At 50.4% G+C, this 138,316-nt stretch overlaps 7 protein-coding genes and 1 pseudogene across 10 annotated transcripts in view; 6 read left to right on the plus strand and 2 right to left on the minus strand.

Annotated features, from left to right (window-relative positions):
- Nucleotides 1-7,600: 7,600 nt before the first annotated feature.
- Nucleotides 7,601-13,531, plus strand: Rnf215 (ring finger protein 215). The gene is made up of 9 exons (XM_052199678.1): nt 7,601-7,983; nt 8,223-8,366; nt 8,954-9,025; nt 9,106-9,191; nt 9,611-9,767; nt 12,085-12,204; nt 12,281-12,424; nt 12,643-12,745; nt 12,829-13,531. The coding sequence occupies exons 1-9, from the start codon at nt 7,693-7,695 to the stop codon at nt 12,849-12,851; spliced, it is 1,140 nt and encodes a 379-aa protein (XP_052055638.1). The 5' UTR covers nt 7,601-7,692; the 3' UTR covers nt 12,852-13,531.
- A 102-nt stretch (nt 13,532-13,633) lies between these two features.
- Nucleotides 13,634-32,407, minus strand: Ccdc157 (coiled-coil domain containing 157). Its single transcript, XM_052199677.1, has 12 exons — nt 32,177-32,407; nt 25,660-25,807; nt 24,389-24,647; nt 22,602-22,773; nt 21,297-21,942; nt 20,565-20,642; nt 20,090-20,280; nt 19,429-19,605; nt 19,128-19,296; nt 16,822-16,961; nt 16,340-16,428; nt 13,634-16,249 (listed from the first exon to the last, which is right to left on the minus strand). Exons 1-12 carry the CDS (start codon nt 32,405-32,407, stop codon nt 16,009-16,011), a joined length of 2,541 nt encoding a protein of 846 aa, XP_052055637.1. The 3' UTR covers nt 13,634-16,008.
- On the plus strand, nt 32,377-54,190 carry Sf3a1 (splicing factor 3a subunit 1). The gene is made up of 16 exons (XM_052199675.1): nt 32,377-32,560; nt 33,309-33,430; nt 38,477-38,684; nt 39,533-39,790; nt 43,012-43,086; nt 44,948-45,098; nt 46,081-46,268; nt 47,069-47,186; nt 47,456-47,641; nt 48,331-48,452; nt 48,546-48,791; nt 49,335-49,542; nt 49,947-50,101; nt 50,829-50,930; nt 51,043-51,114; nt 51,714-54,190. Exons 1-16 carry the CDS (start codon nt 32,498-32,500, stop codon nt 51,813-51,815), a joined length of 2,376 nt encoding a protein of 791 aa, XP_052055635.1. The 5' UTR covers nt 32,377-32,497; the 3' UTR covers nt 51,816-54,190.
- Nucleotides 54,191-58,574: 4,384 nt separating this feature from the next.
- Tbc1d10a (TBC1 domain family member 10A) lies at nt 58,575-87,738 on the plus strand. Its single transcript, XM_052198687.1, has 9 exons — nt 58,575-58,858; nt 77,531-77,630; nt 82,156-82,263; nt 84,404-84,510; nt 85,045-85,159; nt 85,256-85,321; nt 85,764-85,953; nt 86,034-86,188; nt 86,918-87,738. The coding sequence occupies exons 1-9, from the start codon at nt 58,650-58,652 to the stop codon at nt 87,383-87,385; spliced, it is 1,518 nt and encodes a 505-aa protein (XP_052054647.1). The 5' UTR covers nt 58,575-58,649; the 3' UTR covers nt 87,386-87,738.
- Nucleotides 87,739-90,152: 2,414 nt separating this feature from the next.
- Castor1 (cytosolic arginine sensor for mTORC1 subunit 1) lies at nt 90,153-94,308 on the plus strand. Its single transcript, XM_052199329.1, has 9 exons — nt 90,153-90,386; nt 90,910-90,980; nt 92,056-92,240; nt 92,322-92,454; nt 92,644-92,767; nt 93,105-93,218; nt 93,370-93,452; nt 93,551-93,645; nt 93,786-94,308. Exons 1-9 carry the CDS (start codon nt 90,274-90,276, stop codon nt 93,861-93,863), a joined length of 996 nt encoding a protein of 331 aa, XP_052055289.1. The 5' UTR covers nt 90,153-90,273; the 3' UTR covers nt 93,864-94,308.
- Nucleotides 94,309-94,613: 305 nt separating this feature from the next.
- Osm (oncostatin M) lies at nt 94,614-110,501 on the plus strand. 3 transcript variants are annotated; one of them, XM_052198875.1, is made up of 5 exons: nt 94,614-95,051; nt 105,071-106,143; nt 106,399-106,932; nt 108,431-108,567; nt 108,972-110,501. In XM_052198875.1, the coding sequence occupies exons 3-5, from the start codon at nt 106,899-106,901 to the stop codon at nt 109,518-109,520; spliced, it is 720 nt and encodes a 239-aa protein (XP_052054835.1). In that variant the 5' UTR covers nt 94,614-95,051; nt 105,071-106,143; nt 106,399-106,898; the 3' UTR covers nt 109,521-110,501. The 3 variants fall into 3 exon arrangements, with proteins under 3 accessions (XP_052054835.1, XP_052054834.1, XP_052054836.1); XM_052198874.1 differs by lacking the exon at nt 105,071-106,143 and having other exon boundaries at nt 106,144-106,932; XM_052198876.1 differs by lacking the exon at nt 105,071-106,143.
- Nucleotides 110,502-118,182: 7,681 nt separating this feature from the next.
- LOC127696693 (peptidyl-prolyl cis-trans isomerase NIMA-interacting 4-like) lies at nt 118,183-118,617 on the minus strand (annotated as a pseudogene).
- A 17,650-nt stretch (nt 118,618-136,267) lies between these two features.
- The window catches only part of Lif (LIF interleukin 6 family cytokine), a 3,425-nt gene continuing 1,376 nt past the window's right edge, over nt 136,268-138,316 (plus strand). The window contains exons 1-2 of one of the 2 annotated variants that reach the window (XM_052198676.1): nt 136,268-136,447; nt 138,043-138,221. In XM_052198676.1, the coding sequence (XP_052054636.1) occupies nt 136,429-136,447; nt 138,043-138,221 (198 nt within the window). In that variant the 5' untranslated portion in view covers nt 136,268-136,428. Of the gene's footprint in view, nt 136,448-136,666; nt 136,949-138,042; nt 138,222-138,316 lie in introns of those variants that run through there. The other variant, XM_052198677.1, reaches the window with a different exon arrangement.

The following is a 138,316-nucleotide window of genomic DNA, read 5'->3' on the forward strand; positions in this document are numbered from 1 at the left end:
TGATGGGGAAATGGCTGTCCTGTCCCTCCTGGCTCCCCACCCTGTCCCAGAAGTCAAGCAAGCTGGAGCTGCAGACCTGACTCCTTTGAAGGCACGGAGAGTGCTGAACAATCCTGTCTGTCCATCGCTGGGAATGGGTGGTCTATCTTACTCAGTCCCCGCCTCCAACAAGGCCACACCTCCTGATCCTTCCCAAACAGTTCCACCAACTGGGAAACGAGCATTTAAATACATGAGCCTATGGGGCCATTCTCATCAAAAGCACCATGGCCCCATAGGCTTGTGGCCACATCATGATGCAAAATGACTCAGTCCAAGTCCAGAAGTGTCCAGAGCCTTTCAGTCTCAACACTTTAAAGTCCAGAGTTCAAAGTCTCTTCTGAGACTGAAAGCAGTCTCTTAGTTGTACCCCCTCTATAATATCTTAAAAAAAAAATTAAAGGCACATAATTTCTAACATTCAATGGCAGAGAATATAAAATACCATTCCTAAAGGAAAGGAAGCCTAGTGAGGAAATACTGGACCAAAGGGAGACCAAACCCTAGCAGGGAAAATTTCAAGCCCTGTGGCTCTGCCCTCTGGCCTTGCTGCCTGCAACACCCCCACCCCACACCCTGCCAAGCACAGGCTGGTTCTAGTCCCCGTCTATGGCTCTCCTTGCAGGAATTCTGCAGCTCAGTTACCAGTGTGACCCAGGCTTTACCTTCACAGCGTCATGCAATTTCCCTTCAGCGTCTTCAAGGCAGGGACTTCCCCGTCACACGTTGCCTGGCCTCAGCAGCTCTCCTTAAGCATGGAGGAAGATTCCACAGGCTCTTTACTTGTGTTTCCTTCATGACGCTGAAACTGGACCCACATGGACAGCACTGCCTAGCTCGGCTGTGCGTTTGGGATGGAGCCTGCCCCCACTTCAATCACACTAGTGGTAGCTTTCATTTGTGGTTTTTTTAAAGAGCAGAAAATCCCCAAGCCTTCACCTCTCACAATTGGGAGTTTGGTTTGCAGGGTCTTGCCCCAAGGCCCCCTCCTCCATTCCATTTCAGATCAGGCCCCCCCCTTAATCTCCTACCCTCTTTCAGCACAAGCCTTGGCCCCAACATTATGTTTCCTGGTGCCCTTTCTCTCTTTAAGTTGTACAGTTTACCTTGCTTGCTTGTGTAGACCTATGTAAGAGTGATCACTACTAACCACACGACAGAGTCAATGTTAGTCTGTCTTGAAATCTCCTCTGCCAACAAATGTAGTCTGTTGCTTTTCTATTTAGCCTTAGGCAAATTCTTAGGACAAGGGCAGAACAATAGCTACAGTCTGCCAAAATATCACAAGAATGGTCTCTAGCCCAGTCGCTAAGATTGTTCCCTCTGTCATGGGCCGCCATAGTCCCCATTGCTCCCAGTGCTACTGCTTCTCAAGCTCCTTCTAGGATCGCCCATTAATCCGTACTTACAGAGTTCAACATTCTCCTAGTCCAAAGTTTCAAAGACTTCTACATTCCTCCCCAGAATAGCACGGAGGCCCTTCATGGCCAAAGACCACTCCCTGCTACCAGCTTCTGTCTTGGCTACTCTTGATTGCTGAAATGAGACACCACCATGACCAAAGTAACCCATAAAAGAAGGTGTTTAAGTGAGCTAAGGATCCAGGTGTTCCAGTCCAGGACGCAAAGCCTAACAATCGTCGGCTGGAGCAGCAGCAGAGGTCACGTCTTGATGGCACGCTGGAGGCAAAGATTGCCATAGGGCTGGTGTGAGGCTTTGGAAACCTTAAATCCTGCCCCCAGTGACACACGTCCTACACCTCCCAATACTTCTCCAACAGTTCCAGCAAGTGGGAACCGAGTATTCAGATGCATAAGCCTCTGGGGGCCATTCTCATTCCAGCCCCAGGGTGCCTCAGTTGCTTCTTCACCTTAGTTTTTGAAGCAAGGTTTCTGCTGAGGAACCATTTTGCCTATAACGTTAGGTAAGGGTTTTAACTTTATCGTTCTATAAGTTGCTGGTAAAACAGTTCCATTTTCCACTGAATGATCTTGCCATCATGACCTGCTCATCAGTTCTGTGAAACCTGGAGAGATGACTCGGAGGATGAGAGTGCTGGATGCTCTCCCAGAAGACCCAGGTTCAATTCCCAGCACACCCTTGGCTAATTATATCTGTAACTCCAGTTCCAGGGAATCCACTGCCCTCTTCTGGCCTCTGTTGGTACTGCATGTACATGGTACACAGACATACATAAAAATAAAGCCTAAAAAGTATAACAGAAAACCAACTCCGTGGATGTATGGATGATTTATAGCTAGACTCTCGGTTCTACAACTCTCTTCCATTGCTTACTGGCTCTCTCTATGTGCCTTTAAGATTTTTTAGATGTTTAATTCTGTGTGTTTACGTTGGGGTCGGTATGGGTTCATACATGAGTGTCAGTGCATTAGAATGTCAGAGAGGTCATTGGATCCCCTGGAGTCGGAGTCATGGGTGATTTTGACCTGCCTGATGTGTGTGCTGAGAGCTCCAGTCCTGTGCTAGAACAGGACCAGCTCTTGAGCACTGAGCCATCTTTCCATCCTCTGACATTATGTGAGCCACATTATTTGACTGCTAGAGCTCTTAGTATGAGTTCTGGGGCTCCTGATTATGGATTCCTCAATATGTTTTAATACGTTCTGGCTATCCGGGGACCTTATAATTCTACAAGCACTGGAGCAGGCTCTTCCCTTTACTGAAGTTCATTGCAGCTGTGACAGGGATTGCACAGAATTTTTCTGTTGCTTTGGGTAGCACAAATGCTTTAGTAATGTTAATTCCGCTAATCCATCAGTGTAGATGCCTTTCTGGGTCTGACTGTCTGTCTGTCTGTTTGTCTGTTTGGTTTTCTTATGCATTTCACTACCATGTTATAGCTTTCAGTGTACATGTCCTTTACTTCCTTGTTTGTATTATTATCCAAAGATATTTCATTGTTTTGTATATTATTATGTTATGTTACTGCTTTAATTTCTTTTTAAAATTGTCTCTTGCTGGCATATAATGCAGACTGACCCTTGTGTATTGATCTTAGATACCCAATGAGCTTGTTGGGCTTCTTATTAAGAAGTTGCCTTTGGGGCTGAAAAGATGAATCAGCAGTTAAGAGCACTTCCTGCTCTTCCTAGAGGCCCTGAGTTCAATTCCCAGCAACCACGTGGTGGCTCACAACCATCTGTAATGGGATCTGATGCCCTCTTCTGTGAGATCTTGGCCAGCCTGGCCTACAAAGCTAGTACCAGGACAGTCAGTACTACACAGAAAAAAAAAACTGTCTCAAAAAACCAAAACAGCCAAACAAACAAACAAACAAAAAGGTGCCTTTTGTACTCAGCATCCTGTAAGAATCATGTGTGCTGCAATGCATTCATCTCTGGTGTATGATAGTCTGCATATGAAGAATCTGCTATTCATCTCTTCTCTTAGTTATAGAGAGTTGGGCTATGTCCAGTCTTTCACAGTACAACCTCATTTTCTACACCACAGTGGGGTGGTTCTCAGCCAAGACTGTACATGAGAATTATATCTCTGGAAACCTTTTACAACTAACAGAAACAACCACCACCACCACCCCCCCACCCACCCCCACCTCCCCCCCCCCCCCCCCGTGCTACTGCTACTGACTTAGAGTACGGCTTAGGGACCAGAGGTTTGGAGGTTGGATTATTTATTTGAGACAGGTCTTGCTATGTTGTCAATGCTGGCTTAGACTCCTGGGCTCAACCAGTCCCTCTGCTTCAGCCTCCTCAGGATCTGGGATTACATGTACCCTTCAGAGCATCCAGTTTTATTTGCTTGTTTGCAGATAGGGTCTCACTTCATAGCTCAGGCTGGACTTGAACCCACAATCTGCTTGCTTCTACATCAAAATGCTCAGTGTGCAGGCATGTGCCAGTATCTTAGGATTTGCTAGGCTTATTTTTTAAGATTCTTTTTTAAAATAGCATTAATAGTCTGTCTGTGTGGATGATCATTATTCTAAACTAGCTACTTAGAACTAGAATACCTACAAAATATATGCATCCGGTTTCCCCTGATAAAAATAGTTTTCTAGTGTAGCTGTACCTTGCTAGCACAGCAAAATGGCTAAATCCTAATCCTGCATCTGGGTGGAAATGTTGCTGTCCTAACAGTGCCTGACATTGTAAGACTCCGGTTACTCTCTCACAAGACTTAAAAATTCTTATTTTTTTTTGCTCAATATTTAATTTTCAGTTGTAGTGGTGAATATCTCCAATTCCAGCACTCAGGAGGTAGAGGCAGGTGGATCTCTGAGTTCAAGGTTGGCCTGGTCTACTTAGTGAGTTTCAGGACAGTCAGGGTACACAGAGAAGCCCTGTCTTGAGTACTCTCCTCAAAATAAAGAATTACTTTTAGTTTTTGAACACCTCCCGCACCACTGAATCCAGGGCCTCATGCGTGCTAAGCACACGTTCCCTCTGTGAGCTGCATCCTCGGCAGACTTCCACGTTTATAGCCCACTCTTGTCCCCTCGTCCGTCCAGCCCTATTAGTGGTGTCTTGTTCTCTTATCTGTGCATTATACATTCCGGAGATGAGTCATTTGGTTACAAATATTTTCTTCCAGTTTTGGGCTGATATTTCTATCACTTTACTTATTTACATACGTGTTCGTGGAGGACTTTTTGATCATGTATGTAGGTACATGAGAATGTTGGGGAATGACTATGTATATGTATATGTGTAGAGGTCATAGGAGACATGTGTATGCACATGCGTAGAGGTCATAGGAGACATCTACATGTCTTCCTAGCTGAATCTCCACTCAGATACTGAGGCAGATCTTTTGCTTGGCCCCGAGCTAGCTAGCTTAAGGGCTTCTCCGTCTCGGGTCCAGGGGCTGGGGTTGTAGCCCAGTGGTCACCTTTTTTGTTTTGTTTTGGTTTGGTTTTTGGTTTTGTTTTTGTTTTTTCGAGACAGGGTTTCTCTGTGTAGCCCTGGCTGTCCTGGAACTCACTTTGTAGCCCAGGCTGGCCTTGAACTCAGAAATCTGCCTGCCTCTGCCTCCCAAGTGCTGGGATTAAAGGCGTGGCCACCTTTATTTACACCACTGTTTAGAGGTGGTCGCCGGTCCTCATGTCTGTGCTGCATGCACCTCACCTGCTGACCAGTCTCTTCTTCCACCTTAGATTGCTATTTTTCACTTTATCATGGACATACTATTTATTTTTAAATATTATTTATTAATATTTTTTGTCCTAATTTGGGTTCCTATTGCTGCGATAAACACCATGACCAAAAGCAACTGGGGAGGAAAGGGTTTATTCGGCTTCCACTTTCACATCACAGTCCCTCACTGAAGGACGTCAGGGCAGGAAGCTGGAGGCAGGGGCTGATGCGGAGGCCATGGAGGGGCGCTGCTTACTGGCTTGCTCCCCACTGCTCGCTCAGCCTGCTTTCTTAGAGAACCCAGGACTACCTGGATAGCACTGCCCACGATGGACTGAGCTCTCCCCTATCAATCACTAGTGAAGAAAATGCAGGCCTGCCTCCAGCCTGATTTTATGGAGGCTTTTTCGGGATTGGGGGTTTGAGACAGGGTTTCTCTGTGTAGCCCTGGATACCCTGGACTCACTCTGTAAACCAAGCTGGCTTTGCCTCCTAAGTGCTGGGATTAAGGGCGTGTGTCACCACCGCCCGGCTTGGAGGCATTTTCTTTTTTCTTCTTCCCCCTTCCCCCCAGACAGGGTTTCTCTGTGTAGCCCTGGCTGTCCTGGAACTCACTCTGTAGACCAGGCTGGCCTCAAATTCAGAAATCCACCAGAAATCAGAAAGCCTCCTGAGTGCTGGGATTAAGGGCGTGTGCCACCACCGCCCGGCTTGGAGGCCTTTTCTGTCTCAGATGACTCCAGCTTGTGTCAGGTTGATATAAAACTACTCAGCGCATTTTTATATCTATTTTCTCGTGCAAGTGGACAGCATATATCATGGCACATGTGTGGAAATGTGTGTCAAAATGTGGGTGTGAGTGGGAAAGTGCCAAGTCACGGGTGAAGGCCGAAGGGCGCTGCAGGAGCTGGCTCTCTTCTTCCACCATGCGAGTCCCAGGGATGGGATCCAGGCCCTGAGGTCACCAGGCTTTACCCATGAGCCGTCCTACCAACTCTATTTTATACGTAAGAACTTTTTTCATTTTTATTTTATGCTTATGAGTGTGTTGGCCTGCTCCACGGCATACATGCAGTGGCCTTCAAAGGCCAGAAGAGGGCGACAGATTCCCCCGGGACTGTAATCTCAAGCAATTGTGGACTAGCAGTCCACGTGGGTGCTGGGAATTAAATCCAGGTCTTATGAACGAGCAGCCAGGGCTCTAATTACTGAGCCATCCCCGTTACTACACGAATCATTTAACATTTTTTTAAAAACAGGGTCTCACTGTACAACAGGCTGGCCTCAAACTCATGATCTTCCTGCTTCACACTCCCAAGTGCTAGGATTACAGGCATGTCCATCATAATGTATTTTTTCTGTCATTAAAAAAATAAAACAAACTCTCGTGCACTTGAAATCATCAAAGTCTCGTTCTTTATTAACATGTTGAAGTTGTACTTGTCATGTTAGGGTCTTTAATTCACATGAATTGGTCTTCTCTATGCAGGGTGCAGTAAGGGTCCAATTTCACTTCTTTTCCCGGTGGTACCTAACTTTGCTGTGATTTAGCAAAACACGAGCCATCGCACCTCCTCCCAGGTCCCAGGGGCAATACCTCCTGTGACAACCAAGTCTATTACATGTGCCGGCTGGTTTTATGTCGAGGCCCTGTCTGCAGGCCAGTCCAGCTCCTTCTCTTCATCTCCGTCTTCTTTAGAGATATTTTGGTCATTGCATCCTGTTGGCTAAACAGGTTTCTATTTTCTGTAGATGTTAATATTTTATTAGAAAGTGGAGGGGGTTGCAGCTCATCTGTTCTTTGCCTTTTTACCAGAGTACAATTTGTAAAAGGCTCAGGTTTCAGACTGAGGCACCTCCCAGCAACCAGAAACCTGTGGGTTGAAGGACAAAGTTTAGGACAAAAGTGGAACCTTCACTTTCCAGTAAGCACTGGGGATCCTGTCAGAAGTGAGGTAGTGCAGGTTTAGATCAAGCCCATTTTACAGACGAGGACAGCCCAGCCTCTCTGTCCCACTATGACTCTGCGTGTTTTGTCCAGCCCTGTGTGCCTAGCCCTTATCCCTGCTCCTTTAAAACCTCAATCTCCCCATCTGCTTTTCATCTCTGATTCTCCGCTGTCTTCTCGTTGATCCCACGAAAGAACGCTGACTCAGAGGAGGATGGGACACAGCCTTGGCCACACCGTAGGTCAATCAGCCCAGACCCCTACACCTCCCTCGCCCCTACATTTCTCCGATCTTGAGACAACCCGCACCTGTCTCCACTGACAACCTGGTGAGCCAGCTCTCCAAGGCCACTCTAAGGTATTCGCCCCCATCTCAGCTCCTCAAGCCTCCTACATTAGGTTTCTCAGGAGCCACCAGGAGGCGCTCTCGCTGCCAAGCTTCCAACTCACCCTCCCGATGCACCGCCCCCTCCGGCTGCGGCCCCGCCCCTCCCGTGCCGAGCCCCGCCCCGTCCGGCGCGGCCTGGCTCACTCGGTTCTTCTGGGCCACTGGACCTTAGACTACGGCCTCGCCACCTCTCCGGTCCGATCATGGGCCCTGCGGATCGCCCCGTGCTGAGGTTGCCGTCGTCGCCGCCCCCTCCCCCATCGCCGCCGTCACCGCTGCTGCTACTGCTGCCCTTGCTGCCTCTGTGGCTGGGCCTGATGGGACCCGGAGCCGCGGCGGACGGCAGCGAGCCGGCGGCCCGGACGGGACGGGGCGGAGCCCGCTCAGTGCGGTTAGATGTGAAGCTGCCGCGGCAGGACGCCCTGGTTTTGGAGGGCGTCAGGATCGGTCCCGAAGCTGGTCCGGAACCTCTGCTGGGCGGCCGCCTGCTGCTGGTGAGCTCAGCTCTGCCTAAACTTGCCATGACCCTCGGATAGACCCCGCTGCCTTCATCCAGAAGCTAGTCCTTGACAACCCAGAGTGCTGCTCCCCAGCATTCAGGGGTTCGCAAACCTGAGATCCACATGCCCCTTCCACAGTCATTTCTGTACCCCAACCTTGCGCGCTTTGTGGCCGTCTCCGGCTGCCTCTTCTATTCCCCTTGCCTCTCTTTTCATTTCTCCTCGTTACACAGATGGATGTCGTGGACGCTGAGCAAGAGATACCCGTAGATGGCTGGATTGCAGTGGCGTATGTGGGCAAAGAGCAGGTCGCCCAGTTCCACCAGGAGTCTCAAGGCAATAGCCAGAAGGCGAATCCCAAGGCTCTGGTCCAGCAGGTGCAAAGGGGGTTTGAGGGAAGGGGAGAAAGAAAACGTTTCAAACCATCTGCTAGAGCCGGGCCAACAGGTGGCCTATGAGGAGCCTTCCAGAGAAGCCCTGGGCTGGAGTGGGTCAGCAGACACCAATACTGAGCATCAAAGCAGTGTGATGGGGAGGTGGGAAGGTTTGCTGGAAAGCGGACCTGTTCTGGTGATGGGCGTCAGCAAGGGTGGAGAGCAGCTTGCCAGGACTAGGACCAATGAAAAGAATTTTGGATCCTACAGAATGAAAGGAGTGTAAGTTTCTCACACATATGGTAATGTGCAAATTTCTTAAAATCAAGAATGTTCCTTATGTAACTATGGTATAGGAAAGTTAGCATCTATAAAATGTGATCTATGTTCCATAATTAAATATTGCCTTAGTCCGCAACCAGCGTGTGCCGCCTTTGGCTGTCATTCTATCTTCAGCCTCCAACACTGTCCCTTAGCCTTGGCTTGACTTCAGGGAGCTCAGAGCTCGTCCGGAGGCCGGGCTCCTGAGAGCTGGGGCTGCGGGTGAGGCGTGTGTGCAGCAGCCTCTCACCTTCCGTCTTCCCTTGCAGATGCGCCGGGCCCTTTTCCTAGGAGCCTCTGCCCTGCTTCTCCTCATCCTAAACCACAGTGTGGTCCGAGAGGTAACCTGGCTTGGACTGTGAGGGTGAGCAGGTGAGGGGACAGGGGACCGACGCCTGCTGACCCTGCCTGTCTCCTGCAGTTGGACATATCCCAGCTTCTGCTGAGGCCAGTGATTGTTCTCCATTACTCCTCCAATGTCACCAAGCTGTTGGAGGCACTTGTGCAGTGAGTTCCGTTTGTTCTGGGCTGTCTGATGCCTGAGTGCCGTGGGTCTCTTGCTTTCCAGTGGGCTGTAGGGGAGGGGGTGTCTCTGGAGAAGGCCCTTACCTGTTGGCCCTTAAACTACTAAGGTTGAAACTGGGGGAGGGGAGGGGAAGGAGGGGCAGGATCTGGAAAAGGAGTTGCTCTGTGGGCAGAGGGCACTAGCCCAGCATGAGGAAGCTGGGTGCCTGGTTGACAGGCTATTCCTTGGCCTGGCTGGGTTAAAACATGGGCAGAGAGCAGCCAGGAAAAGTCTGGGAGCCAAACCAGAAGGCCTATGGCAACAGTATCCTTGGGTGGCCACTGCAAAGCCCGGTAGATGAATTTAGGCCTCCCTTCCCAAAGGCCTTCTGTCTGCTCCCCACCCATGACTCTCCTCTCAGGAGGACCCAGGCTACTGCTGAGATCAGCAGTGGAGAGTCCCTTTCAGCCAGCATCGAGTGGAAGCTGACATTGTGGACCACCTGTGGTCTCTCCAAGGATGGCTACGGAGGCTGGCAGGACTTGGTGTGCCTGGGAGGTGCTCAGGCCCAGGAGCAGGTAGGCCTCAATGGATCCCAGGACAGCCCCGCAGACATTAGAGCTGATTAGTGGAGTAGATCATGCAGTAGTAGATTATTAGCAGGACCATGACACTTGGCCTAGGGTGGTGGGCAAGGGCCACTCTGCCTTCGTGGTCTCTGCTCAGTGGCCTTCACAACTCTCTTACTTGCCCCAGATTTTCCCTGTTGGGGATAGAACCCAGGGCCATGTACGTGCTAAGCAAGCGTTCTGATAGACTGGATCACCTCCACTGAGTCAGGTCTCGCTGCCTGTGTGTATTACCTCTCCAGTTCCCATATGCACCCTGACTTCCTGCCCCTGGGCCTGGCCAGTGATGGGTGTCCATTCCTTTCCCCTGTCCACACGAGTCCTCAGCTGGCTAGTGGACCTTTCGCCGCTCATCCTGCCTTCCTGCTTTAGATGTTCGCCTTGCTCCTCTGCTCATAGCCCCGCTGTCTGCTCAGCATGACTGGGCTTGGTCAGGCTTTCACTGCCAGAGGAGATCCACGCCTGTGTGTTGGAGAGAGTGACGGCATGTCCTCGTGGCTATGCCTGTGTTTGTGTCCACATCTTCCAGTGCTTCTAGGGGTTCACGGTGTTCGGGCCACAGCATTTCTTGAACCCTAATCTGTAGAGGTTGAAGGAAAGCAGACATACTCTCTTCTCCTAGTGCACAGATTCCAATAGTTTGTGATATGGGCCAGTTTCAAGTCGGACAGGTTAAACCCTGGTTCCTGGGTGAACCACCTGAAGCCGGATGCTTTCTTGTTCCTCACATACACTCTCCCTCGCACTGGGGTGGACCACACAGACCATGGGCAAGGGAAGTGTTTGGTGAAGGGCAGGGGGACAGATTACATGTGGGAGAAGAGCAGGCTGGGAAAGGGCCTCGGTGGCTTGGAGGTGAGAACGTATATTTAGTTCAGGCTGGCAGGGACAGAGGTCAAAGCTGAACAGCTGTGAAGGCACTGCCAGCCAGGACGGGTGTGGCCTGGTCAGTGTTATAGGGCCATGGCAGGTGAGATGTCCAAGTGATATCTGGCCAGGCAGCTCTAGAAACTGCCCTGGTGAACAATGGACTCCAGGCCCAGCTACCACCCTGAGCTGCCTGTCCCCTCTTTACCTGGGGCTTCTATTCTGGCCTCTCAGACCAGAGAGGGAGGCTCTACCTTGGCTCTGCCTTGCCACACTGTAGCATAGTAGCTCCAGCCTACACTGTGGCCAGGGAGCAGGTAAACACTGTCATTCTATAGGGCTGACCCAAGCTGGCAGCAGGCACAAACTCCTCCAGGTTATAGCAAAAAGAACTTGAGCCCAACTTTGGATTCAGAATCGATGCCACCACCCCACTGTGATTAGAGGGGAAAGCAGCTGGGTTACGGACTCCTCTAATGACCCCAGTGCTTCCCCCAAGCAAGGGCTGGTTTTGCTGCACTCACAGCTTCCAGCCTGGTCTAAGATGGTGGCTCTTTTGTCCGGTCATTTTGACTCCTCTCCCCTGCTGTGATGGGAATCGAGCCTGTGTTAGGAAGAACAGTCCCGGATTTATAGGACAGTTTGAACATTCCACTCTGTATGCTGTGAAGAGCTACTAGGACAGCTGAGAGCTTTGAAGTGAATTGGTTTTTAGTCACAGCACATCTAAATTTCGTGTGCAATGGCGTGCCTAGGGAAAGCCTGTGACTTGTTTCTCCTGCCACTTCAATTTCACTCCCCAAAGACTGAGTCTCCAATATGACTATGTCATCCTAAGGGCCTTGAGGTCTACCCAGGACAACAGCAAGGCAGGGGGAGCACTCACCCTGAGCATAGGGATGCTCCTGGAGCACTAGGCCAAAGGCGTGACGAGAAGGGACAGTGAAGATTTTCAAGAGAGGGGAAGTGTGGCACAGCAAGGGACAATGAAGGAAGGAGCGGGCATGGTTGTCAGGTGGCTGGTGACATCCTGGCGTGGGGGCGGGGAGTGCTGTGCACTGCTGGTTGGAGAGAGAATGAGCACAGCAGAGATGCCTGCTCACCAGCTTTTTCTGTGGCTTCAGGTGTGAACATCAGCTTAGACGAAGGTGAGTGGAGGGTCTAGGAACCGAGGACAGACAAGGAGGAAACCTATGCTGGGGACAGAGTAGCAGGGTATTGGCGCGACATGCCACTCTCCATGGAGCTGGGGCTGGCACGTAGGTAGTGTGGATGGAGATATCAGAAGAACAACAAGGAGCCTACACACAGAGCCCCTCAGTGTGGGGTGGGGGTAGATATCCTTTGGGGGAAGCCTGGGAGCTGCCTCAGAGCCCCTGACATCGGCCTCCCTCCACAGAAGCCCCTGCAGCAGCTATGGAACGCCATCCTGCTTGTGGTCATGCTCCTGTGCACAGGCCTTGTGGTTCAGGCCCAACGGCAGGCGTCAAGACAGAGCCAGCAGGAGCCTGGAGGCCAGGTGGGAGCCAGACTGTGGAAGCCCTCATGTCCATAGCTCTTGGGCCTGCAAGACTGTGGCCATCCTCTTCCCACAGGAGGATTTGTTCAAACGCCGTGTGGTTCGGAGACTAGCATCCCTCAAGACCCGGCGCTGCCGGCTGAGCAGGGCCGCACACAGCCTTCCAGAGCCTGGCACCGAGACGTGTGCTGTGTGTCTAGATTACTTCTGTAACAAGCAGGTTAGTGCCTCGGCATATTCGACCACAAGCTAACCTGTGTCCCCAATCCTATACCCAAGAGACCCTCAAGTCTCCAACCAGGACCTTCTTCCAGTCCTTATTACGGCTGCCAAATTATTAGGCATACCTGGAGAAGGTCTTGGAGTGCCGTGCATAGTCCCAGTGAAGGGCACAGGTCTAGCCCCATCTAGAGCCTGTGCCCTCCTCCCACCCTGTAGTGGCTCCGGGTACTGCCGTGTAAGCATGAGTTCCACCGAGACTGCGTGGACCCGTGGCTGATGCTACAACAGACCTGCCCACTGTGCAAGTTCAACGTCCTGGGTGAGCACCAGGGGCCGGGGGATCCCGGCTAACTGCCTAGGCCCTGCCTGATACCTCTCTCCCTGTCCTTCCCTTCCCTGCAGGGAACCACTACTCAGATGACTAACTGCCCCAGTGGAGATTCTGCAGTTCGGGATGGACCCTTCCCAGCCTACACTACAGGAGCGTGGGATGGACAGACCAGCCAGCCCTGTGGGCAAAGGAAAGGTCCCACTATGCCATGGCGGGTAGGAGGGACTCCCAGCTCCAGGCTGAAGACACAGAGCAAGGACCCAGCAGGCAAGGAGAGATCATTAGAGCCCTTCTCTGCAAACCTGGGGTGTTTGTGTCTGTCCTCACAGGCAGCTCCCACAACTCTGGGAAAGAACATATTGCCATTACCCCTGTCCCCAGCACTCTGGGGCTTCAGTGTTGAATTTTATGCTATTTATTGGGGGATAGACTGAGGGAAAAGATATACGGCCATGGGACCCACTGGCATGAACCTGTCTTCTGAGCCATGGCCTGATCAAATCGAAGGTATGACGTTGAAGTGAGCCTGCTCCACTACCTGCTGCCTGTCCAGCTGGGTTCTTCCGGTCTGGCTGGGATCAGAGGCCTTAGAAACCATCTAGTGCTGTATTTCTTGGTTGGGCTAAATATTACTGACCAGGATACTTGAGGTCACAGAATATATGTGGTGCATCTGCCAAGGGCATCATTAAAAGGAAAAAATAAAAACAAAAACAAATGTTTGGGTAGGGAAGTTTTAATAGTAAAATAAACATGGAATATATTTTAACATAAGACATACATCTGTGTGATGCTTTAAGATATTAAGGAAAAGATGGGTAAGGGGTGGCATATGCCAGTAATCCCAGAAACCTGGAGGTGGAGACAGGATTAAGAGTTCAAGACCAGCTGGGCACAGTAGTGCACCCCTTTAATCCTAGTACTGGTGAGGCATAGGAAGGCAGATCTCTGTGAGTTCAAGGCCAGCCTGGTCTACATAGTGAGCTCCAGGACAGTCAGGGCTACACAGAGAGAGAGACCCTGTCTCAAAATAACAAAACAAAGCAAAAAGTTCAAGACTAAATTGGGCTACGGGGCAGTCCCTGTAATCCCTGGTCTGTATCCTCTAGGAAGGGGAATCAGAGGACCATACACTCCTGATCATCCTTGGCTGCACAGTGAGTTTTAAGTCAGCCTGGGCTATTCTCAAAAAGAAAAACAAACAAAATGCCAGTCACCTTGGTTTCTCTTGCTGGGAACAGGTAGAATTCTTACATTCCTCAAGGCCTTGCACTCATGGGCTGCAAGATCATCCCTTGAATAATCTTTAAAATAGTGACTCTAAAAAGTCTTAGCCCCTGTGAGTGAGTTACGTAAAGTGACCTTCAGCTGAGAGAGGCAAGGGCTGGGGCATGGCGAGCTGGTAGAGCACTTGCATAGAATGCACAAGGGTCTGAATTCAGTTCCCAACACTAAACAATAACAATAAAAATGAGGAGAGCATCTGGCCAACACGTGCGCCGTGGGAAGCAGGAGGAAGTCGGGGACTGAAGGGCTTTCCATGCAGGAGTGCATTCTAGTCATTCTCTGCTGCACACACCCCCTTTTCTTCCTTTTTTCTTTTTGAGACAGGGTCTGTATGTGGTCCTGGCTGTTCTGGAGCTTTCTATACAGACCAGACTAGCCTCAAACTCAAAGAGATACTGCTTCCGCCTCCTGAGTACTAGAATTAAAGTGCTACCATGCCCACCTCTGCTGCCTTTTTGAAGATGGGTAGTGTGAATAAGAGGCCAGGCAAGAGCAGCAAGGGCTGGGGACCTCAGCCCCACAGCCTAAGCCTAAGCATCAAGTTCTGTCACAGCCAGGAGCTTGTAAGAGGACTCTTGCCCAGCGCCATCTAAAGGGGCCATCCTGAGTGCTACCTTAGTTCCCCCTCGAGCACCCTGAGCAAAGCACCTGGTCAGACAGACGGATGTGGACGTCGGGACACTTGACTGTTTCCTATTGTTCTGTGCCTGTCCATCTGTTGTCCGAGCTAGGTCCTTGCTATATAGGCTAGCCTTAAGCTCTCAATCCTCCTGTTTCAGCCTCCCTAGGGTATGTGTCACCTAGATGAGAAAGGTCTAGCCTACTACTGACTGGCACAAGTGAGAGCTAATAAGTGGATGTTGACTCAGCAGAGGCCTGGGATATTCGCAGTCACAGGGTCTCTCTCAGGGAGCTCTCCCCAAAGCTGGCTCTCCCTTGGTAGAGTAGCTAAAGTATCCAGTAGCCCCCAGAACCCCTGGCTGTTAAGAAGCAGAGTTGGGCCAGCAGTAGTGGCACACACCTTTAATCCCAGCACTCAGGAGGCAGAGGCAGGTAGATCTCTGTGAGTTCAAGGCCAGCCTGGCCTACAGAGTTTTAGGACAGCCAGGGCTACACAGAGAAGTGCTATCTTGAAATACACCCCTCCCCCCAAAAAGGAGCAGGTTGGGAGACCTGGCCACTGATCCTTCACTGTAAACTTAGGCACTCAACCCACTACACAATAAATAATGCCCCCACACTAGGCGAGTGTGCCCTGAGACATCCTCAGTAAAAATTTAGACCCTGCCCATCACAAACATGACTCAAGGTAGGCTAGTGGCTTGCTTAGAAGAATGCCCACTGTGTACATGGCGAGGCTGGTAGCATCCTTGCTTGACCTTGTGTCATCCAGTACTGGGTGAGCCCCAAGGTCTAATTCTAATGGTATGGTGGGGCTCTGACCTCTAGGACTTAAGACGGATCTCCCAGTAGTTCCTAGGGGAACAAGCTCCTGCTGAGCTGCCTGGTGCCCTATGGTCCTGTACCAGATGCAGAGCCCAGGTGCAAGGCAAAGGCAGCACAGTTCTCTGCCTGCCTTGCTGACCCGGAGGGCAGCTCCTAGCTGGCTCCTCGTTTCAGATGTGTCCTCGCACCCAAGCCCTACCCTGTGTGCTGGCCAGTGAGTCTGGAGTTACCCCTCAGCCCTTTCTATGGGACGCAAAGGCTGTGCTTCACTGTGGCTCAGGCGCTGCCCGTCAACGTGGCCTTCCCACAGTGCAAACAGGAAGCTCCCAACTCAATGTGAGGCTTCTATTGGTCAGCGACCTGCATGGTGGGATCACAGAGGACCTTACCCAACAAGAAGGGAAGGTCTGTTCCCCCAGCTCAGCCACGCTGAGGCCAAGATCGCTGTGGGCAGATGGCTGGGGCTTTTATTCCATGGGGCTTGCTAGCCACCTGCCCAGCCCTACCCCTGCTGCGGGTTACGTTGGCCGCTCCTGGGATGGGTATGCAGAACCAGCCTGACGGTTCGGTGAAAGCTTTCTCCTCAGCCTGGCCAAGGCCCTTATGGGGTTCTGGGTGGCTGAGTGGGTTCCATCCCCCAAAGAGAACTTGCTGGGCAAGCTGCCGGGCGGCCGAGAGGGGGATTGTCGGGGCCCGCCAGGATGGGTCCTGCCTGTACTGCTTGTCCTGCTGCCTGGAGACTGCCGTTTGCCTGTGGGTCTGAGGAAGACAGGAACAACATCCTCTGTGGTCAAAGGCACCATCTCACTTCTGACTTATCTGCCCGGCCTCAAGGAAAGCCTTACTCACCCCGAGAATGCACCCTGGGCCTGGGCTGGAGGTGTTGCTCCCTGGATACCCTTGTAGGGAGGGGACCAGAGCTGGCCCTGCGGGACCATCTGTAAAGAAAATAGAGCGCAGCAGGGCAGGAGTCCCTCCCTACACTGTGGAGCATCCCAAGGTACACAGAGAGGCAGAATCCCAAGCTACTCCCACAAGTGCTCTTCACTAAGAGACAGGGTTTGGGAAGCCACCCAAGGACCACCCTCGCCTGCCAACCCTGGGGCAGGCAATATATACTGACTCTTCAAGTAAGCTAATGAGGGGCTGTAGTGAGATTGTGAGCTGGAAGGCTCGGGCTTCCTAGTCTCATACTTTCTGACATATACAAGTAACTTTTCAAGTGTGGCCTAAAGCCACACGTCATGAGGCAGGCTCTCATGGCACAATCTCAAATCCTGCCTGGTGGGACCCCTTTCCCAATAAAGTGCCCAAGTCCTTCAAAGGTTCACCTTGAGGCCTCCCTGCTGGGCCACCTCTCGGATTTTGGTCAGCATCGCCTGGAGCCGCTTATTCTCCTCCTGTAGGACCTGGATACGGATATCATTGGCTTGCACTTGCCTCTCCATGTCATGCGTGACATCGCTAGAGCCTGCAGAGACACATTTGGAGCCCCACCTCACCGAGTCTGCCTCTTGTGTCTAATTGGACAGGGCCTCAGAGGGTGGAGAGGGGTAGCACCCCAGGCATCCAGCACATCCTCCTTCTCAGGTTTTTCTTCCCACCCTGATGCCAACCCATCGTGACGGTGAGAGAGTCAGGGGAGTCCTAGATCCTGCAGATTTGGGTGTTGAGTAAACAGTGGATCTTGGATCTGGAGAGGTGGCTCAGTGGTTATGAGCCCTGGCTGCTCTTCCAACCATCATGGCTCACAACCATCTGCAATGGGGTCTGCTATATCCTCCTCTGGTGTGTGCACAGATATGCACCATCTGCAATGGGGTCTGCTATATCCTCCTCTGGTGTGTGCACAGATATGCACCATCTGCAATGGGGTCTGCTATATCCTCCTCTGGTGTGTGCACAGATATGCACCATCTGCAATGGGGTCTGCTATATCCTCCTCTGGTGTGTGAACAGATATGCACCATCTGCAATGGGGTCTGCTATATCCTCCTCTGGTGTGTGCACAGATATGCACCATCTGCAGTGGGGTCTGCTATATCCTCCTCTGGTGTGTGCACAGATATGCACCATCTACAATGGGGTCTGCTATATCCTCCTCTGGTGTGTGGACAGATATGCACCATCTACAATGGGGTCTGCTATATCCTTCTCAGGTGTGTGCACAGATATGCACCATCTGCAGTGGGGTCTGCTATATCCTCCTCTGGTGTGTGCACAGATATGCACCATCTGCAGTGGGGTCTGCTATATCCTCCTCTGGTGTGTGAACAGATATGCACCATCTGCAATGGGGTCTGCTATATCCTCCTCTGGTGTGTGCACAGATATGCACCATCTGCAGTGGGGTCTGCTATATCCTCCTCTGGTGTGTGGACAGATATGCACCATCTACAATGGGGTCTGCTATATCCTTCTCAGGTGTGTGCACAGATATGCACCATCTGCAGTGGGGTCTGCTATATCCTCCTCTGGTGTGTGGACAGATATGCACCATCTGCAATGGGGTCTGCTATATCCTCTGGTGTGTGGACAGATATGCACCATCTGCAATGGGGTCTGATATATCCTCCTCTAGTGTGTGGACATATATGCAGACAGAGCACTTAGATACATAAATACATGAATAAATCTTAAAAAAAAAACAATGTATTTTATTCAAGGCCACTTGTCTTTGGCCTGGCAATGGCACTACTGGGTCTTGGGTCACAGGTCATCGTGTATGGTCCTCCTTACACAGTGTCTGGTGGGGGAATGAAAGCATCCAGCCCTATAAACTCAAGCATTAGTTTCCTAATTTATAAAAAGGGTGTCGGGTTAGAGCCAGGATTTAATTTCCAGCTCACAACTCCTATTCCAGAGGAGCTGCCCTGGCTTCTGGCCTTCAGGCACCAGGTACTAACACAGTACATAGAGATAGATAGATAGACCCAAAACACCATACACAAAAGAAATATTTTAAAAAATGTGTAGGGCTGGTGAGAGGGATCAGCAGCTAAAGAAAGATGTTTGCCACCAAGTCACCTGAGCTTGATTCCTGACACTGAACCTATATAGCAGAAGGAGAAAACCAACTTCCTTGTTTGTCTTCTGACCACACTCCTGTGGTAGCAGGTGCACACACAACTAAAATGTACACAAAGGTTTTTAACTTTAAAAGAAGAGGGTGTGGTCAACCTCATGAGGCAGTTGTGTGCAGCAGACAGGGCTGGCACCAAGTGTTCAGCAGTGACTCTCACTGTGACCAGCTGAACACTAGATGTCCTGACAGGATCCTATGCCAGTGCAGGTACCCAGCGCTCCTGACCATGGGGTCCAGGACACTGGGCTGTGGGCCTGTGTCCTTGAAAATGGTCCATGGAGTATGACAGAAGGAGAGGAGGTCTGGGGTTGAACCAAGCCTGGCATGTGGGCAGAGCATGTGCTGAAGGAAGACAGGCCTATGCTGGGTCCACTAAGGTGCCAAGGGCACAGTGCTTGTGGCTCATGGTGGCTCTCGAGACACACGGCTCGCCCTCCTGCCTCCACCTCCTCTTGCTGAGGGTGAGAACAGCAGCAAACCCCAGTCACATCCAGGCAAGCTCTACGCCCAAACGGGCCCCACCCCCCCTTGGCAGTACCCCCAGGCCCCTACTTTGGATCTGGGCCTCCTCTGGCTGGTGCAGGTCTGGGAAAGCCACCAGCAGCCGCTCCCGCTCCTTCAGCTCCTCCAGCTGCCGCTGCAGCTCAGAGATGGTCAGCTGCAGGTCTGTAGTCACGTGTTCCAGGTCCTGTTTCTCCTGCTGCAGGCTCTGCAGCAGTTCCTGAGGGCAAAGAAAAGCTCAGACCTGGCTCTACGCCCCCTTGGGGACACAGAAAAAGTGCAGGGACACTCAACAATGTTGGCGGCTCCTCAGAGGTGAGGCTGCCTTCCCTCTCACCCTACCCCACCATACCTGCTGGGCCTGTAGCTGGCACTGTCCCTGTTCCCTGTCGCTCTGAAGACTCTGCAGCTGCTCTTCCAACTCAGACCGCTGGGCCTCAGCCTCATCCAGACTTCCCCGCAGCTCCTCCCGCTCCTGGTCCAGACAGTCCAGCTGCTGTAGCAAAGTCCTCTGCTTGGCCTGCAGGGACTAAATAGGGATGGACAGGCAGGGCAGATGTAAGGACCCTGTGGCCAAACTAGCCACCCTGGACTTAGGAGGCTACGGTGGGTGTGGGACTTAGGATCTATGCAATCTGTGCTACGTTTGGATACAGAGACCAGCATGCAGATGTCGGAGTGTGGAAGGCAGCAGACAGATGTACGCCCAGTCAGGATAAGTCCAGGGCCCACTGTTTAGAAGGCAGCAGATGACCCAACTTGTTTCCAGTCATACAGCTCCCACTCCCTTTTCATGAAGTCTCTAGTGTCACATTTGCCTTTATCACTGAAACCCCAATACCCTGGTATATATTGAATATAAAGTCTCGGCTCTGCCTCTGAGTGGCTATGTGGCCTGGGGCAACTTCTTTAACCTCGCCAAACTCAGTTTATAAATGGGTTCATTTTCTAAATGGAAGACCACAGGGGTATCTACCTGCTCCTACTGTGGCAGGGACGAAGGCCTCACTCACCTCCTGATGACGGACCATGCTGTCGACGCGGGCCTTCTCCTTGTCCAGCTCTGTGCTGGCCCAGCGGATCTGCTGGCTAGCCCCGTCCAGCCGCCCTGCCAGCAGCTGCACCTGCTCCTCCAGCTGCTGCACCTGCCTCTCAGCGGCTGCTCTACGCTCACCTTCCTCCTCCAGCTGCTGGGCCTTTGCCTCTGTGGGATTGAGGGAGCCCTGCATCAGAGTCTCTAAAACACCTCTGGCTGGGAAAAGGGGAGGTCGCATGACAGATCTGAAGCCCGGATCACAACACGGGGCTCAGAATGCCATGAGGTGGGAATGAAATACAGAAGGCACTTGTATCATTTTGGCCCACTGATATTGTGACTCCCCCTGTGGTTCCCACTCTCTTTACTCTAGAAGCCTGGAATGGAAACATGTCTGGCTATACAGTGAGTGAGTTGGAGATGTGGATGGGGGGTCCCACAAAGGGCCTTACCCATGGCCTGCATGGACTTCTGCTGCTGCTTCAGGTCTCCCTCCAGAATGGCCACCTTTGTCTTTAGGTCACACGTTTCTACAGCAGCCAAGAGAGAGGCCTTTCAGAGGATCACCTGGGTCTGTGGCCTTTAAGCCCAGTGCAGCCTGTATGGTGAAGGCTGCAGGGGCTACTTGAGGTGTTGAGGGAGGCCTGGGGTAATCCTGGGGGTCCTTGGGTCCTGCCATGCTCCACAGGCAGGTAGCTGCATTACCTATGGCTGTCTGGACCCGGTGCTCTCCACAGATACAATGGTGAGACTCAGAGATGACAGTGACTTCTTGCCCTAAGCCCTCAGCCAGCAACAGTAGCCCCAATACTTTCCTTTTGCCCAAGAGCTTTTGACAAAGCCGAGAGGCTGCTCTGTTGAGGCAGGGGTGTGGGGGTGGGCTTGGGAGTGACCATCTAGAGTGAAGTTAGAATAACACTGCAGCCCTCTCCCCTTCTGATGGGACAAGTCTGAGGCTGGGGTCCAGGAATTATCCCTAAGAGGACAGAGCTCCAGCCAGCAGCTCAATGTCACCAGCTGGATGCCTACACCCTTCCTGCTGCCTTCCTGTCCTGGAACTTCTGGCCATTCCCCAGCCTGGGTTTCTTCCATGCAGACTATTGGGACTCAAAGCCTGGTCTCTGACTGGGAGGAGGGATGGTCATCCTAAGGTCATGCCAGTGTCTGGCCTCTGGGGAGCAGACCTGTGAGCAGCTGCTGCCTGTCATGCTCGCACTTGGCCAGGGTCCGCTCGGCCTCCTCTGTCTGCCGCTGCCGCTCCCCTTGCTCCTGCCGCAGGCTCTGCTCCAGCTCGCTCACCTGCTTCCTCAGTCCATCCTTCTGCCCCTCAGCCTCTTCCAGCTGGGCTCTGAGGGGCCCAACAAGCTGGGTGAGGGCCCCCACATGTTTATTGAGACGAGTCAGGTCTTTGTTCTGCTCCGCTGCCCAGTGGCCCACAGTGGCAGCTGGCAGCGGTTTAAGCCCCAGGCTGTCCTGCACCAACTTCTGGAACTGGCCCAAGGATGAAGGCAAGTTTTGGCTCTGACATAGGCTGATAACCACCTTGCCCACCTCCCACAAGCTGCCCTGGACACTGGTGCAAGCATCACAGGGCACCAAGGCTGTCTCGACCGTCTGGGAGTGGACGCTCTTAGTTTTCTCAGAGGTCCCACCTGGGCTCCGCAGGGAGATTCTGACAGGGATGCTCTGCAGCCCTTGGCAGATCACAGGCAAGCCTGGCACCGGGGAGGGAGGCTTGATGAACTTGGCAGTCATACATTCGGGGCTCCTGGCTGGTTCACCCTTAGCTGTGGGCTTGTTGATGGAAATCTCTCCCTGGTTTGATCTTTTCTGGGGTCAAGAAAAGAAAGGAAAGGCAGGTGAGGGAGATAGGTGTGAGAGGTAACCAGTTCCAGGAGATACTGGTGACAGCCTTGCCCAATGGTTAGATCTTCAGATGCTAAGTAAACTTGCATAAATCACAGAGAACCTTCTTTTTCTCTTGGACGTAAGCAAGGCCCGGCCTCTTTTCTGCTCTCTGCTCCCACCCTGGGCTTTACCTGGTTAAATGTGCAGGGAACGGAGAGGGTAGCGGTTAGCTGTAACGGTGGGTGTCAGTTACAGCTATCGCTGCTGGGTTCTTGCCTGCTCTCATGCCACCCTAACCTCTCTGTACCAGGCTCCTCTCCCTCCCTCACAGTGACAGTGTGCTTTCTCACAGGATGACTGTGAGAGATTTGATATCCTGTTAGCAAACCAGGCTCATATAAAACCCACAGATGAACACACTGAGGTTCAGAATGGGAAGGCATTTTCTAAAATCTCACTTGCATAAATGGCAAATACTGGAAGCTAGACATGACTTCCAAGGCACAGCTAGCAGGCCTAGAATGGGGGACTTTAGGCTAACGGTCCATGTGGGCAGTGGGGATCCAGCAAAGGATGGGGTGCATGTGCTGACGTGGTAAGAAGCTAGAACTGTACCGTCTGTGAGGGCCGGGACGACCCACCTGGGGCACTGCCTGCTGGTAGAGCACGCCAAGCCTCAGCAGGTTGCTCCAGAAGCGCCTCACTGTAAGCCCCACGGACATGCACGGCCCTGCAGCCCGGGCAGGAGGCATCATCTGCTCCAAGCTGAGGTTTTCCACGTAGCTGGCACAACTCTGAAGCAGCAGCAGGAGCCTGTGGGCAGAGGCTAGGGTGGGCTGAGGCCAAAGTTGGTACTAATACAGTCTTCACATACTTGGGGGCTTTGAGTTCTGGGGGATTGACCTGGACATCGAGAACTAGAGAGAGCCCATGCTTCATGTTCAGCCCAGGGCCACTTCACAGGGTGTCCTCGGTGGCTGCCTGGAGGGCAGTGCTTTCTGTTTTGTGGTTTCCCAGTTGAGCTGGGGAAAGGCGGCCTGGCTTGGAAAGTTCTGGGTGAGTGGCCATCTTCCTTTACAGATGGCAGAACGAAACTGCAAGAGCATCCCAATGTCCCAGGCAGGCAGGGCAGGGCAAGGGTGTATGTACATTTTCCTGGTTCCAGTCAGAGGCACCTCCTTCAGGCCTAGCAGTCTTTGTGACAATTGAGATTTGGGGTGAGGACAGCTAGGTCTCTTTATGCTAACCTCAATGTTCAAGTTTAGAGTAAGCACTAATGTCAGGGAACACGGGTGTTGGAAAGTATGCATTTTCATGGCCAAGACTTACCTTAAAGGCAGAACTGTATGTTTGTGACACACACCTGGAAGGCAAGGGTTGGGGTGGGGGTGGCATTCCAACCCTGAGGCCTTGAGAGGAGATACCCACTGCTTCTAAGTCCAACCTCTGGACCTTGTGGACAACTCTAGAAACAGACCGTGTTCTCCGAGAGTGGCCTTGGTGGGAGATGCTGTGATAGATGTACCCTTAGCCAGCGGCGCACCATTGATATATCCTGAGCATCTTAAAAGGCCATGCTGTTGGGTAGAGGCCACAGCCTTTGCTCTAGGGTTCCCAGGCTGAGCTTGGACTCAGTGGCCTCTGGCAGGAGTTACTTTTATACACAGGAGTCACTTATACACAGAGGAAGCTAGCACTAACTTAGAAGTAGGAGGAGCTCAGCCGGGGAGCGTGGGGGAGGTGTGTCAGCAGCACCTTTTACAGGAAGCAGGTGGGCGAGCCGGTGAGCGAGCAGGGCCTTGGTGGGTGAGGGGTGCTAGGCCAGGGCAGGGCAGGCCTGGAGGAGCAACAGCACAATGCCAAACCCGGGAGAGGAAGTGATCTGCACTCATACCCAGCAGCCCTGCAGCAGGTACAGGCACTGCGTTCATACCCAGAGTGCCTCTGGGCATTACAGGACTACCCTGCCTTCTGTTTCCAGGAAGGTCACCCTGCAGCATTTCTGATGCCACTGGTCCCCTCCTGCTTTACCTGCATGGACAGGTTTTGAGTGCCAGAAGCCTGGGTTGTGGTCTTCACAAGGAAACTTTAGTGAGAGTGTAGAGATGGTGGGGTGACAGAGAAATAACTGTCCTCTTTCTAGCAGGGCTGGGGGTGGGAAAGACACCTCCCATTTTTTGGCCTTGTGATGGAGAGATAAGACAGCTCACAAGATGTCAGAGCCTGGGATGAAAATGCTATGCAGTGGCTATAGTGTTCCTGACACACAGAAACCTGAGGTGAAAGGGGGCTGAGCTGTGGTACCGAGGGAAGAGTGGGGATAAGGACAAACACTCCGAGGCAGACAGGGCAGGGCGGCACAACACCGTACATAATAAAAATTCAAGGTTTGGACATCTCTAGATGCCCAGGCTGGTCCAGGCCTCACCTGTCAATGACAAGCTCCAGCAGCACGGCGTGGGACAACTGAGTGAACTCAGGGTCGCCTGGCACGTGGTCATAATGCTCCAGAAGGGCTACCATGTCAAGGTCACAGGCCACTCGGTCAGGGAACTTCCAGGAGGGGAAACGCACAGGCCCGGCACGAGAGAACACATCCACAATGGTGCCCTGCAGGTCGGTGAGGTCCTTGCGCAGGCTGTCCATACAGGCCTGGCTGCCTAGCAGGTGTGCCATCCCCACAGCTCCTGGGGTTGAGAGAGGAGCCATGGCCAGCCAAAGGGGTGTGGCTACTGCCAGGAGAACCTTATAAAACCCTGTCCTGCCTAGGTGCTCCACATCTACATCTGGATTTAGGGAGAAATCCTGAGTGATCGGCCTTTTAGAACCTGCTTCTGGATGTCTTGGCCAGCCTCCCTTGCAGTAGCCCAGCCCTGTGACTACCCCACCTCCAGAGAACATGCTGCCCCAGGCCTCCCTTGCTATATAGGAGCAGGGATGGCTCTCCTACTTGTAGAGAATAGAGAAAGCCCTGAATGAATGAAGTCCTGGATAAAAAATGTATGCTACTGATATGAGCATAGCAATATCAAGGACCACAGAGCCTCAGACCCAGAGGGAATGGCCAGCCAAGCTGTGCCTGGGGCACCGACCACAGCTGTTGACAGGGCATCAGGCCATGCCCACCACCGCCTGCTCCCTGCTGTGGGTCAACATAGCTGGACGGTTACAGCATGAAGACTGCCCACCTTCGAGACTGTGTCTACCAAGATTAGCTTAACCTGTCTCCTTGATACAGCTACATCCCCAAAACTGTGCCTCCTTGTTTATCTATGTAACTCTGCCTCCCTGTTCAGCTGTACCTAACAGCCCTCCCTCCCTGTTCAACTCTAACAAACACGCTGTCCGTCTGGAATGCTGTGGTTTCTGTGTCCCAACCTCAGCTTTTCTTTGTGTCTGTAGTTTATACTTTCTTCGTTCCACATCTGCTCCCAGTCAGGTCTAAGTCAAGAGCCATGGTAGGAGACACATCACAGCTTCAGCATGACGGAATGCTAGAACCTACCCCCGACCCCGACTCTTACCCCACCCCAGTGAGCACACGCACTGTGCCCTTTGAGCTCATTACTACATGGCCTGGTCCTCAAGTCTGAGACTTGAGGACCAGCCTGGGCCCAAAGGTACTGAGAAGCTCAGAGATCCTCAGGGTGGTCTGTAGCGGACTGGGGGCGGGGGCCAGAAGACTTCTTCTGTACTTACCTTTCACAGATGTTTGCCCATGAAGCTGGAATGGCTGACTATGCCCAGCTTTTGGACTAGGCTGTGAGGTCCGGGACTCATGCAGGTGCCTGGCTTTCTGGCTCCTGGCTTCCTGGTTCAGGGCTGGCCGCAAGCGGCCCTCCCATCCCTGGGAATGGATACACAGGAGAGTGAGTGAGGACTCAGTCAGAAAGGCATCCTTGAAGATTGGGCGGGAGTCGTGTGCACGAAGAAGAGCTGCCCCAGGTGAGAGGAGGGGGCTGAGGAAGAAACTGAGGAGCACACTGCCTTTAGCCCATCCCGATGGGCAAGCTTCAGTGCCGCCCCCTCCCCAAAGCTACCCCTTTTATACAGATGGGCGAACACTGGAGTCCAGAGAAGCCACTCAGGCAGGAGGAATTTATAGTCTAGCATTATTCTTCCATCCTTAGCCCATGCTGCTTCAGAGAGCAGCAGTGTCCAACAGAGAGAGAGAGAGAGAGAGAGAGAGAGAGAGAGAGAGAGAGAGAGAGAATGGCGACCAGAAAACAGCAGAAGCACGAGAGGTACTCTGACAGCCTTCGTTACTGAAGACCTCCCTCATATGGTAAACATCCTCTAAGTGGTAAGGAATATCACAGGAGAAGAAAAACAAACCTGGAGCCAGTGAGAAGGCTCAGCAGGTAAAACACTGACAACCTGACTTTGATCTGTAGAACTCATCCTAAGGTACAAGGAGAGCATTCATTCATAAAGGTTGTCCTCTGACCTCCGCACATGTACTGTTACACATGCAATGTGTACACACACATGAACACATATTATATTAGTAAACAGGTAAAGTTTTTTAAAAGAATAAAATTGAACAGTCTATTTTGGTTTGTGAATTGTCTAGCCCAGGCATATGTACTGGTGGCTTGGTTCCCACTGGTGAGCTTTAGGGAGGTGACTGATGCTGAAGGCTTTGACATAAGTATTAGGTTCATAGATGCATAACATGATGGCATTTCTGGGAGATAGTAGAAAGTAGAAGGAGGGGCCTGGTTAGAAGAAGTAGGTCACCAGAAGTGTGTCCCTGGGGGCCATGCCTTGCCCTAGACCTCCTCTGCTTTTACTCTCTGCCTCCTGTCTGCCAGCAGGTGAAGAGCCTCCCCTCCCCCTGCTCCTGCCATCTCACCACCAGCCCAGAGTCAACGGGGGACTTAAGTCTCTGAACCAGAGAGCAGAAATGAATCTTTCCTCCTTTAGGTGACAGGAAAAGATGTCCTAAGTTTCCCTTCTGTATTACTGTTAGAACATAGACTCTATCTTCCAATTATATTATTTTGAATAGCTGTTCATAAAACTACAAACACAAATTTCCCGGTGTCTTTGGGGTCTTTGTTTCTGAAAGCTCCAAAACATGAAAATGTATTTATTTATTTTTAATTAATATATTTTAAAGAATGTGATAGTCTGGATGAAAATGGTCCCTATAGGCCCATATGTTTGGTTCCCAGTTAGTGGAACTGTTTGGGAAGGATTAGGAGGTGTGGCTTTGTTGGAGGAAGTGTGTCATTGGGGGTGGGCTTTGAGGTTTCAAAAGGCCTAATCTCTATCTCTCTGCCTGCATCTTTCAGATCAGGTGTGAGTTCTCAGCCACTGCTCCAGCACCCTGCCTGCCTGCCTTTCTGCCTCTATGATGAACATGGCTTCATCCACAGGGGCTGTAAGCTAGCCTTCAATTAAATGCATCCTTCCATAAGCTGCCTTGGTCATGGTGTTTCTTCATACCAATAAAACAGTAACTAAGACAAAACATTTGAAATGTTTTTGTTATTATATGTTATGTTTATGAAGGCTTTGACTACATGTGCATCCCTGGTGCCTGCTGAGGTCAGAAGAGGACTGTGGATCCTCTAGAACTGGAGTTGCCAGTGGTTATAAGCCACATGTAGGTGCTAGGAACTAAACCTGTGTCCTCTGCAAGAGCAACCAGTAACCTCTGAGGCATCTTTCAGTCCTCATAGCAAGACTACTATAAAATATGTTTTTATGCTTGTCTGTCTTGGGGTTTTTTTTTTGTTTTTTTTTTTTTTTGTTTTTTTTTGAGATAGGGTCTCACTATGGGCATATTGACCAGGCTGGTCTCCAACTCAGAAATCCACCTCCCTCTGCCTCCCAAATGCTGGGATTAAAGATGTGTGCATCCAATCCTGCCTTTCTTTTCTTTGGAAAAAAAATATATATCTTATTAGCTTTAGGGTTCAGTCATGAACCAGTGATGAGTAAGTTATAATTTTATTTTCCCTCACCTAAATCACATCAGAAGAAGTAAAAAGGAAGCTGGAGAAATGGTCCCCTTGTAGAGGATCCAGGTTGGGTCTCAGCACCCACAACCATTTATCTGGAACTCTGGTTCCAGACAATGTGATGCCGTTTTATCTCTGCAGGCTCTGTATACACGTGGTAGCCAGACATGCCTGCCAGCAAAACACCCACACATACGAGTATAAATAAGTCTTTTTCAAAAGGATTTTGTAAAAATCAAAAACAACAACAACAACAACAAACACTAAAAAGGGACTTTAATTTTATCTAGCATAAATTACTAATAATATTATTTCAAAATTAACTCAATATGAAATAAATATTTTCATATAGTATTTCTTAATTTTTTGAGACAGGTTCTCACTATGAAGTCCTGGCTGCCTGAAACTCACTACATAGACCAGGCTGAGCTTGAACTCATAAAGAGCTGCCTGCCTCTGCCTCCCGAATACTGGGATTAAAGATGTGTTTCACTATGCCTAGCTATTCATTTTTTACTTTATTTGTGTGTGTGTGTGTGTGTGTGTGGTCTGTGAGTGCCCATGGAGTCTCAGGTATTGGGCCCCCCACAGCTGATGTTACAGGTAGCTCAGCCCCTGACGTGTGTGCTCAGAATTGAACTCGGGTTTGGTTGTCTGAAAAAGCAACACATGCTCTTAACTGCTGAGTTCTCTCTCCTGCCTGGCTTTTTCCAAAAGACAGTTTGGTAGGGGGCATGATGGCTCACACCTTCAATTAATTCTAACATTTGGGAGGCAGAAGCTGATGCAAGCAGATTTTTGCTAGTTTGAGGCCAGCCTGGTTTACAATGTGAATTACAAACAGAGAAATACTGTCTCAAAAGGCCAAAAACAAACAAACAAACAAACAAACAAACAATAAAACAGTCCTCTTGGCTGGCCTGGGCCTTGAGGATGACTTTCAAGACTTTCAAGTTCCAATCCTTATGCCTGTACTGCCCAAGTGCTGTAATTAATTACAGGTGTGCACCATCATATCCTACAGATATTGGGGATTGAACTCAGGGTTTTGTGCATGCTGGGTAAACATTGTACTTATTGAGCTAGACCTCCCAGCCCTTTAACCTTTTCTTTAAAATGTATTAAGCCACAAAGTTAAGTGTTTATTTGACTCTCATGGTACATCTCAATTTGTACCAGAGAGTATTTTTAAAAATGTATATATTTTTTGGTGTTTTGAAATAATGTCTCTCTACATAGCCCTGGCTTTCCTGTGACTCACTATATAGACCAGACTGGCTTCAAACTCATAGAGATCCACTGTCTCTGCCTATCAAGTGCTGGAATTAAAGATATTTAGTACCACACCTGGCCATATTTCAACACTTGAAAGCCACTTGGGACTGGCTAGTGGTTAAAGTACAGCAAAAGGCTTAAGGGCTTTGTGTTCACCAACAATAAGATTGAACATTTACTCCTGCTAGGGTCAGGCAGGCCTGGTGACACAGACCTGCAATCCTAGCTCTTAGGAGGCTAAGGCAGGAAGAATGCAAGTTCAAGAGCAGCCTGGGCTCTATAGTGAAACTGGGGAGGAAGGGAGAGCGATCCCTCAGGATCACTAAGCACAACTGAGTTTCCCTACGCGGACTAATACTCACATACAAACAAACGCAATTATCTCATATCTCCCATGCGTTGGCTGGGCAACTGCCTCTAAGGAGATGGTGCGGCCAACGAGATTATGTCCCCAAGGAATGAAGTGGGGACAGTGGGGAGAGCAACAACAAAAGGAAACACGCTGGAAAGGCCATGAAGGAAAAAAAGCAAGCAAGAAGCCCCAGTCTGGGGAGAAGCAGATTCAGGAGGCAAAGCACTTTAAACTGTGAGCACCAAAAAATATTCATCTGTTTACTGGGGCCACCTTGGATACCAATTCCCATGAGATTCTGGGTCAAAACATCAAGAATACTCAAAATTAAGCAGAAACTATGGCTTGACAATAGAGCACTTGTTTGATGGATGAAGCTCTGGGTCAATCGTCAGCACCAGAAACATAAGCGCATACAGAATATCCAAGGTTACTTTCTACCAATTCCTTTAAAAACAGAGAGTATGCAGACGCAGTGCGGAAACCACTGGCCGTGTGTCAGGTGGAGGAGCCTAGGACATGAACTTTCTCTGTAATTTCTAGTGCACTTATGACGCCACAGGCGCTGGCTCTGATAGAACCAACATGAAAGAGGTAGCAGCTAATAATGTTATTTGATGTTTTCTGATTCCCAAAGAAGGGTAGGAACCTTTCCTTCTCTCTATTCAACCCTCAAGTCTTCCTCTCTAACAACTAATGCCATGTCTGAGGTTCATGCCAGTATGCCCACTGAGATTCAGTCACCACTAAGAAAACATTTTTGAAACTCTAAAACAATTTCCAGTGTCTGTTACTGCTGTGAACAGAAAACAGGATCAAGGCAACTCTTATAAGGATGACATTTAGTTGGAGCTGGCTTACAGGTTCAGAGGTTCAGTCCAGTATCATCAAGGCAGGAGCATGGCAGAATCTAGGCAGCCATGGGGCTGGAGGAGCTGAGAGTTCCACTTCTTTTTCCAAAGGCAGCTAGCAGAAGGCTGGCTTCAAAGCAGGTAGAAGGAGGGTATTAAAGCCCATGCCCACAGTGGCACACCTAATCTAACAAGGCAACACCAATTCCATCCATCAAGACCACACATTCCTCTTAATGGCGACACTCCCTGGGCAAAGCATATACAAACTATCACATTCCACTCCCTGGCTCCCATAGGCTTGTTCAATTACATGAGTCTATGGGGGCCATACCTAAACATAGCATGATGCAAAATACATTTAGTCCAACATCAAAAGTCCCCATACTCTATAGCAGTCTCAACAATGTTAAAAAAAAAAGTACAAAGTTCAAAGTCTCTTCTAAGATTTAAGCAGTCTCTTAACTGTAGTCCCATATAAAGCCCAAAAATACTGGACCAAAGCAAAACAGGAAACGAGCTAGGCAAACTCTGAAGTCCATGTCTCCACATCCAATGTCAAAGCACTCTTCAGATCTCAGCTCCTTCCATCCTTGATGACTGTTGTTGGCAGATCTGCACTCAGCAGCAACAGACTTCACTCTCTTGGGCTGGCTCCACTCCCTGTTAGCACTTTTCCTCGGCAGGTATCTCCTGACTCTGGCATCTCTAACATCTTGGGGTCTCCAAGGCAACTTCAATTTTACAGCTTCTTATTCCAACGTCTGGGCTCCTCCAAAGGCTCTGCCCTCTGCAGCACTCTAGGCTCTGCTTGACTCCACTCCACTGCTGCTGCTGTTCCTGGTGATCATCCTATGATACTGGCATTTCCAACATACAGGGTTTTCAACTGCAACTAGTCTTCACTAATAGCCTCTCATAGGCTCTCCTCATGGTGTCAAGCCTCAACTATTTTGTATAACCTCTTTAGTCCCGGGCCATCAACTGTAACTGTAACTGCACCTTCACCAATGGCCTTCCATGACCTTTCACAGTGCCAAGCCTCAGCTGCTCTTCATGACACCTTCATGCCTTCGAAACCAGTACTGACTGGGTAACTCTTACACATTGCCACGTACAGCTGCAGCAACAACCTTAGTTATCTCTGGAACACAGTTTTTTTGTGGTCTCAGAAAACACTTCCCAGAAGATTTCACCTCGGTGATGCTGGTCTCTTTTTCATCACTGCTAATTTCTAGATCTAGCTAACCAGCATCAGTTGTCCCAGTAGTCCCTTCTATTCTGGGCTCTAATTCTAGAGTCGCGCAGCCAAAGCATTTCTGCTTCCTGTAGCTGGAACCCGATCCCCCTTATTATCTTACCAGCTTTCTGTTTTCCAACTCCCTCACTGCCTAAGCTTGGCTGTCCTGGAACTTGCTCAGTAGATTGACTTTGAACTCAGAAATCTGCATGGTTCATCTAGAACTTGCTCTGTCCCCAGGCTGGCCTTGAACTCAGATCTGCTTGGCTTTGTCTCCTGAAATTAAAGGTGTTAGCACCATGTCCTGGGCTCTGTACGGAGGGATGCGGAAGAGGTGGTGCTGAACCAAAAAATGGGGCTTACGGTCTAGTTAAGTGGGGCTCTATGGCAACGGGTCTAATAGGAGGAGAATTCTTCAAAATGCCAGGCCAAACAGGAAAGAAGACAGGGGCGTGTGGGGGGCGCTGAGGGGCCGAGGAACCAGGCAGAGTTAGGAGGAGTGTTTAGCAGACGATGTAGAATGGCTTACCTGTCTCCGGCGTCGCAGCCTCAGCTCTGTGTCTGGCGGGCTCACTGAACTACCTCCAGAGCTTCTGCGGCTCCGGGAATCCCTCGAAACTCTAAGCTGGGCGCCCAGGTCGCTTCCATGGCAACGGCGTACCACGGCGCATGCGTGGAGGGGCTGGAAGTGCGACACGGCAAGGGGGCGGGACCGGAAGTGCCTCCGCGGCTTCTCCCTGGGTCGCCGCCATCTTGCCATTGACTCGGAGCCTTCGTGTGGTGAGCTTAACCTTGTCGTCGTACCGGTTGTCGCCACCGAGGCGGACTGGCAGCCCTGAGCGTCGCAGTCATGCAGGCCGGACCCGTGCAGGCGGTACCCCCGCCGCCGCCAATGGCCACTGAGTCCAAACAGGTACGGTGCCCCGTGCTCCTCCGCCTGCAGTGTGCTGTAGGCCTAGTTCCTCCACTCCCGCGCGGGCGCGGTGGCACTCCTGCTGGAAGCTCAGGCCACCCTGAAGGATTTGGAGGGACTGCAAGTCCCAGGAGTCAGCGCGCTGCGTTGCCTTCTAGTCTCTAAGAGAACTCTCTCGAACCGGACTTTTCAAAACTAGCGTGCGGACTTGCACCCTCGGCTTCCTCTGGGGGCTTAATTTGAACCACGAAGCCTCCATTTTAAAGAGGCGAGCCAAGAAAACCATCCTTTTCCCCTAGATTAGGAATGGCTATATAAATTCAATATGGTTAAGGAAACTTGCCTCGTTTTGTTTTTGATTGCTTCCTCAGTGGACATGCAGTGTCCACTCCATGAGAGTTCATGTCATTTTATGGGCTTTAATCAACTTGGATTTTCATTTAAAGGATGCCTTAAGATAGGGCATTGAGTGTTGTGTGTGATTGGCTAATATTTCATAGTAACCCTAATGCCTCCCCCCTTCTGTGATGCTAATAATTAGAGAAAATCTGTTGCATAAGGGATAAATACAATCGTACTGTGAGGATGACTGCCAGCTGTTGTCCCTGTTAGCTGTTTGCAGTCTGCAGGACAGATATTGCTGTCAGTAGCATCATGGAAAAATGCTGAGGGCTTGTGTAGCGTTTATGATAGCCTAGTCCAAGCTAGGGACTTAAGACCGTACTTCCTTTTTCTGTTTTTTTCACAGCCAATGGAAGAAGAAGCATCATCAAAGGAGGATTCCACCCCATCCAAGCCAGTGGTAGGGATTATTTATCCTCCTCCAGAGGTCAGGAATATCGTCGACAAGACTGCCAGTTTTGTGGCCAGGTAACAGCTGCTTCTGCACAGTGGGTCTGGGAAATTGTAGTCCAAAGGGCTTTTGAATCAGCACAAGGGCATCATGGGGTGTTTTAGAGGCTCCGGCTTGGGCTCTAAAACCACAGCGGGGCAGTGGGGAAGGTGACAGATAGGACTGGTATTATTGACATACCACAACAGTAATCACAGTGAAAGCCATACCTAGCTGTATAGTCACCAGGAGTTTCTGCTTCCAAAACAAGTCTGAGGAAATTCCTGGTAGCTTCTTTGTGACTGCTGATGTGTGTGTGTGCTGTGTGTTTGAGCTGCTGGCCTGAAGAAAGAAGAGGAGTCAGGATTTCACTCAGCTTCCTCATCCCACGAACTTCTGCTTCTTTGGATGGAATCTGCTAAGGACCACTTGACTCTCAGCGGCCAACATATCCCCTGGCTTAGGGCATTTGTAGATTATTCTTTTGGCAGTCAACATCATTATCCAGTCTGCAGATATTTGGCTTGCCTCTTGAATCCTTAAAAAAGAAAAATCGTATTATCACACTTAAAAATGAGGTGATCTCACGATCAGTCTGTATGTCAGGCGTTTCTTGAACCAGACTGCTGCTTACGTGACGGAGCTCCTTAGCCCTGAACTCTGCACGGGACACATGCTGTCCAGAGCTGTCTAGGGCCCACATTTTGTTGCTCCCTTTAGGGAGCGTCCTCTACCACTTTGAATCATTTAATAATGTTTTGTTCCCAACTTCCTAATAAAGTGAATGGTCCAAAGAGATTCTGATTGATATATTGTGCAGTGTCCACTCCATGAGAGTTGTGTCACTTTATGGGCTTTAATCAACTTGGATTTTCATTTAAAAGATGCCTTAAGATCGGGCATTGAGTGTTGTGTGTGATTGGCTAATATTTCATAGTAACCCTAATACCCCCCCTTCTCCTGTGATGCTAATAATTAGAGAAAATGTTGCATAAGGGATAAACACAATCGTACTGTGAGGACGACCGCCAGCTGTTGTCCCTGTTAGCTGTTTCCTTCTGCCCTGGCATCCTTTTCTGATATGGTAATATCAACACAAGTACTATTACATCTTGATTTTCTCTGCATGCTAAATTGTAAACATTTCCTAGCTACTTTTTGGTGTCCCTCATGCTGCATGCTTTTTATGGAGAGGATTCAGAGTATCAAGGCTATATGTTTTCTTTTAAGACTGTTTCCAGTGTTTCCACTTGATCTGTGAAGCTGTAAGAGGAGTTTGAACATTTTCTTTCCCTCTTACATGGTTTCTTTAGAAGAAACTCAATGTGAAACAGTAATGGCTAAGAGAATTCAGGGGTTGGGGAGACAGCTCAGTTCAGTCAGGTACCTGTCACAAGAACTTGAGTTTGGAACTCATGGTATATATCCCACGGATAACCTTGTTAAAGCAAGATTGAGCAGTGGGTGCATCTGGTCACCTCAGTACTGGGACTAGAGACTGACAGATTCCTGGAGCAAATTGCTCTGCTTCATATTCAATGAGAGAGCTTTGTCCTTTGCCTCAAAAACTAAGGTGGGGCCAGTGTATTCTTGTACTCTGAAGGCAGGAGCAGGTTGATCTCTGTGCATCTCTGGCCACCCTGGTCTACATAGCATTTCAGGCAAGCTAGGGATACATGGACCCTATCTGAAATAAGTATGCAGATAAATTTAAATAAGGGAATGATTGAGGAAGACAATGGACATCAGCCTCTGGCCACCACTGGTACAGGTGCACACAAGTCTGCACTTAGAAACATCTCAATCAGTTTTCCCAAGTAGCTTTCTGATAATTGTGTCATCCTGCTACCACAGCCAAAAACAAAGCACAACTGACCCAGTTCTTTTTAAAAATAAATACTCATTACTGGGCATAGTGATACATAACTGTAATCTTGGTGTTAGGAAGGAATATTGGGAGGTGGTGACTAGCTTGGCAACACAGTGAGCTCCATTTTAATGAAGGGAAAAAGCCGGAGAAGTGGCTCAGAAATTAAGACCACTTTCTGCACCTGCATAGGACCAGAGTTTGGCTCCCTAGACTCATGCCAGACAACTCACAACTACAGAATCTGAATACCTACATGCATGCCCTTTAATATGCACACATGCCTGCACAGAGTCAATTTTCTTTTTCTTTTTCTTTCTCTATCTCTCTTTTCTTTTCTTTTCTATTCTTTTCTTTCTGAGAAGGAAAACAAAGTGGATTGGAGCCAGTCATGGCACACACCAAGTTCCATAATGTGTGAGGCAGAGGCAGGTGGATGTCTGTAAATTCAAGGCCAACCTGGTCTTGTGAGTTTTATATCTATCAAGGCTAAAACAAACAAACAAACAAATAAATAAATAGCTAGCTGGGTGGTGGTAGCGCATATCTTTAATCCCAGCACTTGGGAGGCAGAGGCAGGTGAATTTCTGAGTTCAAGGCCAGCCTGGTCTACAGAGTGAGTTCCAGGACAGCCAGGGCTATACAGAAAAATGCTGTCTCGAAAAACCAAAAAATAAATAAATAAATAAAATAAAAAATAAATAAATAAATGGGTTGATTGTGTAGCATAGTGATAGAGTGAGTGCATGTCTCCATGTGTAGAATATGAGTTCTATTTCTAGTAGTGTAAAAATCTCACCATGTTTCCATATGGGTTTTTATCTATGGTGATCATTTTTGTAGAGATTCAAAAATCTGAACTTGAGATGACTCAGTGGGTAATTAATGTTTGCAACACAAGCATTAGGGCTTGAACTTGGATCTCCAGCCACTACAGTAAAGCTTGGGGAGGGGTGTCTGTCTGTCAGTCTGTCCCCAGCCACTCCTTAGAGCTTGCTGGTTGGACAACCTGCCTAACCGTATTGTAATAGTGAGCTCCAGCTTCAGTGCATCAAAGAATAAGAAAATGATAGAGTAGGTCCTTGCTGTTGGCCTCTGGTCTCCAGGTGAGCACAGACACATACATTTTTCTCCCAGGCTCCTCAAAACTTGTAAATAAATTCGGAACTTGCTTTTGCATGCTTTACAGTGAGAGGACAGGTCAAAATCTTGATCTGAGAGGGCTGGTATTCAGGTCTCTGCTCTGCTAGGCCACATACTCAGGAGGCAGCCAAAGCTGACCGAAGAAAAAGGAGCTTTTTTTCTGTAGATGGGTCTTCCCATTCCTGCATTTTCCTGTCAAAAAGCTAAGTTGGAAATTACCTTCAAAAACCCTGCCCGCTAGGCTGAGTTACAGTCAGGCTCTTCTGCTGAAATCTGTTTCTTGTGTTGGAGGAATTAATTCTAAAATTAATAGTAAGCCAACTTATAGCACTGGAATTTCTTGGAATAAGTACATCTGCCTTCTATCTTTTTAAGTGTTCCCTGATGTGTAGAGACCCTGGTTTAGGAGGCAGTGTTGCAAGAGACAACTAGACCTACTTTTCAAGAAAGAAGCCAGTAGTCTCCATGGGTATTTTCCAGGCATGTGACCTGATCTGGGAGGACCCAGATCTGTATCTATCCTGCTTATGTATGGTTTGCATTACATAGGGAGGTAGGAAAATGTTTCTTTCCAAAGCATGAGGTTCTAGTTGAACTAATGCACAATCAAATTGAGACCTCATGGTATTAGTCCCGCTACAGGGTGTGGCCAGAATTTGCTAGAAGCTTAGCCTTCCGCAGTCTGTGCCATGGCTCCTTCACGGAGGCTAACCTTAACTGTAAAGTTGCCTGCCTCGCTCTTTTGCTCTGTTTAATTGGCAGAACCATGGGTGTGAAAGTCTGGAGAAAGAGTGGCCTGTCTGGCACTAGTCCCTGGAGCCTTGGCTTGGTATATTTGGGGTACCTCTGAATGCAGGGTTCTGGCCAGAGAATCAGGGGAAGCCCCATGGACATCTCCTGACAGGCCAGTCATCTCCAAGTGTTGGTGGAATTGCCCCTTTTAAGCTACACAGTAGTAACTGCCCTCTGTGTTTGCAGGCCATTGTATTAATAAAGTCTTGAGCATCTCCTCAAATACTACATAAGTAAATGTTTTCAATATTTGAAGATACAGAGGAAAAGTGGTATTAGCCACATTTGACATATGGGAAATCAAAGTAACAAACACTTTGGAATCTTGTATGTGAGACTAAGTCGTGAACAAGAAACTTGAAGGTATCTTGTGTCTTGTAAAGACTTGTGTGCCTTTTAGCTGACACAGATGTTATGTGTGAGTATGATACTTGGAGCTAGGTTTGGTGGCACACTTCATTGCACCTAAAAGTAAAGGCAGGCAAATCAGGGCCAAAAGTATGGCCTCTTGAGTTATATCCACTAGGACTCTAAAAATCAGAATTCTCCAGCCATTTTTTAATTATCCTGGAGGACGGCATTTCTTTAGTGTGGGTATATATCTGTATGTGTGCATGACATGAACACACACGTACACATAAATCAGAGTACAACTTGGTGAGAGGCAGTTCGCCCTTTTGCCAAGTGGAACCAGGAGATCAAACTCAGGCTGTCCATCCTGTCGGCAAGGACCTTTACACACTCAGCCACCACAGCCTGGCCTTCCCTGGTATAAGTACAGAAGAGAGAAATCCCACAGAGCAATTTTTCCTTCCTGAGCCTCCCAGTAATAAATGAAGTGACTTTAGGCAGTATTTGGGCAACGCGTTAATACTTATTAGCTGCTTGGGGTTTTGTTTTGTTTTTTTTTTTCCTTTTTGTTTTTATGGAACTTGGTACCAAATCCAGGGCTTTGTGGACCTTAAATAACACACTCTACAATTATCTTACATTCTTAGCCAAAGAATAAATATTTTATTATAAGAACTAAGCAATTGCTCAGCTGATTGTGGGTATTATAGAAGTGTTAGGAGCTAAGGAAGCAGCCAGGCCCGCATTGTCACCTGACACTGACTGATTCCTAGAAGCTCAAGAGCAACTCTCCTATCCTGAGGGGTGGACTGGTTTGGTGACTGGGTGGTGGCACAGATGTTGAAATAGAAGAAGATTTGGATCTCAGTAGTCACAGAGGTTGTAGAAATCATCTTTGGTGTGTTGTTTATCTTATTTTAATTTTTTACAGAAATGGACCTGAATTTGAAGCTAGGATTCGACAGAATGAGATCAACAACCCCAAGTTCAATTTCTTAAACCCCAATGACCCTTACCATGCCTACTACCGCCACAAGGTCAGCGAGTTCAAGGAGGGGAAGGCGCAGGAGCCCTCCGCCGCCATCCCCAAGGTTATGCAGCAACAGCAGCAAGCCGCACAGCAGCAGCTGCCCCAGAAGGTTTGGAGTCCAGCCCCTCTTTGTGGGTTAGGGAGGAAGTCGGAACAGGCAGAGTGATGGGCATATTTACCTGCTCTCCAGTCAGAGCCACCATGGGCGGAAGGAAGGTTACCCTCAGCTTCCAGAAGCACTTCTGGTGAAGCTCTATCCTCTGAGCTCAGATCATGAAGAGCCCAACAGAACAACTGTTTATGATTTATTGATCCAAAGAATGAGGGTTAATTGAAGTATATGAGCAACCTTTTGGCCCAGCTGAGCTGGAGGCGGTGATGTAGCCTTGTGCCATTCCTTCCCTTCTGTTGGGGTGCTCCAATACCCAATTGGTGCCGGGGCCCAGGCGAGCTGATGATTGGTCGAGAGTGTCAGTGAACAGAGAGGCACAGTGCATTTTGTCTGCTGGGCAGAACTGGCCTGCTCTCATCATTTGCACCTTTCTCAGACTTCTGTGGAAAAGGCAGCCTTTTATTTGGCTGTGAGAAATAAAAGTTGAAGCCATGTTCGAAGCCTGGCATTACAATTGCTGCGGGTAGGCCTAAGGCTAATGCAGTTTTCTCCTGTGTAAAAAGGACTCAGAGTGCCTGTTCTGTTTCCTGCTTCTCTTGGAAGTCATAATTTACATCTGATTTCCTATATATATTTGCCACCTCTTTAAGCCTTGATGTCAGGATGCAGACTGTCTCACTTGAAGTAGATGAGGGATTGAGGGACAGTTGGGTGAGACACTGATGCCAGTCTTATAGCAAGTTCCAGTGATGTTCACAATTAATAAAGCATTAAGAGTCGGTGGCTATTCTGCTTCAGAGTTAGTTTACTCCTCTTCTGTTCTTGTTCTACACTCTCTGTCTTAGGTCCAAGCCCAGGTGATCCAAGAGACCATAGTACCAAAGGAACCCCCTCCAGAGTTTGAGTTCATCGCTGATCCCCCATCCATCTCAGCCTTCGACCTGGACGTAGTGAAGCTGACAGCTCAGTTTGTGGCCAGGAATGGGCGCCAGTTTCTGACCCAGCTGATGCAGAAAGAGCAGCGCAACTACCAGTTTGACTTTCTCCGACCCCAGCACAGCCTCTTCAACTACTTCACAAAGCTGGTGGAACAGTATACCAAGGTGCAGGGTTGGGCACAGGGTAGTCTAGTATCTCACCACTGGGCATGCAGTGTCCTCTCTCTGTCAACAAGGATATTTGCTGTGTGTCACATCTGGGGAAATGTGAATCCCAGCTTAATGTAAAGTCTTGATTTAAAAAGTTTTTATATAGCCAGGCAGTGGTGGCACACGCCTTTAATCCCAGCACTTGGGAGGCAGAAGCGGGCAGATTTCTAAGTTCGAGGCCAGCCTGGTCTACAGAGTGAGTTACAGGACAGCTAGGGCTATATAGAGAAACCCTGTCTTGAAAAACCAAAAAAAGTTTTTATGTATTTGTGTGTGAGAGAGAATGTGAGTGTGTAGGTGCCTTTGTGCCTGGCCATGGAGCACGCTTGGCATCAGAAAACAGCTTTTGATTCTCTCCTTCCATTGAGGATCAAACGTAGGACATCAGGCTTGCATAGCAAGTGCTTTTACCCTATGAACCATCTCATTGGGTCTAAATCTGTTTGGTTTTGTTTTGTTTTTTGTTTGAGGCAGGATTTTCTTTGTGTAATAGCTCTGGCTGTGCTGGATTAGTTTTGTAGTCTAGGCTGGCCTCAAGCTCAGAGAACCACCTGACTCTGCCTTCTGAGTCCTGGGATTAAAAGTGTGCCTTAAATCTTGATTTCTTCCCCCCCCATCCCCCCCTCTCTGTTTCTTTCAAGACAATGTCTCACTGTGACTGACTCTTGAACTCCCTATGTAAACTAATCTGGCCTCAAATGCAGAGCTCCTTTTGTCTGTGGGTTCAAAGGCATGGGTCCCCACACCCAGTCTATGTTGTTACCTGCTGTGTGACACTGTCTGCATTTAGGTGTCTGTACATTGCCACTTGTCTGCTACAGGTCCTGAGAAGCAAGCTCTTAACAGTTGCCTCCTGTTACCTAATTTAGTCCTTACAGAATTTTTAAAGTGTCAGTTTCCAACTTTCACAAGCAGAAATAGATGATTTCATGGGCTCTAGTTCTTCCTTAGTGGTAGAGGACTTACCAACGCATGCATAAGGCGTTGGGTTCAGCACTGTTCTCGAGAAAAAAGACCAAAGGGGATGAAGTGTGAAATCATTCGTGATTGCTGTGGTCTCAAGCTTGTACGCAGTGCTGCTGAGATTCAAGTCTTTGCTATCTTTATCCTATGGGGTCACTTACGTGAGGAAACGTTCAGCATGGATCTGCTAACATTGAAGCCACATGCAGCATCTTCCCACAGGGCCCTGATAATGTATAAGGCAGCCACTGTTCTCAGTTGTCCGGGCTGGGGTCACACACAAGCTGTAGGGCTGGGACTGGAGAGCTGGCACTTTTTTTTATTCCCAGTCCTAGGCTGCACTGCTGCAGTCAGGAATCAACACAGCAAGCCAGGCATGGTGATGCACATCTTTAGTCCTTGCACTTTGTTGTTGTTGTTACTTGTTTGCTTGTTTGATTGTCAAGACTGGGTCTCCTCATATAGTGTGGTTTGATTTGAAACTCATGATGTAGACCAGGCTGGCCTTGAACTCACAGAGATCTGTCTGCCCGCCTTTACCTCCTAAATGCTGAAATCCCAGCACTCGTAAGGAGGGAGGATCACTGAGTTCAAGACTAGTCTATGCTGCATGGTAAGTTCTAGGACAGCCTTGCCTACAGACTGAAACTGTCTTTAAAAAAAGAATCTGATACAGTAAGCTAATATTTAAAATTAATCAGAAAGCTGGATTTAGTAGCTAATACTTCTAATCCAAGGTCTATGAAGATTGAGGCATGAGGATTACTAGGAGTTCGAGGCCAGCCTGAGCTCTTTGAGAGACTTTCTGTTTTAACAATACAATGTTTGATACATTACAAAGGCTACTCACCTGGTGTAGGTTTACCAATGGCACATTTTTCTTGTTTTTCTTTTCAGTGGAATGGTCTACATCTATTGTTAATATTTAGAAGCAGTGTTAGAGATCTAAGTTGACAGGACTCGTAAGGACTCGCTCTGAAGAATAAAGTTAGAAGTATTTTAAAATGTGTTTTTAGGGGGCTGGAAAGATGACTCAGTGGTTAAGAGCACTGACTGCTTTTCCAGAGGTCCTGAGTTCAAATCCCAGCATCCATGGTGGCTCACAACCATCTGTAATGAGATCTGGTACCTTCTTAGAAAATGACCAAATCTAGAATCTAGTAGCAGTAGCACAATGACAGAAACTTAAAGCCACAGGATTCTTAAAAGTATACAGTCTAGGGGTTGTGGATTTATAAATGTTTTATCCATTTTTATTTTTTGTGTATGAGTGGTTCTGCACCACTTGTGTGTGGGGCCATGGAAGTGAAAGGTGACTATCAGACCCCTGGGACTATAGTTACAGATGTTTGTGAGCCGCCATGTATGTGCTGAGAATCAACACAATCCTCAGAAGAACAGGTGCTGCTTCGGCTGCTGCTCTCCAGCATCAGATCTGAGTATGGCCTGGGCTCAGGTTGAACTGCTGCCATAGTTGGAAGTTCTCAGCTCTCTACTTTGTTACTCTTTTGTTTCTTCCTCTAACTTCAGATATTGTCATTGACTCATAACTTGAAGGCACTGGAGAAAACTGTTCTACAGGATAGATTCTAGGGGTAGGGATCCAAAGGGGGACAAGGGAAAATTGTGCTGCTTTGGGAGTGGAAGTAGATATTGCTGGGAGGAGTGGAATGGCTGTTGGAGTGGAGGCAGCCAGTGTTCCATTCCTCGGGAAATGCACGATAGATGTCATTGGTAGTTCTGGTAGTGAGAAGACAAGCATCTGTCTTGATGGACATTCTTAGTGGTAGGAGAATACAGAAGAGGAGTCTGTTGGATGGAGATAGATACTCCAGGTAAAGGGTATGGAAATCCAGGGAAGAAAGGAAGAGGTAGCTGTATTCCTGACAGGATAGCAGAGGAGGACTTCATTTTCAGTATGATAAGCGTGCATCAGTGTCACTTAGGCAACTATAACAGCATGTTCTAGAAACCCTGCCTATGGCTTGAGTGCTTTCCTGGGAGTCCTGAAATGGCTTTCCCTAAAGGTGCTTTCTTATATAGCATCAACATTTGGAGAAGGAAAAGCACATTCTAGTTGTTAAGTAACTTGCTCAAAACCCCACAGGTGGAGCTGGGAGCTATCTCTTGTGTCCTTTGATGATCTCGGCAAAGCTGTCTCTTTGTCTTACACTGTGTGTGATATATTGACAGTTGCTCTAATTCTCTTTTAGATCTTGATTCCACCCAAAGGTTTATTTGCAAAACTCAAGAAAGAGGCTGAAAATCCCCGAGAAGTTTTGGACCAGGTAAACACAGGATTTCCTATTACCAGGAACCAATGCAGTGGGTTCTCTTTGTGTGGATTTTGTTTTTGTTTGGAAACCATCTTTGAAGCAGTTCAAGTTGACTTTCCCTAATCTGAAAATTTTAACACTCCAGAATCTGAAGCTTTGTGAGCACCTACATGACATCAGAAATTCAAAATTCCACATCTGACCTCATGTGATGGGTCACTTCCAAAATGCAGGTACACCAATGTCATATAAAATTAACCTTCAGGCCATGTGCATGAGATCAAGTACAATATGTACGTAATGTATGTAATGGCATTCAGGGTTAGACATGGGTTCTTCCCCGGGGTCTCTAATTTATCACCTCTGTGCAGATACTCCAGATTTAGAAACCCCTCTGAAACACACCAAAGCATCTCGGGTGAGATGGTCAGCCTGAGCCTAGGCCTGGGGTGCCAAGAAGAAAAGCCTCTCGGGGTCAAGTTCTCTTCAGAAGCTTTAGCTAGTTTCTCTCTCCCCTACTCTAGGCAGAAAACTATCTCCCCTAGCAGATCCCTGGGTGTGGGAAGTTAGCAGGTTTTCACAGTTGAGCAGGCGTATTGGTGCTGCTTGATTTTAACTGAGACAGCTGTTTCTCAAGACTTTTAGATTGGGGCTGCTTTTGAAGATGCCAGGTTTTCTTTTTAAATTTTTAAAATGTTTGCCAGGTGTAGTGTCTCACTTCTAATCCAACCACAAGTTCAAAAGTTCAAGGCCACTCAGGGCTACATACAGAAGAAGCTCCTGTCTCAAAAAACAAAGCCCAGCCAGGCGGTGGTGGCACACACCTGTAATCCCAGCACTCTGGGGGGCAGAGGCAGGCAGATTTCTGAGTTTGAGACCAGCCTGGTCTACCCAGTGAGTTCCAGGACAGCCCAGGCTATACAGAGAAACCCTGTCTCGAAAAAACCAAATCAAAAAAAAAAAAAAAAAAAAAACCCAAAGCCCACCCCACGAAAAAAGTCTTTTTCAGTTTCATACATGTAAATACTGGTTTTTACATGTGTTTGCCCCTCCCCTTTATTTTCTTTCATTTTTCCCTGCATCTTACACTCCCCCCTTCCTACTTTTATGCCATCTTTGGGGGAGATGTATATACAAACATTTGGGGGAATGAGTTTAGTGGAGTTGTTTACACATACATGGGATAAGACATTATTTACTGGAGTGTGGCCCACTTATCAGGGAGTACAGCCCTGAAGAAAATGACACCCTTAACCTAAGCCAGCCTTATTGGCCAGCAGTCCCTGAAGGAGGGCTGTCCCTCCTCTGTTTTTTTGGTGACCCGCTGGAGGGTCCAGCATTGTGCAGTAACCATAGCTGCAATGAGTTTGAGTGCAATGGCTGTGCTGTGTCCAGAAGCTGACTTCTGCATAGCGCCCATCTTCTGGTTCTTGTACGCTCTGTACTCTCTCTTCTACAGATGTTCACTGCACTAGGGAGGGGCAATGACTGTCCTCTTGCACTGAGCACACCATCTCCGGCATGAGTCTCTGCATTGATGCCGCAGGGTGTAATGAAAACTAATCATGATACAAACTTTGAACACTGTAACAACATGATCACCTCACAAAAAAATAAAGGTCAGGGGCTGGGGGTATGTGAGTGGTTCCCCTAGGGCCTAAGCCATGCAGCCACTTGCAGCAGCCACTAACTTGTGACCAGGTTTACAGTACCAGTTACTAGGTTTTCATGTATAGAAACTGCAAGAAAGTTTGCTGCTGTGAGCACAGAATCCTTTTCTAATTGGTGGAAGTTCCCCTTGTGGACATAGTTCCATCTCCGTCTGAAAGATACCATTAAGCCTTATCGTAGGTGCTATTTCCTGTCTCCTTAGGTTTGTTACCGAGTAGAATGGGCCAAATTTCAGGAACGTGAGAGGAAGAAGGAAGAAGAGGAGAAAGAGAAGGAGCGAGTAGCCTATGCTCAGATTGACTGGCATGATTTTGTGGTGGTGGAGACAGTGGATTTCCAACCCAATGAGCAAGGTTGGTCTGGCCTGAGAGTGCCTCCAGGTGGGAGCCAGGAACCCTAACAGTCCCAGGGAGCAGCAGAATCTGGCACAGGACTTTATTAGTATTTGTTTCCCTCTGTTTCAGAGGCTTCATTTGCCCAAGTTAAATGCAATTCAACAGCTGATTACTGTGCTAGACTCTGATATCCTCTGTAGATGATGAAATCAGACGGTTCTGCAGCCTCTGGAGAACTCAGACAGAATAAAGATGACCTTTTTTCTTCTCTTTGTTTTGAGACAGCTCACGTTAGTGTTTCCTAGAGGAACAGAACTCAGAATGAATTTGTGTATATAAAAAGAGGATTAGAGGGACTTACGGGCTGTGTATGATCTAGAGGCAGAAATTCCAGGAGGCTGGATGTCTCAGCTGGTCTTCATTGGAAACTTAACTAGGGAAAGAACACTTCAGCAACAGGATATGCAAACTTTCCAAGAGTGTGGGCAAGCTGTGCTGTGGCGGCGCAGGCCTGTAATGCCAGCGCTTGGGAGGCAGAAGCAGACAGATTTCTGAGTTCAAGGCCAGCCTGGTCTACAGAGTGAGTTCCAGGACAGCCAGGGCTACAGAGAGAAACCCTGTCTCTGGGTAAAAAAAAAAGAAAGAAACAAACAAAACAAGAGTGGGCAAGCTGGTGAAAAGCAAAAGCTTCCTTCCATTTCCTTTCACATAGGCTGCCACTAGGAGATACGGCCCAGATTACGATGGATCCTTCCTCCTGAAATACCTCACAGCTTCAGCTGCTTGGGTTTTAGATAATTCCAGATGTAGTCAAGTTGACAACCAAGAATAGCCATCACACAGGGTCTCTATGTTGCCCTGGCTTAGAACTCGCTGTGTAAACCAGGCTGGCTACAAACTCACAGAAAGTCCACTTGTCTTAGCCGTCCAAGTGTTGGTTTGATAGCTGGTTGTAGCACACCCAGCTCTGAATGGTTTCACCCTGGCTTTCCCCTTTTAGGAAACTTTCCACCCCCAACAACACCAGAGGAACTGGGAGCTCGGATCCTCATTCAGGAGCGCTACGAGAAATTTGGGGAAAGCGAGGAAGTGGAGATGGAGGTTGAGTCAGATGAAGAAGATCAGGAAAAGGCTGAGGAGACTCCTTCCCAGCTGGACCAGGACACTCAAGTACAGGACATGGATGAGGTACATTCCTAGGGAGTTTTAGCTTGACCTTTTTCCTGGAGCCAAGCTCAAAGGGTCATGAGCTCCGGAGAAGCTTTACAACTGTGTGTGCCTAGGCAGCACATCACTTCTTCCCAGCTCCAGAAAGGAAGACTGAGTCCTGAGAAACATCTGAAAGCTGTGCCAGCCTCGTATAGTTTATGGTTTTCCCTTTGGCTCAGCATCTCTGTCCTAAGCCACCTTCCACCAGCCCTGCTAGGGAATCATATCACCCTGTGCTTTAATGCCGTTCTAGGACTTAGGCCTAAAGTTCCCAAGCTTGTCTAAATGTAGCCTCCACATCCTTTGAGACATTTCTAACCCCTTCCAGTGTGGCCCTCCAATAGGCACAGAGTCCTCAGCCAAGCTGCTCTGCCCGCTCTGGAAGAGTCTGTGCAGCTTGAGAAGAAAGGGCCCAGTGTCTGTGGGAACTGACTGTTTCTCCTTCTCCCAGCATTGCTCTGGGAGCAGCTACCATTAGCACTGACTTGGCTCCTGTATTCCTCCCCTGGATATGAAGTACGCTTGGCCTCTTGGGACTGCCTGGTGCCAGCTGCTGGAAATGCCTGGGAGGAGTGTTAGCACCATGGTCTGATGTTCCATTCATGTGTGAGGAAGCGGCTTGGCCTGCTGCCGTCAGACCTTAGCTGCCCCAAGAGGCTTGGCACTTGGATTGGCTGGCAGGGACTAAGGCTCCTTGCCACCCTGAGAGCTGCCATGGTTTTGAGCTTTGGGGAAGTGGCCTTTCATCTCCTGAATTTTGACATTGCTTTGATTTTTAGGGTTCAGACGATGAAGAAGAAGGACAGAAAGTGCCTCCACCCCCAGAGACACCCATGCCTCCACCTCTGCCCCCAACACCAGACCAAGTCATTGTGCGAAAGGACTATGACCCTAAAGGTACGCTGCACAATCCTGCCTCCCAGTCCTAGTGATAGTGAAGAAAGTCCTGCATGGTCTTGTGTGCTTTGCAGATGGGCTGTTTCTAGGGGAGCTTGAGGTGACCTGTATATTACAGGTCCCATGGTGGGAAAGAGAGTAGTCATCTCCAGTTTCAGGTTCCTGGTGTAAGAGTGGCAATGAGTGGATGTTTTCCATGAACAATGTCTGAATACACCTCTTCTTAACCCAGCTACCAGTATTCTCACTTAGACATCTGTTTCCTCTAGCTTCCAAGCCCCTTCCTCCAGCTCCTGCTCCTGATGAGTATCTTGTATCCCCCATCACTGGGGAGAAGATTCCTGCCAGCAAAATGCAAGAACACATGCGCATTGGGCTTCTTGACCCCCGCTGGCTGGAGCAGCGGGATCGCTCCATCCGAGAGAAGCAGAGTGATGATGAGGTTTATGCACCAGGTGAGGTGGAGATTCTCAGTCATAGCTTGCTTTATGCAGACACAAAGTGGTTAAAGTTGATGAGAATTTGGGAGGTAGGTGTAGCCTATGATATTGCAAAAGATATGTGTATTTCCAGGACATACAGGAATTCCTCATACATAGAGGAATCCACCAAAATCGGGCACTGGCAGGAATGTCACTTGTCTGCTGGTATCCAATAACAAGATCTAACTGTAGGAATACTTAGTCCTTTGTTCTTTTGAACTCATGGTTAAATTCTTTTTCCTTGAGTGACACTAATTAGTCTTCCTACGAAGTATAAAGCAGCAGAATGAGGTGGTGTACACCTTTAAGCCCAGCACTCTAGTGCCAGAGGCAGGTGGATCTCTGTAAGTTCAAGGCTAGCCTGGTCTGCTTAGAATTCCAGGACTGCTAGGACTACATAGAGACACCTTGCCTTTGTGGGGTGGGAGGTGGGTGTGCTGCCTAAGGCTAGGTAGGGACTTGGTCTTTGGTCCTGTTGATAGGGGTTGGACAAGCACTTGTGTCTAGGCTTCCCTACTATGGCAGCCCTCCCCAGACCTAGAGATGAGGGGCACGAGGCCTACAGCCTGTGCTGTGGCTCTAGCCTCTACATCCCCAGTAGGCTGCTGGCCTGTCAGAAGAGTACCATGCTTATCCCTTTCTTTCTAACTTGTTGTGTACAGGTCTGGATATTGAGAGCAGCTTAAAGCAGTTGGCTGAGCGACGTACTGACATCTTTGGGGTAGAAGAGACGGCCATTGGTAAGAAGATTGGTGAAGAGGAGATCCAGAAGCCAGAGGAAAAGGTGCATTTCCAGTGAATTCTAGTGCCTTCCTGCCTTCTGTCTCCCTCCCACACGTGGGTGCATGACAAGCTGTGTCTTTGCTTTCCCGTGCAGGTGACTTGGGATGGCCATTCAGGCAGCATGGCCCGGACCCAGCAGGCTGCACAGGCCAACATCACCCTCCAGGAGCAGATTGAGGCCATCCACAAGGCCAAGGGCCTAGTGCCAGAAGATGACACTAAGGAGAAGATTGGCCCTAGCAAGCCCAATGAAATCCCTCAGCAGCCACCGCCTCCATCTTCAGCCACCAATATCCCCAGCTCAGCACCCCCCATCACATCAGTGCCCCGGCCACCTGCGGTGAGTCAGAGGCCGCCCTGTGACCAAGTGTTTTAAACCTTGGTCCTTAGGGTGGGATGATGCTCTGGGTGGGAAGGGCAACTGGTTTACTGTAGGGCCGGATGCTATAGTGGGCGGAGTTGAAAGAGGAAGAATCAAGTTGAAAGTGGAAACTTCTAGCCTGAGCTTGTACTGCAGAGGAGACTTAGATTAGGAAGTGAGCTGAGTGGCAAATGGAGGAAGCAAATTTGGGGCAGAGGACTGTGGACTTAATAGGTCTTTGAGAACCGATTGTCTGTTTATTCAGTGAGGTCAAGGTCAGCCTCTTTGATGATACTGTCTGACATGAATTGCTGCTTGAATCTGAACCACTAAGTCCCAAGTAGAAAGAGTATTAACCTGGGACTCTCAGCATCAAGTTTCTGTCACTGGCCTGAGGTGAAACTTCAGTCTCAGTGATAATCAGAGTCCAAGTTGTCCAACCCCCATCTGAGTGGCCAGCTGGTGTGTCCCTGAAGCTGACCCTTGGCTTCCTGTGACTTATGTGTCTCCTCCCACCCTCAGATGCCACCTCCAGTCCGCACCACTGTTGTATCTGCAGTACCTGTCATGCCTCGGCCACCCATGGCATCTGTGGTCCGGCTGCCCCCAGGTTCAGTGATCGCCCCTATGCCACCCATCATCCACGCACCCAGGATCAACGTGGTACCTATGCCTCCTGCAGCACCTCCTATTATGGCACCCCGCCCACCTCCCATGATTGTGCCAACAGGTTAGTCCACAAAGCCTTAATGATGGCTATTCCCACTGAGTGTCCATCCAGAGGAAATCTCAACTGGGAACTTGGAGCCATATTTCTTGTGAGAGACAAAAGACCGAGATGGCATAGCTAGTGTGTCTACATTTGGTGGCCAGGTCCATGGCAAGTCCAGAAGCCTGACATAACTCTTGTGTGGCTGACCTTGCCCTGCCTCTCATTTCCTGCTGCCTAATCCAGGCAGCCTCCCAAGGCTCCCTGCCAGGGAATGTGCTGAGTGACAGACTTACCAAGGCATGGCACTTCACACCTCTAAGGAGCAAAGCCTTGAAATTACCCAGCAAAATCTCCCCAGTCCTGCCTCTTGGGCCTCTTCACCTCTTCCGTACTCATTGGGCAACTGTACTGTGTCTTTGCAGCCTTTGTGCCTGCCCCACCTGTGGCTCCAGTCCCAGCCCCAGCTCCAATGCCTCCTGTACACCCCCCACCGCCTATGGAAGATGAACCTCCATCCAAGAAACTGAAGACCGAGGACAGCCTCATGCCTGAGGAAGAGTTCCTGCGCAGGAACAAGGTCTGTGACCCACAATACTGCCTGTGCCCTGTAGTATCTGGCTGTAGCATGGGTTAATTTGATCTCCCCCAGCCCTGGGAAGGACTCGTTAGGGTAGGATCCTGCTGGCATTCTGGAACAAGGATTCTACATTGGCACTGGTGGTCTCCAACAGAGCTGTTAGGCTTCTTTGAGAAGGCAGTGACAGTCCCAGCTCCCAAGAGATTTGGCCCATAAATTTGACAAAATTATATTTTTCTAAAACTAATGTCTGTCTTTTCCTTGAGCACCTAACCAAGATTCAGACTATTCTCTTTCGTGTTCCCACCAGTCTGTTTTGACACAGGCAAGTAGCATTGAGCTCAGGCATCTTGTCCACTGAGTTTAAACCTAGTACTTCACAGACCATATCTACCTTACTGACCCTTGAGATTGCAGAATTCACTGGAAAGTATGATGGGTCTATTTAAGGAACAGGAATGAAACAGTGTGATAATATACACTTACAGTCTCACAACTCAAGAGGCAGGAGGTTTGAGGCCAGGCTAAGCTAGCCCTGACCCCTACCTTTAAGCCTGTCTAGAAAAATAAGAAAGAAGAAATGAAGCCTTGTGTGTGTTACACCTGACATCAGCAGTCAGTGGGTGAGGGGGCAGGAGTCGTTGTTGGGATGCGCCACTGAGAGCAGAGGATATAGTTCCTGATTGGCTTAGCGCTGTCCAGGCATAATGAACACTGCATTTTGCAGGGTCCAGTATCCATCAAAGTGCAGGTACCCAACATGCAGGATAAGACGGAATGGAAGCTGAATGGTCAGGGGCTGGTCTTCACTCTCCCACTCACAGACCAGGTATGTTTTGCCACCCCCAATTGATACAGGTGCTTTGGGGTCAGTGAGTTGGACCCCAGCTTTTTCCAGATGGTCTTAACAAGGGGATGAATGGACTTTCTTTGATCCACAGGTCTCTGTCATCAAAGTGAAGATTCATGAAGCCACAGGCATGCCTGCAGGGAAACAGAAACTACAGTATGAAGTAAGCAAGGGTAACCCGGTTCTGCCCCTTAGGTTCCAACTCCTCTACCATCCCTGAAACAATCTGTACAAAGTATAATGGAGAGAGAGACCTGTATGTGGCCATCCTAGAAGAGATCCAGCTGGAATGCTGGGCAGATGAACCTGATGGAGCTGGATTCTGACAGCATAGTCCAATTCAGGGTCTAAAATCCTTTGTGTGTGGCGTTGGATGGGGATAGCCTGGTTGTTTATGTAGATGCAAAGGGATCTTAAGGTTTTCTGGGGCCTCCTCTTCCTCTAAAATAGGGTGTTGAATAAGGTAATCACTAAAGGCCTTTGGTCCCGAGAAGTCAGCTGTGCCTTGTTGGTCAGTTGGTCATGGCTAGCATTTGGGAAAGTTGAAAACTACACCAAATGTTGACACATCTGTTGGAAAGAAGGAAGGAAGGGAAAAGAGGTGTTCTAGAAGAAGCCAAAGTTCCATACTTCACTGACCTCTGACCTTCCCTTAAGCTTCCATATTGGTGAAGTCTAGAATGTTCATGGCAAGCTCAGTTGTGTGAGGCTGCGTGTGATCAAAAAAAGGTGGCTTACAGTAAGACATTGTCTGTCTTCCAGGGCATCTTCATCAAGGATTCCAACTCCCTGGCTTACTACAACATGGCCAGTGGTGCTGTCATCCACTTGGCCCTCAAGGAGAGAGGCGGCAGGAAGAAGTAGCAAGAGATACTGCAGTTGGACTCCTGCCACTGTACCTCTTTCCACCACCAATTCCAGGAGTTTCCCTGGGACCTCAGGCACAGCCTGGGCGTTTGTTTCTCTGTAAGCCAGTCTATGGAATTCTGGATTGGAGGTCCTTGGAAAGTCCATTAGGAATTGAAAACCCAGGGTTGTCCCACAGGACAGTTTCATAGTATCAAGTGATGCTTGGCTGATAGAATATGGTTACTACCATTCATCATTTTGTATCATGCTTTGGTATCTAATAAACCTCTTAAAGCCAGGCATGGTACATGCATGCCTGTAAACCTGGGACTTGGGAGGTGCAGGCAGAAGAATTAAATGTTCAAAGTTCACTTCAGCTGTATAGCTTGAGGCCAGACTGGGCTGTGTGAGATACTGTGTTTAAAAAAAAAAATTTTTTTTTTTTAAATTAAAAATTAAACACCTCTTGGACCCTCTTGGAAGCAGTTTGTTCCTGCCATCAACAGACTGCCTTAGAAAGCTCTGCCGTTCTTACCTATGCCAGGGATAGATAGTGCACAGCAACTCTCCTAGGGACCAAGGTAAATTTCCAAATCAATTAAGAGGGAAACAAATGGGTCTGTCCCTTGACACAACTGTGCCCACTGCTTTGTCCCCAAAGCTGTTGAGCTTTGGAGTCTCTGCAGTCTTGGTGTTCATATATACACTTTTGCTGCCGTCATGTCTCTGAAGTATTTCTTCTAAAAAGCACTTTGGTTGGGGAGGTGTCTTGTTGAGTAAAGTGCCTATGGTGCAAGAATTGATGCAAAAGCCAGAGAACAAGCCACTGCTACCCCTGTGCTCGAGGAGACGAGACTGAGCCAGAGTCATTTTAAGCAGGCCAGTGAACAAGACGGACCTTCTGTAAGGCCAGGTGGAAGGCAAGGGCCACCAGTCTCCATGTGTTTGTCACAGCATAGCTTTAGATACACACATTTTATATTGTAAAGCTTTGGGCCCCTCCACCATGCAGTAGCCATGCCTCCAATCACCCATCATACCACACCATAGGCATGGCGGTTTTAGTGGTTTGGATGGGTGAGCAAAGGCTGTTCTGTACAGTGTGTGTAAATTGTGCCAAGTCCACACACTGACCTAAGGGCCTCGTATCTAGTTTACTATTGCTGTGTTGTATTTGGTATTTTTGTTTTTCTTTGGTTTTGAAATAGCTCCTCTGGAACTTACTATCTAGACTAGACTGGTTTGGAACACAGAGGCCAGCCTGCTTCTGCCTCCCAAGTGCTGGAATGAAAGGCATGGGCTGTCGGGCTTGACACTGCTTCCTGTTCATCAGTGTAGTCCTTGTGTGATTATTCTTGTTTGAGGTACTGAGGGCACGTCACATGCCCACCATCCCATGCCTCAGAGATGAAGAGTAAGTCCAAAATGTGTGCCTTGCTCTTGGTCACTAATGAGGCCCTGATGTGGGCTCTTTTTTGGAATTGTGCTCTTGCGGAGGCATAGGTGCGGCTTTGTATTAAGGGAGAGGGAGAGCTTGTTGATTAGCTGTAAACAGAGCTGGTTTCTTTTTTGAGGATTACATATGCTGAAAACTTTTGAGAGTTCCCAGTACCTCTTGTGGTCTCTGGGAAAGAACACTGAGGATCGCAGAAGCAAGATTCTAATCCCCAGCACACTCCATTCCCTCCCCCGCCTCCGCTTAGGCGGTTCCTCTACAGCCCCAGTCACCTGGCTGTTACACATTGCTAGGCCCTCACTTCCAACACTGGTGATAGCACGCTACGCTGTACCCTGTGTGACATTTGCCTCTCACCGGGTTGCTAGAAGTTTGCTTAGGGACTAGTGAAAAATTTGGGTTTTTGGTGTGCTTTTCTGGTTTACGAGCCTGAAACAAGCTCACTGCTAGACACTAATTGGGTAGCACCAGAAATCCCTGGGAGGGATATTCAGGAGGAGGGGCTGGGGTGCTGTTGTGTAGGCAGGACATCGGGAAGCCTGAGAGAATTCTATGCCCAAGAGCTCCTTTTTGGTATTAGGGACGTGGCATTGTGTCAGGGCATTTGCCTCTGCAGACTGGCAGTCCACAGGGCTCTAGCTGAGGCTCTGACATGCAACCAGGAATGTGGCTGGGGAGAGTGCAAGTGAATGGGCCCTTTGATCCACACTCTGGCTAACAGTTCCCAGAATTCCTGAATGAATGCCTGTCCTGGCTCACATTCACTCAGAGGCTCATTGACCACAGAGCCTTGTGACCTTTATTGGCCACAGACCAAGATTGTTTCCTAGCACTGCATGTCCTACAACCTAAGTTTAAAATGTGTTTATCCAAATTTAAGTTTTAAAGTTTTATAAAAATAAGTTGTTTTATTAAAAATAAGTACATATTTTTATATGTATTATATATAAATTACTTTGGTCATATGCCCTCCATTATCATTTTCTTTTCCTCTTCCTAGCAAACACTTCTTTCCAACAAATTTCCTCATGTTCTAAAAAGCACTTTGGTTGGGGAGGTGGCTTGTTGAGTAAAGTACCTATGGTGCAAGAATTGATGTAAAAGCCAGAGAACAAGCCACTGCTACCCCTGTGCTCGAGGAGACGAGACTGAGCCAGAGTTATCCTAAGCACACACTTGGGAGGTGTGTGTGGCCCGCTGCATCTAATTAGGGTTGCTTATATGATCAAGGGCAACTAACTAGTGGCTACATCACTAAAGAATGTACCTTCCTCTACCTAGCAACTGTTAATCTGTCTATAGGTCCTCAGGGAGGGTGGGGCCTTATGACTGCTTCACCGTCATCTGCAGTCCATGATGGTCAGTCCAGTTTCCTGTAGGCCTGGTGCTATGAATTCATGGCTACAATAGCCATATCATGATGAGCTCCACTGACTACAAACTGCTGATAGATTGCTGTTTTAGAGGACCCTAGTTCAGTTCTCAGCATCCATGTCAGGTGGGTCTTAACTGCCTGTAACTAACTAGCTGACTGGAACGCACTTGTCCAACACCTGATATACACAGACATACATAGAAAGAAGAAAAAACTTTGGAAATACCCTGGAGTTTAAAGACATTAACATCGGAAGTAGAGAGATGCTTTAGTTGTGAGAATGCTTACCAAATAAGCATGAGAATTTTGAGTTAGGGTCCCTACACCATACAAAACTTAAGAGTCACACCATATTGACCTCAGCACTGGGAGGCAGAGACACAAGGGTACCAGGACCTAACGGCTGAGTTCATTGAGACTATTTCGGAAAATAAGGTGGAGTGTAATTGAGGGAGACATTTGTCATTAACGTGGCTTTTCACATGTACCCATATGCACCTGTGTACACACATGCACCCTGACATACGCCAAGTGTGCCTTTCTTGTTCTCAAGGCTTAAGAAGCAAACTGACATCCCTATTCTTTTAATAACTGCACAAGAACACAGTAATTTAGCACAGCCATGAAACAACTCGTGTGCCGTGGTTTAAGCTGTTTACTGCTACACCTGTAGGCTATGGTGGGAACAAGACAATCAGGAGTTTGAAAATTATGAATACTACTATTTGTGCCCACTGTTTACTGGGAATTACCTTCTATCAAATGCTTAAGGACTTGTCACACTAAAATCTCTACGGTTTTGTTTTTTTCTAGTATTCCATTTTACTGGTGAGGAAATAGTCTAACAGAAGCCAAGCATGCTAGTTCCAACTACTTAAATGTGATTAAGCAGGGCAATTGTGTGAGCTCTGGAGTTGGAGAGCAGCCCAAGTAACAGGCCCTGGCTCAGGGGGAAAAAAAAGGCCTCAGGCCTTGGAATTGATTTGCTTCATGGTCATCAACTTCAGTCTCTTCTGTTTCTGAAATTTGGGTATGCTACCCTGAGATTTCTGGGTTTCTGTGTGGTGTTTAGTTTACACTGTCAGATGGACTAGATTTGGAGTTACTTAGGAGACAAGCTTCTGAGCATGTCTGTGAGGTTTCCAGCAAGGTTGAACTGGAGAGGAAGATCCACATGGGTAACAGGTTGAGGACCCATTCCGTGGGCTGGGGTGCAGGGAAAAAGTTGCTGGTAGCACATGCCTTATATCTCAGGGATTACATAGTAGAGATTTCTCTCAAGACAGGAAGAGAGCAAGTAGAGCTTCCCCTTCTCAGTGACTGACTGGACCCTCACATTATGAGCCAAAATAAATGAGCCTCGCTCCCTAACTGCTTTTGTCAGTTATTTTGCCACAACAACAAAAAAAAGGACAATCTGTAATATTTGCCCTTAGAAGGCTGAGTAATAAGGTGTTTGGGAGATAGAACCTTAGGACCAAGATACCGAGGTCAAACGTGGCTACTACACTATCCACTGGTTCTATCTGGTTCCTCTCTCCATCCCTGGGATAGGTACGGTGCCTCCTGGGATTATGTTCAGCTATAGGAAGGAGGAATGTCCTCCCAGAGCATTAAGATCAAAATGGCCTGCGCCTGCTCCTATGCCTGCTGTTGCCCTTTGTATGGAAAACCAGAAGCAATTGCAATGTGAATTGTAGTCTTCTAGACTGTCAGGCTATCACGGAAATGGCTGGCGAGTCGTGCTGGGCTAAGTCCCTCTCATGGAGCTTGTTTCAGACTCTGTAGCCTGTCTCTCCCTCCAGCTTAGTCATCTAGGGGGAGTCAAACAACACTGGTGAACTATACAGACTAGATGAGTGAGGAACCACTCTAAGAACTGACCAACTTTAGGACTGAAAGTTATATGCTGGGGTCAAGTGCATAAGGAGTGTATTTGGCCCAATTCTAATACAAGCATCTTGTGAGAACTGAGGTCCTAGGATTGCCATAAACTAACCTGGGATCTTAGATAACTGACTTGACTTTATAGAACCTTGATTTACCTACTTGTAAAATAGGGCATGTATAAAAGTAGTAAAAGTTTACAAAAGATGGCACAACCAGTTTGGAAAGCAATTTGCCTGTTGCTCAAAGGTTAAATGGTCCATCATGATGGCTCTGCAGGTAAAGGCCCTGGCTGCCAAGCATGCTGACCTGAGTTTGATACCCAGAATCCATATCCATTTCCATATAAAAAATGACTCCTGAAAAATGTCTCTTATTTCTGCACACACAATTTTTTAAAGGTTAACCAGAGTTCTTAAAACACAGAAATTATTCTCCTAGGAAATTCTACCTAGGATAAATGAAAATAATGTTACCTGCTCAAAGAGAGAAAAAAAATATTCAAATGACTTTCACCAATGAATAGTATATAAATGTGGTATGTCCATACAATGGAATATAATTCAGCCACGAAAAGAAGAAAGCACAAATAGGTTTGCGATGTAGATGTATCTCGAAAGCAAAAAGAAAGCGTAAAACCAGCCTATGTCACAAGCAAGACAAGACCTTGTCTTTTTTGTTTGTTTGTTTTTTTGGTTTTTTGAGACAGGGTTTCTCTGTGTAGCCCTAGCTGTCCTGGAACTCACTCTGTAGACCAGGCTGGCCTCGAACTCAGAAATCTGCCTTTGCCTTCCAAGTGCTGGGATTCGCCTGGCTCGACAAGACCCTGTCTTAAACAAACAAAAACTGGACACACAAAGTCATTGATAATCATAGATATTGAAATATCTAGAAGAAGCAAATTTATAAAAAGATAAAAAGAATAATGTTTACCAGAGAGGGAGGGAGGACTGGAAACGACCTTTACTGAATAGGAGTTTCTTTGAGTGATAAAAATGTTCTAAAAAAGCCGGGCGGTGGTGGCGCACACCTGTAATCCCAGCACTTGGGAGGCAGAGGCAGGCGGATTTCTGAGTTCAAGGCCAGCCTGGTCTACAGAGTGAGCTCCAGGACAGCCAGGGCTATACAGAGAAACCCTGTCTCAAAAAAAAAAAAAAATGTTCTAAAATTGGATTCAATGTTTGTACAACTCTGTAAGGATGCTAAAGAACCATGGTATTATACATTTTTATTTTTGAGATAGGGTTTTTATTTGTAGTCCAGTCAGTCCAGAACTGGTTAACTGTTTTAGCCTAATGTGTGCAGGCACCCATTATCATGCCTAGTTTATTTTTAATTTTTATTTATTTGTGCATGTGTAGGTGTGTCAGTGGGATTCAAACTTAGGAAGTATATACCTTAAATAGATGGAATTTGTGGTATGCTAATCAGATCTCAATAAAACCATTGGGGAGTCAGGCATGGTAACCCACATCTGTAACCCAGCACTTGGGAGACGGGGAGGGCCCTGAGCTACAGAGTAAAATCGAAGCCTTTGGAGACCCTGTCTCAAAGAAAAACAACATAAATCAACACTCACCAGAAAAGGTGTTGGGAAGAAAAAAGCGCATAAGTCTGTACTATTCTTATAGGGTCTCCCACGAGCTAATTTACATCCCCATAAGCAGAGCAGCCAGGTGGTTCAGATCCCTAAACCCACTGGCGTCTCATCACTATTCTTGAAGACGAACTGACGAAGCAGCGCTACCCACGACCCTGTTTCCCGTGGAGGCAGAGACCTTCTGCCAGAGAGCGGCTGCAGGTGACACACCAGCTCGGGGCCAACCCGGAAAAGCCAGACGAGCTAGTCCAGGTGAGTTTTTGTGATTGGCAGCTAGGAAAGGCGGGTCTCTGATGACGGTTGTCCCGCCCCCTCACGTCGGTCCACTTGGCGCCAGCCTGGAGGAGGGGCGGGGCCCGGGACTTTCGGCACCCATTGGGCGCGTGGTGGGAGCTCTCTGGGTATCCGCCCCCAGCTTTGTGGCAGCCAATGGGCGCTGTGCGTGGGCGGGGCGTCGGCAGCGTCGGCGGAGGCCGGGAGTCTCAGGCGGCTGAGGTGGCCGCTGGCGCTCTGGTGGCGGGCGCGGCCGATATGGCGAAAAGCAGCAAAGAGAATGGGCCGCGCGCGCCCGCAGCGGGCGGGAGCCTGTCTGGGACCCGGGAGAGCCTGGCTCAGGGCCCCGACGCCGCCACCGCCGATGAGCTGAGCTCGCTCGGCTCGGACTCGGAGGCCAACGGCTTCGCCGAGCGCCGCATCGACAAGTTTGGCTTCATCGTGGGTTCGCAGGGCGCTGAGGGCGCGTGAGTAGCTCTGGGGTCTGGGCCGGGCGCGGGACCAGCACAGGCGTGGGCCTGATCCACCAACGTGTCTCCACTGTCCTATCCCCACAGTCCCCCCGCAAGCGACAGTCTACTTCCTACCTGTGGACAGAAAGGCCACCCCCTTCTTCCCGGTCTCCCTAAACCGACTGATCTGTACCCTCCAAGAAGGACCCAGTGCCCTCCCGATGAGGGTCCCATCTCCAGCTCATAGTCTCACCAGGTCACTCTGGCCTTAAAGCTTTGCCACCCCCTGACATGCGCACAGATGGCTGTCCCATACTTTGCCCACAGCTATTCTCCATCTCCCCCTACTTCACAAAATCCTGGTCTCACCACCTCAATATCCCCACCCCTGCAAATCTTAGGCTTCAGGACTCCGAGCTGGCCCCACCCCATCCCAGGTCGCACTAACCCTTACATCCAGACACATAGATCTCAGAAGGATTGACAACTGGCCAGCTGCCTCCCAGAGAGTCCCATCTTGTCACCCACAGTTTCTTTACACCATGGAAAGGTCAGAGAGTGTCTCTCCTCACACACACCCTCTTCCAAAAGGCAACTTTGTCCATTGTCACAGGCAACAGGTGGGCAGACACTCCTTCTTCCTGGTAGTTATGGGGTGACAGCGCTTCAACTCTAGGACTCACTGTCAGCCTCATCACACAGGAGCCAGCCAGCAGACTCCTAGGCTGCTGTATATATGCACTTCCTTCCCAAATCCAGATCTAGGACTGGAATAGGCGGGAGACAGCAGGGGCCTCACTCATGGAGCACTCCACCCTCGAGCACCCAGGTACCCTGCTCACCATTAGAGAAAGCTGAGACAGGGGAGTAGCACCTCCCTCCGAGCTGAGCATGTTGGGCTGCAGATTTCTGCATGGCAGAACCCCTAGAAGCCTGTCCTCCCAGAGACTGTGGGTGCAGTCTGGTGGTCCCCTCAGGAAGATGGCCTCTAGGTCCTGATTACATTCCAGTTGTCTTGTGACAGGAGGCTAGGGCCATACCCAGAACTGACAAGCCTCTCTTTTGTAGTGCACTTCCCAGTTATAGAGACAGCCTCACAGTCACCAGGGGAGCCCTACTCCAACTGATTGTGACTACCCAAGGTGTCCCCAGCTGTTCGTGTGACTTACAAAAGTGCTTGACTATCTTAAGAACCCACTCCATAAAGCTGTCCCATATAAATGTCACTTCCATATCACCCTCCCTCCCCAAGAGTCTCTTATTCACCAGGCCTCCTCCTCCTTAGAAGGAGAAAATTTCAAATCCAGGCCTCTGACCTAGATGGAGTTTCCTCCCGCCCACTGGATCTGTCTCTTCCAACCTTTCCTTACTTGCTCACATTAAACTAAGCCTAGTCCAGTTCAGAACTAGGAGAAGCCCTCACTCTTATCCTTCACCCTGTATGAGCTTGTAGAAACCTAGAGAGAGTTAGGCTGTGTTTCATTTGGGGCACGGTCATCAGGGATCAGGGGCCCGGGAAGGGTGAGGTCTTGAGGGGGTGGGAAAGGAATTCTCCGTTTTGTTTGTGGGGTCTTGGAAGTAACAGCTTAGAACTGCTGGTAAATTCTAAAGCATGAGAAATCTTCCATGGTTTTTGGATATTTACCCAGATTTCAGGGTACAGGGCGATATTATAGAGTGAGGAAGGGCCAGATTTAGGGATCTTACTTGCTGGCGTGACCTTGGGTCCCTAGCCTGTTTAGTCAAGGGGAAAAGTAGTGTGTATATCCATTGCTGCTGAGGAAAATGAAAATTGGATATATGAAAGCATCCTGCACCATGCCTGGCACAGGTAATAATAGCCCAAGAAATAGTTTTCTTTCTCCTTCTAAGGGTCTGAGAAATGAAGAGAAAAATTAGGGCGTACCTCTGGTATTTGTGGGAAGGAGACACCCAATGGCACCTCCCTTTGGCTCTCATCCCCAGATCTCAGCCAGATATTCATCATCTCCACCTTCCAACTGCACACTTGGGGTATGGCCCTGCAGATGTCCCCTCCATTTCTGATGACTGTTAGGCCAAGTCTGAAGTGAGATCCCAGATCTACTTCTGTCTCCCTGCCTCATTTCCTTCAGCTTGTCTGTTAGCAAAATCTCTGGTATCAGAGAGCTTGGGTCTTCCTTGTTTAGTTTATACTGTGGTTCTAAAAAAGCCAAATGTAAGTCCCTGCCCAAGGCCACACAAGGGGAAGTTGTGGGAAGGTTCAGGGTGACCGCCCTGAACCTAGTCTCGTGGTTGAGGACTAGGAGTGCATGTGCTATCCCAGAGAAGTGAAACATTAGCACAAATGGCCTGTAGAATCCAGAGACTGTCTCCAGATTAAAGGTCCATTTCAGACACCCTGGGTCAAAGGTTGTTTCAGCACAGGTCAGTTTTGGTGGTTGTCAAGGTCTGTGGGAATAGGAAAAAAAACAGACTTCCTCACTCTGGTGTCTGTCGCATACTAGCCTAAAGTATATCATAAAATTGTGGGCTAAGGTGGAACAGATCTTAAGAGATTGCCTAGTATAGCCTTTATATAGAAGATAAAACAGAGGCCAGAGAAGCAAAACGTGCTTAAGATCACATAGCATATTACATACATGAGATCACACAGCATAGAGCTGGGGTGCAGGATGTCAGAATCCCAAGGCAGGGCCAGCTTCACCACCATCCTTGGGGCCCTTTGCCCCCAGTAGGAAATCGGTTGGCAGACAGGTAGCATGAAGCTGACTAGCAGCAGTCTGTCCACCATCCCCTTCCCTTGCTTCCTCAGCACTTCATACACCCTCAGCAGTGCAGGAGGCTAACAGGAATGGCCAGAAGGGTCAGAGCATGTTGTCATTAGTGTGATGAGTTTAGGGCTGGCCCAGCCAGGCTCAATCCAAGTCAGAGAACTGAAAGTGGACTTAGAGATGGCCCTGTCATGCAGACCAGTGTGACATGAGCCTTTCTTTTTCAGTCTGTTAGAAGAAAAGCTGGGGTTGAGCGCACAGCTCCCCATGCTCTTTCATCTTGCCACTCCGCCTACGGTCGGGAACCTTTAGTGGGACTCAAGTGTTCCCTGGCTGCTCTTGAGCACTAGCCAAAGGCAAGAAAGCAGCTAGCCCATGAATGGCCCTGTGGGTGGCACAGGCACAAACAGAGGCCCTGGCAGCATTAGTTCCGGGCAGTGAAACCCCAAGAAGACCAGGTGTTCTGAGCAGGGAAGGATAGGAAGGAAGAGCAATTTATCTGATGGTCTTTCTGCAGCTGAAAGTTGGTCAGGAGCGGAAACAGACCTGAGCTAAACCCTGCTGGCTGGAGAGGTAAATCCCTAATAACCTTCCTCTCCTTTTTCCATGTGATTATCAGCACTAGCCTGAGGCTGGAGCTTCCTTCCCACCCAGCCTCAGTCTGCTCAGTATGTAGGCCAGATGAGTCAGAAGTTATGCTCTTTGGGATCCTGTGGGCATTGGCTTCCTGTTAGGGGAGCAAATGATTTGAGCTGAGCTCAGGGAGAAACATCTGGAACAGCATGTTGTCCTCTTTAACCCCCCAGTTCCCTCTACTTCTTACCAATTATGTCAGACAGTGACTTTGAAAGTCATAGAACTGGCTTAATTGGCATCCTTACAGATTGGTCTATGCCAGTTTTTGTTGAGGTGGGGCCAGGGCCCTCCTGGCAAGCCAGAGCCTGCCTGTTTGCTGCTGTGCCACCACCGCCTTTTTTACTTTGTAAGCTCAGACTACCCACTTCTCTTGGGCTCTGACAGGTCCCAGGAGAGCGTGGAGCTGGCAGTGAGGATCCCTGGAAGAATATAGCTGTATATGTGGGGCCCAGGTCTTTGACTCTAGACCAGGGGCCCTCCCATGTGCTTCTTTCCTTTTTCTTCTCTTGGCCTCTAAGGAAAATCCAGTTGATGGCCCTGTTCTCAGACAAGATCTGACTTGGTAAAGGAGGAGCCAGCTCCCAGCTGCTGTCCTGGGAAGGTGCCTGTGTGTCCACATGCTAGAAACCCTAGGCTGTGGGAAAGAGATAAGCGGTGGAGTCTGCTTGATGTTTTGTCTTCCCAGCATCTGGCCTGAAACATGACCTGGGGATGGGGGACAGCAATACCTGACTGAGGCGCAGTCACCCAGTCTGTTTCCATCGGGTGGCAGCTCCTCTCCTGCTACTACCCCTGGAGCCTGCCTGTCTGGATGACCTTCATCATACTGCCTTGTTTCTGAACCCCAGTGTCTCACCCATGAAAAGGTTATACTAATACTGACCTTTGGGGCTTGCTATGAGGTTTAAATGAACTGATGTGTGAAAAGAGCCTGGGACAAAGTAGGTATTCAGTGAATCTTCTTTCCCTTAAATAGACTGGAGTAGTTAGAGATGTGATCTAATTCCCATCCCAGGTTACAGTGAGGCCCTGCCCTGTGGGCCAGAGAGAGGCATAATTCAGGTGAACCTCACTCTCCCCGAAGGGGCGCCAGTCTCCATTCTGAACCCAAGCACCTAAAGACCCCAGAAAAGTGCCCCAAATTTATCACCTGATAAATTCTGAAGCAGCCAGGCCAGGTAGGTTTTTCCTCCCAGGTAGGTTCTGTGGGAGAATCCTAGAAGGGAGAAAATTGGCCTGGCTACCCCACTGGCAAACTGACACTCCTGGTTAGAAGGTCCCTTACCCAGGGTTTTAGAGCAGCTGTTAAAACTTGGGTCTCTCTTTCATCTTTACCCTACCCTACCCACTGTGTTCCCTGTCTGGCTATTCAGAGGCCGGCACACATTAGCTCTTTGCTTCTGCTTAGGTGGCGAGGTAGTCAGCCGACACAGCAGCCTGGGGAGCGAGCCAAAGGTTTTGCTTTGCTAGTTTAGACACTTATGCAGTGAGCTTATTTCCCAGACCCCACTCTTGCCAGATTGGGACGAGCTGAACAAGACCTCTCTGTCTTGTTGCCCTCAAGGAGTTCATACTGCTTGGAAGACAGAACCACAAACAACTCTTTGCAGTGCTGAGTGATAAAGGCTGTACTTGAGGTGTGCAGCTGCTCTTAGAGCCAACAGGAGGAAGCAGCAGCTTTGCCTACAGGAGCCTATGAAGAAGTGCCATTTGATCCCAGCACTCAGAAGCGACAAGCAAGGTCTCTTCATTGAACAGAGAAGGACTTCTGTGCAGTCTTCCACTGAAAAGCCAGCTGTTAGAAAGTCTAATGTGCTGAGAGCAGAGGTGGCAGGCAGGGAGGAAGCAAGGGTAGGCTGGGAAGAGAGGCTAGACAGTCAGCCTTGAGTGCCAGCCTGAGACCTGTGCTTTAGAGGAGTTAGTTGTTGAAAATGGCAGAGAGGAGTTAGATCTCAGGTGAGGAGAGTGCCATGAGAATCCAGGGGAGGCCAAAAGGGCTCTGGTGGGACTCAGAGAAATCTATAGCCAATGGGAGCCAATCTATAGCCTCAGTTCAATTAGCGCTTGACTTGAGGCTAACCCTGTGAGTGAGAGGTGGAAAAGCCTCTCACAGGGCCTGTCCTAGAGTCCTTGCAGTGGGCTGCTGCTGACTTAGCTATGCCATATCCCCAAGGTGCCTAGCTTGGCTGCAATGCCCAGGGCACATGAAGGGGCTCTTTGTGTCTCTCAAGCAGGAGAAAGCTGGCTGACCTGACTGGGGGAGGCAGGATGGTGAGTAACACTGAGCTTCGTGGTTGCCTCCTGGTAAACAAATTAGATGGTAAGAAAAGCTGCAAGGAGAGCCAGGCTCCTCTCCCAAGAGGCTGGGAGTGAGCCTGAGGACAGAGGAGTCCTACCTTAGGGTGCTACGGCAGCTGGGACAGGGGATTTGGGGCTTTCAGCGTAGTGTGAACTGATCAAGGGGAAGCAGATGGCAACCAAGACCAGTTTGATTTCATGGATTTCTTCTACATGGCTTCTTGGCTCGGACCGGTGAGTCCTGTACCTATGAGAAGCAAGCTATGGGGCACACCAGGTTTTAGAGATTAGAGATTCTGGCCGGAAACATGGCTTTAGGCTCCGATATGGAGAAAGTACTGTTAACTAAGCACAGGGGTGTGAGGGTGCTGGCACCAGGTTCCCAATTGACTCCTGTGGTTCATGGCTTAAGCAAGTCCCCTCAGTCAGTCACAGGGCTACTTCCTGGCACTGACACTTACTTATTCAAAGTGTAGCCCTGTGTCAGCTTCTGTATAGAAACCAGTCTTTCTTTCAAATGACTTACAGTCTAACAGGGAAGTCATACATTAGACAAGTAGTTACAGGTGCAGCTGTGTACAAAGGATTGTGAGGCTCAAACAAGATAACTGGATTAAGAACACCGTGCAAACAAAGGCTTCTGAGCAGGGATCAATACCCAAGTCCTGGGCCTCCCTGAGCTCCTAAGTAGCTGTATGACCTTGAGAAGGCTGCCTGGTCTTTCTAAGCCTCAGTTACCCTGCAGAGAAACTAGGGCTCATCCATCTCCAACATTCTGAGGAATGACCTTGGGAAATGTCTTGGTAGATAGCCCAATACGAGGGGTTATCGTGGCACACTCTGAAGAAGCCAGTGCTTCTAGCAAACTCTGTCCCTCTTGTATAAGATGTCCCTTTGTGCACAGGACCAGTGGTCTTCATAGATGTGGAAATGTGATCAGACTGAAGGATGTTTTATCTTTTTTTTTTATCTTTATAAAAAAGATTTATCTTTTAAATATATTTATTTTTAAAAGCTTTCAGTTTTTGAGACTATAATAGAATTGCATTATTTTCTCTTTTCTCCCTTCAAACCATCACACATACCCCAACCCTTGTTCAAATTTTTGTCATTTGTGTGTATGTGTATGTGTGTGTGTTTATTCTTAAATATATAAATAACCTGCAGTCAGTAATACTGTTACTTATATGTATGTTTTTTGGGTTTACCATTTGGTACTGGATCACTGATAGGTGAGCTCTTGTCTGGGAAAGACTATTCCACACTTCGCCATTTCTTAGTTGTTTGTGGTTCTTTGTCTAGGGATGGGCCCTGTGTGCTTTCCTTCTTCCTCATTAGCATGTCGGGGTCAGTGCCCTCCTTGTTCAGGTCAGGTTTAAACAGCATGTTGGCGGTACTTCCTGGGTATTTACTTATTTTTGAGACAGTTTCCAAGTCTCACTATGTTTCCAAGGCTGTCCTGGAACCCCAGTGTAGACCAGGGTGGCTTTGAGTTCAGGGAGTTCTGCCTGATTGTGTCTCCTGAGTACTGGGATCAAAGGCTGTATCACTACAGTGGCCTTTATCATTTTAGTCTCTGCTAGCAGTTACAGGAGTGATGGGAAATTGATGGACTAAGTAAGAGTTACTTGACTTTGTGTACAGACAGGGAAACTGACTGAGCAAGGGATGAAACTAAGCCTGCTATCTGGGGTTCCAATTTTCCACCCTACTAAAGCTGGTCACCTTGTGGCCTCTCTTCCTGTCAGTCTTAAGACTTCAGCCCCGCCTCTTTTTTTTTTGATTTTGGTTTTTTGTCGAGACAAGGTTTCTCTGTATAGCCCTGGCTGTCTTGGAACTCACTCTGTAGACCAGGCTGGCCTCGAACTCAGAAATCCACCTACCTCTGCCTCCCAGAGTGCTGGGATTACAGGCGTGCGCCACCACTGCCCGGCTTGTTTACTTTTCCTAATAGGTCTTGTGTGTTTTTTTGGTAGCTGAGTTGTTACAAGGAAGAGTGGAGCTCTTGTCTTATGTCTGTGCGCGTGTGCACGCACACACACACACTTTCTCTCTCTCTCTCTCTCTCTCACACACACACACACACACACACACACACACACATGTATCCTGAGATGAAACAAGTACAGCTGAGTGAGTATGAGGGATCCAGAGAAGGAATCTAGGCGTGCCTCTGGGCCCGGGGCCCTGTGTGCACAGAGCCGTCTTCCTACTCTGCCTTCTGGAAGATGCTGTTTTCTTTTCTTTTTCCTCCCTGTCTTGACTTACAGAGAAGGGTAACCTGGATGTGGGTCTGGGAGAGCCCAAGTTTAAGACATCAGCAAACTTAGTTTCCAGTTCTCCTCCAGACACTCTACAGACATGTGGCTATTCTGAGTCCTTCAATAGGGCATTGGTGACATTGGAGAGGGAGGTGTTAGGAGGAGGACATCTGAAAAGCATCCAATACACTTTCTGTCACAGTGGAAGGGCTCTGTGTCCTTTGTACACCATGGATGACTTTCATACTTTCACACATTTTTTAAAATTACTTTTGGTTTTTCAAGACAGGGTTTTTCTGTGTAAAGCTAACTCTCCTGGAACTTATCCTGTAGACTAGAGTAGCCTTGGAACTCAGAGATTCATCTGCCTCTGCTTCCTAAGTACTAGGATTAAAGGCATGTGTTACTACCACCACAAGAGCCAGGCAGATCTCTGTGCATTTGAAGCCAGCCTAGTCTGCGTAGAAAGGCTGTCTTTTCTTGAGGCACACATATACATAAAATAGACTCAGCTCTCTCCCACTCTCATTTGGGCTTTTAGTGCAATTATAAAGACGTAAGGCAGTATAGGCACAAAGATTCCGCTTCACGCACGAAGATTCTGCTTCCCTCATGTGTCTGCTCACTCACCCCATGGTCTTGGGGCTAAGGTAGGAGGCCACTTCCACTCTGAGGTCAGGAGCTCCCTGACCTACCAGAGCAGGTTGGGAATTCCCCGTTAGTTCCTTACTGAGTCTTTTGCAGCAAGGCCCTCTGACAGCTCACTGGGACTGGTCTTCTCTGTGGCCTGTGAAGAAAAAGCAGAAGTGAGAGCGGAAGTTTCCTGAGAATTTCAGTGCCAGTGTATGGCCATAGGGCTGCCTGGTCTTGTACCCTCCTAGGTAGTAGTAGTCACCTGAGGAAGAGTCCCAGTTTGCCTCTAATTACCATCAGCACTCTCCCTCTCTCTGTGCCTTGTGATCCTTTGTCCTGGCTTCCTGGTCCTTCCTAGGTGACCCTTCCATTCCCTCACCTTTGCTGTCATAATGCTATTTAACAGAGGAGCTCGCATATAGCCCAGGCTGTCCCTTGCCTCTTCTCACTTATCTCTGTGAGATGTGCTTGTTAGTATCACCCCTGCTTTATGTCACCAGAAGCCAAATCCCTAAAGTCACATTGCTAAAGTGACGTGCAAAGTGTCACACTGCTCCTGTGGGTTGGAGTCGGTCCATTGAGCTCTCTAGTCTCCTGGGATCAAACCTGTGTGCATCCAGCTGAGTTGGGTGACATAGTCAGAGAAGAGCGGAGGAGGGTCTAGCCTCATCTGCCAGGGCCTGCTTGCCATAAACCCTAGGCAGCGATCATGAAGCTCAGATTGCTGAAAATCTGAGTTTTCTCATCTGCCAAATGGGGTTTGTAATTGGAGAATGACTCTCCTGGGCTTTGTTACCAGGGTTAAATGAAATGATATCAATTGGAGCTGAGCAGTGGCTGGCGCTTAGCAAGTGCCTGGGAAGCATTATCGAAGACAGTCAGTTATGCTAATTGAATGGAGAGCTGTACTGTAAAAGGCCACTTAAAGTGGATCTGAGCTCAGCCCTCACTACCTAGAGCTGCTGTTAGGCTGCAGAGGGAGCGAGCGCTCCTACTGTGTTTATCTGTCTGGTCTCAAGGCAGAGATCAATATTCCCAGCTTGTTGCTGAGAACTCAGGCCTGAGGTCACAACGCAAATCAGTCACCGTGTGTTGATCATGTGCCAGCCAGGTACTAGGAAATGTTCTTAGCCTGAGACACACTGCAAAGAATGGCCAGATGGGGCTCTGGAGGAGCAAACCTCCAGAGGAATGCTGCCTCAGCAGAGCACAGGTCAGGTGGGAGGCCCGGCCTGCTCTGCTGGACTGTTCACATTCCCACACGAGCCAGGCCCTTCCTATTAGCTTGCACTTGCACATACTGGGCCTTTTGCCTGGTATGTTCCTTCCACCTCTCTCAGCCTAGCCACTTCCTGTCAGCTTTCAAACCCCAGTTTAAAAGTCAGCTCCTCACATATCTCCATCCTCACCCTGGGGACTTCTTGCAGACCCCTCGCACCTTTCACAGCTCTGTGATAGCTAGCACTTTGTGTGCATGCAAGCTAGTTATCCACCCTGCTGCCTCTCTGAAACGTTGGCTTCCTCGAGGGCAGGGGCTGTATTTTATTAATCTTTATAGCAAGGCTATGGAGATCTGTGTAGAATGCACTGGGCTGATTGTGCTGTCCCTGGAGCAGTTAGAGGCTATGTAGAGATGAGAGGCAGTTTTACATGAGGTCTTCAGTGGCAGCTGGGGACCAGTTAGAAATGGAGGGAGGCTGAGGGGAGTGGCTCAGGGAGGGGACACCTAGAGGTGAACCCAGGAGTGAAAGAGACAGGAGGATTAGAGAGCCAGAGCCTCTAGCCAGAGCTAGATTTCTGTTGGAGAGGGGGGACAATAGGGAGCCGTGAAGAAGTTCCAGCAAGGAGGGACTGTGGACACAATGAGTCAGGACAGTTAGGTGAGATCTATCAGTAAGGGTTAACAGTTTGGTAAGGATGACTTGGAGAGTTTCATATAGATCAGGGTGGACTCTGGGCATCTACAAAGGAGATTGTGACCCCGAGACCCAGCCAGTCACAGGCAGAAAATTCCAAGCACCACTCTGTCTGGCTAGGGTTAGGTTTTAGGGAAATGATATCTTCTGCTAAGAAAAGTCTTCACAACTTCTTATAGTTGTCCAGAAGGGCTGCCCTGGGGGATTCTGCTGCCTGTGCCCTTTCCCAGTTAACTGGACCAGAAGAAGAGGGATTCCTTAATTTTTGGAGTCTGCAAGACAACAGGGTGGAGCTGAGTGGAGTGGAGTGCTGGGCAGAGGCCCAGGATGCCAAGGCCAGTGAAGGGTGGAGAGAACCTGTTTACCATTGTGCACTGACCCAGAACCGGAAGGAGCAGAGCCAGTAAATGCCTCATGGGAAAGAGAGGCAGGCCCAGAACTTGCCTCCACTGAGAGCTGGGGAGAGTGAAGCAAGCTGGACTCTCTCACCCAGGAGCCACTGACAATCAGCTCCAGGGCAGAATGGCCAGCACTAGACTACTCCAGACATCACCTTTTCCCTACCACTCACAGCATGTCCTTGGGCAAGACACTTACCCTCTGGGCACCAGACCTATCCTCCTGTCTGCAGAGGTTTCTTGTTTGTTTGTTTGTTTGTTTGTTTTTAGAGATAGGGTTTCTCTGTGTATAGCCTTGGCTGTCTTAGAACTCACTCTGTAGACTAGGATGGCCTTGAACTCACATAGTTACCTGCCTCTGTCTCCTGAGTGATGGGATTAAAGTTTACCACTTGGTTGGAAAGAGTATACTTAACTGTTTGGTCTGTTCTGCCTGACTAGTAGCTGTTTGCATTACCCTAACCTACCTTCTCCCTTATTCTAGTTTCCTTCCTAAGAAACTAACTGTGAAAGTATGTGTACTTTCAGGCATTACTGTCTTTTACAGTAATGAACTCTAGAAGTTTTCACCCGATGTATAGTGCAGACTAGCATCTTTATCTTCATTTATCTTCCCAACTCCCCTTTCTTCACTGTCTCTGGACTCATGATTAACCATACTTTCTCTGCATATTTTCCACACTTTGTTTGGACCTCCGTGGGTGACCTTGTCTTTATCCTGGAGCCCTAACTGTGAAAAGCTGGGTCATATACTTCTGTCTTTCTCAACTTAAAGGGGTAGAGAAGAGTAGGGGAAAGACAGAGATTGTGTTATGTATGAGGCACTATATCTATTAGACAGGTCAGTGTCTTGAGTGGCAGCCTCTACTTCCAGGATATCTAATATGGGCAGATTCCTTAACCGTGCTGAGTAGAGGTTATAAGAACCACTTCCCTAGGGAAATGTATGACCTGTAATGGCTCCAACAAGTTACTTGAAACATGTTATCTTTATAGTTGCTCCCTGGGCAGGTGACATAGCCACCATGTTACAGCTGAGAAACTGGAAGCTTAAGAGAGTGAAGAAGCCTGTCTCTGTTTCACACAGCTGTGAAAAGAAGGGATAGAAGCTAGGAATTATACTTTATGTGTCATAAAGTAAGGGGCATCATCTCTTGGACCTCTGTGACTTCCCAGGTAAAATGAGGGTGATCTTGTTCTGCCTACCTCCAGGAACTGCATTTGGGGACAAGTCAGATGAGGAAATGCGGGTGAACATTATCTGCAAATATAAGTTGTGAACTAGCTGTCGTTTTCTGACTGTCCACAGTATGTGTTTATTCCTCATTGTAGTCCTGTGTAATACAAGATGCGTATTGTGGTTCCAGTAAAGATGACCTAGAGCTGGGGATGCACCTTGGTGGTGAGTGCTTTCTTACGTCATATACAAGGCCCAGGGTTTAAACCCAGAAGTCAGCAGGTTGGAGGAAAGCACCAGCTCTGGTTTCCAGGTAGTAGATGGAAGAGCTAAAGTGCATTCATTCCTAGTCAGTCGATCTCAGGGGTCCTCACTCTTTATTTTCCTCCATGTCCCGTTTAGTATCCCTGGCAAGGGAGGTGAAAGGCATCGTTCCTGTGGTGTGGTTTTAGGGAGAACACCTGCTTCAGGTTCACTGAGCGAAGCCTGGAGGAGGACAAAAGATGTAAGGGCCCTGGGCTTGTGCAGTGTCCTTACTGAGTTTGCCAGGTCAAGGTGCAGAGAGCAGAAGTATAAAAAGACAGGGAAGAAAGACTTCCAGGAACCGTAGGAACTGGGCTTGTCCCTCTGAGCTTTTGGAAGCTTCTAGCATCTGAATTTTAGGAGAGCTTGTAGACAGACAGTGGGATACATGAAGTGTCCCTGCCACCTTGAACCACAGAATGGCTCAGCACAGCTAGGTCTGGTAGTGTAAGAGCCTGTCAGGTGTGTAGTCTTCTGAGCTCCCTCCTCAGGAGGCAGAGTCAGTGGCAAACAGCACATTGCTCAGGCATACCTTCTCCTACTGCAGTTGGCATGCCTGCAGTGCCTATCCATCCCAGCGGCCTTGCTGAGAAGTGAGGCAGACTATTCACTATAGCTGTGAAAACAGAGTAGAAGTTAGAGCCCAGGTAAAGGCATACGACAACATCTGGAAAAGGGCCTAGTGTCCCCATCCTGCAGGGAATCAGAGACGATGCCCGAGTTCTGTGGCAGAGAGAAGCTCTGGCTCAGCCACTTAGTGTCTGCTTTGTGACTGCCTGAGCCTCTCTGATCTAGTCCACCCTCTATTGAGCAAATGGACTTTAGAGTTAATTTATGAGGGCACCTTTTGGGCATTAGAAAGACAGAGAAAATTACTGTAGCTAGAAGTGTCTTGTATGCCTGAATATAATTCACGTGAAAATAATGGAATCCTAGAGAAAGCCTTGAATAGAGTTGGTCCAGAAGCTGAACACCTGATCAGTCAGGAGGGATCGTACCTTGCAATCTGAGCAGCCCATCTGGAGTCACCATCCATTTCAGATTTGTGTCTTCATCCATTCATGCTTTGATACTGCAATCAATCAGTTGCAAAGAATTATATATAACTTTAAATTTTCTTTTTTTTTATACTTATTTAGTCTGTGTGTGCATGCGCACAGAGGTCAAAGGCACACTTAGAGGAGTCTGACATGTAGATCTCAGAGATTGAACTCTGGTTGTCAAGTTTAGAGGCAAGGACCTTCACCCATTAAGCCATGTCCCTGTCCTATAGTTAGCATTTTTGTTTGCTTGAGTCTCAGTGGGTAGTCCAGGTTAGCCTCAAATTCATTGCATTACTCCTGTTCAGCCTCTCAGGTGCTGGAACATACGCCACTATGCCCAGCTTGCTAATTCAAAAACACTGTATGAAATTGATTTGAAAAATCAGAGTACATATTTATACATGTAAGGACAACTCATTTTTTAAAATATTTATTTATTTATTGTATGTGAGTACACTGTTGCTGTCTTCTGTTGCCCAGAAGACAGCAACAATCGGATTGTTCTGTAATCGGATCCCATTACAGATGGTTGTGAGCTACAATGTGATTGCTGGGATTTGAACTCACCTCTGGAAGAGCAGTCAGTGCTCTTAACCAGTGAGCCATCGCCAGCCCCAGGACAACTCATTTCATAAAACATTTGAGTTATATGTATGCACATAAAGTATAAATTGTGGATCTTACTATAGGTCTCAGTTCAATGTATGAAAATCAGTGTTCTAGGTCAGGGTGAAGGTCTATAAGTTGGAAGACAGTAAATGGTATCCGTACACAGATGGGCAGGCTGTGAGGATTCCATGGGTTTAGCTTCTCGTGGGGTAGGACAGTAGTGTAAGAATATGGCCATGGAGTTAGACGGCCCTGGGTGGAGTCTTGGCTTGCTTCTTACAGCTATGCTCTTCTGCAAGGTTCTTAACTTTACGAAGTCTGGGATTCTACTCTTTTTTTTTTTTTTTTTTTTTCCGAGACAGGGTTTCTCTGTGTAGCCCTGGCTGTCCTAGAACTCACTCTGTAGACCAGGCTGGCCTCAAACTCAGAAATCCCCCTGCCTCTGCCTCCCAAGTGCTGGGATTAAAGGCGTGTGCCACCACTGCCAGGCTTGGGATTCTACCCTTACTGGGAACAATGCTATCGTCCTGGGGGTTATTAAGGAAATGTACATGTGGTACACACATGTAAGAGAAAGAAATTAGCTAAGTAGTAAATAGTGTATAAATGCTGACTACTATTGTTGATGTTGCTATTATTGGGGTTTTGGTAGTACATAAGACCCTGAAAGAGTGCTGTGGCTGAGAGCAAAGAGAAAAAAGAACATTCCAGACTAGGGTGGATGGGCGACAGGAGGTGAGCATGTGTGTGTCTGGCGTAAGAGAGCCTAAGCGTTGTGTAGCACCAGAGGCAGTGTTGAAATTACAGGGAGAAGATAACAGAAAATTTTTGTCTAAGCATGGGAAAGAATGTTTAGCAGTAGAAGCTGTTGAGTGCCAGCTGCCCCTGAGGTAAAGCACTAGTCCTGGTACTGTTCCAAAAGGACTGGCCCCAGAGATTCTTAGTAGGCTCTTTGGATAAAGAGAAGGCCCACTCCAGCCACCTCAGGAAAGAGGGATTTATGGAAAGTGAGTGTGCTCCTGGCTGAAGTGTCCCCTACAGAACTCCCACCCAGCTTCTCAGCAGGAACAGTGGCTCACACATCCTGTACCACCAGGGGAAGCCAACTTAGGGCTTCACGCTGACCCACAGCTCCCACTGGCATCCCTTCAGAGTCAGTTCACAGACAGAGAAGGGAGGGTGGAGGCGGGAGGGGGGCTTGGGAGCTTTGGTATTGGTTTGCTTTGTTTTGTTTTGTTTTTAGATTTTATTTTTATTTACTGTGTATGGGTGTTTTGTTTAAATGTATATCTATGTACCAGTGTCTGTGGATGCTAGAAGAGGGCATTGGATCCTCTGGAACTGGAATTGTAAACAGCTGGTAGCTGTCATGTGGATGCTGGGAACCAAATGTAGGGTTTTTTTTGTTGTTGTTGTTTTGTTTTGTTTTGTTTTGTTCTGGAAGAGCAACCATTGCTCTGAACTGCTGAGCTGCCTCTGTTCCTCACAACACTTCTGTGTTGTAGAAAGAATTCCTTCATCCAGAACAGATATTTCAGGGATCCTGGCTGAGTAACTGAAGGGTCCTTTAACCTTCTGAGTTTTAAAAAAAAAATGGACATTCTGTGTGGGAAGAGATACTTACTTGTAGTTAAAGAATGTCCTGAGTGCCAGGGACTGTGTCTATTTCTGCCCCACCAACATCCAGATTAAGTTCTTCTGTTGGAAGAGAAGCCATTTAAATGAGTATATTTCCTCAAAAAATGTTCCCTGTTTAAGGTTTTAAATTTAAAACATATCTTCTGTTAATATACACATTGAGAGCAATATCAGTTGTTTGGTTTTCTGAGATCCTGCCTAATGGTTGGTAAAGCCTAGAATCAGCACTGTCTTAGAATCTAGGAAACATGACCTTTTGTTTTCTACCCTATTTGAATTCTGGCTTGATGCTTGACACTGGGGCTTTGAAACTGCCAAAGCTATCAGCTGGCCTCAGTCGAAAGAACTCAGCATGTTCCTCTCTGATTGCACTTGAAGGAATAGGAATCTCTGAGGCCTGCAGTCATATTTTACCAACAGAACCAGACCCCAGGATTGAGGTCTCACACAGGCCCGGATTTAATCACGTGTGGAGTCGTTGGCAACTAGCAGTTTCAGTTGTAAGGCTCATCTTCACTGAGCCTTAGTTTTGTTATCTGCACAGAGGGTTCAATGAGATGTTATCATCTTCATAACTGCTAAAACTTCCTGTTGAGTCGTGTGGGCACCCTGCCCTCTGTTTAGTTAACCAGAAAGGCTCATCCCTGACTTGTTGCGTAAGTGAATACTGGTTTTGGTATAAATGTCATCATGGTTGGGGGGCATAGGGTTCTTTGGTTTCTGCTTCTCAGGTATTCGGGGGTTGCCTGAACACATATATCCTTTTGTAAATTACGTGACCTCGAGGTTTGAACACTGCTTTTTTTTTATATCAAAGAGAGAAAGAGAGAGAGAGAGAGAGAGAGAGAGAGAGAGAGAGAGAGAGAGAGAGAGAGAGAGAGAGAGAAAGAAAGAAAGAAAGAAAGAAAGAAAGAAAGAAAGAAAGAAAGAAAGAAAGAAAGAAAGAAAGAAAGTGTCATTGTGCCTTGGTTCTCCCTGTCGATGGTGAGAGATAGCAGCTTGGAGCACAGCGACTTGCGTCCTTGTGTTGAGGGGCCCAGTTTATTATCCTGGGCAGGTTCCTTCTCAACTGTTCTATTCCAAGGCTGAGTTCAGGCTCAGTTCCCCAGATAAAGTGCACTCAACGAGAGGACTTGCCTTTGTATCCTGGAGGCCTCAGCTCTGCCAGGGCCCCTCCCTCTGTTCTTGCAACCAGTAAAAGTCACAGCAACTTGTTTCCTTCCGGTGGAGAGAATCAGAAACACCAGCCCTGGGCCAGGCCCAGCTCTACCGTGTCCTGTTACCGAGAGCTCCTGGAACTGCCTCAAGTGCCTCAGCCTGTGTCCCTTTCAGGAAAGGCATATTGGGCTGAATGTCATCTTTAGACTCTATAGGATCTGGCTTGGAATTGAGTACCAGGTTCCTTACTGATTTTCTCTTTGACTCTGAGCAGCATTTTCTCCCTGAGTATTTAACCTCTCTGAGCCTGTTTCTCTTAGTCTGTCGTCAATCCTTTCTTTCTTTTTTAAAATTATTTTATTTTTTTACTTATTCACTTTACATCTCGCTCCATACCCCCTCACATCAGTCCTTTCTTAACACTGTCAAGTACTTTAAATTTTTGAAACGATTTACTAATTTTTATTTTATGTGCATTGGTGTTTTACCTACATGTATATCTGTATGAGGGAGGGTGTCTGATCCCCAGAACTGGAGCTACACACAGTTATGAGCTGCCATGTGTGTGCTGGGAATTGAACCCTGGTCCTCTGGAAGAGCAACTGGTGCTCTTAACCACTGAGCCATCTTTCCAGCCTATTTTTTAAATTTATTTATTTACTTACTTACTTTGGACGTCATCTTTCTCAGGCTAGCCTTAAACTCCTGCCTCTGCCTCCAGAGAGCTGACATTATATCCAGTTTATAAAACACTACTTTTCTTTCTCTTTTCTGGTGGTACTGAGAATTGAACACAGTGCCTGGCAAGTTAGGCAAGTCCTCTACCACTGAGTTACATCTCCCTAGACCAAGTACTTTCTTACTTGAAGAAACAAAACAAACAACTTCACAAAAGCACAACAAAGAAATAAACAAAATGTAAGGTTTTGATAATCTAATAGTTTAAAATGCATTTAAGGAAACTGTGTGTATGAGAGGCTGCACGCGTACATTTGTATTGTGTGGTTGTCTGCCTTGCCATCACTGTGTAGGCCAGATAAGAAAGTAAGGCAGAATGCCTGCTGCTTTAGAGAGTTGTGTGAACTTGGGGTTCCTCAGGGCTCACTCCTTGGACACCTCACAGAACAGTGAGGTGATTATGTTTTCTGCGTAAGACAGGGAGTCCTCCCCAGCTCACCTCTGCCCTCTTTGGTGCTGATCTGCCTGGGCTCAGTACCCATCAAATGTCAGTTCCACAAGGGGCCTGGGGACAAGAGTCTCCTTAGCCTGCTCAGAAGTGACACAGCTGCTCAGTCAGAAGGTGGCATTGGAAGGGACTTTGAAGTCTGTATGACTTTAGCACATGGAGACAACTCAGGGAGTATTCTAGCCAAGGGACTGGCATGAGTAGGGGTGAGTGATGGGAAAGAGACAGGGTGCGATTGGGTAAAGTGAGCGGCCAGCGTGACTCAGGTGAAGGGGCGAGTGTGTTGTTTCTGTATTTGTTTGACTAGTTTTTTTTTTTTTTAATCCATCTTTACTCCTAGCATGCTGGCCCCCTGAAGAGGCTTATTTAACTAAGGCAGGTCCAAGACAGGAATGCTTGAGTGTGCAGAGGCACACACTCAGCCTTTGTCCCAGAGAGGCATGGTGTCCCTGACCCCTTGACCTGTCGGAGAATAGGCACTTGCCCTGTTGTATCTGGCCTGTGACTTTCGTCAGGGCAGCAAGCACTCTGCTCATCTGCAGTAGGCGCCGTGAGTTGGCAGACCTGACGGAGATATACAGACACAGGGCTGCAGAGCTGGCCAGGTTGGTGGCGGGGACCAAAGCCAGGGTCTTTGCTTCTCTTGACACATCTGCTGTCCTGCCCTCTGATCTGCAGGCTGGAGGAAGTTCCCCTGGAGGTGCTGAGGCAGAGGGAGTCCAAGTGGCTGGACATGCTCAACAACTGGGACAAATGGATGGCCAAGAAGCACAAAAAGGTAAGGGGCCTGGCCTGGGGCCTGGGGCCTGGGGTTGGGAGTTTACAGTCTGGGAGGAAGGGGATGGACCTCCCTGCAGCAAACTGGGGGCTTCTCCGACTGTCAGGCTGCTGGCGGGCTTCTCCACTGGTCGAGGGATTAGCAGAAGCTTGCTCTGGGATGGGGCAAGGTTTGTACCTGGCACATGACTTCAGAGAAGAGCCACAGAGAAGTCTAGCCAACAGCCCTCACAGGTTGCTTTGCTTCACCCCTGTCAGAAGAAGGGCTGAAGAGCTTCCTAATATTAGTACAACTAACGTGTGAGAGATGGTTCATATCTCCACTACAGTAATCTGGCTAACAGCCCAATAAAGTTAATTCTAGTGATACTCTTGCTTTACCAGTGGCCTAAGATTTGAAGACAGGCAGTAAACTTTAGTGTCTACACTATTAACCACCACAGGAAGGGCCTCTTCATCACCTAGACAAGTTGGTGATTTTCTTCTTGTCTCCTGGGCAGAGTGGAAAGAAAAGTAATCCTACAATTTATAAGTCTTTTTATAAAAAACAAGAATACCCATTCCCTGTCTAGTTTAATGTCCTCGGGTACTGGCTTGCTCATCCTATGAGGACCCCACACTCACCCACCATTCTGAAGTTGTGTGTCAGAGTCCTTGGGGGCCCTTTGTGGCACTTACTTACTGCCTGGCCACTCATGGCCACAGTCTCTGCATATTAGCCCATTACCTTAGTCTAGTTCTGCTTGCCCAGGGCTGAAAGTCTGGCATGAATGTGAGCTCCGTCTCACACCCTGTCTTCATGTAACTTAGGATAAGATGTCTTCCCCTTTTCAGACACATTCAGAGTCATTAGTCTAGTGGGAGTAATAACCCTTTTTATGAGGATCCTGGTAAGATGGCAACAGGAAGTGCTTCACAGACTGCCAAGGGGGAGACACTTACCCAGGCCTCAGCTCTTTCTTGCAGTTCTGAGTAGGATTCCAGGTGGAGTTCAGTGATAGCATATGTGCTTAGCATGGGTAAGGGGAGAACCTCCCCTTTCCTTCTCTCCCCTCTCTTCTCTCCCTTCTCTCCTCCTCTCTTCATCCACAGAGTGCCTGCTTGCGTGTGTGCTTGTATATTTGTGTGTAAGTGTGTGAGTGAGAGTGTGTATGTGTGTGTGTGTTAGTGTTGCTCTGTAGATCAGGCTGGTCTTCTACATATTGTAGTTTGTCTATCTGCCTCCCTAGTGCTAGGAGTATAGGCATGTAGCACCACACCTGGAAAAATCAGTATTTTTAGGACACTTATTCTCTAGTTGTTCGCTGGTTAACTTTGGGGTCCTGCCTTATCTTTCCTCCATTTCTTACCCTGAGCCGTAGCTAGCCCTGCGTCTCTCTTGTGCCTGTGGGGAGTGCCTGCCGTAGAACACGCAGCCCTTCCTTCCCCTTTGGCTTCCCCTGCACTGTGGATAGAGGCCAAGGGCTGCCTTTGCCCAGCAGAGGCCTTCAAAGACACGCTTTAATTCTTTATACTCGGAGACCCAGACCAAGACTGCTGCCTCAGCTGTAACCACCCTGGCTCTCCCCTGGAAACTACTGCCTGGCTTTGGAAGCATGACTTCTTCCAGTACAGGAAGTCATGACACAGGAAAGGGTAATAACTGTTTGGGGAAGTAGGCTCAGACCCAACATTTCTCCTGGACTCATCCATAGTCCTGGTAGGAGGGCACCTTCTTCCACATCCCAGTTGTGCTCAGGACAGAAATGAAGGCCTGCAGGGAGTCAGGGGTCTGCCTTCCCAGCGTTCAGCAGGCAGGGTGTGGTTTCACTTAGCTGCCATCAGTGACCTCCTTTTTTTTTGTTTTTTGTTTTTTGTTTTTGTTTTTGTTGTTGTTTGTTTTTGGGATTTGGTTTTTTTGAGACAGGGTTTTTCTGTATAGCCCTGGCTGTCCCGGAACTCACTCTGTAGACCAGGCTGGCCTCGAACTCAGAAATCCGCCTGCCTCTGCCTCCCAGAGTGCTGGGATTACAGGCGTGTGCCACCACCGTCCTGCAGTGACCTCCTTTAAAGTTTGCTATAGAGACAGGGAATTTTTGGAGTGTTCTGACAGCACTTCCTCATGTGTTATCCTAACTCATTCTGCCCGTCCTCCGTAAGGCAGGTTGGTGACCATCTCCAGCACCTTTGTGCAAAAGACTAGGTGTCTGAGCAAGGCTAGCTGTCCTCTGACTCTCCATCGCCTGCCCGGGCTCTGGCATCCATGAGGGTATCACCGTGGGCAGAGTGTGCTCCAAGGCTGTCCTGTAGCACGCACAGGTGATGTGCTAGGAGAATGATGCCTGTGAGCCAGGACCTAAGGCTCTGGGCTGGCCTATGGCCCACTGCCAAAGCCTGCCCAAACTGGCTTCCTTAAGATGACCCTTGTCTCACAGCAACAGGAAATTGTCCTCAGCGTCTGGCTGTTCTCTTCTGCTCTCTTCTCTCTGTTTTCAAGCAGTCAGAAGCCCCAGCTTGGCTCTTGTGAGTAGCCAGCTGCTCTTCCTCACTGACTGCATTCTACAGCCTGTCACCTATCTCCTTCCTAGTCCTTAACCTGCTCCAAGCTCTGGAAAGTTCTCTCTTGCCTATGTTGGTCATCAGGAAGGTCCTTTGTGCCCCTCTTCAAGTGGGACTGTTTGAGGGGCTTTCCAGTTGAGGAGAAGTTAGGCAGCCACTGAAGCCCCTGGCTTTTCTTCGCCAAGTATCTTTCAGGAATGATGTGGAGAAAGCCCCACACTAAGCACGGCCCTCGCTCTCATGGAGCCTTCCCAAGCTTCATTCACATTCAAGAGGAATATGTAATGTCGGGCAGAGCTTAACACAGGTGAGAAGTGGCTGACCCAAGGTCAGTGCAGGATTCAAACCCACATTAGCTGTTCTCATGCCACAAGCGCTTGCCTCTGATCTCAGACGGGCTGCCTCGTGCAGAGGTGAGAGGTCACTGCCTCTCAGGCTGTCCTCTGCCTTTGCACTCACCCTCCTGGTAGGTCGGGCAGCTGCCCCGAGAACTTCCTTTAGGATCAGTACCAGGAGGGGCCTCCTCCTTCCCCATCAGGCCCTGGGGGACTATCGAGAGGAAGCACACAGCTGCATCTCCAGCCTGTGCGGCAGTGCGGAAGTGGTAGGGTTTCTGATTGTGTGATGGGTTTTCCCTATTCTGAGGAAAATGTTCTGCTCTTTATTTTGTATTTGTTTTCAAGTTTTCATAGAAGTAGTGTAGATTGTACATTGAGCATGTTCCCACCTGTACCCCTTCCCTCTCCTCTCCTCTCTCTGCCTTCTGTTCCATTCTTTCTTTTAAATATCATTTATTTAATGTATATGAGTACGCTGTGGCTGTCTTCAGACACACCAGAAGAAGGCATCAGATCTCATTACGGATGGTTTTGAGCCACCATGTGGTTGCTGGGATTTGAACTCAGGACCTTCAGAAGAGCTGTCAGTGCTCTTAACCGCTGAGCCATCTCTCCAGCCCCTATTTTTGGTTTTTCAAGACAGGGTTTCTCTGTATAGCCCTGGCTGTTCTGGAACTCACTCTGTAGACTAGGCTGGCCCCGAACTCAGAAATCTGCCTGCCTCTGCCTCCCAAGTGCTGGGATTAAAGGCGTGTGCCACCACGCCCGCCTCTTCTGTCCCTTTCAATAGTTTTGTGACTTCTTAAAAGATATGTTAGTACGCTGCCCATGACATCACATACCTTTACTCTGGATATCTGTGAGTTCAAGGCCAGCCTGTACTACATGGTCTAGCCTCTGTTTGCCTCCTGAGTGTTCAGATTCAAGGCATGTGAATAATAATGTGTGGCCACTCCAAGGTGTGGCTGAGGAGAAAGTTTTTATTGTAGACTTGAGGCCGAGTATTAGCCAGGGGTATCTGGAACAGTGCGGAGTGGGCAGAGGAATAAGGAGACTGAACACGGCCAGCAGACTGAACTGGGCAGCGAAGGAGGTGAGGGAGGGAAAAGAGGGAAGGAAAGAGAAGGGGGGGGGGCAAGAGGTGGACCAGGGAACCAGGGCAGAGGAGCAGCAGAACTTGTGGTGGAAAGGCATGTTATGTAGGAAGAGGAGCTGGAGGAAGGGACACAGCAGAGCCGTTGGGCTGGAGAGGTTTAAGGGAGCGAGTGTGGTCAGAAGAGCTGGGGAGCCCCAGGGCCTGAGTGGGCCTGAGCCCTGTACTTGCTTTGACAGGCTAATAGCAGGCAGCCATCTGTCCTGGTTTTGGGGTTTGCAAGGATCCCAGAACCCATCTCTCATGGATACTAAGGGTTGGCTATAGTCCTGGGGTCCAGGATTCTGTGGCCTGCCTCAGGAATGCCTGCATTTTCATTAGAGAATGTGCACTCTGCCATCACCTGGTAGCAGCATGTCTGATTGCAGTCCCTGTCCTCCCCAGGGCCTCCGTTCTTCCCTTCCTGCTCTTGCTGTAGGCTCGCTGCAGGCCCACCAGGTCTTAGCACAGGCGCTGCCAGGTGGGTGCATGGGCACAGCTATTCTTTTGACTTTCAGATTCGTCTTCGATGTCAGAAGGGCATCCCACCTTCTCTGCGGGGACGGGCTTGGCAGTACCTGTCAGGAGGCAAGGTGAAACTTCAGCAGAACCCTGGAAAATTTGATGTGAGTTTTCCTTTCTTTTTTTCGACAACCTGTTGTATGTCTGGATTGAGCATCTTCCTGGCAGTGGATCCCCCGGGTACTACCCTAGTCCTCAGTAAGATGGACAGTTGAAAGGCTCTCTACTCACAGGCCTGGCTGCTCGAGAACCACATTGTCCCAGTCTGTAGACTGTGGCTCACCTATGGCTCTACCCTTAGCAGGCCCCAGTAGAACAGACTTCATTACAGTTCTGCTGCCTTATTCTAGCCTTTCTCTCAAGGGTTAGTCAAGTGTGCTTTCAAGGTTGAGCACAGTGCATTTCTAAACAGCTTTTAGTCATCAGGAAGTGACCCTCGACCCTGGCTGATGCTTTGAATGTGTGCTGTAGCCTTTCGGGGGCTGTGTGTTAGGACCATAACAGGCTTCACGTTTCTGGGCCCCCATCTTATATTCTGTACCCTGTCTCTAAGCCTACCTAGACATGATCCACTAAGTGGTCTTCAGGGCTACTTGGGGGTCAGAAGCCAGTCAATCAATGGTCAGAGACCATGTCTTTCTTATCCTGATCCCTATCTACCCCCGCCCCCATGGCTGGCATGGTACATTATTTTTCAGTTCACTAAGCTGAACTGCTAAGCCTGTTCCCCTGAAGAATACCGTAAAAGCAGTTGGCTTCACTAGGGTTGCCCCAGCTTACCTGCCAGACTTGGCCCCAGGCATCAGTGCTTCCCCCAGGCTGTTGGGACTGATGATGGAGCTACCAGCCACCAGGACGTTGTTGATATCCTTCATACTTTAGTGAATAACTTCTCTTTGGCCAGCCTGTTCTCTATGAAGAGTGTGCAGGAGCAGGGTGTGGCAGTCTGGAGTTTATGCTATTGGCCTGGAGAGGGCTCAAGCTAGTGGTGGCAACACTTGGGCCTGTGGACAGAGAGCGTGGTTGGGTGGCAGCACTTGGCTAGAGATAGCTATAAATCAGGGGATTGGGTATTCGCACATAGCACCAAGGTCAGGTCCCACAAGAGCAACTCCTTGACTCTTCCTTCTAGTAGCTCTGTCTCCTGTGTTGTAATGGACTCCATCCTGGTCAGAATCGGAGGTTCAGGGCTAGGTGCTCCATCCAGAGTCCAGAGGGCTCAGACATGACAGCCAAGGCTGGGAGTGGCCGCCTGCTGGGGGCGCTGTGGAGGCATGTGTCCTCGGTGCAAGGAAGCACAGAACTTTGTGCTGGAGTGGAGGAGTAGTTGGTTTCTGTGTGTGTGTGTGTGTGTGTGTGTGTGTGTGTGTGTGTGTGTGTGTGTTGGGGGGTTGTTTGTTTTTTGTTATCTGAGACAAGGTTTCTCTGTGTAGACTTGGCTGTCTTAGAACTTACTCTGTAGCCCAGACTGGCCTTGAACTCAGAGATACACTGTTTTCTAAGTTCTGGGATTAAAGGCTTGTGCCATCACCGCCATGACAGAAGCACATGTGTGTTGAATATTGTCCAGCGAGGAACTGGCCACCCCTGAGAAGACTGGTAGGAGGCCTATAAGCCCTAGTACCTAGACAAGCACTTAACACCTGACAGATGTCACACCTCCTTCCTGGACAGTTGACACCTACAACACAGGATGCAGGCAGCAGAGCAGCTAGGTTTGGTGTCTCTGATTGACATCTGCTCTCAAGTCCCAGCTCCACTATTTTTCTAGTCAGGAGGCCTTGGGTAAAAGACTTTCATTTAACCCTTTAGTTCTCTTGTCTCTGAACAGAGTGTAATGGCAGGATCTGTTTTGGGGTAGGGAAGGGGCCAGCAAGTCCCGTATGTGTTGCATACCCAGTTCTGCATCTGCTCCAGGCAGCGGTAACACCTGTAGCTCTTGTTGGGAAGAAGCCCTCTGTCTGAAGGACAAGACATTATCCCTAGATAAACTGAGCCCTGCCTACTGGGATTCCGGCCGCAGCTGGGATTAATACTTGCTCATGTCTCTTCCAGGAGTTAGGATCCTGTTCAGGCTTCCCACGGTCCTGCCATCGTTGCCTCTGTGGTCTCCTTGCATGTCTTTGGGAAGCCTGCTTCTATGAGGAGATTGGGTGCCGATGGTGCCTAATCTTTTCCCTGAGACAGTTATCTCCTGCCAAGGGTGCTCCTCACTGCTTCCTGACATTATGCCCTTGCTTCCAGGAGCTGGACATGTCTCCAGGGGACCCCAAGTGGCTCGATGTGATTGAGCGTGACCTGCACCGGCAGTTCCCTTTCCATGAGATGTTCGTGTCCCGAGGAGGCCATGGGTAAGCATGTAGGCTGGAAGGCGGCTCTAAGCTGTCTCTTTGACTATCAGGAAAGGCATGGTGAGCTTGACTTCATGGGTGCAAAACTCTACGGTTGCCCTTTACCTTCTGTGGTCTGGCTGGGTACTGACCCACTTTTGACTCTTGCGGCTGCTTGCATGATTAATTCTCCAGATGGTTAGAACTTTCCTGCTCAGGCCTTCTTGATGTAGGGAAAAGGGGTAAGTGGGGTTGGTAGACAGAGACAGGAGCGGAGTGATGTACTGGGCAAGGACAGAAGTACCCAGCAGGGTGGCCCTCTCTAGCCCCTCCTCAGCCTGTCTGTCTGGCATGCAGCCCTGGTTCAATCCTTGCTTTCTGTTTGAATCCTGCCATTGGGTCACAGGTCGGAGACTGACCCACTGGTGACCACAAGCACATCCTTTTCCAGGAAAGGCAGGTTCTGAGGCAGGTCTGTAGACATTCATTAGAGTCCAGGGGAGGTGATGGGCAGTAGTCAACTCTGCCTTCCTGTCCTGCTTGTCCTCTTCATAGCCAGCAGGACCTGTTCCGCGTGCTGAAGGCCTACACGCTATACCGCCCTGAGGAGGGCTACTGCCAGGCGCAGGCGCCCATTGCTGCAGTGCTCCTCATGCACATGCCTGCTGAGGTACCTAGGGCCTGGGCGGGGTGGGGGATGGGGGTTGGGGGGGGTGGCATTGGGACCTGATCCCAGCCTCAGGGGCTCATGCCTCTCTACCCACAGCAAGCCTTCTGGTGTCTGGTACAAATCTGTGAGAAGTACCTGCCTGGCTACTACAGCGAGAAACTGGTGAGTACCCACACAGCCTGAGACGCTCCAGACTGGATGCTTTCCCTCTGTGGCTGCTCCAAGGCCTGAGAGAGGCCACTCATGTACCAGTTACACACTCACCTCCATCTGTGCCTCGGGCTCCTGGTCCATTCCTCCTTGACTTTGGCGTAGGCTTAAGAGCTTGTCTGAGGCTCCATTCTGTCCCACCAGAAAGCCTTTCCCTCAGCCTTCACCCTAGGTGGAGCTGACCTTGACCTTCCCTCAGCCCCACTGCCTCTCCCCCACTGTGTGTCAGTGGACTGGTTTCACTCTTCCTGAGGGACCGTCTGTGTCTGGTCTGTCCATCTGTCTTCCAGTGCTCTGTAGGTTCTAGCTCCCTGATGAAGTACTGAGTGTTGACCCAGTACTAGGAGCTCATAGGGGCTGTGCTCATGGCTCTGTGGCCTTGATGTCTCTTCAGGAGGCAATCCAGCTGGATGGCGAGATCCTCTTCTCACTGCTACAGAAGGTGTCCCCTGTGGCTCATAAGCACCTTAGCCGCCAGCAGATCGACCCCCTGCTGTACATGACAGAGTGGTTCATGTGTGCTTTTGCCCGCACACTTCCCTGGAGCTCGGTGCTGCGAGTTTGGGACATGTTCTTTTGTGAAGGTACCGGACTATGCTGGGTTGGGGGGGGGGCACAAAAGAAGCCCAACAGCCTCCTGGACTCATCCCCCGCCCCATTACAGGAGTCAAGATCATCTTCCGGGTGGGGCTGGTACTGCTGAAGCATGCCCTCGGCTCCCCAGAGAAGGTCAAGGCCTGCCAGGGCCAGTATGAAACCATCGAGCAGCTGCGGAGCCTCAGCCCCAAGATCACGCAGGAAGCCTTCCTGGTCCAGGAGGTGCGGGCCGCCGCTCCCACCTGCTGTGGGGGGAGGGGAGCTGGCAACTGGCTTGGAGGAAGCTCTGTATGGCCCTGACCCAAGGGTTGATTGGTCAGGCCAGGTCAGGCGCAGGGACAGCATCCTTGTGCTAGGCGCGGAGGGCAGGGCAGAGGCCGTTTGCAGTCTTCCTTAGCTAGTCCACGCCACTTTGAGAACAGAGAAGAGCTGTGACCCAGAGCCCCTCGTTCTACTTTTTGGATACAAATTAAGAGATACATACGTGGCCAGCTTATGTGGGGGACCAGGCTCATGCAGGTGCACGTTGCAGGGGCAAACATACAAGGTCTCTGTAGCCACTCCAGCACTGTCCCCATTTTACACTTGGGGAAGTAGAGGTTCATAGAGGCAAAATTTCAAAGTGACTTCCCTTTGTCACCAGTTAAAAAGTGATAGGGCTGGAATTGGAGCCAGGCTGCCTTGGTCAGTAGGTGACACAGTGGGGCTGGCTGAGAGTGGGGTTGCCCAGGTCAGCCCTGCCCTTCCTCCTGACCTATGCGTAAGGAGGGAGGGGGTGTGGGCTGTAGGTAGCTGTGTCTTCTGAGACCGTGCCTCTCGTGTTTGGCACTCAGACCACAATTATATCCTCCCTGGAGTCAGCCTTTAGCAGACAGTTAAGAGATGCTGGTGGGCATGAGAGCAGAAGGGAAAGGTCACTCTGGTGCTCACGTGTTCCCCATTGCCCTGAAGGTGATCGAGTTGCCTGTGACGGAGCGCCAGATTGAGCGGGAGCACCTCATCCAGCTGAGGCGCTGGCAAGAGACCCGTGGCGAGCTGGAGTGCCGCTCTCCGCCCAGGCTGCATGGTGCCAAGGCCATCCTGGATGCAGAGCCTGGTTCCCGAGCTGCCCTGCAACCCTCACCGTCCATCCGCCTACCTCCAGATGCAGTCCTCCTCAGCTCCAAGGCTAAGCCACACAAGCAGGCCCAGAAGGAACAGAAGCGGACAAAGACCAGTGGGCAGCTGGACAAGTCCCCAGGCCTCAATCAAGCCACAGTGGTGACTGCTTCAGGAGATGCATGTCCTCCTCAGGACGTGCCCCCAAAGGACCCAGTCTCCCAGGACCCGGTCCCCCAGGACTCTGCTCCTCAGAACTTAGCCTCCCACCATTCCCAGGAGAGCCTGACCTCCCAGGAGAGTGAGGACACCTACTTGTAACCCCAGGGGTCAGGCCTCCGGGTGGGGTCTTCTCATGTCTTACACGGTTCAAAGACTGACAACACTCCAGGTCTTCTGCACCTGAGGAGCCAACTGCTTGGCCATTGGGCTGGGACAGAATCTGCCTGGCCCAGTACAGATTCTGCCTGAGTCTCCTTATTTATTTTCTCTTGAGTTGAGCTGGTCTAGCCAGCACAGGCAGCAGCTATGGCCGAAGGGGTTGTGTCTCAGCCCCATCCTTCTGGGGGATGTTCCGCAGGGATTGGGTGCTGACGTGCGGGGAAGCGGTGGGGTACTCTTTGTGTAAAATAGAAATATGGTTTTGTACGGAAATAAACAGGCTTGTGTATAGAGCTGGTGTGTAGCTAGGAACCCAAAGGGATATCGCCCCTATCCTGGGGGCCTCTGCAACACGCAGGGGACAGAGTCCAGGGCCAGCTGCTCCTCTTGACTCTTCTCTCTCCGCCCAGCTTTCTTCCATGTCCACCTTCTGACACAGACAAGTCGGTCCAGGCTGCAGCCCACCACCAGGGCAGAGCAGGAAACAGTCTGTGCTTCTTCATGGGGGTTGGGGGTATGTAGCCTAAAGCTGTTCCTCCTCCAGGGCCAGACCTAGATGCTGACCACAGCGGGGTAGGGAGGAACAGGCTTGGTGGGAGCTTCTAGGCACTGCCCGGGCCCAGACGGCAGTGTCCTGGTACAGCTGGGATGCTGAGGCTGGAGAGGCAAATGGTTCCCTGAGGTTCAGGGCAGCTTCACCCTCTGCCTCCTGCTTCTCAGCCCTGCGGCTGGCCGCTCTGTCCACACTTGCTCATCTAGAGATGAGCTCACTTCAGATGCCAGTTAGCTTCTGAACACTCACACAGTATCAGGGGCTGCCACCAGGACCAGAGACTATAGACCCCTGACACAGGCCTCCACCAGAGAAAGACAGGTGAGGGAGAGGTCAGCCTCCTTGATGAAGTGCTACTTTCCACAGCCCATATGCAAGGCTGGGCTTGTGCCTGACACAAGAGGAGTTCTATGTCCTCCTCCAAGAGCCACATTTGTGCCCCCAAGCCCCTCACCCAAGTGAGCAGACGCTGCAGAGGAGCAGGCAGGTGCTCAGACACAACCTGATAACTGGCAATGACCAGAACAGGGTGTCCCTGGGAGAGGGCCCCCCTTCTGCTGAGGAAGCAGCTTTTCTAGTCAAACAATAGTGGTTGTTCCTGGCCTGAGACCAAGTTGGGCCAGACCATAGCAGGGAGCAGGGAGGGAAAGACACTCACAGGGCGCTCTCAGGCACTGCCCGGGCCTAGAACGCGTTGTCCCTGGACAGGCGAGGGTACTGAGGCTAGAAAGGCAGGGACTCTGGGCAGCTCGCCCACTCTCTGCCTCCTGCCTCTCACCCCTGTGGTTTCCCACTACGTCCACACTTGCCGTGGTGAAATGGGCTCAGCCTTTGAAAAGCACCCCCACCCCCTCAGTTCTCCAGGGGACAGGCCAGGATGTGGCGGCTGCACACTGTTCCATGACAATCATCTGGAGCTAGCAAAGCCAGGAACAGGACTGGGCCCAGCTTCCGTCTGCCTGTGATGCAGGGTCCTGAGCATGAAGCCCTGCATGGGCCTGCTGGGTCATGACCACACCCAGGGCCTACTTTAAACTACCTTGTTCAAAGCCTCCAGCCTGAAGCTGAGTGCCTGGGCCCAACAAGGGCCCTTGGAGCATGCCCCATCCTGCCAGGAAATCAACCTGTGCTGGCTCATTCCTGCTCAGCCTTGGGGTTTTTCTTAAACCTTTAGACACTTGATCATACCTGGGGTGTCTGCCAGTGCTCGGGGGCCTTCTTGCATCTCTAGCTAATTTAGATGTGCTCAGGCCAGTTGAGTTCTGCTAATGATGAGAAGCTTTAAGAAAACTTTTAACAGGGCTCAAGCCTCTGGCTCGAATACCCAGAGTACCTCAAAGACCAGATGGCCTGCCCCCTCAGCGTCTGAGCCCTGGGCTCAGGTACTTCTGGGTTGTCCCTGAAACAAGATTCAGAGTCCACAGTATGTTGCTCCGAGAGGTGAGGAGGACCCTTTTTCGGTTCCTCCCCTTAGTGGAGAGCATTCTACTTCAGAAGTTGGTTGAATAACAGGCCACACAGGCTAGGTTTCAACTGGTCGAAACAGCAAGGTAGGGCCACAGTATTATCAAACCAACCTTGGGCAACCCATTCTTAGGGAATCTTTAGTCCTTACCAGCCCTGTCTGCTCTGCAGTCCCTGCCCCCCTCCCCAGGCAATAAAAGGAAGCTAAGGCTCCACCCAGCTGTTCCGCAGGTCTCCAGCCTAACCTCCCCACCCCGGAGATTTGGGCACTGCTCCGGCTCCAACAGAGATCCAGCCGGGCTTCGAGCTCTCCTGCACCTTTTTTTGTGGGGTGGGGACGGGTGTCGGACAGGGTTTTTCTGTGTAGTTTTGACTGTCCTGGAACTCGCTCTGCAGACTAGTCTGGCCTGGAACTCGCAGAGATCCGCCTGTCTCTGCCTCCCTAGTGCGGGGATCAAAGATGCGCACTACCGGGAGCTTCCTGCACGTTTCCAGTCACAACACAGCAGGCGTCCAGCGGAAAGGGCGTGTCTGGGCGTGTCCTGCAGGGGGTGAGGGCCAACCGTGATCCTCAGGCTTAGGATGAGTGGAGCTGGCTTTGGCGGAGTTCGAAAGCAGCCCGCAGCGCCGGGTAGGCAGGGCTCAGGAGGAGGCGTGGCCACTTCACAGTGGCTTTGGGGCGTGGCCGCCGAAGAGTGGATCCCTGACTGGGCGGGCCGGTAGCGGGCGGTGCTTCTTTAAGCCGGGCGCCACCGCATCGCCTCCTGCCTAGATCTAGTTGGCGGCGAGGCCGGGGCTGCGGGAATCTGCGATGGAACTTCACATCCTAGAGCACCGGGTGCGAGTCCTGAGCCTTGCCCGGCCGGGCCTCTGGCTCTACACCCACCCGCTCATCAAGCTGCTCTTCCTGCCCTGTCGCAGCCGGTGCGCACCCGGGTTCACGAGCGCAGGTCGGGCGGGTGGAGGCTCCTCTCTCCCTCTGGGCCAGGGGCGGACGACTAGAGTCGCCGCGAAGCAGCGGGTACCGGGTGGGGACGCTGGCCACTCTGGCCACCATCCGGCCTGGGCCTACCCTCTCTGGGACGCCGCCTATCCGGCCCGGAGGGTCCCCCTCCCTGGGCTTGTCAAGGTGCAAACTGCCTGGAGTGGGCAGTGTAGTTGGGGCATGTGCTCCTTGCCGGGCGGAAGCCCCTTCCCAGATGCCTCACGTTAAGTTTGAGAATTGTCCAGGGGGGGCCAAAGCCTGACACCTCTAGGTGTGGAATGGAGGGGAGATCCCAAATATGGGACCTAGACTCATTGATCCAGGGAAGAAACTGAGGCCTGAGTGCGGGTCCGGAAGGCTCCTGGTGGGGGTCCTTTAGGGCTGCTGGGACAAAGTTCACTTGCTGTCTTCATCCCATCCACTCCAGGCTGAAAGTCTTCCCACCCCTTCCCTCCCTACTAGGTGCAAGTTCTTCAGCCTGACTGAGACTCCGGAAGATTACACACTCATGGTGGATGAGGAGGGCTTTAAAGGTGGGAACTGGCTCCTTGCTCGTCTCTAAGCCGCAGTCTTACTAAGCTTAGGGACCCAGCTTCCCGGAGAGCTTAGACCTCAAAGGAATATGGGTCTGGGTTCAAATCTTCAACCACTCACTTAAGTACTGTTTTCTCTTGTGTAGGATGTATGTAGTCGTGACAATTTAACAGTATTTGCGAGAACTTTATATACTTAAAACCCACAAGGAGCTGGATGTGAGTCCCGGGCCAGCAGGGGTGTGGTGGTGCCTCACAGTTTTAAGGGAGAGAGAATAAGGGGCTTCCTGCAGCTGGTTTACCCCGGACGTTAGTTATTTCTGTCATTTCTTCTTGGACTTGTCTCCCCAGTGAAAGCCGGCTCCTCCCTCACTGGCCTGGGAAGTCCAGGAGTCTGAGGGTTAGGGAAGGAATGCAGGAGCAGGCAGCAAGCCCAGAACAGGGCCTCCTGGCTGAGTCTGGGCGAACAACAGCTACCCTGGCCCTTGTCCCTGTTCAGGACTGGGACCGGGGATCTGACTTCTGGCTCCCATTTCTGCCTGCTTGGCCCATCCTCGAAGGCCTGGATTCTCAGGCTAGCCACCTAGAGTTTGGCTGAGCCTGCCTCCCAAAGGACTAAGATCCCCTGTTCTGTGGGGAAATCTGGCTGCAAGGGCGCTTGCTTCCCCATCAGTTGATCACCGGGCGCCCTCTGGTGGTGCTTTGAAGCCCATTAAACCAAAAAGTCCATTTTGCCGATAGGAAACTGAGCCTAAACAGTGTAATCACAGCACGTAGGGCTGTAAGACTCGGTCTCAAAGCAAACAAACAATCAAGACACCCCAAAACACACTTGTCCCAAGTCACACAGCAAAATGGTAAACGAACATAAAAAAAAAAAGGCTAGGCCTTGAATCTAGTTCTGAGTTTGGACATGCTCACCCTGAATGTCTGCATGGCGCACACTGAGGCGGAAATGATAGGGAACAGCCCCGAGCGCCAGTCAGTCAGGAAACAGATCTGAGGGACAAGGTTTACACAGAGAAACTGAGGCAGAGAGAAGCTGACTAACCAGGCTTGTACCTCCTGCCCACAGAGCTGCCCCCATCCGAGTTCCTGCAGGTGGCCGAGGCCGTGTGGCTGGTGATGAACGTATCTCACAGTGGCTCGGTGGCGCAGGCCGCCGGAGTAACGAAGATTGCCCGGTCTGTCATTGCCCCACTGGCCGAACACCACGTATCTGTTCTGATGCTGTCCACATACCAGACCGACTTCATCCTGGTGGGTTTGTGCAGGCGCTGACGCGGAGCATAAACAGAGGTGCCTGGCATTGCATAACGTGTGTCCTTTGCCTTGGCCCAGGTACGGGAGCAGGACCTGTCTGTGGTGATCCACACACTGGCCCAGGAATTCCAAATCTACCGTGAAGTAGGCGGAGAGCCTGTACCTGTTACCGCGGACGATTCCAGCAACGGCTTTCCCCACACCCAGCACGGTGAGGTCTGCCCGCCAACACCCACATTTAAGTGGGACCTCGTACCACACACAGTAGGGCTTGTCTTTTAAAAGGGTGCAAAACAATCTCAGTGTATAAGATGGGGTGGCCCTTCCCTGACCCACCACCAGGGGTCGCCCCAGTCCAAGATAACCTTTTCACTTTGCTGGGCCCCTGTATCCTGAGCAGGGCCCAGTCCCACAGTGCATCCCATTGAGAGCCCGCAGAACCGCTTTTGCGTCCTCACCCTGGACCCTGAGACATTGCCAGCTGTCGCCACCATCCTCATCGATGTCCTCTTCTACTCCCACAGGTGGGCCATGCGTGCAGGTGATCCCACTAGTGTTTCCCACCCTTTGACCTTTGTCTCATCCCTTCTGTCACGCTGTGCCTTAGGGTTCCTGACACCAGAGGTGTTGGCAGAACCGCTTCCCAGCCACATGCACCCCATCCAGGCCCTCTGCCCAAGCAGAGCCCTGTCTGGCTGTTAGGGTTCACCCCTCAGGAAATCAGGGTCTCTCACAATGAAGTAGAGATTCAAGGGCCTTCCCAGAGCTGTCCATTCCAGCTCCTCCTCTGTGGGCTGCGCGTCAGGAAATGGAGAGGGCCGTGTGCCTGGTGGAGCCCTTGACCCTGTCCTCCCTCTTCAGTGTCCCCAAGGAGGCAGCCTCGGATGGTCCTGAGTCAACTTCCATTCCGTTCTTTGCTTTCTCCCTCATTGAGGGCTACATCTCCATCGTCATGGATGCAGAGACCCAGAAAAAGTATGTAACTCCGTCCTTAATTCTGCGTAGACCAGCCTCAGGGAAGGGGGAGGAGGGGTGGTGGGTTCTGAGGTCAGCGGGACACGCCCTAGGGATCGGGCCAGATGGCGGTGGGTGGGGAGCCTCTCCCATCACCCACCTGCTTCCCCAGGTTCCCCAGTGACCTCCTGCTGACCAGTTCTTCTGGGGAGCTCTGGAGGATGGTGCGCATCGGGGGACAGCCCCTGGGCTTCGGTGAGGACCACTCCCTGTATGGGGGAGGGGCGGGAGAAGGGCAAGCCCGTGGTTCTTCACAGCATCTGGGGTAAGCCACCTGTGTCTCCAACCCTCAGATGAATGTGGGATTGTGGCCCAGATCGCGGGTCCCCTGGCGGCTGTGGACATCTCTGCTTATTACATCAGCACGTTCAACTTTGACCATGCGCTGGTGAGTTCCTGGCTGGGATGCAGGTTCCCGCATGCACGCTGAGGTCCTGGTGGGGGGAGAGGGACATCGCAGCTGGTTTAGGGAGTTGGGCATCCCTGGCCAGAGTCAGCCTGGCGGCTCATGCTGTGCACTCGTTCCAGGTTCCTGAGGATGAGATCAGCTGTGTCATCGACATTCTCCAGCGAAGGCAAGAAGGCCTGGCTCCCAAGGATCCGTAGGGGACACCCAGCATTCCCTTAACACCCTGGGCCTTCAGAGACTGTTCTGTCTGAGCTGTATCCTGAAGCTTCAGAATGAGCCCCTGATCCTGCCGAGGGACCCTGGTTCTGCTGTCTCTATATAAACTGTCTGGAGCTGGACCTCGTGGGCGTGTCTGCCCACAGAAGACACCTTGGTGCTTGGGGCTTAGACCCCGGACCCAACACTTTCCATGTGACCTCAGCAATGCACAGTGCCTGTCTGCCTGCCTGAGGCTGGAGCCGCCTCTCCCCTGGCTGTGGCTCACGTCCCAGAGCCAGGCTCTGACCTCCAGCTAGTCTGGGTTGCCTTCTTAACCAGATGAGTTCCCACAGTGCGCTCCCCTCTCGGGGCTCCGAAGGAAGAATTACATCTCATTTTCCTTTTCATGACTGTTGAAATAAATAAAAGACTCGCAGAGCTGTGCCCGCTGGTTCTGAGTGACAGCCAGTGTCAGGTCTTTCCCAGACTTGTCCCCCCCTCCTTGGCTTTTCAAGCAGTATACGTATGTGGCAAATGAGGAACTGAAGCCTCCGGCACATTTGTGACTGAGTCATGTGGTTCCCAACCAAGGCTGTTCATCTCCAAAGTGGAGTGTCTTTCGTTCCTAGTTACTTGCAGACCTAAGAGTCCACAGGCTGGATACTGGGGGGCCTATCCAGGTCTCAACATGCCTTTCTCCAAGGCTACTGTCTGCATCCCTATGGGCCTTGTCTGAATTCTTATGGCCCTCTTGTGGAGAAGTCACACAGTCTATGACACTTGGAATGGTGGCCAGGCCTTTGGCTGCTGAGGTGCAGGGCTATGCAGACTGACAGGGACCCTGAGCCTGCTTGGAGCCCTTGTCCTACTGCTGTATGCCTGGGCACATCTGGGCCTGGATGTTTCTGTCATGGGGCCTCCTGCTCAGTAAGACCAGCACTCCATTGCAGCGCCCAGGGCCCCACACTTGCCCTGGGAGGTTATCAGGTACCTTCAGTTCAGACCCGCCCATGATCAGGACGGGGAAGAAGGGTGTGACTTCTGTGTACCCAGGTCATAGTGACTCCCTAGAAAAGCCACCACACAGGCAGGCTTCTGGCAGTGTGCCCGCCTGGCTCAGGGGACTCCCAAGGCGAGAGCCTCAGGTTGCATGCAGGTCAGATGAGCCTAGAGCACAACCCCGCACGGTGAGTGAGGGGCCTTGGCTCTGCCTTTTCTTCAGCCTCAGTTTCCCCATGTGCCGGAATCAGTTCCTTCTGGGACCCTGGGAGGAAGCGTTTCTTTGGAGTTTATCTGTGGTTGGGAGCGGGATGGAGAAGTCCTGTCTCCTGTAATGAGGGACTGGTGTACGCCCAGGCTTGGGGGCGGGCGGCCTGCACTGGAGGGGCCCAGGCTATGGGCGCTGCTGGGGCAGGAGGCAGGAGCAGGAGGTAGGCTTGCCTGCCGCTAGCACTGCACAACCCAGGGGAAGCCGCTTCTCTCGCTGACCCCAGTGCCTGCCTCTATGGGGAAGGGCTGTTAAGGGGGGGGGGTGCTATTGATTCACAGGAGAGCCGGTCTTGTCCTCACTTTGCATACGTGGAAACGAAGCCCAGAGTGTCTTATTTAAGGTTACCCCCACAGGGATAACAAAGTAGAAAACAAAGTAGAATTCTAAAAGGGTCCAGGCCGGGTGGGGTGGGGCTGAGACTGACTTTAGGCTGAGCCCTGAAGGATGGGAAAGATTTTTCAAGACCCCTTGTAATCCCTGCTGTCTGTGTTGGTGGCCGGGCGTCGGCTGCTGGTGACCGTAGTTGTGTGGGCAGGCACGCGCGGTCTGGCCCTGTCTCCTCCCTGACCCTGAGCTAGATAGAGTGGATATTGAGCAATGGCCCCCGTCTGTGTCACTTTCCCAAGAGGATCCTGGTGTTGTTCTGAGCCACGAATGCCAGTTCTAGGGGTGCCCAGAACTTCTTTTTAGGGGGTTAGTTGTGGCATCGTGTGGATGTGGGTACTGTGTGTGTATATGTGTGTATGTATGTGCAAGTGTGTGTGAGTATGTGTGTGAGTGCCTGTGTGTGTATGTATATGAGTATATGTGTGTGTGTATGTGTGTGTGAGTGCATGTGTGTGTGCGAATGTGTATGTGAGTGCATGTGTATGTGTGTGTGTATATATAAGTGTGTGTGAGTACATGTATGTGTGCGTGCGGATGTGTATGTGAGTGTGTGTATAAGTGTGTGTGTGAGTGCATGTGTGTATGAATGTGTATGTGAGTGTATGCGAGAGTGTGTGTGTGTGAGTGTGTGTGTGTGTGTGTGTGTGTGTGTGTGTGTGTACTGGGGAGCTCTTTGATGCTTACATGGTCACATGTGCCCTCTGCCCTACCCTGTACTCCCAAGGAAGAGCTGGCCTCTTGCTCTCCTGCCCACCCCAGCTCTCCTTGTTGCCCCCATCTCCCCCACTGTCTCCTTGCCTGCTGCCCCAAAGCGAGCGAGCCTGTGTGGCTTTCTGCCTAGAATCCAAAATGTCACCCTCTCTCCAGCCCCTGCCCCTCCCCCATCACATCACTGCCCCTTCTGAGTGTTCTTCTTTCTGGTCTCCTGGGACTAGTGCCAGAGTTTCCCTGTCCTATCACTGCACCTGCGAGTTGTCCCCAGCATGTCCCCTGTGGAACATGGCCCCACAGCTGAGTTCCTTCTCCTTAGGAAGACTGGGTCTCCCACTCACGTGTGCAACCTTGGAGACCTCTTGACTTTCCTGAGGTGGCTGAGTGTCTCCCTCCTTCCCTCCCTCCCTCCCTCCCTCCCTCCCTCTTTCCTTCCTCTCTTCCATATTGAAGACAAACCCAGGGCCTCTCACATGCTGAGTTACACCCCACCCTCTTGCTGTGCTTTTAAGCTGGTCCTTAGTTTCTCTCTTGGTGTGTGTGTGTGTGTGTGTGTGTGTGGTGCATGCTTGCATGTGCATGTGTGTACGTGGGTGCAGGGTTGCACGTCTCTGTGGGGGACAGAGGTCAAGGTCAGAGGTCTTCCTTTGTGGCTTGCCACCACATTTTTGAGGTGGGGTCTTTCACTGAATCTAGAGCTCCCTGTCCCTGCTGAGCTGGCTGACCAGTGAGCCCAGGGGACACGCCCCAGGCCTCGGGCTTCAGATGGCCACCATCGTGCTCAGCTTTGATGTGCTGGGGATCGACCTTAGGACGTCATGCTGGTACTGCAAACACTACCCACGGCCAACTCCATGGTCCCTAACTTTAAAAAAAAAGTTGTTTATTCTATTTTTATAAGTATGCATACATGCATGCATGTACGTATGTATGTGCACTACTTATGTGCAGTGCCTACAGATGTCAGAAGAGGCCTTCACATCCCCCAGGGACTGGCATTAGAATTCACTGACTGAGAATCTCTGTGTGGATGCTGGCAACTGAATTTGGGTCCCAAGTTCTCTTAACTGCTGAGCCATCTCTCCAGTCTCTTCCCCAATTTTTAAATAGAGATAACATTTGCATAATTTAACCTTTTTTTGTCTTTCTTGAGACAGGTTCTTGTTTGGAGGTCCTGCAATATCAGCAGCCAGGCCACTCCCTTTCTTCTCTGCCCCGCCCACAACCGGTCTGTAGTCTCTCTCTGCATTGCCCTCTGTGCTTTGTATTGATGGAACCATACAACCAAAGTGTGGCTTGTATCCTTGCTTCCACTTAGCTAAGTGTTCTTTTTCTAATGTACATTGTTGTTTTTGCCTGATGTATCTCAGTGTGAACGTGTCAGGTTTTGGAGTTACAGACAGTTGTGACCTGCTATGTGGGTGCTGGGAATTGAACCTGGGTCTTCTGGAAGAACAGTCAGTGCTCTAACCACTGAGCCATCTCTCCAGTCCCCACTTACTGTTCCTGAGTGTCCTCCGCATTGGGGCATGTCAGTATGCCGTCCTCATGGGTGTCAATCTCCATTGTACAGCATGCCACATTTTGTTTGTTCATTATCTTTTAAATAAAGTTGGGAGTTGTCCACTCTGGTCTCTTACACTCATAGTCTGAGTAAGGTGGTTCATTCTAGATTTTAAGTTCATTCTAGAACAAAGTGACCAGGAACTCCCTCAACACCCTCGGTCCATTGAATGGTGGCCACCAGGAGGCACTTGGAAACAGTGGGCTTTGATGGCCTCTCCTTGGAGTGCAGGGTGAGCTTCTTTTCTGGGTCAGTGTAATCATGTGGGGTTTCTTTGGGGACTCCACCGCTTTTCACAGCCCTCTCCCAAGACATTTTCTCAGTGGACTTGCTGATCGGCCTAGGAGACCCTCCCCTTCCCACATCTTCCTCGCGTGTGTGCGTGCGTGCGTGTGTGTGTGCGTGCGTGTGTGTGTGTGTGTGTGTGTGTGTGTGTGTGTGTTTAAGACAGTGTTTCTCTGTGTAGCCCTGGCTGTTCTAGAACTCACTCAGTAGACCTGGCTGGCCTCGAATACAGAGCTCCATCTGCCTCTGCCTCCTGAGTGCTGGGAGTAAAGGCGCGTGTCACCACACCCAGCCGTGACTCTTCTTTCTTGTTTGTCTGTCTCTGACACTCAACTCCTAAATGTAAAGAGGCAGTAATGAGCCTGCTCTACATGCATGAGGATCTGAATTCAAAACTCAGGCAAAAGTTGGGGACTGGGGGGCAGGTCTGTAGCCTAGTGTTGAAGGCGGAGACAGACAGATTCCCCAGAGCTTGCTGGACAGTCAGTCCAGTCAAACTGGTGACCCGAGTTCAAAGAGAGACTGTGTCAATATATGCATGCATGCATACATACATACATACATACATACATATATACATACATACATACATAGAGTGGAGAGTGACTTAAGACACTGGACATGTCTAGCCTCCACATGCATGTGCACACGCTCCTGTTGTGAGGCAAGCAGGTCCCGCTTTTGTGGAACGAGTGCCCAAGTGAACTTTACTAGGGAGGGGACGTGTGGCACGTTTTTTTTTTTTCCCTTTCAGTTACTTTTCCTGGAAAGTGTTGCAATCTAGAGTAGTCAAAAAAGCAAATTTTTGAACATGCTATATAAAAAAAAAAAAAGAAGAAGAAGAAAAGGAAAAAGAAAAGTCAAGGAAAAGTCAGCATGTTTTCAAAGCTGCCCAGAAGCCAGATCATGTGTTCCGGCGTGACAAGGGTGACAGAAACCTGATTCCTTGGGAAAGGGACCTAAGAGCCAGCTGGCCTGCCTGAGATCAGCTGCTCTGACTGGCAGCCCGGACACTGTCCTTCTGGAGGCCTGGCCACAGACCTGGTACATGTGTGCCAGGAGAGAATGCCTGGGTTCTGCGGGCTGGGAGCCATGAGTCCCCTGTGCTGCAGCTTCTACGGATGGCCACATCTGGATGGCTGTGCAGATGTTCCTTGATGTTTCTCCAGCACCTGCTGCACCCACTGCACCCCCTCCCCCCGTCTGCAATGGGAGCACCCCGCACCCTGTTTTCTCAACACCCCATCAGACACTCAGGACCCACCTGGTTCTGGGCCATGCAGCCCAGCTCAGCACGATACCCATTCCTCCCCCGGGGAGACGCTGTCATTTTGCTTTCCCTGAGCCACTTGGCAACATCCGTTCTGGACAATCCATTGACCGTGTTGGTGGGTCTCTTGGCTTAGGAAGGCTGTCTGGATTCCAGCCTGCATTTCCTCCTTCTAGGAGTTTGCCTTCTATGCCCCAGTTTCTCCATCTGCAAAATAGAACTGGCTCCTAAAGTCTTTATGAGGATCCAGTGGTGTGCCGTTCGTGAACGTGTAATGCAAAGCCTGGCACATGAAAAATCTAAAAACCTACCCAGTTTATTGGGGCCGGGGAACCCAAACATTTTAGGAAAGAATCTGATATTTCAAAATAGGTAGATCGACTGGTAGGAGTGCTTACCAAGCATGCAGGAAGGCCTGGATTCCAATCCCCACACTTTAGGCCTTTGCGTGTAGTAGTGGAGGCAGGGGGATGAGACAACTACATAGTAGCTCAAGGCCAGTCTGGGATACATAAGACCCTGTCTCAAAAACAGGCTGCGTATTCTGTTGTCATTACAAGAAGAGTGGGGACACAGCTGAACTCCTACCATGTTGCTGTACGACATGGTGTTTCCCTTGAAGTGGCATAGCTCTGGGGTCAGGGCTCTGCCTCTCACCTCACAGGTACAACCTGGGCCCATCGTGGGTGCTGGGGTGACTGGGGGCAAGCAGTCAGGAGACTGCTGGCAGCCTCTGCTCTGTTGCCAGCCTGTCAGTCTGCCTATTGTCATTGTCCCCAGGACTTCCCTCAGTCTGGGTTTCCCTGAGGCAGGTCTAGTCATAGGCTCTGGGGCGGGTGGCTCACCAGTCTGGGTGGCGGGGACAGAGAGTCACAGATCTGAGAGAATCTCCAGTCCCCTCTCCTCTGAGTCAGGCCTCAGAGCCCTGGAGGGGGTCAGTGACTCAACACAGAACACAGCTCTTGGCAGGCCAGGTCCCAGGAAGACCCCTTGGCAACTAGACAACAAGTGCTCTCTGGGCCCCACGACCTCTCTGACCCGGCATGTCCTTGCTCACTGGGCTTACGTAACCCTGCCTTTCCCAACCACCCTAAAGCCACGCAGTGACATAAACAAATGTGTGCCTTTGTCTACCCCAGGAACTGCAAGGTACGAGTTTACCGAGTGCCCACTAAGGGTCAGGCTGGGCCCTTGAGTGACACTAGGTATCTCAGGAGGTGCCTGGACCACTCGCTACACTTAAAGAAAAATCAGATACAGCCGATAAAAAAAATTATATCATCCGATGTACAGAGCTCTGCGCCTTCCCCTCCATCGGGGCTATGAAGCCATCTCTACTACCCGCTCTAGCATCGTCCTGTCATCCCTCCGCTGACAGTCACTCCCGTCCTGGGTCCTAGACCTGGTACCACTCTGCCATCTATCCTGACTTCCTGTGTGAGCATCACCACACAGTGTTAACAGGCTTTGTCTTGTTTGTCTGATGGGGTGGTGCACACCTAGAATCAATCCTAGTGTTTGGAAGGCTAAGGCAGAACGATTGCCGTGAGTTTGAGGCCAACCTTGATTATATAGTGAACTGCAGATTAGTCTATGGCACAGAGTGAGGACTAGTCTATGGTACAGAGGAAGGGCTAGCCTATGGTACAGAGGAAGGACTAGCCTATGGTACAGAGGAAGGGCTTATCTCAGAAAAACAACTAAAGGGTGTCTTTGGGTGTGTCTGGGGCCAGAGTTTAGGAGTGAACAGGACAGGTGTACTCTCTGTGTTTCTCAAACTGCTTCCCGGGCAGTGCCTTGCACTCCTGCCTGCTCTACAGAGGCTTCTAGTGTCTCTGTGTCCTCAGCTCACCTGTTACTGTCTGTCTCTGACTCCGCCCTGAACAGAGTAGTGTGGCTCTGTGCCTCCACGGTACCTCATGGTATTGAGCAATCTTCCCTACACTTCTTTCTCTCTATTTTTTTGACACAGGGTTTTTCTACATAGCTTTGGCTATTGTGGAACTCACTCTATAGAGCAGGCTAGCCTCGAGCTCACAGAGATCTGCCTGCATCTGTCTCTGAGTGCTGGGAATAAAGGTGTGTGCTTCCGACACCTACTTCCTGCATTTTTTCTTCAGGAGGAAATGTCTGATCAAACCCTTTGTCCAGGGTGTGTGCACGTGTTTATGAGTGTGTCTGTGTCTGTGCGCATATGTATGTCTATGCATGTGCGTGTGGAGGCTGGAGACAGCCTTGGGCGGCATCCTTAGGAAGGCAATCAACCTTCTTTGAGGCAGAGTCTCTCAATAGCCCAGAGCTCACCAGTTAGGTTGGCTCCTAACACTAACCTTGACTCTGACTCTAACCCTAACTCTAACCCTAATGGTAACCCTAACCCTAACCAGGTAGGCTGGCTCCTAACCCTAATCCTGACCCTGACCCTAATCCTGACCCTGACCCTGACCCTAGCCCTGAGTTTTCTACCTCCCGGTGCTTGGATTCCAAGCCTCTGGCACCACGCCTGACATAGTGTAGGGTCTGAAGGTGGCGCTGAGGCCTGTGCTGTGCAACCAGCTCTTCCCCAGGGCACTGCCCAGGTCACCGCCCTGCCTGGCTCCCAGGGCCTCTTGTTTCTTCTTCAGGAGCTCCTGTACCACACATCACCTTGATCCCACTGTGAGCTGAGGTTGATCAACCTCAACTCCTGATCCTTCTGTTTCTGCCTCCCAAAAGCCGGGACCACAGGCCTGTGCTATCACGTCCACGCCGGCCTAATTGGATTGTTGGTGCTCCTCATTTAATTGTGCCATTGAGGTTTACAGAGAAGAGAAATTGAGGCCCTGGGAGATGCTGTGACTGGGTGGAAAACATCAGGCTCACAGGCAGCAGAGGCTGAACCTTGAATCAGTGCCCACCTCTGCCACAGTGGGGACGACTCAAGCCGTGGCAGATCCAGTCCGTGCTATTAAAGGGGCAGGGCCCTCTCAGCGGAGGGTGGGCCGGAAAGGCTGGGAGATAGCAGTTCTGAGGAAACAAACCCACCCTCTCTTCCTCTCCACATCACGCGGACCTGGTTGACGTGGCCCAGGAAGAGGGGACAGCCCGGGCCCTGTGGTTGAGATCCTATTTATACTGACTGTTGCAAGCCCTTCCTGCTGGCGACAAGGACGTCACTGGGCACTGACCTCACCAGAATCGCTGACGCATCTTCCCTCACGCTTTGCCTGGGTGGTAGCGAGGCAGGCCCTCATCCTCTGGGCCACTCCCACTGCCCCTGCGTATAACACCCTCCATTCCTGTCCCCACGGGCAACCCTGCCTGCTCTTGCAATCTGTTATGGGCTGGAGCCCGTTCCCCAAGTCAGAATGTACAATCCCAGCTCACGGCCTCTCAGTTGCGACTGCAGGGGCAAGCCAAAGATGCCGGGTGAGCTCTGAGTCACTGCGACCAGATCAGGACAGAAATGAGCATGCAGGAAGAAAGTGGCTCTATCAGGAAAGGGTTTGCTGTGCAAGACTGAGGACCTAAGTTCAAATCCTCAGAACCCGTGAGAAAAGTCAGGTGTGGTCATGAAGGCCTGCAAGCCCAGCACCGAGTAAGGACTGGAGCAGGAAGGACCTAGGGCTCTCAACTGCTAGCCTAGCTCCAGAGCAGTGACAGATCCCATCTCAAGGGATGAGACAGAATGACAGAGCAGGCTGCGTGGTGTTCTCTGGTTACACACACATACACATGCATCCACCTCCACCACACATACCATGTGAAAACACCCCCCCACACACACACTATACGCACATCCACATCTACCACGCACATCAAACACACAACCATATACACACATCCACATCCATCACACACACCATATACACACACATTATACACACATACTCCCCACACTCCATGTATATACACATACCGTAATACATGCACCATATGCACCATATATAGATACCATATATACACACACATCCACACACCACCCCATCCCACACATGCCATATGAACACATACACACATTATACACACATACTCCCCACACTCCATGTATATACACATACCGTAATACATGCACCATATGCACCATATATAGATACCATATATACATACACATCCACACACCACCCCCATCACACACATGCCATATGAACACATACACACACACCATATACACACATCCACAATATACACACACATTATGCACACATACCCCCCACCCCATATACATACCATAATACATGTACCATATGGACCATTATGTACCATAATACACACCACCTCTATCACAAACATGCCATATAAACACACACACACCATATATACACATCCACATCCACCACACATCCATATACATATACACACACATACGTATACATACCCCCATAGCCTATGTATACACACATGCCATGTGTACCATATTTAGATGCATATACACATATATTCACACACAACACACATACATGCACACTCTTTATGCAAACGTAGAGTAATAGAGGAAGACACTTTACTCTGTTTAATTCTGACCTCTGACCTCTGCATGTACAGACAGGAGTGCATGCACACACACACACACACACACACACACACGCATGCACGCACGTATCACATACAAAGAGTTCAGGATAACTGGGTGGTGGTGGTTGTGGTGGATGCCTTTAATCCCAGCACATGGGAGGCAGAAGCAGGCAGATCTCTGAGTTCGAGGCCAGCCTGGTCTACAGAGTGAGCTCCAGGACAGCCAGGGCTACACAGAGAAACTCTGTCTCTGAAAGAAGAAAAAAGAAAGAAAGAAAACGCAGAAGCGGTGGATGGCTGTGTAAAGACACAGTGGAAATTTGTCCACCTACAAGCCAAGAAGCAGCCATGTGGGTAAGCACATTCCAGCGAGCCCAGCGTGAGCTGGAGGTCGGCCTGGGATACACAGGCGAGAACTGGCCTGAGTAAATGAGCAGCTAAGGGAGGATCTACCTCAGCAGCTAAGGACAGGGGCCTGGGAGGAGCCAGTCCCAGAGACAGCTTACCCAAATGTCTAGCCTGCACAACGGGAGGAGGTACACTGTGTGTCCTTGTTGCCGAGGCTGCACAGCTTGTGACACAGTAGGTCCCCACATCAGAGGGCTCATTAAGTGTGTGCGGAAATAGAAGCCGGGCAGAGATGGGTTCCTCTGTAAGCGGCATGTGCACGTGTTCTATCATTAATGCACAGACCTGTCATCTAGGGAAGGTTTCTGTCCCCAGGAGGCCCTGGGAAGGTTCCATGCATACGCTACATTAATTTTAGAAGGGTCTGAGGCTTCCTTAGAGTCTGGTGTCTTTGGGAAGAGGACCCTGCAATCGGTCCTCGTGGGCCTGCTGCCTCTCATCCTGACAGTTCCAGGAAGTGAATGTGCACTCAAGCCTTGCTCTTGATGACCTTAGTCCCAGTGGTCTGTACAGCACACTCTCTGGCCCCCGAGCTAAGACACGCCTTTAGACCCCAGGTAAATAGATGAAATAGATGCGTGTTCTTCCTTCCGCCCTCTCCTTTTCTCCAGCAGTAGGAAACCCTCAGGGTGTTACGCGCCAAGGCTGGGCGCTGGCCTAGGTTGTCCCACTGGCCCCTTTGACTTTTATTTGTTTTTTTGTTTGTTTGTTTGTTTGTTTGAGATAGAGTCTCCCTGCTGGCTTCGAACTTGTAGCAGGTGAGCTTCCACCTCCCATGTGCTAGGACTGTATGCCCAGCTCCTGGTTTTGTTTTCAGATCTGTCTCCTCATCTATCCCAGGCTGGCCTCTGATGTACAACCCTGTCTCAGCTGCTAGAGAAATAGAGATTACAAATGTGTACCACCCATCCAGCTCTGGACACCTCTCAACCGTGCAGGTGCCCTCCAGCAGGGCAACTCATCCCTCGCACCTTTGTTCTAAACCGAGGAGGGAGTGTATGGTCCGTGGGAGCGGGGAAGGAGACACCCGAGGTGAAGGAGGGTCTCTTGCCAACATGAGGGTCCCACTTTGGGAGCACTCTCCACCCAGGTCTGGGGCTGCTCGCTCGGAGCTTCCCTCTGTCTCCTTGTCACAGTGAGCGCTTGACTGTAGGGGTATAGGGACTGCCCCAGGATGACATCACGGATATGAAATGCAGAAGGATCCCTGGCCAGGGCCCTAGGGAACAGCACCCTGGGGTGGGCAGAGGTGAGAAATTCAGTAGGAGGAAATGAAGACCTCAGGAGAAGGATCTAGGCTAGGCTGCACTGGTGGGTTGCCAGCAAGGGGAACACTTTGCTGGGTGCAGAGAACGGGTGGGTACGGGCACAGCTGCCTCCTGGATAGGGAGTGGGGCGGTAGGTTTGTTGAATGAATATATGAGGGCAGGTACCTCTGGTTCCTGAGGTTACAGACTAAGGATGCTCAGTCTAGCTTGGCAGACACGCTGGGGCTTCCAAGCACCGCCTGTGGATCTGGGTCAGCCTGGGCCTCAGTTTACCACAGTAAAGAAGTAGACAGACTAGGAAACACTGTCTCCGGAGCCACAAGTCATGACTTTCAGTCAGTGATGAGAAGCAGAAGACCCACCCATGATGGACCGCTATCTTTCAGAGAAAGTGAAACCTGTGTCCAACTGTCACAGCCCCTCCACCCTTCCAGCTTCCCCTCTGAGTTCACAGCTTCCCCGCCTTCCCCGCCCCCCTCCATCCCGTCCCCCGAAAACCAGTACTTGGAATTCAAGTTGCATCTTTTCTTTTTCCTTCAAAGGCTCTTTTGCCTTTTATGTCCGTGTAGGCGGTAACCTTGTGAGGTGAACCAAGGAGCGCTTTTCTCTCTCCATTTCTCAGGTGAGGTTGAAAGTGGCTGAGTGACTCACCACACAGAAGTTTTGGAACCCGGTCCCTGATTTCTCTTGCTCCAAGTGTCCTAAAGGATCCTGTCTACAGAGAGGGGCCTGCAATAGGGAAGGCTGGGGGGGGGGGGTTAGTTAATGGAGACAATGAAAATGAGTTGGTCTAGAAGATGCTGCCCTGGGATTAGAGGCACAATCTTGGGGCCCGAGTCTGGCACTGTGCCCAGAGCCTGGTGGTTTCCGCTCACAGATGTCCCGACAGCCCAAGCGAGAGGCTGGGAAGGGCAGTCAACGAGGAAGATGTCTGGCTCCCTTTAGCCCTAAACCTCGGTGTCCTGTGAGGTTGGTGGTTCCTGGACCAAGGTGGCCTACCTTGCAAGCCCTGCTCTGACCCCTGGACTAGCCCCTGAAGATGACACGGACCCCCATGCTACCTGCTCACGCCAAGAAGGCTGAGGCTGCGGTTTACATCATCCTTGGGCGTGGGGCTGACCTCGAAGAACGAATTCGAAGAAAACGGGAGGAGGAGCGGGCATGTCATGGCGCCTGGCGCCTATTGGCCGCCTGGGGAGACTTTGGTTTTTGGGGTCATGTTCCCAGAAGGCCTGCCCTTCCCCCTCCCCCTCCCCACCCACCTCACGAGGTGTTGGCCAATCGCCCCGTCGGGCATAAAGTGGCTGCCAGCCCGCAGGACACCCAGCCAAGCCGTGTCACCCCCGAGAGTCACGGGCCGAGTCCCCAGGACCCAGCATGCAGACACAGCTTCCACCAAGAACCCTGCTCAGTAAGTACTTCCTTCCTTTCTGCCATCCCAGGGCACAGCTGTGCCAACTGGCTGCTGTAGGCAGCCCTGCCCGCGGGAGCCGGAGATCAAGTGAAGGATGCGGATGAGAGGGAGAGCTAGAAGGTCAGGGGTCCACTGAGACCCCAGCAGACCCACAGGTGGAGACGTGGGCTCTCTGGAAGGTTTCCAGAGAGAGGCGTGGGAGAGACCGTGCTGGGGTCCAGGGCGTGAGGGAAGAGGAGAAAGAATGAGAAGACCCCGGAGAAGCCGGAGGCAGGTAGGAGATGAGCAGAAAAGGAAGTTTCAGATCTGTGAGGAAGTGGGGCCAGGGCTGGGATAGGGCTTCCTTCTTGCTCTGATTCAATTCTCAGGCTCTGGGGTAGATGGAAAGTCGGCCAAGCCAGAGGTCCTTAGATCATCCCGCCACACATGCGGCCACACCCACACGGGGGACAGGCAACACAGAGCCATCAATGTGGGCGCTGGTCCTCCTCTCCTCCGTAACCCACGAAGGCTCGCCTGCAGAGCAGGGCCCCCCAGTGCACAGGGCAGGCACCGCGGAGCCTCGGCTAGGTCTACAGGCACACCCCCACGGGCGCCGGCCCACGTGCACCTGACACGCTCACTGCGGGGGCCCTCACCGGCAGTGTAGCTGCACACACCAGGGGAAGATGGGGAGGGGACTTGTGGTTGGCACGCCTGGGCTCCTGGCCCTCCCCAGGGGGCTGGTTGGTTTGTAGGAAGGGAAGGATGGTGTCGCAGCCTTCCGGGCCATTGCGCCACGGGCCCCTTCCGACCACGTGGCTGCCGGTGCCTGTGAGGGTGGGGGCCGGCGAGCTGGAACTGTGCTTGCCTGCTCTCACCCCACAACCTTCTCATGGGCTCCCAGTATCCCTGCTGTGTGTGTGTGTGTGTGTGTGTGTGTGTGTGTGTGTGTGTGTGTTGGGGGTTCATGTGTTGGAGGCAGGATGGTCAGGGCCAGTGCTGGGCATATGTGACCCCCGCAGACAGGCTTTTCTCTTGCACCTAGCTCACCTTTCTGGAGAATGGGTGTCAGCACTGGTTGGCCCCATGGGTAGAGAGGTACCTTTTCTGGCTCTGTGACCTGCTGCCCTGGGGTTGCACCCCGGGCCAGCCCCCTGGTCCACTCTATTCTGGCTACAGGGAATGTTAGGGTATATATGGGAGTCAGGGACTTGACCTGTCAGTCTTAGGACAAGAGGACTCATCTTGTCTGTTGGTTGTGCCCTAAGTCCAGGACAGGGATGGTGTGGGCTAAAACTCAACTTCTGCCCAAAGAGCTGCCGGGCAATTGCAGCACCCACCCTCTCCCTCACCCTGTTCGGTTTGTGGTGGAAGGTGGTGGCCCCTGTGAGTGCTCCTGTGAAAACCCAGTGCCTACTGCACACCCAGTTCCTTCCCTGGGCTGCACGACCAGGCACGAGGGGCTGAACGCACCACACCACCAGTCAGCTAACTAAGCCCTTCTCTGCCCTAGGTTTGGCCCTCAGTCTCCTGTTCCTGAGCACGGCATGGGCCAGGCGCCGCTGCTCCAGCGCCTCCCCACAGCTCCTCAGCCAGCTGCAGAGTCAGGCGAACATCACCAGGGACACAGCGACACTCTTGGAGCCCTATGTAAGCCTCAGCTCTTAGGGCTCCTTGAACCTCAGAGAATCCCAGGGACTAGTGAGAGAGTGAACACATGGAGGACCAGGAAGGGGCAGGAGGGGAAACTGAGTCATTCTAGCTCCATTCCTTGATTGTCTGGGAGGTTTGGCACTTTGTTCTAGGTTCCCAGATGCAGCACTGAGTGAACCTGTCAGGGCTCCTGCAGCCCCCACCACACCTAGGGACCCCCCACTCCATCCACTGCAAGCACAGTCACCCCAGGGCATTCCTGCCCATCTCTGCTGATGGTTTTTCATCTCTTTGTTGGGAAGATCATACAAGAGCTCATGTTTTAAAGGCAGCAAAGGCGGGTTTCTCCGTGTGTGCTTGAGAGATTCTGTCATGCATTCTTCAATCTCTTCCTTCCTCAGATCCACTTGCAAAACCTGAACACACCTACTCTGAGAGCCGCCTGCACAGAGCACCCCGTGGCCTTCCCCAGTGAGGACACGCTCCGGCAACTGAGCAAGCCTCGCTTCCTGAGCACTGTGTACACCACACTGGACAGAGTCTGGCACCAAGTGGGTGCTTTAAAACAGCAATTTCTGAAGACTCAAGCTTTTCCAGAGCTGGAGAGTACCAGGCAGAATATTCAGGGCATAAGGAACAATGTTTACTGCATGGCCCAGCTGCTCCACCGCCCCCTGGAGATACCTGAGCCCACACAGGCCTACTCTGGGACCTCACAGTCCACTACCATAACACCAGGTGCCTTCCAGACTAGGATAGACAGCTGCCGCTTCCTCTGGGGATACCATTGCTTTATGGGCTCAGTGGGGAGGGTCTTCAGCGAGTGGGAAGATGGCTCCAGACGCAGCCGGAGACACAGCCCGCTCCGGGCCCAGCGCAAGGGAGTCCGCAGAATCAGACCCTCCAGGAGCAGCCAGGGCCGGATGCCCAGGGCCCAGGTGCCCCGGTAGCCTGAGGGCACACTGACAGACAATATAGTCTGTTGATACCGAATGTTGCCTCTCAGAGACTTCCAAAGCTGCTCCTGTGTCCAGAGCCACGCAGAAGAGCACTTTAAGGCGTGAAGTTGGGTGTCCCCTACTTTCACTCAGGACTGCAAGAATAGTCAGTTTATTGCAAACTCCAAGCCTCCAGTCCCAGCGGGGTGGCTGGGTCAGGCCACGTGGGGCCGGAGGCTTCGCATTGATTCAGGGGTCTGATGACACAGGCTGATTCACCGTGGGGTTGAACCCCTCGGGCTGCTGGTTCTCTCCTCTTATGACTTGAAACTGTTGCCTCCAGACTTCCTCGTTTCCCTGTGGCTGGGTTCCAAAGAGAGGTCTGGTCCGGTGCTCTCTCTCACGCCATGTCCCACTCAGGACAGATACCTGGACATCTCAGTGACCTCACCCTTCGCAGTTGCGACAGGGACAGGGGCAGTGTGTCCTAGAAGGAACACTGATCTGGGAATTCACGGGAAGAGAGCTCAGAGCTTGTTCCCTAATTCTCGGTGTGACTGTGAGCAAGACACTTTATATATCCAAATGTCAGCGTTCTTTGTGGAAAGCTGGGCCCTTGTATAACACCCCACTCCGCCTGTCAGCGGCTGGACTCTGACATCGGGTGGTCATCAAAGTCTCTTTAAATGGGAACCTATGGTGCAAACGGTCGTGGGGTGGGGTTTATGGGAGATCCCCCAGTGCCTGCAAGCCCGTCTTGGGTCCTTGCTGCTTGGTGCTCCCTCTGGTGGTGTGTTGTGGAATTTTCCACAGGCTGAAGCAGTCCTTGAAAGGCCTCAGAAGCTGGTGAGCAATTCCATGGAGGGACATGACTAATTTATTGTTTTATTTTTTTATCACTTTAATCTGTTTTTATATTTATAAGGCCTATTTATAATGTATATTTAAAGTTAATATTTTGCTAACATATTTAAAACTTGCCTCGTTTCTAAAGCTGGAGTCAGTCTTTTATTATGGGAGGGGGTTTTGCGGTCTCAAAAGGTGGCAAGGGCCCAGATGTCATTTCTCTAGGATGAGCTGAGGGGGGGGCTGAACATCATTCAGAAAAAGCAGTCACATGACACACAGGGCATCTCCGTTTTCTCAACTGTGTGTATGTGTGTGTGCGTGTGTGCGTGTGCGTGTGTGTGTGTGTGTGTGTGTGTGTGTATGTGTGTGTGTGTGTGTGTGTGTGTGTGGTGTGTTTACCTGGGGAGATACAACACAATTCATCCCAGAAATGGAGCCCATGACAGGCTAAAGTCCAAGTCCCTAGTGATGAACCGATGAGCTGTTACTGTGTTATATACATGTTGTTGGTGGGGGCTTACTTATGGGAGCAGGGATGGGCTCCCAGCATCAGAATCTCTGAAATGTCCACCCAGCATGCTGACAGCTGTAACGGGAGCCCCCGAGCCCCCAAGCAGGCAGCCCACTCTCTCCTCCCTGAGTTCGGGCCCAGTGTTCTAGGTACTCTTCCCCCAGACTCTTGTTTTTGTTCCCCTTGACCTATGAACTTTTGTTTACCTCCCAAGGCTTTTGTGCTTCCAGGTCTCCTGGGGGAGTGTTTCCTTTCTGAGGGAATTGTCACAGCCCTCCCGGGAGGGTGCGAGTGTATACCTCAGTCACGCCTCACCTTTTGATTGAGGTTGTCTCTGAACCTGGAGCTGTGTTTGCTAGGGTAGCGGCCAGAGAGATGCAGAGATGGGCGTGACTTTCCCTGCCCCGGTGGGGGCTTGCAGACACATGCTGCCTGTCCCCACTTTAAAAGATTCTATTTCTATCTGTGTATATTTGTGTTGGGGGAGGGGTTGTGCTCGTGAGAGCTGTGCTAGTGGGGATCTGAAGAGGTTGTGGATCCCCTGGGACTGAAGGTGTAGACGGCTGAGAGGGAATGTGTGTGCTAGGAACCAAACCCAGCTCCTTTGCAAGAATACCAAGTGTTCTTAACTGCTGACCCATCTCCCCAACCCTGGAAACAGATTTTAAACAGCCGAATTTTTTTGTCTTTTAAAAAAGATTTATTTATTTTATGTATATGGGTGCTTTGTCTGCATGTGTAGCTAGATGCAGGCTAGAGGAGGTATCAGATCCCGGGAGACTACATATAGATGGCTGTGAGCCTGTGAGCCAGTGTGTGCATGCTGGGAATTGAATCCAGAACCTCTAGAAGAGCAGCCAGTGCTTTTCAATAGCGGATCCTTCTCTCCAGTCCCCCAAATTCACACATTTAATAAAAGCTGGATGGATGTATCCCCCATATTGACAGTCACGTGCACTGTATGGCTGTCTTTAAACAAGTAGCTTGTCTTTCAACTTATTTTTTTATTTTTTGTCCGTTTTTGATGTTACAGTTATGACCTCATGTGGACTGGCTGGCTAGGGAAGACTGGTCTTTTAATATATACGGCATCAGTGCTCTGATCCGTGAATACTGACAATCTGTTTTATTACATCGGTTTTAAACCAGATTTAGTTTGCAAATGTAAATGGAAAGCCACATTAGGAAAGAACTTAGGTAACAATATAGAATCCTTCGAACTTTAGAAAATAACTTTCTCTTTATATTATTAAATATCAATAATATCAATAGAAATGAGATTAGAACTGTTAGAAATCAGGATTTTGTAGTCCTTGCAGGCATTACTAAATCTTTTTCTTTTTTTCATATAGGGTTTCTGTGTGTATCCCTGGCTGTCCTGACACTTTGCAGACCAGGTTGACTTCGAACTCAGAGATCTACCTGCCTCTGCCTCCAGAGTGCTTGGATTATAGGTGTGAGCCACTACCGCTTAGCGACCAACTCTTGTGTGTGTGTGTGTGTGTGTGTGTGTGTGTGTGTGTACATGCAGCTCTGACTGTTCTGGAACTCACTCTATAGACCAGGCTGGTCTTGAACTCACTGAGAACTGCTATCTCTATCTCCCGAGTACCAGCATTTGTATGTGAACTATCAACATCTGCTATCTTTTTATTATTTTAATGGTAAGAAATGGAAATGGGAGTCCAGAAGGAGTAATTGTCATGTTGACCACTTCATTTCTATTAGCAAAGTATAAATATTATTTAATTAATATTTTAATCATTGCTAGTTGTATCACAGGACATCTTAGATATTAATTTAATTAAAAACAGAGCACTTAAAATATAAAACATCGCAAACATTATTAGAGTTGTGTTGTTTTGTTTTGTTTTGTTTTTTGAGACCAGGTGTCTCTATGCAGTCTTCAGTGGTCTGGAGCCCACTCTGTAGATCAGACTAGCTTCAAACTCACAAAGATCCTCCTGCCTCTGCTCCTGAGTGGTGGGATACAAACACACACCACTATGCCCAGCTTTAATATGAATTTTTAATTAAAAATTTTAAATTACCCCGTTCACCATCTCTATTTCTTTAACCTAAGTGGGCACCTTAATTAAGCAGCCCCTCCCAGTCCTTGCCACAATTTTGTGCTTTTGAAAGGTAGAATGGACGTGTGACCAAATGTAGGAGTTGGAACTGGAACTTTTTCTTCAAACTGGTTGTTTTACTATGAGCCAAAAGAAAACTTTGCCAATTTAACAACTTGAGCATTCACACGCCAATCTCGTACCAAGTAACTGGTGTAAAATATAAGTGCATGTAGACAGATACAACCATGCAGAAGACAGAGTGAGTGTGTTTCCTTTCTTTTCCTTCTTCCCTTCCTTTATTCCTTCCTTCCTTTCTTGTTTTTGTTTTGTTTTGTTTGGAGACAGTTTTTTTTCTGTGTAACCCTGGCTGTCTTAGAACTCACTGTGTAGAACAGGCTGGCCTTGAACTCAGAGATCTGCCTGCCTCTGCCTTTTTTAAGTGCTGGGATTAAAGGTGTGTGCTGCCGCCTGCGGCCACCGCCGCCGCACCTCAGCCAGCCAGAAGACACATTTTTGAAAAACCAAAACTCAAGATTTTGAATGTTCTTGTTTGTTGAAATCATTGTCTCCTATAATCCTTACTGTAAAAAGGAAACGACAAAAAGGTCTTTAGCAAACATATATATTCATTTTAAAAAAACTTTTTATTGAAAACAAATGTTTTTTATACAATATATTCTGATCAATACATCCACTATTTATTTTCATGTAGTCCACATGATAAAACCCTTCCATTTAACAGTTTTATAGTTAAAATAGTTTGGCAGTAGGGAGTATGGTTCATGCCTTTATTAGGCAGAGGTAGGAGAACCTCTGTGAGTTCAAGGCCAGCCTGATCTACAAAGCAAGTCCAGGACATTCAGGGCTGGGTATACTGAGAAATCCTGTTTTGAAAAGACAAAGCAAACAGACAAAAGAATATTTTGGCTGGGCAATGGTGGCACACTCCTTTAATCCCAGCATTCAGGACGCCGAGGCAGGCAAAATTATGTGATTTTTTTTTTTTTTTGTGAATCTACGACTATTACACAAATGAAATGAAGTTTTAAATTAATACAGTTAGTTAGAGCCTGTTTTGGAATGCAGCCCCCCTCCTCTCTCTAGACACACACACACACACACACACACACATACACACACACACAATGCTAAGTTTTATAGATTAATAAAATCTTTATCCTATGACTCTAATGAACATTTTATATAAATAGCTAGAATTTTAAAGTTTTCTAAAACTCTCAATAGACTCAGTGACATCATTTTGATAGATTTTTAAGAAGTTCAGAGCATCAGGCCATTAGATTTTTATTATTATTATATTTATTGTGTTTATTTTATGTGTCTGAGTGTTTTGCCTTTGAGTATGTCAGTGAACCCCTTGCGTGGCTGGTACCTGAGGAGACCAGCAGAGAGTCAGATCCCCTGGAACTGAAGCTACAGAAGGCTGTGAGCTTCCATGTGGGTGCTGGGAATTGCACCCGGGTCTTGACCACTGAGCCGTGTCTCCAGCCCCTTTACCAGGCTTTCATTTAATTTTACTATTAGTCATTTGTTTTTTGAGACGATTTCTTTGGAATTCACATTATAGACCAGGCTGGCCTCTAACTCAGAGATCCCCTGCCGCTGTCTCCGGCGTGCTGGGATTAAAGGCGTGTGACACCACGCCCAGCATTATCAGGCTTTGAAATACACCACGATAATACAGTCAGTAAGTCCTCCTCAAATATATTTTTTTAATTAGAAATTCCAAAAATAAAAAAAATAGTTTGGCACACAATAAAAACGAATTTTAAAAAATGAAGCGGTCAGAGTTTGTTAAATTGTTTTTCACATACAATACATGAAAACAATTGTCATAGGCACATATGACCTTACATGGAATTCAGGGCACTTAAAACAGTAGGGTACAGCCGGGCGGGTCGTGGCGCACACCTTTAATCCCAGTACTTGGGAGGCAGAGGCAGGTGGATTTCTGAGTTCAAGGGCAGCCTGGTCTACAAGTGAGTTCCAGGACAGCCAGGGCTACATAGAGAAATCTTGCCTCAACAAACAAACAAAAAACAAAAAACAAAAAACAAAAACAAAAACAAAATAAAACAAAAACAAAATAAAACAAAAACCCCAGAAGGTTATATCCCTCTATCTTTTTTCTTGAGAAGCTGGCTGGGTGTGGCTCCTTGGTGATAGCGCTGGCTGCTCTTCCAGAGGACCCCGGTTCTATAACAGGACTTTCTCAGACCCGTCAGCAATATAAACAACAATATTTATAAAATATTGCTTATAAAGCAGTATTGGTTTAAAGGTTAGGCCTTCTGCTGGGCAGTCTCCCAACTACTCTCAGCTCTGTGTTCTGCCACGTGGCCTGGTCTACCTCTCCGTTCCATCATCTATTTACCTTCATGTCCCTGCCTGATTCTCCCAGGTCTCTATTTTTCTCCCAGAGTCCCTCTCTCTGTCCTGACGGACATTAGATCTTCCATTTCCTGCCAAGCTATTGGCTGTCAGCTCTTTATTTCAGCCAATCAGATACAATTGCCCTAGACAGGTGAGGAAGGAACAAATATTTACAAAATATGAGATGGTTGCTGGACCACAGAAATAACAATACCAGCTGCTGCCAGCATTTAGCTCTCTGGCTGTACAGAACTAACAACTGAACAGACAGAGGCGGCTTCACACCATGCACCCAACAGGGTTTGATTCCCAGAAGTATGAAAAAGTTAGCAGCTGCGTACTCAGCTTTTTGCCAGGTTGACACAGCTGGGTCATGCGGGGGGAAAAAAAGAACATCAATTGGAAAAAATGCTTCCGTTAGATTGCCTGTGGGCAAGTCTGTGGGGCGGTTTTTCTTGATTAGTGCTGGTGGTCCTGGGTTCTACGAGAAAGCAGACTGAGCAATCAATCCATGGGAGCAAGCCAGTAAGCAGCACCCTCCATGCCCCTGCATCAGCTCCTGGCTGGAGTTCCTGGCACCCCCTCCAGACCACCCCGTGATGGAGTATAAAGCGAAAGGTGAAATACCCCCTCTCTCCCCTCTCAAGTTGCTTTTGGTCCCTGTGTGTTCTCACAGCAGTAGAAACCAAGCTAAGATAGTAGCATAAAAGATCAAAAGATGTGTTTGTCATGCAGGCTTAAGATAACATCACTTCCTCATTTAAAATAAGCTAAGCAGCCCAGAAGGAGATGTCTTTACTGATGAAAATGGTTTTCTCATTGTTGCCAAAGTATGTGTGTGTATATATGTATGTATGTATGTATGTATATATATATATATATGTGTGTGTGTGTGTGTGTGTGTATGTGTATGTATGTGTATATGTATACAAACATATATATACTTTTAATATATATGCATCTATATTACTATATATGTATATATAAGGTATATATTAATAACATACACTTATATTATTATAAGTGTATAATTATAATACATATAATATATAATAATGTATATATAATAAAGTGTAAAAGTATATATATACTTTTTACACTTTATTTACAGTGAGGGGATATCATATTCCTCATGACCATATTTGTATATGAAAGAGAAAGGAAAGAAAAGAAATGAAAGAAATACCGGTTTTGGGGTTAGGCACCATCACTGACCAGTATCCATGCAGGTTTTGGTCGCTTAGTCTAGACCCGGCGATACTGGCCTGCCTCTTCTCTTGGTGCACAGACCTGTCCCATACAGCCAATTCCACAGTTACCTTTTTAAACCTCTTATAAAGTGGAAACATGTGGAGCTTAACCTTACATATTTTGACCTTAAAGGTTAGAGAAGTCAACCTCTCATTCAGAACGCTGTGAGGGAGGAAGCCAGTCGAGTCCTCCCTGTGTCCTCCAGAGGGAGCACTGCAGACTGCAGAGGAGGCAGGCGGGAGAGCAGAGAGTGGCTGTTTCTGAGGTGCTGCTTGTGGGCAACTCTCCGCCTTCCCTGGGATGGCTACCCCCATCCCTCACCCCCTCCAGCCACTGGGTCACAGGGTAGCATTGTTCAGATTTGCAAGGGGTTCAAGACGTGAGGTGATCATGTCTTGTGTGTGTCTCCCCAGATGAGCTACCAAGGTTCCTTCGGACCCAGGAATGAGGTGCAGTTGTTGGGTTTCCCATAGGCCATTGTGCTGCAGGGTTTCCTCCGCCCTGTCTGACTGAAGGAAATTTGAGTTTCTTGTCTTCCGTGTCTTTGTGGTCGAGTGCACATGTTCCTAAGCTAAAGTCAGCAAGGTTGCAACAGGCAGAGGCGACTGAAAAACACAAAATTTGGTATTTGAAGAGTATCAGGAAACAAAGGCCAAATGGTGGTCAATCAAATACTACAAAATACAACCCCAAATTGTCTTGAAAGGTCCGAATGTGTACAGAAACTGAAAACACATGGGTCAAAATTCAAGACTACCTTGGAGACCCGAAAGAAGCAAACAAAAACCAAACCCAGTCTTCCAAAAGACACAAACAAAATAGATGCCTTAACCCAAGCAAAAAGGGTCTATCAAACAGGATTCTTAATCAACAAGGACAGAATAAACAAATGGACATTGACCAAACCAAGGGAAGTTTGGGGGTGGGGGGGCGGTTCCCTGCACCTCACTAAGAACACCAGAGAGCCTGGACCCCATGTGTCTATCCAGGTGACTCTGCTGATAAAAAAGTAGATTATTTTCAGAGCCCTGTGTTGGGTGACAGAACAGTCAACACAGAAATACAGTTCTTATCTCAGAGGGTTTGCGAGATGATTTATTCTGGAGCTAAATATGAGTGACTGGACTGGAAACAGACTTACAGCACTCCAAATTCCATGTTCCAGTGTGGATGCAGTTTCATTACATTTTTATAGTAACAGGACAAAGGAAATCACAAATTGGGGCTGGAGAGATGGCTTAACGGTTAAGAGCAGGTACTGGTTTTCCAGAGGACCCAAGTTCAATTCCCAACAGCAGGTGTAATTCCAGCTCCAGGAGCCTGATGTCTTCAGCCTCTGGAGGCACAGACCTACACATAATTTAAAATAATAGGGGCTGGAGAGATGGCTCAGTGGTTAGGAGCACTGACTGTTCTTCCAGAAGTCCTGAGTTCAAATCCCAGCAATCACATGGTGGTTCACAACCATCCATAATGAGATCTGACACCCTCTTCTGGAGTGTCTGAAGAGAGCATATATACAACAAATAAATAAATAAATATTTTTTTAAAAATTAAAATAATAAAAATAAATCTTTTTTTAGTCTTTCATGTGATTTTATTTTCTCCCTTCAACCATAATAATATGATATCCGAATTTTGTCTTGACTGGTGGGTCTGCAACCTCAGGCTTATCCACCCCCTGACAGGCATGGCAAATGCTGCTTCCTGGAATGGCCCCACCGTTGATGCTCTGGCCTTCCACCTCAAGTCACCCCCATGTCTGGAAGTCACCCCCATGTCTGGCTTTATCCTCACTGAATTGTGCGGCCACTTCACTGGGTCTCATCCCAGACTTTAACTCTTCCATGGCTTCCATGATTTTGCCAGGTTTTCCACATAGAATGTGTCTGACCTTTCCTGCATGGCCACCACCTTTAGGACCCCGAGACTTCTTGTGAGCACTGTCACTCCCAGAGGCTGCACCTCCTTTCCTTCCCTTTCCAGAACCAATTTTCCCCTGTGGCGGCATCTCTCAATCTTTCAAATGAACTCTCCAATAAAAATAAATCTTAAAATGTCATAAATAGCCGGGCAGTGGTGGTGTACACCTTTAATCCCAGCACTTGGGAGGCAGAGGCAGGCGGATTTCTGAGTTGGAGGCCAGCCTGGTCTACAGAGTGAGTTCCGAGACTCACTCTGGAGAAACCCTGTAACCCTGTCTCAAACAAAAAAGGGGGAAAAAGGTCATAAATAAGACACATTTCAAATATATCAGTGGAGACGTCAAAGAGGTGGTTTCAGCTTGAAGGTGTAACTTTATCCTGAGGGAGAGAGAGAGAGAGAGAGAGAGAATGGAGATTGTGTGTATGTATGTGTGTATCTGTGTGTGTGTGTGTGTGTGTGTGTCTGTGTCTATGTATGTGTATCTGTGTGTGTCTGTATGTGTCTGTATGTGTCTGTATGTGTGTGTCTATACGTGCTAACAGTTGTATATGATGGGTGTGATAAGTCTGTGTGCTAATATGTGTTGTGTATTTTTCTGAAGCTTCTTCTTGAAGCCTAAATGTTAGTTTTGAAACAGACACTTAGAAAAGTAATTTTTGTGGTGGCATATGTGGGACTAGGATGTGTCATGTGCACAGGCCAGGTGCACTGCCGTCACATGTGTAGGAGTGGAGGGCACAGGTCTGCCTTGGTGCTTGGATCCCAGTAAGTGCTGTCAGTGTTCTTGGAATGATTCACAGCCACACCCCTGCCACCAACACCCTCCTGGCTCTGTGGCGGGTCAAGAAGACACAGCACACAGGATACAGTGGTGGGCGGTATGGCAGAGACAGGCAGGGCAGACCGCTACAGTTCCCTCTCCTTTCAGGTCCTTCTGTCCGTCTGTAGGACAGACGGCAAACTCAGGGCCCCAGAAACATGCTCTCGTCATCTGTGGAACACACAAGGCAGAGATTATGATTCGATGTGGGTTCAACTGCTTTCTGATGTGTTTGTAATAGGGTTTTTAGGGGAGGCCCAGGAAACGGGGTCCCCCCTGGCCTCCAGATCCCTCCTTGGGAGAGGGGCATGCTATAGCCAAAGGTGGGGGAGGTATGAACAAAAGTCAAGAAATTCCCTTTTTTCTCTTATTTTTGAGTTTGTAATTTACTTACACCCCCCCAACCTTCCCACACACCCCTCCCCACCTTCCTTCAAATTCACAGCTTCTTTTGTTAACTAACTTATTGTGTGTATGAATATGCATCTGTGTGGACAAGAGGACTCGTGAATATGACCTGTTAAGTCTGGACGACGTTAGGTGTGTGTATGTTTTCAGGACTATGTAGCACGGGTCAACCAGTTGGTGTGCTCTTCCCCGGAAAGATCGCATCTCCTGCTCCCAGTTCTCAGTGGCCTACGGTTCTGTGTGAGGTGGAGGCCCGTGGACTTCCCATCCATCTTGGCTTGTTCACTGGTGTCATCCTGGTTCTGCTCAGGTGTGAACAGTTATGTGGGCGGGACTGTGAACTCAGCCTTAGGCATGTAGTAAATTAGCATGTTCTTTTTCCTATAAAATGTGGCCCTGCGGATGCACCTCAGTGGTGGAGCCCTTGCTCGCATGAGTAAGGTTCCAGGTTTGACCTCCTGCATTTCTAGAAAGAGACAAATGAACATAACCCGAGCAGTCCCCGTCTCCCCCACTTCCTGAAATGGGGGACACGATGAAACTGCTGTGAGACTCAGTGACAGATCTGAGCCTGTGGCTTTGATGCCTGAGCGTCCAGTGTGGGTTCTCCAGCAAGCTGCTGTGGGCTGGCACCGGTAGAATTCAAGCCCCTTGGGCCCCAAGACAGGGGCATCCTTCTGGTCCCATCTCTTGCGTCTGCACTGAGCTCCGGGGCAAGGGGCAGACAGACAGCAGACCAGCCAAGGAACCAACAGGAGCGTATGGGGTTGCATGAACCGGGCAAATGCAGGGGAAGTTGTAAGACCTAAGGCGAGGATCAGGCCATGTGGGTGGTCAGGCTAGTGTCTGGAGAGGTGACGTCCTCGGTGTGGTCTGAATGACGTGCAGGTAGGAAGGGGACTGCTAGGGCAAAGGCCCTGGTATTTAAGGGTCAGAGGTAAGCAAGGATTATGCTTAATCACAAAACTCAGAGAGGAAGAGTGTCTGACACAAGCTCAGAGAACACTTGTGCAAAGGCTGGAGCCGACAAGGGGCCCGGAATTCCCATGTAGTCATGGAGGGCGGCTGCCTATTTGCCAAGCACTGTATGGGGAGATCCACTCCCCCCACTGGCTGTCCCTCCCAGGACTCCCTCCTACCATATGGTCTTTGCCTATGAAATTCCTGCTATCTTGAATGCTGCTCTGGTTTTTGTTTTTGTGTTTTGTTAAACTAACCTTCCTTCTTTACAACTTTCAGCTCAAGGGCATAGGGCTGGGGCCCTGGCTCCAAGGTTAGGAGCAGACACGCTGTTCTTTGGGAGGGCCCGAGGCTGTTTCCCAGCACCCATGCCAGGTGGTCTGCCCTGCCCATAACTCCAGCTATCAAGGGATCCAATGCCTCTGGCCCCCACAGGCCCTGCACTTACATATTCACCTACACAATTAAAGATAACTTAGATCTCAAAAGCAAAAGCTCAGGGTTTTTTTTTCCTGCCCAGGACCGCCAAGTTGGTTGTGCATTTCCTCAAAGCTGATTCGCGTGGAAGCTTTCTCTCTGGGATGTTTGCATCCCTGAGTCCTTTCCCAAAAGGCCTGTGGTGACAGGACAGGGTCATCATCTGCCTTCATTTTTCCCTGGCCTAGCACACCGATACACAATAGGAGTTTAACAAGAAGGAAGGGCCTAGGCCTTCAGCCGGGAGAGGATGGAGGACGCAGCTGCTCACGAGCCAGCTGCAGAGTCTGCCCATCCCAACATCCTCATAGCTGGAGCACCAGGGCGGTTCAATCAGTGGACTGGCTCTCTCTCACAGCTGCCCTGACCACAGAGGAGAAGGGGGCTTTCCTTGGCCTGGGCTGCTGGGAAGCTGTGGGTGGGAGGTGGTACCCACAGAAAGACAGGCACCTCCAGCTTCCTGAAGCAGAAGGGGAGCTGGGTCTGAGGCAGGCGCTGAGGTTACCCACAGAGAGGGCAGAGGTTGGTCTGCAGAGGAAGGGCAGGGAGGCCTGTGGCTGCCCCACCCCGGCTGAGTTCTGCACCCCTGTCGGGGAGGGCTTCGTATCTGCCTTTGGCCTGAAGCAGCGGCCATCCCAGGAAGTAGCTGAGGATGCTCCCCGGCTCTGTGCCGGAGTCTCAGGTGCATCGCCCAAGCCAGCAAGGATCTGTCATTCCTTGAGTCATGCTCGAAGCACACACCTCCCAAGGCTGGCCCTTGTTCCTCCCCAGCTCCAGGAGACATGGAGGCGTTTGCAATCCCAGCTTGCCATCACCACACCAGCCCTGTGCACAGTCTGCGTTGTCTGCTCCACCCACAACGTGGCAGAAGCCCAGGCTTCCTTCACGCTCCTTCCATAGTCAGTGCTCCTGCTGTACATCCTGATACTTCATCTTCTCCGTGCTCAGCCTCGGTTTCCCTTCCCAGCCAGAGTCTAGCTCCCTCCACACCGTCAGACTCCTCGGTGTCAGCATATCTCCCACTCACAAAACATCCACAGCACCTCCCTGCCTTCCAGCCAGGAGCCTCCATTCTGGACCTGTCCGGGTTTAGTACTCCCCGGCCCTGAAGCCGGACCCCATGCATCCGTGTTAGTCACTCCTCTGTGGTGGCTGTTCCTGCTTGTCAACTGGACTATATCTGGAATGAACTACAGTCCAGAACTGGAAGGCTCACCGGTGATCCTAATCTGGAGGTGGGAGATACACGTTTCTGGTTCTCAGCATGGAGGTCTTGAGGCATAGTGGCTATGAATCCCAGAAGATTAAGACAGGAAGATCTCTGAGTTCAATGTCATCTGGGATAAAGCAAGTCACAGATCCACCCTTAATCTGGGCCACACCCTCTGCTGGAGACCTACATAAGGACATTGGAAGAAGGAAGATTTGCTCTCTTCTTCGCCCACTTGCCTTGTGGGACTGAGCAACTGCTAGATCCCTGGACTTCCATTCACAGCTGCTGCTGACCATCGTTGTGGAGTTGGACTACAGTCTGTAAGTCATCAACAAATTCCCTTACTATATAGAGACTACCCATACGTTCTGGGACTCTAGAGAACCCTGACTAATATATTGCTCTATCACTGTGATGAAACACCTGACCAAGGAAAGTAAGTCTTACAAAAGAAAGCATTTAACTGGAGGGAGGCCTGCTTACAGTGCTTACAGTTTTAGAGGGTTAGTCCATTATCATCATAGTAGGAAGCAGACAGACAGGTGCAGGAACAGCAGCTGAGAGTTTTATATCCTGATCCACAGGCAGTAAGCAGAGAGAGAGAGAGAGAGAGAGAGAGAGAGAGAGAGAGAGAGGGAGAGGGAGAGGGGGAGGGGGAAAAGAGGAGGGGGAGAGGGAGGGGGGCAGGGGGAGAGGGGGAGAAGGGGGAGGGGTGGGGGAGGGAGGGGGAGGATAGGGGTAAGGGAGGGTGGGGGAAGGGAGAGGGGGAGAGGGGGAGAAGGGGGAGGGTTGGGGGAAGGAGGGGGAGGGGAGGGGAGAGGGGTAGGGGAGGGTGGGGGAGGGGAGAGGGATAGGGGAGGGTGGGGGAGGGGAGAGGGGGAGGGGAAGGTGGGGGAGGGGAGGGTGGGGGAGGGAGAGGGAGGGGAGGGGAGGGGGAGAGGGGGTGGGGGAGGGAGGGGGAGAGGGAGGGGGAGAGGGGTGGGGGAGGGGAAAGGGTGCGGGAGAGAAGACCTGGCATTGGCTTTTGAAACCTCAAAGCCCAACCCCACGGACACTTCTCTTCTGACAAGGCCACACCTCGCAATTCTTCTCAAATCAGTTTCCCCGGTGGATGACTAAGCACTCAAATATATTAAAATATATCAGCCCTTGGGGGCCATTCTCATTCAAACCACCACCAAATCCCTGCCCTGCAGCTGCCTCTGTGATCCGGCCCCATCCCCTGCCCTTGTATCATTGCCCTCCTGCAGCTCAGGTACCCCCATCTCCTCAGTCTCCTCAGGGCTGTGAGGCTTCCCTGCTGCTGGCACCCCATAGTGTTGTGCAATATGTGGAGTCTGCACGGGTCCTGGCGCATGTGTAATGACACTCAAGTTGACCTGCTGTGAACGTCTTAGAGACAGGACTCTAAGCAACTGCTTCTGAGCCCCAGGGGAAGATGAACCCGAAAGGTGGCTTACACAGCATCCTGGTGTGTTCTCCACTGTCCCGAGAAGGGACAGAGCACTCACTGTGCTCCAAGAAGCAAGTCCCAAGCTCAGGACAGGGAACCCCAGCCAGCTTGAAGCTGAGCTTTCTGTTTTGTTTTGTTTTTTGAGGGGATGCTAAGAGGTTTGGGTGTGTGTGGCAGTCACAGACCTGGTCATTGATATCACAAAAGCTGAGCCTGGAGAGATGGCTCCGCCATGGACAGCAGAGGCTGCTCCTGCAGAGGACTGAGTTTGGATCCTAGGACTCAACCTAGTTGTTTGCCTCATCCTAGGCCGTTCACAACCATCTGTAATGGGATCTGATGCCCTCTTCAAATGGCGGCTTACAGCTGATTGAAACTCCAGGTCTAGGGGATCTGTCACCCTCTGTTGCCTCTGTGGGAACCAGGTGTCAGATACACAAAGTCAAAAATAAATAAAAATGTTAACGTTCCCCAGGATAAGAGGCCCGATGGTCAGAGAAGGGGTTCTAGCAGATGCACTTTATGTTCCAACGGGCCCACAATCTGGACGCTCACATCCCGGACACAACAGAAGCCACATGAGGGTCTGGGGCTTCCTTGGGCCTCTGTGGGCTTTACTGTCCCAGCTGTCTTTGTTTTGCTGCTGGGGACAGAACCCTGGGCTTTGAACATGTATACACAGGTCCTGCCACAGAGCTACACCTCCGGTTTTGTTCTGTTTGTTGCATATAGGATCTCAGTGTGGAGTCTAGACTGGCCTCGAACTTACAACTCTCCTAGATGACAGTGGTGTGCCACCACATCAGCTTTCTCAGACTCATTAAAAACAGAAACAAAACCTATGTGGGCACTGCATGCAAATGTGGTATTTACCTGACTAGGTCATGTGTGGGCATCAGAGGTTGGTGTGAGGATGTTCCTTAATGGTTCTGCTTTAAAAAAAAAAAAAAAAAAAAAAAAAAAAAGGATTTATGGGGCTGGAGAGATGGCTCAGCGGTTAAGAGCACTGACTGCTCTTCCAGAGGTCCTGAGTTCAATTCCCAGCAATCACATGGTGGCTCACAACCATCTGTAATGAGGTCAGATGCCCTCTTCTGGTGTGTCTGAAGATAGCAACAGCACATTCACAAACATAAATTAAATACTAATTCCTTTAAAAAAAAAAAAGAATAAGGACTTATTTGTGGGGAGTGGGTGGTGGATGCCACTAATCCCAATACTTAAGAGGCAAAAGCAGGTGGATCTCTGTGAGTTTGAGGCCAACCTGGTCTACAGAGTGAGTAGGGCTGCATAAGAAAGCCCTGTATCCAAAAAAAGATTGTATCTTTATTTTACAATGAATGAGTCCGTGTGTCTGTCCGTGTGTCTGTGTGTGTCTGTGTGTGTGTGTGTGTGTGTGTGTGTGTGTGTATGGGCGCCTGTAGAGGCCTCTGGGCTGGGGTCCCAGGCGGCTGTGAGCCACCTGATGTAAGTTCTGGGAAACAAACTTGACCGTCTGTCTAAGCGCTCTTTAATCACCCAGCCTTCTCTCCAGTCCTTCCGACTTATCATTGTGTTAGATTTATTTATTTTATGCATATTGTGTTTTTCTCTGTGTGTCTGTCTGTGCAACCGATGCCCTCAAAGGCTGGAAGAGGGCGTGGTACCCTCTGGAACTGGAGTTATGGAAGCCAGCATGTGGGTACTGGGGCTGAACCTGGATCCTCCCCAGGAGCAGCAGATTAACCACTTAACCCCTGGGCTGTCTCCTCAGCTCCGGCTTGTTTTTCTGAGACTCAGTTTCTCATGGAATCTGACACTCTGCTTGGCCAGGTGCCTCTGAGATCTCTGTCTCTGCCTCCTGGTGGGTGTCAGAGGCTGCTACCATGAGGAGATTCGAACTCAAGGGCTTCTGCTTCTGCAGCAAGCACTTTACCCACAGAGCTGTCTGCTAACCACTCTCCAGATTTTATTGTTGTTGTTGTTGTTGTTGTTTTCTGAGACAAGATTTCTCTGTGTAGCCCTGGCTATTCTAGAACTCACTCTGTAGACCAGGCTGGCCTTGAATACAGAGATCCACCTGCCTCTGCCTCCTGAGTGCTGGAATTAAAGGCACCCTGCCCCAGTTTTAATTTTTAAAATGACTATGTGTATGGGCGTTTCCCTGGTAGTGTGTCCTGGGCCCTACAGAGGTTAAACGGGAATCAGGATCACCGAGCCATCTCTCCACCCCACCCCCTCATGCCAACTTTCGCGTGATTATTTTCTCTTCAGTGAGAGGTGAAGACCTTACAGGTGAAATGAATGTGACCCCTGCCCTCACCTTACTCGGGTTCATAGACCAAGCCTCAGTTTTGCCTCTGCACAGTGTGTTGTTGGAGCCCAGAGGATTTCCTGGGGAAAGTGTGGCACTAGTATTGCCCTAGGCAGGTTTGTAAACTGTAAACATTCCCTCCCTTCCTCCCTCCCTCCCTCCCCTGTCCCCAGTCATCTTCCGCCGGCCATGCCGAGCCTGTCCAGGCAGTCCACAGAACTCCTTGTAGCACCAAGAAAAAGGTCACAGTCCACAGTGAATCAAGAGGCCCTCGGCACCAGCAACAAAGCTCCCTGCTTCCTGGAGTGTCCCCAAGGGCAGGGCTTACCCAGGGAGGGGCGAAGGTCCCACAGCAGGTGGGGCCCTGGAGCCTGGGGCTGATTGCAGATCAGAAGGGCCAGGTAGCTCCCGGGTTGTGAGGTGGGGGCTGGGACAGGGGCAGCTCTAGGCCTGTGGCTCTGGAGACAGAGACAGGATGGTAGCTATGCACACAGCCCGTGGCAGGTCTGAGTCAAGACACCTAAGGTCGACCCCAGTCGGTCATGAGGAGAGCTGCCCAGTCATTGCCTTATGCTGGCGTGGGTCACCCAGACAGGCTAGGCGCGGCCCAGTCAGCTGTGACTCAGGCCATAGTGGCTTTGCCACGCAGCCCAGGGGCATCAAGTACAGGGACGCCCCCTCCCCACACCCAACCCTGCTTCTCCTTCTAACAACACCTTTCCCACCCGGTGTCAGGTTCCATCTGTGGTGTGGGCTCTCTACCTCTCTGGTCCTCAGCTTGGGGGGTGGGGTGGAAGTGGGGGGAGCCTCAGGCCACCAGCTTCAGACGGAAGTCAGGTGGGGGGCAGGGTGAGGAGCCAACGCCAGAGAAGCCTCAGCAGGAGAGAGAAGCAGAGGGGCCCAACAACGATGGTGTCGTCCTGAAGACTGAACAACCGTGCAGCCTGGTGGGCTTCGAGACCACGGTAGGATTCCCTTGAGGGGGCAGGGCGGAGGGGCACCGCGCTCCCCACACTTATCCCCGGGAGGGTAGCTGGTCCATCAGTTGCTCCCCTGTGTATCAGGGACACCCGCTGGCTCACACAACCCTCCAGGATTTGGTCTCCATGTCTGTAATGGATGCATCGTAAGGCAGGGTTGGCAGGCTCTCTTGGAGGATGGCCAAGCAAAGCTGAAGAAAGCAGCTGTGAAGGTGCCCTGTGGGTTAAAGTTCACAGGATGGGTAAAGGGCAGTGGATTCAGATCTTGCATTTGTACCGTTGTGGCAGGGTCAGCCTGATTCTAAAGGTAGGCTTGATTCCTGGATTCCCAGGCACATCAGATTCCTTTCTTTTATCAGTGCAGTGAGTTCTGAGCTCACAGAGGTCTCATTTACCCTCCAGTGGATAGAGCATTTGAGGGCCGTCCTCTGTCCATCCAAAACGAGCTGCAGCAGTCCACGGGGACCATCATGGGTGCTCTGGGGAACTTGGTCAGCCAAGGTCATTCTCCTCTGCCTTTGACCTTGGGTCAGATCGGACCTTGGCTGGTCTTTGAACCCCAGCATCTGAGCTCCAGGACAGTGACACAGAGAGAAAAGCAAAACCCAAGTCTGTACAGAGCCGCCCGCATTGGGGGCTTGGCATCCAAAATTACAGGAGGCTCTTACCTCTAACTTGGCAGTGTTTCTCCAAACCTGCTAGGGGGCTGCCAAAAGGGTTGGAAATTGTTCCCAGGATCCTGACCATGTCATGCCATGCCGGGACAGGACAGGATAAGGGGACCCTGGGACCAGTCTGTACAACCAGGTGTCCCTGGTTTAGTTTGGTTTGGTTTTTGCCTCTTGCTGTGTGAATTTGGGCAGTTCATTTCCTTCGCTGGGTCACTGTGAACCCCCCCCCCCCCCCACTAAATGGACAGTCTGATTCCCACCCGGAAGCTGATCCAGACCTGGAAGAACTGTGAGGGCAAGGTGGGAGCAGATAGCAGAACCAGGAAAAGGCCACCAAGCCCTCCCCCAGAGCCTGGCAAGGCTGTGCCCCCTTGACCACTGCATGTGGTTCTGGCGCCCCCTTGTGGCCAGTCTTTTGGGAGACACCCTGCAGTTATTAGGGCAACGCTTCTCTGGAAGCCCCCAGCAGGAGCCTTCTTCCCCTGTGTTGGCGAACGGCCTCTGTCCACCCCCACCCTGAAGCCCAGGCACCCACTCACTTCCTCAAATCCAGCAATCCAGCCCCACCCACCTACTAGGACCGGCTTGAGCCAGCGAGCTGGCGAGCCGACTGTACTTGCTACTTCTGGGCAGCAGGTGGCGCTGCTGACCAAGGCTTGGAGTTGCTAAGCGTTTACTGGGCAAAGAACCCTGAGCTTAGTTTGCCAGGTTACTGAGGGAGTCCATCCACACCCCCAAAGTCAATGACTGGATCTAGTCAAGGCAATGGGGTCTGAAGGAGCAAGTCCTCTCTGAAATCCTCAAAAGCAAACTAGTTTGGAAGCCCTGGAGTCCCATTACCTGGGGAGCCCTGGACAGGCACTAGGCATATTATCAAGGATGGCCCACAGACTTGTGTGGCTTTAGGAAAGTGAGATCCCCTCTCTGGGCCTCGCCTTTGAAGCTGTACCAGATAAAGATGTCCGTAATAAAGGCGTATCTTGTGACTTTGCCAACTTATGATTGACAATGCTGTTACCAATTTTGCACATGTTGTAACTGAGGTTTAAGGGGTGAGCAGCTTGTAAGTGACAGAGCTAAAACTGAATCTTAGGTCTGACAGACTCCAGGGCCCATAGCCCCTCTGTTCCAGCTCACAGAGCCACACCCTTCTTGAAAAGACAGGCAAGGACTCTGTGTGCCGTGGGGTGGGGGTGGGGCTAAGATGAGTGTTAGAGGAAACCATCTTCCCTCTCAGATGGTCTTCACCTAGCAGCCTGCAGGTCCAAGTCTTCACAGGGTAGATGCCACAGCTGAGGAGTTCACAGAATCCACTGTGATATGAGGGCCAGGCCCAGGTCTCACCTGCAAAGGCAGGGAACGGAAGCCGGATCCAGGGGTGCAGTGGGGTGAGGCTGGCAGGGCAGGAGATCAGAGCCTCGTGGCTGATAAGCGCTGCCACCTGGCCTGCCTAGGCAGAAGCGGGTGCTCCTCTGGGATGACTTGCCCCAGAGCCCCTGACAGATCTCGCTACCCTGAGCATCTCCTAGCTGTCCCAACTACGGGTTAGACTTTCCCCAGCCTTATTTCAGAGATGGTGGGCTGGGGTGGGGGCACACAGCTTTGCACCCTCTGTGACCCTGAACAGTTCAACTCCCGAGTCTCAGTTTCCAAGTGTAACAAGGGAGTAATGGGAGTGGGGGCTGGAGGCCTTAGGATGTCTTCTGGGCATTCTGCATGCTTTTCTGGAGTGGAAGGGGGTCCCTGAGGCTGGTGGGTGTGCCAGTCTTGTGGCCCAGAAGGGTCTTCAGAGTTTGCAGAGGCCCCAGGGTATGGGCCTAGTGTGAGACTAGCGTGGAGCCTGTGCTTCCTGACAGGGCAGCCAGTCCTGGCTGTGTCCCACTCCCCAGCCCGCGGCTCCACCTGCTTGTGTCCCCACAGGCCAAGGCTTATCCTTTTCCTCCCTAGGGAGTAGACAGTCCACCCAGACGAGTCTTTCCTCGCCCTCGCCTCACGATGGGACCCTTCCTTCATTCTGCCTTCTCATCTCCCTCACATCTCCCCTTCCTAACATCCTTGGGGGGAAAATCTTTTTTCAAGTTTTCCTGGCGCTGAGGGTTGAGACAGGACTGGGGACACCTCCCCAGCGTCACCTCTTGGTCCAGCTAGGTGGCCCTTGTGAGTTTAACTAGAAGGGGGGGGGGGAGGCCAGGCCCTACCTCTGTGGCCAGCTTCCAGCTTCCTGTGTGTCTGTCCACTGCTGCTTCCTGTTGTGTTTATTGCCTCCATGGTCAGGAAACCAATGAGTGCTGCCCCCCCCCCCCACACACACACCCGAGATTATTTAATAGCAGCCGTGTTACAGCCTCTCGATCTCTTTTGGAAAACCCAGTGGGGAAAGGAAGCTCTGACATCAGCGTTGTCTCTGTGCCAAAAAGTCAGGGTGGCCGTGGAGGGAGGGGTAGGGCGGGGAGGGAACCAGCTGCTGGTGGCCCCCATGACACGAGGCTGCCCTGTGGTTCCCAGGGACAGTGGCCAGACAGTGAAAGGCAGAGACACAGGGGCACATGCATACACATGCACAGGGTCATGCCTGTCTACCACCCAGACGCACGCAGGCTTGCGCAGGCATGAACACACACATGCACACTCATGTGTGTATGCATGCACACACTCACACAGCTCTGTCTCAGCCCCTGCCACACACACACACACACACACACACACACACAGACAAACACTCTAATCAAATGCATACACACGCACAACAGGGCCAGTCAGACGCTAATGAACACAGACTCAACACTGACACCGCACATGCACACACGCCGGCTGAGACGCAGACACAGACTCAGGGAACCTTCTCACTCACAAGGATTCTGTAGAGCGCCCTCTTCTGGGTGCAGCTAGGCCCCTGGGCCTAGGCCACCCTGAAGGAGCTCAGCCACTTCCTCCTCCTGTGGTGTGCAGGAAGGGCTCTTGCTGCCTATGAGGGAAGGCTTGGTAGTTGTGACTGTCCCCCAGCCTCACCTAGGTAAGGCAGGGAGCCCTGAGGGTCTGGAGAAGCTGGGCTCAGCCTGATGCCAGGCCTGCACCCCCACACCATGCCTCTGGCCTGCCCATACCTGGGCCCACAATGCAGCTCCAGAGCATTCCTGAGCTGTGGAAGCCTCGGCAGAAGTCAGGCTCCCTGTGCTGTGGACTGCTGAACAGCCTTGGGCACGTCACATAGGCCTGCATTCGTGCGGACGCCTGTGGACAGCTGGGAAGAGCCCTTTAGGGAGCCTGCGCACCTTTGCTCTGGCAATGTTGACTACTTTGTCATCCTATTTTTCTTTGACAGTGCTACTGGCACCTGGTAACGTGTACCTGTAACTCATGACGCTCTAGAGGCCATTCCTCTCCATCTCTGAGGCCTGGATTCAGGGGAAGAGGGCCAAAGTATTAGTGCTTATTCAACATGGACACAAAATCCTGGACCAGGGGGAGAGCAGGCTAGCATACAGAGAGAGGACTGGAGGGCAGTGTCAGGGTGGGACTGGCCACCCACCATGCCACACCCTGGCCTCTGGCCCTAGTGAGGGTCAGCTCTGTAGGCTGCTATTTCCTTTGCTGTTTCTATCAGAACTGGCCGGGAGGTGGGGGGGAGGGGGTGCGGACACTCTGATTCACCCCAGGGGCTTGATTCCTGACGCAGCACTAGTCAGGAAGTGTCGGGGTGATGCTGGGGCTGTTGGCTGTTGGCCAGACTGCTTCTGGCTCTTCGTTGGCTCTGAGCGGGTGTCTCTGGTGCCTGCCAGAGAACTGGTGGGGTGAGGGTAAGAAACGGCAGACTCTGTGGCAATCTTCGCTCTCCAGGAGAAGAGAGAGGGCTTGCTGATGCTCTCCAAGGCTGACCACTACCAGGGACCGTGTCCGCCCCCAAGGACTGAGAGACCCAGCCCAGCCCTAACCAGCAGAGTATGCTGACTCCAAGCTCCCTACCCCCCATTGGTCAGAGTTGACTGAGCATCTGTTCTGAATCATCCTTGTTTTCAGAGGGGAAACTGAGTCTCAGAGAGGAACTGTCACCCAGGGCCGGCCACACAGGTGGTGTGTGGCTTGTGTGGATTCAGAGCTCACAGTCTTTCTGGCTGAACAACCCAGACCATCCTCTAGCTGGCCATACAATTCACCTGGTGTTCCAAAAGTAACTTATCAACTTAAGGGTATCTGCTCCGTGCATCAGAGGCAGGGCTGAGGGTCTAAGGACACCTTCATTTCTCAAGGTGGACAATGGAAGCACCTCTGCTTTTTGGGACACATTATCGACTGCTAAGCCATGCCAGGGACATTCTCAGTTTTCTCCTCTTTCCTTTGACACCTGTCATCAGCTCAGGCCTCGAGCCGCACCCTCCGGGCCCGGCTTCCTCTCAGAGCTCACCTCACAATTCTGTGCTCACCTTCCAGGTGAGCTCACCAAAGCCCAGCGGAAGCTCTGTGTTTTTGAAGAACTGAGATCCTCCAGGGGAGGCTGCAGGGAGAAGCGGGCTGGCCTGGCTCTGGAGTAGCTCAGCATCTGGGTCATTGGTCTCGGGGAATTCCCAGTGCCCAGAGAGCCGCTTACTTACCTGCTGAGTAACCGCTGCCCACACAGGGTGCCTGGCTGGCTGGCCACCTCCCAAACCCTGCAAGCAGCCAGTGCTCTGCGGTCCTCTCTCCTGAGTCTAAGAGCCCCAGGGCCCAGGAAAGAGACAGCCCAGCAAACAGGCAAGGGGCTAGCCCCCACCCCCGCATGCCCTCCCCCCCTCGGGCCGAGGGGGGGCGGCTCTGCAGGGGGCAGCTGGTGATTCAAATTCCTTTGAGCTGAGTTTTTCAGATGGGGTCTGGGGGTGAATCAGCTCCTGGGGTGGTAAGGTCCAGCCAGCTACTGTCTTCAGCTCAAGCTTTGATTGGGGGTGGCTGTGAGGTGTGTGTGTGTGTGTGTGTGTGTGTGTGTGTGTGTGTGAGAGAGAGAGAGAGAGAGAGAGAGAGAGAGAGAGAGAGAGAGAGCACAGATTACCATACCAGTTCTTGATATTTTTTTTTCTCTAGACAGGGTTTCTCTGTGTAGCCCTGTCTGTCCTGGAACTCACTCTGTAGACCAGGCTGGCCTCGAACTCAGAAATCCGCCTGCCTCTGCCTCCCAGAGTTCTGGGATTACAGGCATGCGCCACCACTGCCCAGCTCTTGATATCTTGATATCCTATCTGAGGTATTTTTTCTGAGGTACTCCTGAAGGTGGGAGCTATGGGGTGAGGAATACCCCATTTCCTGTCCTGTCTGTTGTTGCCCTTAGCCTTGGAGTGTGCCGTTTCTTCATCCCTAGATAGGACAAAGATCTCTGATTCACAGAGGAATCTTTAGGGTCCACACAGGAGCCTTGCTGGGTGCGAGGAATGTGTGTGTGTGTGTGTGTGTGTGTGTGTGTGTGTGATCATTCTCACTTAGAGATGAAGAGCCTGAGGGTATGAGGGATCCACTTCCCAAAAGCTGCAGAGCTCGAACCTCGCTGAGCAGAATCTCCAGCCTGCTTCTAAATGAGGTCAAAGTCCGCACATGCTGCAAAAACGCCAGTTCCTCCTACCTTTGCCCAGACTGCTTTCAAGGTGTAAAATGCTTAACAAAACTAGATAGCATCTGTGCTGAGTGCTCCCTCCAGACCAGCACTGTCTGGGGCAGACCCCTTCAAAGCCCTCAGAGAAACAAAAATGGGTACTGAGGCCGAGAACGGGTCGGGTCTGCAGGGGCTGAGGGGCTCTTCCTTCTGAAAGTCCTCATTGCCTCATAGAGGGATCACCGTATCTTGCAAGCTAGAGAGGGTGGGGCTCTGCTGTTAACTCCGTGCATATGTCTTTACCTGCTGACCCCCTTAACCTCCGCATGTGAAAACCAAGCAGCTATGAAATCCCGGGAGAGGGTTGTGACTGTTGAGTGAAAGTCAGCAGGAAAATCAAGGCTGACTGGCCGGATGTGTCAAAGTGGATGGAAGAGAGAACTCTGAGGGGCTTTGGAAAGGCCCAGGCTAGCTCAGGCTTCCAGATCAGTCTACAAGCTCACTTCCTGGAGAGAAGACACCACCGTCTGGATACTGTACCTGGGCCTGGCCAGGCAGCCCCTGTCCCTGCTGAGGGATTCCCTGTGTGGAAACTGGCTGCCCCCTGCTCCTGAAGCCAGTCAACCCCCTAGCAGGCCCAGTGTGCAGGAGCTGGACAAGCTGCAGATGAAATCACAGCTGGAAGGGGTTGGGCTGGGGCTGCCACTCCAGGGTGGGGCCCAGGGTCACAACCCTGGGAACAAGCAGCCAAGAAGGGAGGATGCCTTCCTTCTGTGAGGGAGCAGGGGGGAGACACATACAGCACAGAGAGGGAGGGACGGAGGCAAACTCCAGCTGAAGCCAGCCACGTTGCAGGCAGCCTGAAGACAGAGGCTCGGCTTGGAGACCTTTCCTGGTGTCTCCTCAGAGGCCTATCACAAGTGCTGCTCAGACATGGACTGGAGCAGGAGGCAGGGCCTGGGGCACCGAGGGGCCCAGAGCACTGGGGGAGCATGGACTAAGTCAGGTACCGTGAGAGGGGAAACTGAGGCACAGATGAGTCAGCTAGTTCACTGAAGTTAAAAGGTCCTATTGTCAGCGTCTTCTGGAACCTGTTCCTACTTCCTGTTTCCTATAGGGTGGAGCTGAGATTAAATGACTTCTGAGTGGGGCCTATAGGGTCCATGTGGGGTCTAGTGACCCAGAGAGCAGTGCACGGCCCAGAAGTCCTCTGGAGGGACATAGAGGAGAGTGGGGCCCAGGAGTGAAGCGGTTAGGGCTGAGGCCTCCCTGACTGGAACACTCAGTGAGGTGTTTAGCCTCAGGGAGATTTATAGAGAGGTCCACGATGGATTTCTGGGCTGATAGATTTGGGGCCCGTGATAGGGACTCCAGTAGAGTCAGACAGCAGCTGTCTGGAAGACATGATGGTGGACCAGGGCTGATTCAGAGTTCGTGTGCTCTGAGTAGTTCTGATGGGGTGGCGTTGGGATGTGTGGAGTGTGTAGTCACATGCTAACCTATGTGTATAGGAATGGTAAACCCCATATGGGGGGGTCACCAATGTGGAGACGAGGTGTGTTGGGGTGCAGGGAGAGAGAAATGGTGCCAACCAGGCCTCCAAGATCCCCTCCCTCCCTGCTGGGAAGTGTCAGTCTGGAGGGGCGGGTTTATCACTCCACTACAAAAGACCAAGCGGAAGAAGAATGTGGAGAGGGCAGGGTGTATGTGCAGTGGGGCGGGCTGAGAACAGGCAGAGGCATCCCGGTAGGACAGGAACACCTCAGTAGATCCTGCATGTGGCTCAAGGCGGGAGCTGGGGCCATGGGGGTGAGCAAAGGGATTGTCCCACTTGGATCTGGGGTTAGGTCAGATGGAAAGGTTGGGATAGGGTCCCCCAGGGCAGTGACATCTCCAGGTCTGCACGGACCCAGTGGCTCAGGTGGGAGCATGGCTCTAGGTAGGTGTGTTTGGTCAGTGTTCTCGGTGTGTGCTTCTCTGCACTGCCTCATACTTGGTGGGGAGACTCTGTTCTCATCTCGGCTTGTCTTCTTGCCCACTGTCCCTCAGAGAGTCTCTCATCTACCCGCAAGAACCCACCGGAGGGCTCCTGCTGTAGACGGGAGACGCACCTGTTAGGAATCACTGTCATATTCTGAGGCCAAGCACTAGGGTCTTCCAAAGAGTGTACCCTGAGAAAGCATGTGTGTGTGTGTGTGTCATTTTGCTCAGCTTCCCTCATCGTTGCTTTAGGGGTCCCTTAAACACAGTGAGGCTGAGCGACCTTCCTCCAGTGCCTGTCCAGATAGTTCCCCAAAGAGATACAACCTCATATTCTTCCCAGGCCTCACCCCAGGTAGCAGTCCGTAGAGGGGCTGATGGCTGGAAGTGGGGGCGAAACCCTCTGGCACACTGGCAGCGTGCCCCTTTGCAGTCTCTTTGCCCACTGGCAGTGGACAGGCTGAAGAAAGGCCACCCCTAAGGTGGCTCCCAGCGTCCGTCGGTCCGTATGCTGCTCCACTTTATGACCGTCTAAAGTTCAAAAGTCTCCCTTCTCCACTGCTTCTCAGTGGAACCCCAGCCGGAATCCTCTTGCCGTCCCGCAAAGCCCCCCCTCCCAGGGGACACAAAGGTAGCCTCCAGTCTGTTGCCACCCTCCCAAACCCAGATGAAACTGGGATGTCTGAAGGGCACAGGCTGAGGACCCCTCTGAATCCCCCTGAGACCCTCTCCCCACCAGACCCATCTGAAAACAACGCCCAGAGCAAACCACTCAGGAAAACCACAGGGCGTTTGTTGTTGTTGTTGTTGAAGACTTCATTATAATTTTATCAATCAAATTCTTAGAAGAAGGAAAAAGTCTTCCCTCCCCACCCTCCCCCTCACTCTTCCCCCTCCCCCTTCACTCTCACTTTCTTCCATTCATAATTTCCTATGATGCACCTCAAGCAACTTCCTGGATGGGGATCCCGGCTAAATATAGCTGTTTCTCTGTCTTACAACACAGGCTCCAGTATATAAATCAGGCAAATTCCCCATTTGAGCATGAACTTCTGAAAACGGCCTGCATCTAAGGTCTCCTCCAAGGCTCTCTGGAGTCCAGCCCATAATGAAGGTCTTGGCCGCAGGTAAATCCATGCGCCGGGCGCCGATTACGAGTCCCCGCTGCGGGCGCACCGGCAGCCTGGGGCGCTGGGCGAGCACCCGCGGGACTCCCGCCCGCCGCGCTACTCGGACACTTGGGGCGCCCGCGCAGTCCGGGCCCGCCGGAGGCGCTGGGTGGCGGCCGGGAGCGAGCGCCGCACATGGTCCGGGCACCGCGCGCCCAGCCCGCCGGGGCCAGCAGGTTGGCGGTGAGGGACCCAGCCGGCGCAGCCTCGCTCCGCCGCCTTCTCTCGTCGCCCCACTGCTCTCCCGCGCTGCTCTTACTTCTCCACTGTCGCCTAGATTCACCCTCCCTCTTTCTTTTTCTTTCTTTCCGCTTTCTCTTTTCCAACTGCGTCCCGGGCTGCTCCCTGGGAGGGGCGCAGGCGGCTGAGCAGCTTGCAAACTCCGGCCAGGACCGGCGCAGGTGCCGCTTCCGTCTGCTAGTGCCTGGAAAGCTGTGATTGGCGCGAGATGAGATGCAGGTATGGGTACCCCAGCAGCCGTCCCGGGGCCCTAACAGTGTTTGGGGATGCTGGGGCCAATGGAGGACTCCAAGGGAGTGAACTTAAGGCTCTAGGGTCTTTTTAGCCCTAGAATGGGGATTTCAGATGGGAGGTCTCCAGGCTCCCTTCAGAGTTGACTGTCTTCAGCCGGGTGTTGGAAAGGCTGAGCTGGGGTGAGGGGGCCGGTGTAGCTGAAAGTGAAGGAGGGGCAGGCGCCGGGGGAGGGGTGATCCTGGACAGGCCCGGACAGCTCCCGGCTCTCCTGACACCTTTCGCTTTCCTCTTGCGTGTCCGCTTGCGACCTTTTCCCCGTTCTCTTTCCTGGTTGCACCATTTCCTCTCATTCCAAAGTATGTGGAGTTGGGGGGCGGGGTGGGGGAGGACTGTAGCACGCACGGGTGAATGATGATTTTGTTGGAGAGTGGGCACCTGAAGAACAAACAGGTGGCAAGTTCTCTATAGGTGACTAGCCTCACGGAGGAAGATGGAATTAGAGGCAGTTGGCCTGGGAAGCCAGAATCTAGTTGCAATTTTAAGAGGTGGTCTACAGAAACCCCAGCCTCCAGCCTGCACGGACTGCAAGGGGTCCAGCTCAGAGTTCTAGGCTGCAGTGGGCCAATGAACACCAAGTTAAGAATCTGGCCCATCCTGGAAGGGCAAAGACAGGGTTAATTTCTCTTCCCCTCTGCTGGACCTAATACCATCCATCTAGGTTACCAGGAGGGATGGGGCTAGAGGGTTGAGTGGCGCCCCCACCTCCCACCCCCACCCCCCGGGCCTAGCTTTCAGATGGTACAAATGACTCCCGTCTTGATATCTTGCTTCCTTATGGGTGGCATAGATGGGGAAACTGAGGCCAGCGAGCAGGGAAAGAGAAAGCAGAGAGAACTGGGGCCAAGAGACCTGGAGCCAGAGAGCCAGGCAACCTCAGTTGAGCAGGAGACTAAAGGCAGATGGAGAGAGGGAGGGGTGGGAAGGGCCTCGCTGAGGTGCCCCCACCCCCACCGTGCACTGTGCCAGGAGCCACAGCCAGGCTGGCTGCCTTTCCATTCACCCTCCGTGTCTCTTCCCAGGGATTGTGCCCTTACTGCTGGTTCTGCACTGGAAACACGGGGCAGGGAGCCCCCTTCCCATCACCCCCGTAAATGCCACCTGTGCCACACGCCACCCATGCCACGGTAACCTCATGAACCAGATCAGGAATCAACTGGCGCAGCTCAACGGCAGTGCCAATGCCCTCTTCATTTCCTATGTAAGTTACTTCCCTGGGATACTGAGGAAGGGGGGGGGGCTGCCGGGCCTGGAGGGGAGCCCTTCAGAGCTGGAAGAGCATTGTAGGAAACCATG

The sequence above is a fragment of the Apodemus sylvaticus genome, chromosome 11 (assembly GCF_947179515.1).
Source record: "Apodemus sylvaticus chromosome 11, mApoSyl1.1, whole genome shotgun sequence".
NCBI classification, from domain to species: Eukaryota; Metazoa; Chordata; class Mammalia; order Rodentia; family Muridae; genus Apodemus; species Apodemus sylvaticus.

Excerpts from the sequence above, each read along its gene's own strand:
- Tbc1d10a (XM_052198687.1), top strand. The coding sequence starts at position 58,650 with ATGGCGAAAAGCAGCAAAGAGAATGGGCCGCGCGCGCCCGCAGCGGGC. Across the intron at positions 58,859-77,530 it reads TCGCAGGGCGCTGAGGGCGC|GCTGGAGGAAGTTCCCCTGG; the intron begins GTGAGTAGCTCT and ends TCTGATCTGCAG. Across the intron at positions 85,160-85,255 it reads TCATGCACATGCCTGCTGAG|CAAGCCTTCTGGTGTCTGGT; the intron begins GTACCTAGGGCC and ends CTCTACCCACAG.
- Ccdc157 (XM_052199677.1), bottom strand. The coding sequence starts at position 32,407 with ATGGCAAGATGGCGGCGACCCAGGGAGAAGCCGCGGAGGCACTTCCGG. Across the intron at positions 20,643-21,296 it reads CAGGCAGCAGCTGCTCACAG|AAACGTGTGACCTAAAGACA; the intron begins GTCTGCTCCCCA and ends TGGCTGCTGTAG. Across the intron at positions 16,250-16,339 it reads GCCCAGGGTGCATTCTCGGG|ACCCACAGGCAAACGGCAGT; the intron begins GTGAGTAAGGCT and ends TGTCTTCCTCAG.
- Osm (XM_052198875.1), top strand. The coding sequence starts at position 106,899 with ATGCAGACACAGCTTCCACCAAGAACCCTGCTCA. Across the intron at positions 106,933-108,430 it reads TCCACCAAGAACCCTGCTCA|GTTTGGCCCTCAGTCTCCTG; the intron begins GTAAGTACTTCC and ends TCTCTGCCCTAG. Across the intron at positions 108,568-108,971 it reads CGACACTCTTGGAGCCCTAT|ATCCACTTGCAAAACCTGAA; the intron begins GTAAGCCTCAGC and ends TTCCTTCCTCAG.
- Castor1 (XM_052199329.1), top strand. The coding sequence starts at position 90,274 with ATGGAACTTCACATCCTAGAGCACCGGGTGCGAGTCCTGAGCCTTGCC. Across the intron at positions 92,455-92,643 it reads CTTTCCCCACACCCAGCACG|GGCCCAGTCCCACAGTGCAT; the intron begins GTGAGGTCTGCC and ends TATCCTGAGCAG. Across the intron at positions 93,219-93,369 it reads GATGCAGAGACCCAGAAAAA|GTTCCCCAGTGACCTCCTGC; the intron begins GTATGTAACTCC and ends CTGCTTCCCCAG.
- Sf3a1 (XM_052199675.1), top strand. The coding sequence starts at position 32,498 with ATGCAGGCCGGACCCGTGCAGGCGGTACCCCCGCCGCCGCCAATGGCC. Across the intron at positions 38,685-39,532 it reads AGCAGCAGCTGCCCCAGAAG|GTCCAAGCCCAGGTGATCCA; the intron begins GTTTGGAGTCCA and ends TCTCTGTCTTAG. Across the intron at positions 48,453-48,545 it reads TCCAGAAGCCAGAGGAAAAG|GTGACTTGGGATGGCCATTC; the intron begins GTGCATTTCCAG and ends TTTCCCGTGCAG.
- Rnf215 (XM_052199678.1), top strand. The coding sequence starts at position 7,693 with ATGGGCCCTGCGGATCGCCCCGTGCTGAGGTTGCCGTCGTCGCCGCCC. Across the intron at positions 7,984-8,222 it reads TGGGCGGCCGCCTGCTGCTG|ATGGATGTCGTGGACGCTGA; the intron begins GTGAGCTCAGCT and ends CTCGTTACACAG. Across the intron at positions 12,746-12,828 it reads GTGCAAGTTCAACGTCCTGG|GGAACCACTACTCAGATGAC; the intron begins GTGAGCACCAGG and ends CCTTCCCTGCAG.